General features: G+C 47.6%; 1 protein-coding gene across 1 annotated transcript; it reads right to left on the bottom strand.

The window, feature by feature from the left end:
- Nucleotides 1–22,804: 22,804 nt before the first annotated feature.
- Nucleotides 22,805–83,871, bottom strand: STUM (stum, mechanosensory transduction mediator homolog). Its single transcript, XM_055371809.2, has 3 exons — nucleotides 83,352–83,871; nucleotides 35,070–35,249; nucleotides 22,805–30,018 (listed from the first exon to the last, which is right to left on the bottom strand). The coding sequence occupies exons 1-3, from the start codon at nucleotides 83,551–83,553 to the stop codon at nucleotides 29,984–29,986; spliced, it is 417 nt and encodes a 138-aa protein (XP_055227784.1). The 5' UTR covers nucleotides 83,554–83,871; the 3' UTR covers nucleotides 22,805–29,983.
- Nucleotides 83,872–143,316: the final 59,445 nt, after the last annotated feature.

Below are 143,316 nucleotides of genomic sequence, written 5' to 3'. Positions count from 1 at the left end.
TTCTTTCTTTTTTTAACAGTCTTCCTCTGTTTCCCAGGCTGGAGTGCAGTGGCACGATCATGGCTCACTACAGCCTCCACCTCCTGGGCTCATGTGATCCTCCCAACTTAGCCTCCTGAGTAGCTGGGACCACAGGCATGCACCACCACGCCCAGCTAATTTTATGCATTTTTTTGTAGAGATGGAGTTTCACCATGTTGCCTAGGCTGGTCTCAAACTCCTGGCCTTGACCAGTCCTCCTACCTCAGCCTCCCAAAGTGCTGGGATTACAGGTATAAGCCACCGCGCCCAGCTGCATCCTTTCTTTATCATCACTCTGAGAAGTGATAGGCTGTGAGTACAGATGATGAAAGCCACAGGGCCTTTGCACCTGCTCTCCGCAGGCTGGCATGTGGTAACTATGCTTCCTTCAGATTTTTGTGCCTTCACTTACATGGTATTGTTGGTGATGCTACAGCAACCAGCTCTGCAGGTGCCAAGCAATGTCCAGCAATGGAGCCCTTTATTGCCTTGAGATGGGTGGGCCATCCAACTGCAGAATTCCACCCTGCGGTCTGTTTTCTAAGGAGACCAGCTGTCCCGTTTGTGTCCTTGCAAACCTGGATGGTCAGTCACCAGTTGCTTTCCAGGACCACTGCTGGCACCAATTGCCTTAGCCTGGGCCCCCTAGAAACAGGTCACTGTGGCCACTGCTTGGCAGCAAGTGTGATTGACTCCTTAGTCTCATGGGATGTCTTCAGAGACACTGTGAACTGCCATGTCTGGGAACAGTCCTCCTAGAGGAGGCAGGGATAGAAATATCTGTGCCAGCTCCCGCTGGCTCTGTCTCCCAGTGGTCAGTCTTCCCGGAGGGTGTGATTTCTGGGGTGGCACCGTCAGCCTCTCCAGTAACCATGGGGCCCCTGAGCCTGTGCACAGATGTCACATCTCCATAGCGTGTCCCTGCGGTGGTGGCAGCATTGGTGATGTGGCTCCAAGACCACAGGCACCGTACTGGCCGTGGCTGGGTGGCTGCAGTCTGGCACGTTGTGTAAACTAAGTTTGGATGGGACCTTTTCCAGCAAACACCAGCAAGGCAGTGTCCATCCAGCCCCCAGCCCCTGCCGGTCCTCTCTGCCCCTTGTATGTCCTCGACTGAGGGCTTCACCCTTTTATTCGATTGGGCAGGAGGCTGGGGTCACATGGGACTGCCCCCCAATTCTGGTCTGGGTAGGGGAGAGAAGCTGAGAATAAAGGAGCTCCGCAGGGTGCCACGGTAGGTTGACTGGGGAGTGCTCAGCAGTGTTCGTGAGAGGAGACCGTCTCCATACCAGGGCACACCAGAACAATACTCCTCGAACCAGTCTGAGAATTGGCGATGAGGGAAAGACCCTGTGAGAGGCACTGGGAGAGGCCTGCTTCTAAGCAGCTGTGGGCCGGGTCAGCCCTGTGACCTCTCCTCCCCGCATCTGCTAGGGCACCACAATCTCTGGGAGGTCTTCACTGACGTCCAGACGGTCGCTTATGTTAACATGGTAGTTATTCACCTTTTGGGTCACATATACCTTAGATAATTTAGAGGAAGCTGTAAATCTCTCCAGAACAACTCATATGCATGTACACAAATGATTCTATGTACAAATTTAGGGACCCACGGACACCCCCCAGCCTCCAAAGTCCATTGGTAAATGCCCAGATGGTGTATGGGCCCAGGCTTGTAATAACCCTGCCCAGTAAGACATCATGGACGAGTGGCCTTTTCGCCTGCTGCCTCTAGTGTGTGACATTTCTGTGCATCAGAGACCTGCCTGGCCCCTGGCCCCCTCTTTTCCACTCCCTTAACCGCCCAGCTTCTGAACAGGTGTCACCTTAGAAATATGGCCCACCTGATTTCCTAAATAGTCTATTGGAAACAGCCATGCCATTAATTTATGTTTGGTCTGTAACTGCTTTAGTACTATAATAGCAGAGTTGAATTGTGTAGTTGTCACGGAGACCGCACGGCTGCAAAGCCTAAAATATTTACCATCTGGCCCTATACAGAGAAAGTTTGCCAACTCCTGCCTGAGAATAATGGCAACCAGTAGCAATTAAGGATTGCTTTGTGCCAGGCACCATACCAGGTGATTAAAGCTAAGTAGTTTAATCTTTATAAAAAACTCTATGATCAGCTTCGTCGACCCCATTTTGTAGGTAAGAAAGCAGAGGCACAGAGAGGGTGAGTAACTCATCTAAGATCACACAGCTGGTAGGCAACAGATGCAGGCTTTGAAACAAGGTTCAAAACCTTTCCATGACTCTGCGCCCTATTCCTGAGCAGTCCAGGAGGTCTCCACAGCAGCGGGGTTTGCCCCGGCACCAGCACTATTCTGGGATTACTGAGACAGCCGTTGTCAAGCTGAGTCCTGGTTTGGGGACCTGGCCAGGCCCTGTGGAGTATGGACAGCTGAGTTGCAGCAACCCTTGGCTCTAGCCCCCAAGATCAACTGGCAGGACTTGCTCTCCAGCAGGACTGGGGGAGTTGGGGTGGGGTGGGGATATGGTTTGGCTCTGTGTCCCCCCCCTCAAATCTCATCTCGAATTGTAATCACCACATGTCGAGGGAAGGACCTGGTGGGAGGTGATTGGATCATAGAGGTGGTTTCCCCCATGCTGTTCTCATGATAATAAGTGAGTTCCCACAAGATCTGATGTTTTAAAAGTGTTTGGCAGTTCCCCGCCTCGCTCGCTCTCTCCTGCCACCACGTAAGACGTGCCTTGCTTCCTCTTTGCCTTCTGCCATGATTGTAAGTTTCCTGAGACTTCCCCAACCATGCAGAACTGTGAGTCAATGAAACCTTTTTTTTCTTCGTAAATTACCCAGTCTTAGGTAGTTCTTTATAGCAGTGTGAAAATGGACTAATGCAGGTGGGGACCCTGGGTCTCTCTAAGGAGGCACTGTTTTTGTTCTGGGCTCTCTGAAACCCTTCAGGGGAGCACAACCTAGGCACCCCCCACACCCCAGTCCTCTCTCCTCACAGCAGACTGACTGTGCAGAACCAAGTTTACTCTTTAGCTCACAGGCTGGCTCCCATGCCCTCCCACAGAAACACGGAATATTATCCTAGTTCCCACAAACACCTCGAAACAGTGGACAAGTCATTTTTCTTGCTGTTTTACTGCAACAGCTGTGGCCCGCTCCTGGCATTTCAAGTGCCATGCATGGGCCTGAGATGACAAATTCAACAAGCAAGTGAGAAAGGGAATGGCAAACCAGGAGTGAGAAGATGGATTTCATGCTTTAGCAAGACATGAGGGCTTGCAGGGTTTTTTTTAAACAAGAAAATAACGAGTTGATGTAATAATGACAACAATAATACAAGAGAGGGTCAAAGTGCCATCAGACACCTGTCTCAGTCTGTTTGGACTGCCATAAAAACACAGCACACACTGCATGGCTTAACTGAAATGTATTTTCTCACAGGTCTGGAGGGTGGAAAGTCCAAGATCAAGGCCAGGCTAGTTCAGTTTCTAAGGAGGGCTCTCTTCCTGGCTTGCAGACAGCCACCTTCTCACTACGTCCTCACACTGCAGAGAGCACACTCCTCTGCTTATAAGGCAACTAGCCCTATTGGGTTAGGGCCTCACCTTTATGACCCATTCAACCCTTACCATCTCCTCACAGGCCCTATCTCCAAATACACATGAGGGGTTAGGGCTTCAACATTTGAATTTGGGGTAGGGGGCGGGCACAAACATTCGGTCAATAACGGTGCATCTGTTGCTAACTAACATCCTGGACGGTTTCTAACTTCCAACCTGTACCTTTTCAAACTTGTGAATGAGTAAAGCAGTTTTGGGGGGAAAAAGTGCAATGCTAATTTCTGTGGCTTTCAATGTGGCAACATGTGTTTGGGTTATTTTAAAAATAGCTTCTGCAAATTATGGACAAACAGTATCTTACAGAGCCAGTTTGCTGTCGACAGCAGCCCTGTTTTTATTTCAATGGAAAAAAAAATGCCCAATTTTAGTCATGCTTTCTGAGAACACGTGCTGGAGTGAGATCAAGAGGGCCGCCTACAGAGGCGTCTGAAATAGCCTGGCGCCGCCTGCAGAGGCTGCCCCCTTCTGGACGGTCGGTGCATTACAAGGTGCCCGAAGAAAAGGAAGACGGGTCAGGAGCTCAGCGACGTCCAATCCTGTACCCCCAGGAATGCCCTGGAGAAGAGAAAGCTCCCTTTCTTTCATGGCTTCTCCAAGCCTGGCTACATCTTTGCCCTGGCAGAAAGGCAGTGACCATGGCAATGATGAAGGAATCACCAAAACCAAAGGTTAGGGAGGGCTTCCTATGTGCTGGGCAGGGTGGTGCACGCTGTACACAGGTTACTTTATTTCATCTGTACACTAATAGCACCCCCAGTTGGGGGGTGCTATTAGTGTTATCATAAATACGTGTATAAATTAGGAAACATGCTCAGAGAGATTGAATAATTTGACCAAGGTTGCACAGCTAGTGAATGCCAGAGCCAGGATTAGAACCCAGATATAGGGCATGGCGTGGCAGTGGTCAGGTTCGCAGGCACATGGCATGCAGTGTGAAGAGGGCCGTGGTGGGGCAAACATGGGGCTCCACGGAGTACAGAGGAGGCCTGACCCAGGAGAGGGACAAGAAGGTCACTGAAGGGAGGCTTTGCAGAGGACGTGGCACCAGGAGGTTGGAGGATGGAGCAGAACATGAAGGTCACAGAGGCACCTCCAGAGCATGCTTCGTCTGGAGTCGCTCCAGGCAGTGGGAGCAGAGGACCCTTGTGGAGCTGGTGAAGGGGTCAGGGCTGGATCACGACCTGGGGAGCCAGGGTGAGGCGCGTGGACTTTCCTGCAGTGACAAGCAGGTGTCCTTGGAGGCTGTCAAGGTGGGGCATGATGAGATCACATTTGCATGTGATGGGGTCACTCTGGCTGCCTGTGGCTTAGAAGAAGGGAAGACAATGCAAGGAGATTCATTAGGAGGAGGTCAGGTGAAGCAGAGGAGAGATGATGGGGTCCTGAAGTGAGGTCAAGGCCATGAGCAGGAGAGATGACGATGAGGTTGCATGGATGCCCTTCCACTGTGGCTGTAACATCGTGGGCCTGGGTGTCCTGAGAATGACTGGCTGGTAGGCCAGAAGCATGGGGATGGCCCACCCTGAGCTGGGAGCATGGGAGGACAGGCAGGACTGGAGGGCAGGGGAGCAGGGAATGAGTTTAGTTGAGACACATCTAGTTACAGGTGGCTGTGGGACATCCACATCTGAGACCAGCTGGACACGTGGGCCTGGAGTTCAGGAACCAGACCTGGGCAGGAGTCATGGGGATAGCATCAGAGGATTGCTGGGGTGCAGCAGGCAGGCAGACATACACTGCCGCGCTCAGTGAGAAATGCAGAATTGAGAAGTGGATGTGCCAGTGAGTCCTGAAGTTTCAGAATTAAAAGAAAAACATCAGATTATTAATAGAGATTGGTTTGAGCGATGGGATAATGAATGGTTTCTCTTTTTTTTTTTTTTTTTTTTTTTTTGAGAGTTTTGTTCTTATTGCCCAGGCTGGAGAACAGTGGCGCAATCTTGGCTAACTGCAACCTCCGCCTCCCAGGTCCAAGCGATTCTCCTGCCTCAGCCTCCCAAGTAGCTAGGATTATAGGCATCCACCACCACACCTGGCTAATTTTTTGTATTTTTATTAGAGATGGGGTTTCATCATGTTAATCAGGCTGGTCTTGAACTCCTGACCTCCTGTGATCCACCCGCCTTGGCCTCCCAAAGGTTTTTCTTTTCTACCTTACAGTTTTTTGCTTACTTACAAATTTCCCAACAAGCATAATTGGCTTTCATAATCAGAAGTATGTACATGCGTAAGGATTTTGTTCTAGTCACTGTTTTGTGACTAAATCATCTGGAATCCTCCTGACAGAGATGGGCTCCCCTTCCGTGTCCCCGAGCCCTTCTCTTTTGGCACTTATTCCACACTGTGAATTGTCATCATCCTGGCGTCCCCAGCTGCAGCCCGGGGCCTGGTACATAGTGGCAACTTGGAACCTGTTAGTTGAAGGAATGGAAAAATAGAACTTACAGGGCCTGCCACAGCCCATGTACCCCAGTGAGCAGGTGAGACCTTGGGACCACCCCTATCCCCCACCACCCAGGATCCATGACAGCGCCCTTGTCAGGATTAGAACAGCACCTGGGCTTGGGCAGGGGCAGTAACTTGCTGTTTATGGAGGCTCACAAATTCTTAGTAGAATCTGTTTATAAGAAAACAAATCTAACTATTTGTAAATGCTAAAACTCATGAAATAAGGAGCAATAACAAATAATATATCAACACATACATCAATGAGCTTGTTAAAAAAGCTATGCTACTTTTGTAAGGGACAATTTGGCAATAAGTATTCCATTTTTTTTTTTTTTTTTTTTTTTTTGAGACAGAGTTTCGCTAATGTCGCCCAGGCTGGCGTGCAGTGGTGCGATTCCGGCTCACTGCAACCTCTGCCTCCCGGGTTGAAGCGATTCTCCTTCCTCAGCCTCCTGAGTAGCTGGGACTACAGGCGCCTGCCACCATGCCTGGCTAATTTTTTTGTGTTTTTAGTACAGACGTGTTTCACCATGTTGGCCAGGCTAGTCTTAAACTCCTGACCTCAGGTAATCCGCCCACCTTGGCCTCCCAAAGTGCCGGGATTACAGGTGTGAGCCACCGCGCCTGGCCAGCATTCCAGATTTTTTTAAGCACATACTCACAGGCCCAGCAAAACTTTCCAGGTTTTTATTTACAGATACCATGGCCCACACGTCAAATGACATTGGTACAAGAATGTTCCTTTCTGGAACAGTAAAAGATTGAAGATGACCTCTGTGTCATTGTGGGGGCTTGTTAAATACATACCTCCACCTTGTGCAGCTGTTACATGAATGAAGCAGCTATCAGCACTGAGAAGGAGCACTCCCCAGGTTGTACTGTTAACTGGAAAAAAGCTAGGTTGGTAACAGTTTGTGATGGCAAGGAATTCTCTAGTAAGGACCCTTGTATCTGGAAAGGAGACCCATCGGTAGATTGGGGAGGAAGGAGGTGGAGTTCCTCCCACCAAACTGGGTCCTTCTGTTACTTTTAGTTTTGTACCAAAACTCTAGGTACTGCCTTTATGAAAAAATTAATAGAGTAAGATAAACAGTAGTGAGACAAAATTTATCACAGGCTATAGCCAAAGATGTATAGTAAACCACTGTATATCAATGGTGTTTTCCTCTTTCAAACAAAGTTCTGCTCAGAAGGAGTAACGTTTGAGAGGCCAAAGCAGGCCAAAGTGGGAGGATAAGTTGAAGCCAGGAGTTCAAGACCAGCCTGGACAAATAGTGAGAGCCCCATCTCTAAAAAAGTTAAAAATATCTGAGCTTAGTGGTGAGCCTGTAGTCGAGGCTGCAGTGAGCCATGATTGTGCCACTGCACCCCAGACTGGGCAACAAAGTGAGACTGTCTCAAAAAAAAAAAAAAAAAAAAAAGAAGTAACCTCTCTCATTCTCTAGCAGCAACACAACTCTTTGTTGTATCTATCTTTTTTTTTCTGTCCAGGCTGGAGTGTAGTGGTGCAATCATGGCTCACTGCAGCCTCAACCTCCCAGGCTCAAGCTGTTCTCCAGCCTCAGCCTCACAATAGCTGGTACTACAGAAGCGAGCCACCACGCCCGGCTATTTTTTAAAAATTATTTTCTGTTGAGATGGGGGGTATCACTATGTTGCCCAGGCTGGTGTTGAAGTCCTGGCTTCAAGTGATCCTCTCCTCTTAGCCTCTCAAAATGTTGGGATTACAGGTGTGAGCCACCGTGCCCAGCCTGTTTGTTTTATCTTAACCGATTCACTTGAAAGTTAAGATGGGCTGGGCATGGTGGCTCACGCCTGTAATCCCAGCACTTTGGGAGGCCGAGGCGGGCAGATCAGTTGGGCTGCCACCAACTGGAGTGCAGGTTACCAACTGGAGTGGGGGTTATCAGCCCCACTGATGTCCTCTGTGTGGCTGGGATAGAGCAATAGTGCAGGCAGAGTGGTGCTCACGTCCACTTGGGAGCTGAGGAGTCTCCAGCCCTGCTCAGGTCTATGAGAAAACTCCAAAAGGAAAGAACAGGAGCAAAGATGAGAGTGAGCCAAGGGTCCTGTGGTCTGGATGAGGGGTCACTCTGCAGAGGGTGCTGGGTGGACCCTCTGACTTGGATAGACCATTATGGGCCCAAGGACAGCAGAGGCCAGTTCTTTCTTGCAGGAGGCAAGCGTTTCTTCCTTTTGTATTTGTAGGAAGAATTTGTGATAAAATGGCATTAATTATTCTTTAAATGAAGCTGTTAGAACTAAATATAACAAAAGAAGTGCAAAACTTACCTTTGAAAACTATACAACATTATTGAAAGAAAGTAAAGAAGACCTAAATAATGAAAAGATATCCCATGTTCATGGATTGGAAGACATAATATTGTTAGAAAATGGCAATATATGTCAAATTGACTTACAAGTCTGATATATTCTCTATCAAAATCCCAGATGGCTTCACTGCAGAAATTGACAAACTGTTTTTAAAATTCACATGGCAACAAAAAGACCCAGAATGGCCAAGACAATCTTGAAAAGAGAAGAAAGTTGGAGGACTTATATTTCCTGGTTCAAAACTTACTACAAAGCCACAGTAATCAAGTGGTACTGGCATAAGGATATACATATAGACCAATGTATATCCTTATGGGATAGAATTGAGGATCCAAAAATAATTCCTCACATTTATGTTCAATTGATTTTTGACAAGGATGCCAAGACAATTCAATGTGTTGGCCAGGATGTGGAGAACTTGGAACTTTATACACTGCTGATGGGAATATAAAATGGTGCAGTCACTTTGGAAAACAGTTTTGCAGTTCCTGAATAGGTTAAACACAGAATTACCATAAGATCTTGCAATTCTACTATTAGATATATACCCAAGAGAAATGAAAATAGATGTTCAGACAAAAACTTGTATACAAATGTTCCTAGCAGCATTATTCATAATAGCCAAAAAGTGAAAACAACCCAAATATCTAACAATTAATGAATGGGTAGATATAGCTGGTATATGCACACAATTGAATATTATCTGGGAATTATAAGAAATGAAATGTTGATACATCCTACAATATGGATGAACTTAGAACTCATTACGCTAGTGAAAGAAGCCAGACACAACAGACCACATGTTGTATGATTCCATTTGTATTAAATGTCCAGAATAAGCAAATCCATAGAGGCAGAAGGCTGATTAGTGGTTGCCTAGGCCTGGGGGGTTATGAAGAAATGAGGAGTAACTGCTAATTGGCATGGGGCTTCTTTTTAGGGTGGTGAAATGTTCTAAAATTGATTATGGTGACTATCAATAAGAATAACAGTGCAACCCTAAAAAGAATGATAAAGATATATTAGACACAACTTTATGCTCACAAATTTAACAATTCAGATAAAATGGACAAAGACACAAACTACCAAAACTCACTCAAGAAGAAATCCATGAATTGAATAGTTCTGTATTTATTAAAGAAAATGAAGTTATGTCAAAAATCTTTCCACAGAAAAAACACCAGGGCCAGATGACTTCACTGATAAATTCTACTAATCACTGAAGGAAAAAATACTATAATTCTCTATATAATTCTATACCAATTTTTCCAGAAAGTAGAAGGCGGGAAACACTTTCCAATCCATTTTATGAGGTCAGCACTATCCTAATACCAAAACCAGACAAACACATTATAAGAAAATGACAGACCAATATCTTTCATGAACATAGAAATAAAAAATTTTAACAAAATATTAGCAAATCACATCCAGCAATATGTAATAAGGGTAATAACTTATGACCACATGGAGTTTATCCTAGGAATATAAAACTGGTTCCAGATTTGAAAATTAATCAGTGTAGTTCATCATATCAACAGTTTAAAAAATACACATGATATTAATAAATGCAGAAAATGTGTTTTAAAAAATGCGGCTGGGCACGGTGGCTCATGCCTGTAATCCCAGCACTTTGGGAGGCCGAGGTGGGCGGATCACGAGGTCAGGAGATCGAGACCATCCTGGCTAACACGGTGAAACCCCGTCTCTACTAAAAATACAAAAAAAATTAGCCGGGCATGTTAATTAATTAATTAATTAGTTAGTTAATTAATTAATAATTAATTAACTCCCACTCTGACAAAATTACCTTCCACCCCTACTACACAATCAAAGACACCCTAGGCCTATTCCTCTTTCTCCTGACCCTAATAGCATTAACACTATTCTCACCAGACCTCCTAGGAGACCCAGACAACTACACCTTAGCCAACCCCCTAAACACCCCACCCCACATCAAACCCGAATGATACTTCCTATTTGCCTACGCAATTCTCCGATCTGTCCCCAATAAATTAGGAGGCGTCTTAGCCCTATTACTATCTATTCTCATCCTAGCAATAATTCCTGTTCTCCACATGTCCAAACAACAAAGCATAATATTCCGCCCATTAAGCCAACTACTCTACTGATTCCTAATCACAGACCTCCTCACTCTAACCTGAATCGGAGGACAACCAGTAAGCTACCCCTTCATCACCATTGGGCAAGTAGCATCCGTACTATACTTCACGACAATCCTATTCCTAATGCCAGTCACATCCCTAATCGAAAACAAAATACTCAAATGAACCTGCCCTTGTAGTACAGACCAATACACCAGTCTTGTAAACCGGAAACGAAGACCTCCTTCCAAGGGCATATTCAGAGAAAAAGTCCTCGACTCCACCATCAGCACCCAAAGCTAACATTCTAATTTAAACTATTCTCTGTTCTTTCATGGGGAGACAAATTTGGGTACCACCCAAGTATTAGCTAACCCACCAATAATTGTTATGTATGTCGTGCATTACTGCCAGTCACCATGAATAATATACAGTACTATAAACACCCAAATACCTATAACACATACAAACCCCCCCCATCCCCTGCTCTACCCAACGAAATATCAACCGACCTACCCTCTACAAAAGTACGTAACACATAAAATCATTTACCGTACATAGCACATTCCAGTTAAATCATCCTCGCCCCCATGGATGCCCCCCCTCAGATGGGGGTCCCTTGAACACCATCCTCCGTGAAATCAATATCCCGCACAAGAGTGCTACTCTCCTCGCTCCGGGCCCATAACACTTGGGGGTAGCTAAAAGTGAACTGTATCCGACATCTGGTTCCTACCTCAGGGTCATAACACCTAAAGCGCTTCACACGTTCCCCTTAAATAAGACATCACGATGGATCACAGGTCTATCACCCTATTAACCACTCACGGGAGCTCTCCATGCATCTGGTATTTTCGTCGGGGGGGGCGTGCACGCAATAGCATTGCGAAACGCTGGAACCGGAGCACCCTATGTCGCAGTATCTGTCTTTGATTCCTACCCCATACCATTATTTATCGCACCTACGTTCAATATTACAGCCGAGCGCAATATGCTTCATGGTGTTAATTAATTCATGGTTATTAATTAACGCACGCATGGTGGCGTGCGTCTGTAATCCCAGCTAGCCGGAGGCTGAGACGAAAATGGTGTGAACCTGGGAGGCGGAGCTTGCAGTGAGCCGAGATAGTGCCACTGCACTCCAGCCTGGGTGACAGAGCAAGACTCTGTCTCAAAAAAAAAAAAAAAAAGCAACTTTCATGGTAATAATGCCAATAAACTAGGGATAGAAGGACGTTCCTTAATGTGCTAAGAGTTTCTACAAAAAACAAAAGCAAGAACACTTGCATTTGCCATTATACTTAATGGTGAAAGATTAACTCTTTTCCTCCTAATCTGAACAAGGAAAACGTATTTCCCCTCACCACTCCTATTCAACATTGTACTGGAAGTTCTATCCACTGAAATAAGACGAGAAAAATAACTTTTTATGAAAAATACATATTGCAAAGGAAAAAGTAAAATTTTCTCTATTTTTAGATGGCATTATGGTCGACTTAGAAAATCCAAAAGAATTGTACAAAAAAAAAAAAAAGCAACTAAAACAAGCGAGCTTTGCAAGGTTGCAGGATACAAGGTAAATACACAAAAATCAATCATATTTCTATATACCAGCAATGAGCAAATGGATATTGATATTTTCAAGACAATATTATGTGTAATAAATAGCACCCCAAACCATAAAATACTTAGGTATACATCTAACAAAATATGTGTAGAATCTGTATGCTGAAAACTATAATATGTTTATGAAAGAAATCAAAGGGGGGCTAAATATATGGGATGATAAATTATGGTCATGAATGAGGAGACTCAATCTTCTTCAGATGCCAGTTTTCAAAATTGTGGAGGGAGGAGCAGGTAGCTCATGTGATTAAACTCTGGGTGGAACAGGGCTAGCACTGGCTTTGGGGATGACAGCATGAGACATTCTCCCTCCATCTCTCATCTCTGCTCTGCTCTGCATGCTGGCCTCTTGCTGTATGAGGTGGGAACCTTGGTTATGGGTAGCTTCAGGAGGAAAAATCGTTTTCCCATGATACCAGTTAGAAAGATCTCATTGAAGACCCCGATCATTCCATATTAGCCCACGGAGAAGGACATGCTATTGGTCTGGCTGGGGCCACAGGCCCACCTTTGCTCAGGGAGGGGTGGACTCTGGGACCGGCAGCCTCCCCAAGAATCCCATGGGACTCATGAGGGAGGAACTGGCTCTTGGATTACGGGCTGGGGGGCAGAGACCAGCCTTGTCTCACGCCGGTGGACATGGTTCTCGGGCTGGACCTGGAAGCCAGGCAAGGTTTAGGTGGGGAAGTGTGAAGGGCTGTATCCCACTCAGGGGACAGCAGGTGCAGACTTTGCGGATACCGTCATACTGGAGGACCGGGTGCTCAAAGCAACAACATGGATTTCTTTGTAATAAATTCCATACATCACCACCTCGGCTTTTTCAAAGGATTCTGGATGGGTTTCAAGTTTTCCCAGAGGCCAACAGCAGAGGTGGATCCTCTGTCCCCTGACTTCCGGGGCTCCCCTCCTGGTTTGGAACCTCAGAAGATGGGGTAGCTTCTGGGAGTTTGAAAGTGCTTATTTCCTCTATTAATGGCATTCTTAGTTTGAGAAGTTTCTTTGCTTTCTAGAGTTTTTTTTGTTTTTTGTTTTTAGCATAGCTATTTTTGATGAAAATATAAATATCCACCCCTCTGACTGTGAGACAGCTGTAGGCTCCTGCTCTGAGCACAGATAGGCCTCCTCCTCCTCCTCTGAGAACTCTTCCAGACTGAGTCCCTTTTGGGGGCCCTGAACTCCAGGTCCAGCAGGCACAGGAGGCACCAGCCCAAGGGGCTATTCACAAGCCAGTTACGTCCCAGTGAGGACAATGCCTCCCCTGGCCACTCAGATCTCCAGGTTATCCCAAGGATACTGGCGGGGCTGAGGGTCCCAGGAGCAGCTGCACAGCCATGCCTCCCAACAACCAGGAAGCAAGTGGGCCTTAGAAGTATCTGAGGCAACCCAGGGCACAGGAGATGCTGTCACCCTGAGCCATGAAAGCACCACCACACTCAGGTGACTTGCCATGCTGTGTCTTACCTTGCTTTGGGGATCCCCCTCTCCTCCTGCTGCCTGCCAAGTGAACTCTCAGCAATCCCTGTGTCACATCATTGTGTTAGTTAGCTAGGGCTGCCACAACACAGAATCACAGGCTGGGTGGCTTAAACAACAGAAGTTTATTTTGTCACAGCTCTGGAGGACAAAAGTCCGAGATCAAGTTGTAGGCAGAGTCAGTTCCTTCTGAAGCCTCTCTCCTTGGCTTGTAGATGGCTGTTTTCTCTCTATGTCTCCACATGGTTTTTGTTTGTTTGTTTGTTTTTGTTTTTTGTTTTTTTAGACAGAGTCTTACTCTGTCTGTCACCCAGGCTGGAGTGCAGTGGTGTGATCATGGCTCACTGCAGCCTCGAACTCCTGGGCTCAAGAGATCCACCCACCTCAGCCTCCTAAGTAGTTGAGAACTTACAGGTGTGTGCCATCATGCCTGGATAATAAAAATATATATATTTTAGAGATGGGATCTTGCTATGCTGCCCAGGCTGGTCTCAAACTCCTGGCCTCAAGTGATCTTCCTGCCTCAGCCTCCCAAAGTGCTAGAATTATAGGCATGAGCCACTGTACCTGGCCTGGTCTTTTATCTGTGTGCTGTGTATGTGTGTCCGAATCTCTTCTTTCTTTCTTTTTTTTCAGAAACAGGGTCTCACTATGTTGCCCAGGCAGGGCTCAAACTCCTGGACTCAAGTGATCCTCCCGCCTCAGCCTCCCAAGTATCATCTCTTCCTATATGGACCAGTCATGCTGGATTAGGGCCATCCTAATGACCTTATTTTAACTTAATTATCTCTTTAGAGAGCCTGTCTCTAACTACAGCCATATTCTGTCCTGGGAATTAGGACTTCAACAATTAGGAGGGGGCATAATTCAGCTCCTAGCAGCCGCTATGTGAGAAGGTCTGCATGACTCAGCTGACAGCAAACCTCCCCTGGGCAGTTTTTCATCCCAGCACCTCAGGGTTTGCCTGCTGGCTGGGGGTGGGGGCTGGGGCCTGGGGAGGGGAGCCCCATGCAGGGAACGCACCTACCCTGTTCAAAGAGCAGCCCAGCCTGCTGCTTCCTGGTCAAAGGCTCACCATTGCTTTGGTTGAGTGACATTGCGGTGGCTGAACTGACACTTTCAGCTCTGTGTTTCTCTAGCAGGCAGTGAGGAAACATGAGGGCTGCACTGGGGGTGGCACTTCTGTCCTAGCTCCCCAGCTATGCGTACGTGGAGACAGTCTATCTCCTCTTGTCCCTCCTTCTGGTTCTTGATCATGGGCATGAAGGAATATCCAGGCCCCATGGCTCAGTGAATGTGCGTGGTTTCCACTCTTGCTGTCACCCTATTACCTCAAGCAGGTCCATCCACATGCCCAGAGCAGGTACTTAGGGCAGCAGGTGAAAGAGCCGCCTAATCCTCTCCTCAAAGGGGGCCAAGAAACCTCAACTACCATTTCTGGAAGCATCTTTGGTCAGGGATTCAAGAAGGTGTCTTTCAAGAAGGGAGAGGAGGAAGAGTCCCTGACTGAGAAGCCCCATGGGACATAAGAGACTGGATGCCAGGAGGCAGGGGTGGGTTTGGAGTCGTGGCTCCACCACTACCCAGCTGTGAGTCTTTGGACAAGTTGCTTAACTTAACTTCTCTTAGCCTGTGTCTTCAGATATTAATGAGACAATCGTCTCAACCATCTTATCTATTTGGAAAGATAAAATAGCACAGATGAACATTCCTGGCATGTGGTAGACACTCAATAAATGCAGGTTCAATTGGAATCTCTTCTTGATGGAGGAAAGTGCCTTGTAAACATATGTCATGACACAAATGGCAATGGTTATTATTATTATTGAGACGGCCAGATGGGAGGGGGTTCCTGCAGAAACTCCAACCAGCCTGCTCACTGAAGTGGGGCCTCGGGGAGTTCAGGATGTCTGCAGTAGAGGAGCCTGGCCCCTCTTCTTCCTGGGTGGAACCTGAGATTCAAGCTGCGAAGCAAGTGCTCTAGCAGGGATTCGGCTTAACGTGATTCCCTGTTTCCCCCTTTTCTTCCTTTTCACCCAATAAAACCCTGTCTCACTCACCATTCAAATTGTCTGTGAGCCTGAATTTTCCTGGCCATGGGACAAAGAACCCCATCTTTAACTGAACTAAGGAAAAGTCCTGCAAAAGTTTTGGCGCCCCATTTGGGGGCTCGAGAAGTGGTGAGTGAAATGGGGACTCAAAACCTCTCACTGTTGCTCCTAAGCATTTTAATCCTCGAACTTCTGAAGGTGGGCAAAACATGCCCCCAAATCCGGGGGCTCCGGAGATCAGAAGAAAGGTCCTTCCTTTTGGGGGAAGGACGGGCCAGCGGGGGCTCTTTGCTCCCTCTCCCCTCCGTGCAGAAGCTGGGATGCATGGCTCAAGGGTCTCACACAGCTGGCTGGCTTGTTTCAAGCCACGCACCACCACAGCAGCCGTCCCCTTCCCCAGCCAAGGGGTTGAGCTTCATTAGGCAGTAAACTTTTCTTCCTGATGGAGGAACCACTTGTATAGGAATAAGAGGTTCTTCCCCAGGGATTTTAAAACGTTTTTTTCTTTCCTCTTCTCCGCCCGGTCAGCAGTTAAGTTTAAGCAAGTTTTTTTTTTTTCTTTCTTTCTTTCTAGAAGACATTTTGCTAGGCTAGGAATGATAAGAATCCCTGTTTATATCTCTGTAAAGCTTTAATTGTGAAAAAGGATTTGTGGGGCTAGTGTTGGGCTGTGGCCAATCTGGTGTGCTTTGCAGGTCTATATGGTTTGTGCTGCAAACCTCCATCTTGTTTTACATCCTGGGGCATGGCCAGTAACCACTTGGCAAGGCCTTATTTAACAATCCTGCCTTAGGGGATGACCGTCTCTGGTTGGATATCTTCCTCTTTCCTAGTCCTGTCCCTTAAAGGGCCCCACCCAGCAAATGGGTTTTCTTGTGCCTATCTGTGTGTGTACTGTGTGTGATGTCTGTAAAAAGAGCTCTAATTAATTTTGCCTAAAGAAAAGTGCTTGGATCAAAAAAAATTTTTATTTTTTAAGATGGAGTTTTGCTCTTGTTGCCCAGGCTGGAGTGCAGTGGCGCGATCTCGGCTCACCTCAACCTCCGCCTCCTGGGTTCAAGCGATTCTCCTGTCTCAGCCTCCAGAGTAGCAGGGATTACAGGCACACGCCACCACGCCTGGCTCATTTTTTTGTATTTTTAGTAGAGATGGGGTTTTACCATGTTGGCCAGGCTGGTCTCGAACTCCTGACCTCAGGTGATCTGCCCACCTCAGCCTCCCAGAGTGCTGGGATTACAGGTGTGAGCCACTGCACCCGGCCTGGATCAAATATTTTTTAAAGGCAATATAAAATCCGTGGTACCTTTCAGTTCATGTGACTTTAATCTTTGAGAAATAAAAACAGCCGTGAAGATTATTAATGCAGGTCAGATGCAAAGTCTGCTAAGTGTTTTCAGGTTACAAACTGCTTTTTGGGTTTTGAGAACTATTTGACTTGCCGGCTTCATAACTGGTAGGGCTTGGGGACATGTGGAACTAACCAGGCCCTTAAGTAAGAAGGCAAACATTGGCTGCAGTTAGCACACAATTCAACTTACCAAGTTTTACCTTTAAGTTAAAAATTGCTAGGAGTTACAATTATGACATGTAATTGAAACTAGCGAAAATAGATTTACATGCAAGGGGTGTAAGAAGAATAAAATGTGATTTTTATGTAAAAGGTTATAAGAAGGCATGGAAATGCAAACTTTTGCCTAGGGTTAAAGGATTATTTTGAGTTAGATAGGGAAAGCTGAAGGTTCAAACAAGTGGTGGAAAAGCTGTGGAAATTAATTTTGTAGAAGAGGTTCTCTGTGTGAACATATTAACTAAATGCAAAAGGATTATAAAAAGCTTTTGCTTCTTCAAAATTTCTGAGTCATGATTTTGAGAAAATAAATAGTTTGTGGTAATCTGGAACTCTATTTCATAGTATCAGGTGCTTTAAACATATTTAAAAGGCTTCTCGAAATCAAACTTAAGTTTCAAAATTGTCTTTTCTGATACCTGGCTTTTCAGATGTTTCAGAGGGTCCCTGAAACATCCCAAAAAAAGAGGTAAACAGGATTATTTGGCATGTTTAGGTACATGGAATTGCCAAAATGATCTTCAGTCTTCTTTAGGTTGTACTTTTGTGAATACGAACATATGTTCCAAAATTGTATGGGATTTCTAAGATTCTAATGTCTGAGTATATGCTATCAATCATAATTAAGGTTGGTATGTTAAGTTATTGTAAACCACGAAGATAACCAAACTTCGTCAATTGTGTTTCTAACTGTAACTATCCTGGACATTTTGCTATTCACAGACAATTGTTGTCTCGTTTTTATTCTTTTCAAAAGATGGTTTATAATAAGCTATAGACAGGCTTCTGATAACTTTGGAGATTGTAACATTAGAATAAAGGAAAATGTACAGGACTCATGAAGAGTTGAAATATTCACAAATATCAAACAAAAGAAGAGTTAACTAAATGAACTGAACTCAGAAAGCTGAAGCAATCTTTTTGACTTTTGATTGGAATATTGTTGATTCTTGTTTTGTTTTTCATAGTTAAGGAAACTTACTTGGAACTATTTACAGCCTTTAATAATTGAGTAAGATTTACTCCTATGAACAAAAATTTGGAGCATGTTTGTTTCTCTCTGCCTGGTTCCTCCAGAATTTGGAAACTATCTGTGAGTATTCTTACGGTAATATGGTTGTTTGCATCATATGTTACCCAGTACAGGTAAAGAATGTCACTTTCTAACAGGTCTGGGAGCTCCAAGTTTATCTTGGGACCTTAAGGTAAACTCACAGTTGTTTGAGGATACAAACCCATGGTTGGGCTCAGCATTAAACGGTCTTATCTAAGATTCCTTGTGGAACAAACTTGCATCAAAGCCAATCCCAAAGGCCTATGTAGAAATAATTATTCTTGCTGCACTTTATGCAATTAATCAGGCCAAGTATAAGACTAAAGTCTATTTTGCAAACCATTCAGTCCTATGATGATTTTTTAACAAAAATGAGGACTGGAGAGAAAGAAATCATGTTTCAAAACTTATTATACATTTGTCATTAAATTCTAAACTCATTGGTTGTTTTTAAGTTTTCACCTACATTTTAGACTAACCCTGCTTGCTCTTGTGAACCAACCAGCAATCTCCAGCTGCAGCTCAGAAAGAACAAAAGGGACGGGTAATGTAGAAATCTGGATCAATATGCTAGCTCTGGGCAATTATCCTGCAAGTCCTGCTAGGTGATTTGAATAAATAGGATGCCCATCACTTGGAGGTTTCCTTTTTGGGAAAGTAAGACCAAGAAAGCTAATCAAAGCCAAGGACCATGCACCCAAACCCTCGCAAGCATAACTATAGCCACCAGTTATCTGGTTGTGTCACAAGACATCTTTTTCTCTCCCTTGTTGGAGGAGGACTCAATTCCACAGTTTCACCTTAGCATTTGGCTTATGATAAGGAGTCCATGCACCTCCCCCACCCCGCACCGAGACACATTTTTGTCCCAAACTCAATTCCAAGCTTTGGGTCAAAGTCCTAAGAAGGAAAACTGGATCTGAGGGATCCAGAGACAAATGACAACAGAGGTTAAAAGGCACGGTGCAGGTGAGCGTGGCTCATTCCTGCCAATTAAGCCAACCCAAGCTTGTTTCATGGATAAACCCACGGCATAAATATCCATGGCATAAATGAGGTCTAGGGAACTCCAAGGCTACTGACAGTAGGAGATAGAGGCATAGATGAGAGCGGATAATTCCTATTCTCTAGGCCCTCCCTGCTTCAGGGGTGCAAGCCACTTTGGCACTCATGGCGGCACCTGCCAAGGTCACTGGGACTCGGGGATGCAAGGATGGAAGAGGGAAAGAGGACGCTCTTTCCTTCTCTCCCTCATGTACCATGGGTATCTGCTAGGAAGAGAAGGGAACCAGGGACACCTGCTCCCCTCTTTCCAGATGGGTAGCCATTCATCTGCAGTCTGTATCCCTTTCAAATGCACCCTGAACCCCTGGGACTCCTTCAGATGGTGTCTTCTTTTTTCCTTTCTTCTCCTCTGTCCTCTCTTCACTGATAGGTAATTGTGTCTCTGTACTATGGGACGATTCCCTCAGATGCATCCTCCAAACTGGAAAGAGTTAATTTCCCAAACATTAAACTGGTTGGCTTAGGATTAGGCTCAGGGGAAGGGAACTCAGAAGCCCAACGTGCCAGCAAAAGGGTCCAGTTTTTGCCAGCTGGGCTTTTGGCCTCCCTCTCCCTGTGCAAACTGGTAAAAGGCCTCAGAATTTTTGAGCTGTCCTTACCTCTCCCCTTGTCTCCCCGTGTTTCCTTTTGGGTTTTTGTTTTTGTTGTTGTTGTTGTTGTTTTATTTTGAGACGGAGTTTTGCTTTTGTTGCCCAGGCTGGAGTGCAGTGGCATGGTCTCGGCTCACTGCAACCTCTGCCTCCCGGGTGCAAGAGATTATCCTGCCTCAGCCTCCCTAGTAGCTGGGATTACAGGCGTGCACCACCATGCCCGGCTAATTTTTGCATTTTTAGTAGAGAGCTGGTCTCAAACTCCTGACCTCAGGTGATCCATCCGCCTCGGCCTCCCAAAGTGCTGGATTACAGGCGTGAGCCACTGCGCCCGGCCTGTTTTGTTTTGCTACATGTTTTCTAATGACCCCATTTGTCTGTTCTTGCCTTCAGGCCATCAAACTCTGAACAGTCATGCAAGTGGAGCTTCTGATGATGGCCTCTTCTGCTGGGGACCCTTAGACAGGCATCTGAGGGAGCTCTGACTGCCATTTCCCAAAAACAGTGCCCCCTGTCAGCAGGAAGCAGTTAAGATCAGTCTTCATCTTTATCCTTAATCTAAGGGCAGTTAGATGGACTTCTTTAGAGGGGGGAATGAGACAGCCAGGTGGGAGGGGGTCACTGCAGAAACTCCAACCGGCCTGCACAGTGAGGTGGAGCCTCGGGAAGTTCATGACGTTTGCAGCAGGGAGGAGACTTGCCCCCCCTTTCCTGTGTGGAAACTGGGACTCAAGCTGTGGACAGGAAGCGCTCTAGCAGGGTCTCAGGCCCAGCGAGACTCCCTGTTTCCCCCTTTTCTTCCTTTTCACCCAATAAAACCCTGTCTCACTCACCATTCAAATTGTCTGTGAGCCTGAATTTTCATGGCTGAACTAAGGAAAAGTCCTGCAACTTTATCACCCCAAGTTTTTCCTGACGTGTTTTATGTAAACTGAATCTTGGGTCCCATGACCCTTCCCTAAGGCTTTACTCAGAGGCTGACTTGGTATTAGGAGCCCAGAAATGTCCATCTTGGTCCTCTTGGGAATGAAGACCCATCCTCTGGGTTCGGTGGCCCAACATGCAGCCTGCACTGATGTGCCTCCCAGGGTCCCCCACCTGGGACTCTCACTGCACTAGGTTTGGGCTGTGCTCCTCCTCTGAGGAATGCATCGTGAACTCCGTCCTCAAACCCAAGCACTGCCTTCCCATCTCCTTGAGCCCCTCGTCCCCTGCACATCCTCATGTGTCCCTTCCTGTGACTGGCCACTGGCAAGCACGAGCCTCTCCCAGGGCCTAGGGTCTGGGGTGTAGGGAGTTGCGGGGAGCAGATGCCTTCATGTTTGTCACAGCCCTTTCCTTCTGGGTTTGAGGAGAACTCTGTCAAAGTTCTGTCACCCCCCAGCAGAGAGGCAGTGGCTGGCTCAACCCACGTGATCCTTCCTGAGGTTAAGAGGCTTGGTGCTGGGAGAAGAGAGGGAATGTGAGTTAGTACATTCAAATGGTATCTTCCCTTCACTTGGCAGTGCTGGAAGGGGAGCTAACTATCTCCCATTGTGCCTTCTGATGAGCCCCTCTGAAACTGAGTGACTGCAGAAGAATCCTCCAGCCGGGGCATTCCAGTTTAATCTGAGCACATCGAGTATTTGGACAATGCAAATGATCACAAAATGCTCCCTAGAGTGTCTGGGGGACTCTGAGAGTGCTTTAGGTCATTGTACTACCTTGGGCTTTAGGTCCTGGTCTTAGCAGCAACCGAAATCAACCTCAGGCACAGATGCCATTTCTGGGGCCTTGGAGGGGCCATTGCAGTAGAGCTTCAAGTCTCACCAGAGGTTGTGCTTTGAAGATGATTCACTCTTTTGGACAACAGCAGCATCGAGGCCATTAAGACTGCAGCCTCTCCTGGGGTAAGTGGACCCTAAGGGTGCTGGGCTGGCCTGAGGAAATGGCAGGAGGCAGGGCGGGGCCCTTCCCTTGGGTGTGAGTGACAGGAATGACACCTGGACACTCGTTGTCAGAGCACTTGCTCCCCCATGGCACCCAGTACTGAATGCAACGCTGCAGATGCGGTTTCATTCCGGACCCCAGCCTGCAGCTCCTCGCGCATCTGAAACCAGATGGCCTGTGTAGTCAGCCCCAGCATGCCGTGATGAACACTGAGCTGCCTGTTGAGTAACTCCCCAGGGATGAAGGAAAGCACGGAGCTTTCTTCATGTCAAGCACAACTCTTTCATTGAATGCTATTAGATTTCATCGTGTTAGATTGCCTCTGCCCGTCGGGAGATTTTGGGCTTCTGATTTGTTCGTCTAATATACTCATTTCTCCTTATCCACAAATTTGGTCAGTTCTGTAGGTCTTCATCCCATTATGAGTGAAGGCATTGGCTGGGTTGTGGATGCAATTCTCTCCCAGGTGCAACCTGTCCTTCGTTGTAACTGAACAGGTAGTTATACATTCTCCTAACCACTCTTACCCAGACTTTCATTTATTCAGAAGTCTTTGTCAAATATGTATGTTGCCCACATTTCCCTCATCAACCAGTCTAACAATTAACAGCAGGAAATGAGCTGCATCTGTACACTTATTCTTGGTAAACTCAATCTGGGGCCTGATGCTTGATTTAGCACGCAAATTCCTGTTTGCAAAGGGATCAGATTATCAAAGATGAGGCTGTTTGAAGAGTAACTTGCACAAGCCTTTCGGAAGAAGGGGAATTCGGGAAAAAGGTCTGAAAGAACGCAAGACCCGCCTTGGGGGAGGACAGCCTTCATAACGGAAAGCAAACCAATAGCAAAGGCTGCAGAGGTGGGGAGAAAGGCGCGTTGTCCCAGTCAGAGATCTGTCCGATTAGGAACACGGGAGGACACAGGGATTTGACAAACTACCAGAAAGGTCACATGAATGTTTATTACAACATAGAAAAGAGGGAAAGGAAGAAAAAGGTTTCCAAAGCCGTATTTCCAAGGATTTAAAAAAACACAAACTTGGAATGCCAAAGATATGTCATGCTTTATATATTTATAATAGGAAGGTGTGTTTATGTATAAATATGTACATGGAGATATGTACACAGGTTTTGACTGTCATATATAGTATTTTTCATTGCATGTACAGTAATGCTGCTTGAGTGAAGGGTTTTAAAGCTGGCAGAAGGCTGGGGAATCTGGAACCCTGCTTGGCCCCTAGAGGGCGCTGTGGAGACCCCTAAGCAGCTCCCAGGGAAGGTCTGCTGGGGCTGGGGCTGGGTCCTGAGGGTGTTGGGGAAAGCTGAGCTGCAGGCGGGCTTGGGCCCCAGGCTGCAGGGTTCCGGCCAGGGCAAGTCTGGAAGCGTCCCTACGTCCCCGACATTAGACGTTTTCTTCCAAGAAGGGTTCCAGTCATTGGAATAGGCTGGAAATACCCTCATGGCTGGACTGGGGTGGGGTGGGCTCCCAGCAGGTCAGGGTAGAAGTGAGACAAGAAAACCCCAGGAGCTCAGGGTCTTCTCTAAGAACAGTGAAAACGCACAGCAGTTAATTTCACAGAAAGAAGAGAGACCCAAACAAAGCCAATCACGGTGTCAAAACACTGCAAATCACAACACAACACTCATTCATATGCAAATTAAGTTGATACACACAGAACCAGTTGTTTTGTTTTTATATATGTTGTTTAAAATAAAAATGGCACCACGCACAACAGCAGGGAACTCAGCCAATGAAAAGGGCTGGCCACAGGTTCTCATGGGTGCCCAGGCCTTCTGGGGTGACGGTGCCCACGAGGAGCCTGTTACAGCCACCATCACCTTGTCCCTTGCTTGAAACATCCAATCAAGCGCTAACCCAGAAAACGGTGAATGGAACCTCCCTCTCCCTTCTTTCCTCCCTGGTTCCTGTGCTGGAGCAGGTGGGTCGAACACTGCCCCTCTCCTCTGGGCAGGTCTGCCTTCTCCTTCCCACAGGAGGCCAAGCTGGGGTTGTGGGGAATGGGCACAGCCAGGTTTGGTGCTGAGCCCATTCACCCTAGGAGTGCATGGGAGGAAGAGATCCACAGGCTAGGGCCCTGGAGACAGGAAACAGCATGTGCATGTGGGCTGGGCAGGGGTCGGGGATGTGATGAGGGAAAAAAGTGCTGCCAGCCAGTGCCCATGCTGGAAGAGGGGGTGTGGGCTCCTTTGGAGATAAGTCCCAACCCTGAGGCTCCAGGCAGACCCTGGCCTGCATCCCCCAGCAGTCAAAGGTGCTGGGAATGTGTGTGAGTGTGTGCCTCTGTCCACGTGGGGGTGAAATGCAATGGGGATGGACTGTGGCATCCACACCTGCCTGGATGGTTGGCATTTTGGCAAATTCAGGCAGAGAGGGAGAGGGTTTGAGGGCCCAGTTTCCCTAGCTAAATGCAAATCCAGGTGACTTGCACTGGAAACTCAGGACACACACATGGTGGACGCTACAGGGCACCTTTCTGCCCTCTGCGGTAGCATCAGGAGGGGAGAGTGGAATTGGGGGCCAGTGTTTCTGTTCTGCTAGAAAGAATCTTGCCAGCTGCAGCGAGGAGGTGAGGCCTGGGCAGGAGCGGACAGCCCTTGCCCGGATGGGGCTGGCCCTCCAAGCCCTTGGCTCTGACAGAAATGGGGAAACGATGGCTGCCTAAGCCCTTCTTTGTTCCTAACCTATAGATGGTTAAACTGAGGCGAGAGGCAGTCGGAGAGACGCCGGCAGTCATAACAGCACTCAGGCCGGAACTCACTCTTGGGCCACAAGGGAACGTTTGGGGAAGAATCCCTCTGGTTGGGATTCTTCCTATCTCTGCAGGGCCTGGGATTTAGGGTGGTGCATGACTGTCTGAGCGTGACCACCTCCATGCCCCATGATCCCGTGAACATCCAGCTCTAAGAATCTTGCAAGAAGAAAACTGATTGATGAAAAACACAGGCCCCTGAGCCTTGCACCCACCTGCTCAGGCTGAGCTTTTTTGTGATTATTTTAAAGATCCAAGCTGGTCAGAAGGACCACAGTCACCTCCCCTGACCAGGCTGGCACCTCATCCCCAAACCCAGTGCACAGAGCTCTCAGGAGGGAGAAGGAGCAGTGCGGTCCTTGAAGAGTGTGTCCCTACACCTGCCTCTGCTCACCTTGCAGCTTCACCTGCAGAGGCTGGAACAGCAGGAGTCTGGAGGTGAGGGCATCATTTCCAAGCACAGGACTGCTGGGCCCACATTAGCTCTCGATGAGCTTGCTGATAACTTAATGCAAAGCAGGGAGGTGTCCCCCTGGTGAGGACTGCCCGAGGCCACTACCTGGCTGCTCATTGAGCCCTCTGGAGAGGAAACTCTGTTTTTCCTCAGCCTGAGGCCCAGCTTCTTTCCTGGGAGGGTTGGCAGCAAAGGCTTCAGGCTGCTCCCTAAGCCTGAGGCCTCCAGCCACATACAAGGTCATGGTCTCTGGGAAGCTTAGGTGCAGCTCGGGTGCAGGGGGTGGGGTGTGCTTTAAAAGTGCTCTCCCACCTCCAATCCCTCTGATAAAAGCCTTCCAACAAAGCCAGCAAGAGGGAGGGATAACAGTAAACTCTGCCTTCAGCCACTATTGGAGAACTTCCATTTAAATGACACGCCCCCAAGCATTTATGCAATGCTCTGGGCTTTCTTTGCAAAATTCACTAACACCATAAGAAACAGCCAATGCAATTAAAGCCTAAGGTGGGCCTGGGAGCCTAGAAGGGACCCTGAGGAGGCCTGGCTCTCCACCCTCAGGCCTAGGGTTTGGATCTGGCAAAACTGAAGTGAATTCTCAGAATTGCAGGCATCTGGGCAGGGAAGGGGTTAGCTAAAGAACATGTCTCAGGGTTTTTGGCTTTGTGGGTGTTTTGTATTTTAAAGAGCCACACTGGTGCAGAAAGACCAGGGCCCTATCAGCTTCCCCTCCTCCTCAAGAACCTCGGGCCTTTGGAAGGCCTTTGACCCGGTCCTGGGGTTTCAGCCCCACTTTGCGCTGCCTTACACTTGGTGTTGGGATCTGTGCCTGGCTTTTCTTTTTGAGAGCCGGACCCCTTTGCCCTCCAGGGGAAAAGTTAACCATGTGGCTTTTTTTCTTTCTGCAGTTCCTTTCTGTAGCATCCTCCTTACTGCTCCCGAGCCCTGGGCATCCTGCATGAGGCGGAGTTCATCTCACACCTCTGAGATGCCTGTGCCAGCATGGCTGGAGCCCCTGGCTGGGAGAGCGGGCAACTTGGTCCTGCACATTAGGATGGGGAAGCTCCTAATACCAGCTGTCTCTCTGCCGCCATCCCCCGACACCCTCAGGAAGGGGCACCTTTCTGGGCCTGCCTAAAGGAGGGAGCATGGGTGTGAGGGCTGCCCAGGCAGCTGGGAGTACAGAGCCTTGTGGGGCAGGGTGGAGGCGTCCAGGACCTTCCTAGGAGGTTTTGCCCAACTCCCCCTAAGTGATGACAGGTCTCAGGAGGGGGCCGCCCCCACATATGGGAGGGAGAAGCTTATTTTCCCAGCTTGGAGTGGGGGCGGCTGCTGAGGGGATGGAGAAGAGATGGTAATTTAAGTTGCATGTTTAGTGACACAATCCAGACACAGGTGGGATTGTGTCACTAAACATGTGACATAATCACCCTATTACTCCTGAGGGGTGAGGACCCCTCCACAGGACCTGCTCTGGGCTGCATGCGATTCTGCTCCTTCTTCTGGGAGTGCTGTAATGAGTGTGTGGACGGCACAGGCTGTGGGGGCGGCCCAACCTGGCCACTTGCCTGTCCTGCCACTTAGGAGCTGAGTGTTTGGGGGCACATGGCTTACTCTCTCAGAGCTTCTCCTCTGACATCTGAAACTGACAAAGGCATCTCCCCTCCCAGGAGCTAAAATGCCCTGCACCATGCCTGGGTGAGGCTGCTCTTGGGGCTGGATGTGTGGGTCTGGGGCAGCTGAGGGTGGGAACCATGCTGCCTGCCCCTTCCTTACCATGGGAAGGCCAGCGGCGTGGCAGGCTGGGGTAGGCTCCGGCAGCAGAGCCATCAGACTCCTGCCGCTCCTATGGGGACCTGGCCTTCTCAGCCTGAGATCCTTGGTTCTGAAACTGACTCAGAGCTCAACATCCAAATCAACAGTCTCCGCCGTCCACAGGACACACCCAGGCCACCCACAGCTCACTCTGGCTCTAGGGTCCCACTCTGACCCAAGGGAATGGCCACCCTGATCCCAGTGTCACAGTTTGGTACTGGGAGCATCTCATTGCCTCTGACTTTCTCTGCAAGCCTGTAATTCCTGCCCTAAACACCCACAGCCAGGGAATGTCCTATTGAATTCCGACCGACAAAAGGCCCCAACCTGGAATGTGCCCTGCAGCCTCTGAACCAACAGCCTTGTCTGCACTATGCAGGCAAAGCCCAGCTTTGTCACCAAAGGGCTGTGTGTCAACCAAGCACTTGCCGGCATGAGAACCCTAATTTTCAGCTGGCTGGTGTTTGAGAAGTTAACTCTGGCCCTGGTCTGAATGGCCAGCTGGAACTATTTGGAGTAAATCAGCCACTGTCCCTTATCTACTGAAGATGATCATGCTGAGACCATGGTCTAATTTAGGGGGACGGGGGCGCTATTTTGAACCGGTCCCGCCCACATGGCAACCCTCACAGCCTCATTCAGGAGACAGGCAGGGGCCTCTTGGCTTCTCCCACACATCAGTTACCCGGAAAGGGGCCTCCTCCTGAGGCTGATGTTTTCCCAGGTTTAGAGACGCAGCCCTCGGGGGAGAGGAGGATCTGGGGGCGCAGTGGCCCTCCACACACACAAACACACAAACCCCTGTATTAAGCCATCCCACACGGGACCCAGGGTGACACCTGCCACTCAAGAAAGTCCCACCTGCATCTGGATTGTGTCACTAAACATGCGACATAAATTGCTATCTCTTCTTCACCCCCTCAGCAGCTGCCCCCAGCCCAAGCGGGGAAAATAAGCTTCTGCCTCCCATTTGTGGGGGCGGCCCCCTCCTGAGACCTGTCATCACTCAGGGGGTGTCGGGCAAACTCTGGGGGCCGTGTGGGGTGAAGGGCTGTGGGCTGGTGGGCATGGGAGGGGGCGGCTTCCTGCAGCTGAAGCTATTTTATCTGAGTAGAGGGGCGGCTCCACTCTGACGCAGCTTCCTGGAGAGCAGCAAGCACCAGCCTGGAAGATGCCCGCTGCACACAGCAGAAGGTTCTAGCTTTTTAGGGAAAACCAAATCTGTTCCCACACCTTGAAGATACAGAGGCTTCCAAACAGGAGAGAAGAAGGCAAAGGCCTGGGTTGGGGTCTGTAAGAAGAGAGGACAGGACGCGACAAAGACACTGCCAGGTGTTCAAAAACGGCAGCCCAGCCCCAGGCAGCAATGGAAGACGGACAGTAGCTAAGGGATCCATGATAAGGGGTGGGCGGCAGGGCCCGCTTCTCAGGCAGGACTGTGATTAGAAAGCCCAGTGGATGGGGTAGGAGGGCTGAAACCCCCAGAACGATGGCCACTGCTTCCCAAGCACTTTCATCCTGCAAAATCCCTTCTCCTGCCCTCATGGAGTTCTGACAGTCTCTGATAGACAAACAAGCCCTTCAAAGAGGGACATGCCCAATGGCACTGTGTCAAGTGGAGTCAGAAGCTTGACTTTGGGCCAGCCCCACCTGTTAGCATTTCCTATGTTAGAATGAAAATGAAAGGAAAGGAAACAGACATGTAAATGTCCACCCTCTTAGTATAATTTCTCTTAATTTCAGATTGATACTTGATCCACAGTATCCTGGACAACTTCTGCTAGATTCTCCCCACCCCTAGCCCCCATTAGGGATCTAGCCCTGTCCCAATCACTTACAGAGGGGCTCCTGAAAGAGGCCCATGGTCTTTTGGCAACTGAAGGAGTCCCTGTGTAATGCTGACAATTTCACCCTCTAACGCATCTGTTTGCAAGTAGGATTTTCAGATCCAGGTCCACAACCCCATACAATTGTTCTTGCAATTCTGAACCCCTAAAAGCTCTCAAATGGTTTTTCCCTAAGTTACTTAGTGGCAAAATTAGACTGAACTGAGGTGAGGGTATTTACAGTTTGTATAGCTCCCAATTAATGGGACTAGTCACATGTTTCTCTGCAGAAATATTCACGTGCCTGATGGTAGGCGAGATGTTCCACACTCTGCCGGGAAGTTAGAAAGTGTACGATAAATGGATCGCATTGTCTTTCTCAAATCTAAAATTTCTCAATTCGGAGACACATCTGGCCTCAATGACTTCAGAAAAAGGAATGTGGGCCAGAAATGCTGTTAAGTATTGGGTGAAAGGCTGCTAGTCTGCCCACTCCTGCTTCAGTCTAATAACTTTGTGTATAAACATCTGGCAGTTCTGGCAATTTCACCCCAGGGAAGGAGCCACTCCTCTCCTTCCCAGGAAAACACAGGTCATGACACACCCAGCCCTTAGATTTCAGCTGCGAGGAGGCGGGGGGTGTGGTCAGGGAGGCAGGCCCAGGAGACGCCTGTGGGACTGGTCTTCTCCCCGAGGCCTCAGGCCGGCTGTGGGCACAGTGGGCCTTTGCACGCTAGGGTGGAGCCTGGCCATCCTCACCCCAACCCTGGTGCTGCCCCCAGGAGACCACACAGTAAACACTCGGGGCACCAGATTTTGAGGCAGGTGGGGTCCCAGAGGACGGGTCTACCACAGTCCTGTCCCCTTGGTGAGCCCCTGCTCACCCAGACAGGGCCCAGTGTGGCCTGGCCCAGCAGCCGTGGCGTGCCCTTGCAGTGGGCAGTGGGTACAGCAAGGCCGGTTGGAGCCTGCCGGAGCATCCCAGCCTCTCTGTGGGCGTTCTCATCTCCACCCCACTCTCTGATGCTCTGGTGCCTGCGCCCACAGTGCTTTCCAGAGCAGGAGGGGCTGGCAGCCCTCACAACCTGCTGAGAAAAGCAGATGCGTTTTCAAAATAAATAATATTTTTAAAAATACCCCCTTTCCACCCCCAGTCCAGAAAATGGCAGAAAAGAACATGTAAAGGTCCTTGTGCCCAAAGCTGCCTGGTGCAGCCCTCACAGGGCCCCCCTGGATCTCCCCAGCGGCTCCCGTGGGCTCACAGCTGCTGTGGGATGCCCTGCTCCTTGTAGCCTGTGAGGAAGAAGCAAAGGAGAGATGGTTAGACACCTGCTTACTTCAGGATTTCTCCAGGATGTGCCCCTAGCCCAGAATGCACACAGGAGGCATTGTTTATACTAAGGTGTAAATGACTGCTACCATCAGAGCACAACTTTTCCCAAGGGCTTTGACTTTCTAATGGGAAACAAAAGAATGAATCAGGAAATGTGGAGTACTGGGTCTACTGGGAATGTATGAGGGGCAGGCATTTGGGGTGGGAGCTAAAAGGCTATCGACGTGCTCCTGAACCCACATCTGGAAGCCACTCACAGACTGGTCTGGTGTGCTTTCCCAATACAGAGCCTTGGGAGCAGGTGCCAGGCAGGCTTCCCCGAGGGTTGGGCATCTGGTATGGGTGGATGGAAGGAGGAAGAAAGGAGGAAGATGGCATACAGAGGGGAGCAGCCATCCCTGTGTGCGTCCAACCTGCTGGACGGTTACGGCAGGAAAGGGCGCCTGAAGGCTAAACCTTTAAAACATTGTTGATCATGAGTCCTTTGGGAAAAAGTGAGCTCTGTGGATAGTAAGGAATTGTTACTGCTTTATTTAGGTGTGAAAGGGTATTGTGTTTGTCTTCTTAAGATACCCTTTGGGAGGCCGAGGCAGGCAGATCACTATGTCAGGAGATTGAGACCATCCTGGCTAACACAGTGAAATCCCGTCTTACTAAAAATACAAAAAATTAACTGGGCATGGAGGCATGTGCCTGTAGTCCCAGCTACTCAGGAGGCTGAGGCAGGAGAATCGCTTGAACCCAGGAGGCGGAGGTTGCAGTGAGCCGAGATTGCGCCACTGCACTCCAGCCTGGGAGGTACAGCAAGACTCTGTCTCAAAAGAAGAAGAAGAAAAAAAAGATACCTACTGAAATATTCCCAGCTGCTATTACATGAGCAGAATTTGCTGAGCGGTTATTCCTATTAGCCAGTGAACTTAGTCTGAAGAGGAGCTTTGGTGTATTGAGCTGCTTTTTTCTCTTCATTTAGCAGAGTATTTCTCAATTTTGGGTGCTAATAACCCATGCTGGGGTAGGGGAGATGTGGCGAATGACAGAGGAAAGGAGGCTGGCCATGAATTGATAGCAGTTGAGGCTGGTGTGGGCATTAGGGCCTCATTTTACTAGGGGCTCTACTTTTGTCTATGTTTAAGCATTTTCCAAACCAAAAGTTAAAGCTAAACATAAAAGCCCATTGACCCACTGGAAGAGTGGGTGGGGTGTTTGTGTGCAGGAGTGGGGGTCTCGGGGGAGGGGAGGGCCCCAAGCAGCAGCACGAGGCCCGCACGTCCATCCGCAGACTCACCTTGGGAAACTGCAGCAGCACAGAGTGGGAGGCAGCAGGAGGAAGAGGAGAGAGAGAAGAAGAGAAAACACAGCCTGAAAACAGAGCCACAGGGAACGCTTGGCACAGGAAACAAAGCAGATCCATGGTGAGGCTGGGAGATGGGAGATGGGGAGATGGGACAGGGAGATGGGACAGGGGCCATGCCAGTGGCTTCTCAGACGCCATCCCCAGGCAGGGAGTGCTCAGTACTCATGGTGACAGCCACAGTGACCAGCGATCTGCCCACCAGGTGTGTGGGTGTGGCTAGGGGCACAGCGAGGGGCTCTCACACTGCCAGGGAGCCTGGTCCACTGCCTCCCCAGCCCTCCATATCCTGGCCATGCCCACACTGCTGCCTTCATTCTTTATTCTTGTCTTCTTTTGACACAGAATCTCACTCTGTTGCCCAGCTAGAGTATAGTGGTGTGATCATGTCTCACTGCAGCCTCAAACTCCTGGTCTCAAGTGATCCTCCTGCCTCAGTCTCCCAAAATGCTGAGATACAGGCATGAGCCACAGCACCTAGCCTTTTTTTTTTCATCCTCAGCTCATGCCTTCCTCCAGATAAATTCCAAATGGACATGAGGAGTGGCAGCTCCTGGACAGCTAGAGCTTTGACTACAGCAATCTAAAGATGCTGATGTGCCCCATCCTGGCCCCATACTGGCTCTGTCTGAGCTATGTGCTTAGCCATTTCTATGGAGAGGAGCCACATATATAAAAATACTCTGGGGAAGACCCAGGCCAGAGGGTGGCAAACAGATTTTATCTTGCAGACCTCTTGGTTCAATTAGTAGTGACTGCCTGAAGCCCTATGCTGAGAACATGTGAGACTGGTCACCAGAAAGTGTCGTGATTGATTAGCAATGTCTGCCATGGGCATGGCAGTAGAAAGAGCCCACCATAGAGCTACCAAGTATTTATTGACCCATGACCAAGACAGGGTGTTGTTGTTTGTTATTTGTTTTTATTCATATAAATCAAGCAACATGCTTGCAACTTCCTGATGTTAACTCCCACTTTCATCTAGATTTCTCTGACTCCCCTCTTAGGAGTTTTTCATGATAGTGTGTTTGCTGATGACACCCCAGGCAATGCCATGTGAAAAGCCAAAGTGTACTGTTACAACTGAAAAGTTTCCTCTGTTTTTATAGCAAGGGGCTGGACTGACACCAGAAAGAAGAGTCCCTTATCCAACTGTCTTCTAGGATAGAAAAGTCCATTGTGATTATTCCCTTCAAAGGAGTCACTCTCAGACACACAAGTTCCATGGTTGCTGGGAGTAATCCCACCTATAGCACCATCTCATGAGTAGCAACTGTTCACCCTTTGGGGGTGGGATTAGTTGTGGGAAAAAAATGCAAAGGCTTCCCTTGCTGAGTTGGGTGAATGAGTCTGGCAGTCAGGCAGTGGGCAAGAATGAGGTGTGACTGGTTTTTGTATTCAGCCCTCAAGTCTATCCCCCTGACATGGTTTGGCTGTGTCCCCACCCAAATCTCATCTTGAATTGTAACTCCCACAATTCCTATGTGTTGTGGGAGGAACCTGGTGGGAGATGATTGAATTACAGGGATGGGTGTTTCCTGCAGTGTTCTTGTGATAGTGAATGAGTCTCACGAGATCTGATGGTTTTAAAAATGGGAGTTTCCCGGCACAAACTCTCTTTGCCTGCTGCCATCCACAAAAGAAGTGACTTGCTCCTCCTTGCCTTTCTCCATGATTGTGAGGCATCCCCAGCCACGTAGAACTGTAAGTGTATTAAGCCTCTTTTTCTTCCCAGTCTTGGATATGTCTTTATGAGCAGCGTGAAAATGAACTAATACACCCCCCAAAAGCATTCTCAAAAGTTTGATGCAAAGACAGCATCCCTGGAAACAGTGTGCAGACAACCAAGGGGCTGACGCTGACCCCCAGTGAAGGCTGCATGGCAAAGGTGGGGGCTGCAGCTTCTTGCACTTGCTTATCCTGCAGACCAGTTAGTGCCCCACACCAGCCACAGCAGAGGAGTTTCTGGCCAAGTCAACAGCCTGGGGCAATGGAAAGTGAGGAAGTGACTGGATCCCCATCTGCACTTCTGGGGCCTCAATGCCTCATCTAGGCATGATGAAGGGAGTTCTTTATCTCTAAGGTTCCAACCTCTTCATTCCTGGGTATTAAGGAGATCAAAGACAGGTGTACCAGAAAGCTCTAGAGATCAGATGAGGCATCAACATACATTATTGAGACCTACCCTGTGACACAGTCATGTTCCGCTTTAATGCAGAGGTTCCTTCCTCAGGCCCCCAGTGCCTGGCCAGATGCTCAGTTTGAGAGAAGATGAGCCAGTAAGAGGGGCTCATCTTGCACAAATTGGGCAGCCTTCAACCTTCTGAGGGCAGAAGCACCTCCCAGCTTCCAGCTGGGAACGGGGTCAGGAGCCTGCAGAGCACAGGCCCCTGGGGAAGCAGCAAATTTCCTCTGTGGAATTGTCGGGACCAATTTTCAGGAGTCACCTGAGGGCTGGCAGCACTTCCTTCCTATCAGTCATGCTCTTCACCTCTCCAGACAAATGAAAGTGGCCCCTGGACATGCCCAGAGGATGAGATCCCATGAAGGAGATGCAAGGGCCTGCCTGCTGGGCTTACCTCACAATATTCCTCCGACAGGGCAGCCCCTGCCCTGAGCACACCCCTCCCAGGAGGAAGGAGCAGCTTCCCTGCCGCTTCCCAGCTCATCCCTCCCTGGGGCAGCTCGCTGCTCAGCCTCTGGTCCAGCCTGGGGTTCCCCTGCTCTGGCTGCCCCGGTAGCCAGCATCTGCCTGGTTTGCTCTGATTCTGGGAGACCCTGGCAGTGCAGCTGACCCACTTCCTCCCGTGATCTCTGCTGCCAGAGGAGCCACTTCCGGGCAGCCCATCTGACCATGCTCCACTGCATCTCCCTCAGGCTCTGCATCTACCTGCATCTTCTCTGGCCCGGTGGCCTAACTGGTCACTGACCCTGGTCCTGCCATTTGTGTGTGCCCTGGGTCTTGAATATTCACAGGATCCTGAACTCAGGCTGAGTTGACTATAGATCATTCTACATAATTCTAGGGCCCCTGAACCCTGAGTTTCCCCTTCTGCCTCTGCCACTCTTACCTGGCTCAGCTTACCTCTGACACTGACGATCCCAGCTATGAATGGTTTTGGGGGGTATAGGACACAATGAGGGGCATGGGGTACAGAGTGAAGGCAAGAGTGAAGTGCCTGAGAGGTGAGGTCAATTATCGAGGAACTGTGGCCTCACATGTAGATGGGCATGGGAAAATACAGGGAACGTGGATGGTGGTATGGGAGACATGCACAGCTGCTTAAAATGGGTGGTGTCTGTTTTAAGATTTTGCTAGGTTATTTTAGAAAGGGTAACTGAGTTGTCTTTGGTAAACTTGATTTTGTAACTTTAAACCCTTTCACAAAACCATTATGTGTCTGAATCAAGTTTGCATTAAATGATGGAACTCTCCTGCCATCCACTCATAATTCCCTGCAGGTGTTGGGCCAGGCCTGGCGGGGAGGGTCGCCAGTGCCAAGCAGCCCACGGAGTTGTGAAGAGGACACGGGCAAGCCCTCTCCAGAGCCCGTGCTTAGCGGGTGAGCAGGACCTCGGCCAGACATGAAGGTCTCCCAAGCCCTTCCTGTCCCTGGCCACTCCCCACCCCCAGGAGGTGCAGCACCAACAGCTACTCACTGGCAAGGATGACCATGTCCATGCCCCAGAAGATGCTCATGATCCAGCCCACCATGACGATGGCAGTGAGGATTTGGATGAGGGCTGCTGCAATGTTCAGCCAGAAGACACAGCACACATGCCTGTCCGGGAGGTCGGTGCGGGCGCCGCACAGCACAGTGAAGGCCGAGACGAATGTCCCTGTGAGAGGCCAGAGGGGACAGCCTTCTGAGGGCGCTGGGAGACAAAGGGGTCTGTGTGCTCATTGCTGGCCTGGGGCCCAGCTGTCCACCCTCCGAGAACTCAGAGAAGAACCACCGATGTCTGGTACCCTGTCCTCTGAGTGGCACCCCTGCCCAGACCCTGGCCCACCTCTCATCTCCATACTGCAGAGGTCAGTGGGCCACCTGTAGGAGGTATTGCACGGGGCTGCCAGGGGCCCCATACAGTCTTGGAACCTCTGGGGGAGACAAGGAAGTCACAGGACAAGCAGTCCCTTCTGGGAAGGAGCAATCGGGAAGCCACTTGCAAGGACAACAGGCAGTTGGAAAAGGCAACTTTATGTGGCAAAGATTCCAAGAGCCAAAGAGTTCTGAGGTGGAAGCTGGTGTGTCTGAGTTAACACAGAAGCAACCTCAGAGGTAAATTCAGGAGAGGGGAAGGGCCAGGAAATGACCACCCGGCACACATGCTGCTCGCTAAGGGACAGGAGCCAAGAGCCTACAGTGTAGTAGTAGTACACTGTGCAGTGTAGAGGGCGCAGACTAGGACAGGTGTCCCAGAGCCCCTCCCTGATGGGGTTCCCCTAGACACCCTGACCTGTAAGGGGAGGGACAGGGAGCCTAAGCTCTATTGAGCATCCACAAGGTGCCAAGCAACGTGGTGGGCGCGGTCACATTCTTCACTTTGCCTAAGACTCAGCCCCTATGGGTAACATCACTACCTTTACCGAGTTAGGCCCCTTTCCTACATGGGCTCTGAGCCCTCCTGACAACAACCGTGCAGAGAATTAGCATTCTCTATATCTGTCATAGTTCCCTACAGCGTCAGTAACAAGTTACCCGAACCTCATGGTTAAAAGCCACACAAATTTATTCTTTTATAGTTCTGGAGGTTAGAAGAGTCTGCAATGGGTCCTCAGGGATGAGTCCTGGAGGCTCCAGGGGAAAATCTACTTCCTTGCCTTTTCCAGCTTCTAGAGGCCACCTACATTCCTTGGCTCGTGGCCCCTTCCTCCATCATCACCGCCAGCAGCGTAGCACCTTCTCCCTGACCTCTGCTTCTGTCTTTATATCTTCTCGCTGCCTCCCTGTAGTAAGGACCCTTGTGATAGCATTCAGGACCCACTTGGGTAATCCAGGATGCTCTCCCCATCCATTTAATTTAATCACATCTGCAAAGTGCATTTTACTACATCAAGTAGCATATTCACAGGTTTGGGGATATGGATGTGGACATCTTTAGGGGCCACTGTTTGGCTTACTACACTCTTACACACACAGAGAGAGATTCAGTGTGATGGTTAATTTTAGGTGTCAACTTGATGGGATTGAGGGGTTCCTAGACGGCTGGTGGAGCACTGTTTCTGAGTGTGTCTGTGAGACTGTTTCCAGAGGGGACTGATGTGTGAGCCAGTGGACCGAGAGAGGAAGACTCGCTCTCAGTGTAGGTGGGCGCCATCCAATTGGTCGGGGGCCTAGCAGGAACAAACAGGCAGAAGAAGGGGAATGTCCTCTTTGCTTCCTTTCCTCCTTCCAGGGTGAGACGCTTTATCTTCTCCTGCCTTTACACATCACACTGCAGGTTCTTCAGCTTTTGAACTTTGGAACTTACACCAGCGGCCCCCTGGGGACCTCTCAGGACTAACTGGGGGCTGCACTGTCAGCTTCCCTGGTTCTGAGATTTCAGGCTTGGACTGTGCCATGCTGCCTGCTCGAGCCAGCTACTAGCTTCTCCAGCTCTGTAGCTCGCAATCAACCTATCGTGGGACTTCTCCGCCTCTGTGATCACATGAGCCAACTTCCCCTCATAAATCCCCTTCCAGGGCTCGGCGCAGTGGCTCATGCCTGTAATCCCAGCACTTTGGGAGGCCGAGGCGGGCAGATCACCTGAGGTTAGGAATTTGAGACCAGCCTGGCCAACATGGTGAAATCCTGTCTCTACTAAAAAATACAAAAATTAGCAGGATGTGGTGGCGGGCGCCTGTAATCCCAGCTTCTCAGGAGGCTGAGGCAGGAAAATCGCTTGAACCCAAGAGGCAGAGGTTGCAGTGAGCCAATATCGTGCCATTGCACTCCAGCCTGGGCAACAAGAGTGAAACTCCGCCTCAAAAGTAAAAAAAATCTCCTTCCATATATCCTACTTGTTCTGTCTCTCTAGAGAACCCTGACTAATAACTCTCAGGAACTAAGCATCTTGTCCAAGGTCACAATGACAGGTGGGCCCTGAACCCACCAGAGTCAGATGCCAATGCCACGCCCCTCTGCACTGCCTCCCAGGTGTAGATGGCCTGTTAAAAGTGGGCCCAGACCAGAAAGCAGGGCATTTGGGAAATTGACCAAAAGACTGGTGACCATTGTCACATTCCTCACGTTCGATTCTCTCAGTTCCTGCTCTTTGAGGCTGCCTTGTTTTTTATTTTGCCTCCCACTCTGAACTGAGTCCACGTGCTGATTTCTGAAACTGACCCTGCCTTATTTTCCTCCTCTTCATCTTAACCACCGCCACCAATGTGAGGTCCCAGGCTGCAACTCATTGGTTTCTGGCCCTTCCCTGCCCAACTCGCTGGCTCCTACAGTTTCCAGGTGTGGCCTTTGCTCTCACCCACACCTTTGTGCTTCAGATCCAAGGCTGAAGCCTGAGTCCACATGCTGATTTCTGAAACTGACCCTGCCTCGTTTTCCTCCTCCTCATCGTAACCACCGCCACCGATGTGAGGTCTCAGGCGGCATCTCATTCACCTTCATCCCTCCAGCCCCTTGCACAGTGCCTTGTACACAGTAGGTGGCCTGTGGCATTCAAAGAAGTACACCCAACATCAAGTGTCTCCTCCTACCACCTGCCTCATCGCCTGTGGCATTTGTTAAAAATGTGGGGTCCCACCTGAGATCTACGGAATTTCTAAAGGGTGACCTGGCATCTGCTTTTCTCAACAAGCTTCCTCCCTGCCCTCCAAGGAATAGGAATGATAAGGCTCACTAAAGTGTGAAAACCACGGATTCAAGATCAGACAACTCGCTAACTACCCCCACTGTGTTGCTGGCACAGAGCCCCAGAGGCCCTGTGGGAGATCCAGAGAGGCAAAGCTGTTCTTCTACTCTTGCTGGATGGACAGCCAGCTAGGGGCACAGAGTGTTGGCTGGAGCCTCCTTTCTGGGGGATGAGGTTGGGGTGCAACTCTGGAGTCTCTGTAGAGACTCATTCAGGAACCTAACTGAACCCCTGCCCTCAAGAACTCACAGTGTACTGGGCAAACTCATCACCCCACCTGACAGAGGAGAAGGAGGCTGAGGGCTCCTGTAAGGGTAAAAGTGATGGAGCTGGGACTTCAGCTCTAGCCTCTTCCTGCTGGGAGGAGAAGGGTGAGGATGGTGCAGGGGGCAGGGTGGTGACAAGGGGAAGGTGATGGGGATGAAGAGGGAGGACTGACTCTGGCCATTTGTGGAAGGCTTTGAATGCATGGGTAAGAGTTTGCCCCCAACCTGCAGGAAACGGAGCTCTCACAGAGAGTTTTGAGCAGAAGAGCAATGCAATGGAAGCAGGGATTTAAGAAAATTAATTTGTCAGCAGGGTGGATTTTTTTTTTTTTTTTTTTTGAGACGGAGTCTCACTCTGTCCCCCAGGCTGGGGTGCAGTGGTGTGATCTCAGCTCACTGCAACCTCCACCTCCCAGGTTCAAGTGATTCTCCTGCTTCAGCCTCCCAAGTAGCTGGGATTACAGGCATGCACCATCATGCCCGGCTAATTTTTGTATTTTTAGTCGAGACGGGGTTTCCCCATGTTGGCCATGCTGGTCTCAAACTTCTGACCTCAAGTGATCCGCTCGCCTTGGCCTCCCAAAGTGCTGGGATTACAGGCGCGAGCCACCACGCCCAGGTGGCAGGGTGGATTTAAAGTGTCTGAGATGGGAAAGATGAACTGGGATGAGAAGGCCGCAGCTGAGGAATGGGGGAGATGTGGGCTCAGGGCTTGGTAGTGGACACAGGAAGATGCAGGGGACTTAGGGACTATTAGGAAGTGTGTGCCACCATTCTTTGCTTCTGCCAGTGCATCATGCATGTGAGACAGGAGATGCACACAAGTGGACACTATTACAAAAGAGAATGCTGCCGAAGTGGAAAGATGGTTGCAGATGAATAAGAATATGTGTGGAAAATGTGAAGTGAAAATAACATAGGTGCCATTTGCTGCAAACCTATAGCATGCTAAGCACTGTGCAGCCCTCTCTCTACCTACATTACCTCTTATTCTTAAAACCACTGGAGGTAGTTATTATTATCCCCATTTTACAGATACAGAAACTGAGGCTCAGACAGGCTAAATGACTTGCCCTCACAGCAGAACCCAGACTTAAAGTCAATCTGTCTAGTTTAGAAGGCTGAGTTCTTTTCAGTCTAGGGTGTTGCATCCTTACATTAAAAAATAAGGAAAAAGGCCGGGCGTGGTGGCTCACGCCTGTAATCCCAGCACTCTTGGGAGACCAAGGCAGGTGGATCACCTGAGGTCAGGAGCTCAAGACCAGCCTGGCCAGCATGATGAAACCCTGTCTCTACCAAAAATACAAAAATTAGCTGGGTGTGGTGGTGCACGCCTGTAGTCCCAGCTACTCAGGAGGCTGAGGCAGAAGAATCGCTTGAAGCCGGGAGGCGGAGTTTGCAGTGAGCCAAGAATGCTCCACTGTACTCCAGCCTGGGTGACAGAGTGAGACTCCATCATAAAACAACAACAACAAAAAAATTAATAATAATAAGGAAAGAACCTTCATGCTTAATGGTTTTCAAATATCCTTGAACCCACTCCTTCCCATCCCTGTGTCCTTTATGGAAGGCCCTGAATTGGATGGTGTTCTGATCTCTGGGCTGCAGTGTCCTGACTCGGTGGGAGCTGAGACCCAGTGACCCTCTTTGTGGCTGTGGCCTCACCTCACTCTTTCAGCCTAGGAAATGGGAACAGCGTTCCGTGTTCTTTCATGTTTTTATTAGGCTGAACCATAGGAAATTGGCACTTCTGCAGGTCAAGAGCAGCTGAATAATAAAAGCCTAATGTGTATATGAAAGTTTTGAGCATAAGGAAACTTTGTCCTTGAACTCAGAGATTCTTAGAGTCAGAAGGTTGTCAAGCCCATCTCTTGCCTAAAGATGAAATCTCACTGGAATTGCCAAAGTGATTAGAGGCCAGTGGGCTGAGTACCACTGAGGCCAGTGGGCTGCCTGTTCTTGGTGGAGCGGGGAAGGCCTGGTGAGCCCAGTGCTCTGCAGATGAGCAGGGCTGTGCAAACTGAATGATCCTTAGCAAAGGCTTTGGCTTATATGTTAGGAAAAGCTGGGCTGGCCCACACTTTATTTAAAGGAGGAGACAACCTTAGCATGTGTGTGGTGTCGGAGGGATTTTTGGTCTCTGCTCCTTCTTTTACTCATGTTGACACACTCATGATAACTCTAAGCCATGTAAAAATATAACCTTATACACATACTGACTTCTATCATGTGCACACATATTGTCCAGTTGTGTGAACTCAGATATCACTAATAAGGAAACTATGACAACAGGTCCCTTTTGCCGTATAAGGTACCACATGCCATAAAAGGTAGAGATTAAGTGAATGGATTTATAATATAAAAACTGTTTTAATCTCTTCAGCAGTAAATTTAAAAAATGGTTTTAGCACATTTTCCTACGAAGAGGTGTTAATTGTTTTAAATGAGTCTTACCAGTTAAATAAAACGCTCTACCCAACAGCAATGTGTTGGTTCTAATTTATTCTATTGAGCGCCAGCCATATGCCAATGCTGAGTCCTGGGAATGGGAGCCCAGACAGGTGATGGGAACTTGCCACCCCCGCCCGGGAGCTCACACTCTGGCAAGGACACTGGGTCACACCACGAACAGTGATGAATTCTGTTTGGCCATAGCAGGAAAGACTTCACAGGAGAGCAGGCGATGGAGCAGGGAGCTGGGAAGCTGATGGAGACTCATGGAGGGAAGGAGGAGGGGAAAAGCATCTGCAGACAGGCCGTCCTGGCCATCCGGAGCTAAGCGGTGCACAGTCCGGAGCTCAGTGGTACATAGACTGGACTGAGAGGAGGGAAGAGCATCTGGAGACAGGCTGGCCTGGCCGTTCACATGGAGATTAAAATGCCACCGACTGAAGAGAGCTGAGTCAGAGACAAGGACTCCAGAGGTGTCAATTTCAAGTAGTGGTTGGAAGTGAATGAGGTCACCCCAGGAGGGCATGAAATTCAAGGAAAGACCCTAGGGGACACCAAGATTTTAGTGGTGAGCAAAAAGGGAAAAGAAGACCACAAAGGGGACAGGGAAGGTCCAATCAGAGTGGCTAGGAGAGGGCGTCCCAGAAACAGGAGAGAACCGTCTGGAGGAAGAGGTGCTGGGGCAGGTCACCTGCTTCAGCAAGGTTCAGTGACAGGGGCCATGTGCAATCGCAGACTCGCTTAGGTCAAGAGTGCCTCTACAGGGAGTCGGGAGAATGGCAGAGCTCAGAGCAGGAGGTCAGGGGACTTGGAGATAATGGAGGTGTGGATTCCAGGGTGTGGGTGAGGACCACTTTTCCTTAAGTGGGAGAAACTTAAGCTTGTTTATCTGCTGAGGAGAAGCTGCCGGGAGGGGTCGGGGGACAGGGTGAAGACATAACCAGGTAGGGGATAAGTGGACATGAAGGTTCTCGGTAAAATGAGAAGGGGATGGTGGGGGGAGGGGATCCAAAGCAAAGTTTTCCGAAGCAGTGTGTGCAACAAACGTCTCAAACTGGGGTTCATATGCAGATACTAAGGTCCCACCTCTAGACTGCCACAGGCACAGGGATGGATCTAGGAATTGCTTGTTTAAAAAAAAAAATAAACATTCCTCCAGCTGATACCAATCCTCGCTCTGATGGGTGGAGGAATTAGCCTGGCAGATACAGAACGAGAAAATCACACAACCTCATCAGAAATGAGTCCACGATTCTGGCCTTTCACTCTGTCCAACGGCTTCCCCCACATGACTCAGGGCTGGAGCGGGGAGATGGTCCTCTGCAGCAGGGACAGGGAGGCTGAGGCTGGCCCTTGGCATGCTGTTCCTAGAGGTCCCAGCTAACACTAGCTGGCACAAGGAAAATGATGGTAATGGACTGTATTGTCAACCACCAAAATCAATGTGTTGTAAGATACCTGGGACTTAGGCACAGACATGTGGTTTTCACGTCCTACCGTGATCCTGGGAAGAAGGGCAGGCAGCAGAGGCCTGGGGAAGTCCTCCCACAGAGAGTAGAAGCAAAAACACAAGCAGAGCTGAGCCCTGGCTGCCATCACTGTGGTCTCTGTACTCTCAGCTTCCCCAAGGAGCTCCGGGCTCAGGCTCCGAGACAAGGCAGTAGGGAGGGAAAAGGGTCCCTCCACTTCCGTCCTGGAAGCCCCAAAGAGATTCTCTGGGCTTGTCCTCTGGGGAGAGTTCCTGGAGCTTGGCTGTCAGGCACGAGAAGAGAAGCAGCCAGGAGTGGGCTGGTACAGTCTCCCATCAGGAAGGGGGCGGCTCTGCTCCCACGAGATAGAGCCTGGGAGCTGGAAGTGTCCTTGGAGTTCTCACCGGGTTCAGCTTTTCGCATGACTCACGTGGGAGCTTTGGGAGGTGCTGGGTCTGGAGAGGGGATCTTAAAGCCTCTTGGAACTCAGTGGGAGAAAGGCAGAGCTGTCTTCCGAAGCAGCTGCTTCAGAATAAAAACTGCCCCCAGGACCTAGGCCAGCAAGTTGTTTGATCCCAGATGTCACCTCCAGCTGGCTCTGCAGTCATTATGACGTGCTGCTCCTCAGTGGCTGTGGTTTACACCTGGACACCCTCCCTCACTTCTCCGGAGGAGTTGGTTGAGGAAGGCCTTTTTTCAAGGCCTTACCCTGAATGTGAGCTTTGGGGGTCAGGAAGGAAATGTACAGCTGATTTTTGAAAGCCAAAGAAACAGGTTCCTCACACCCTAAGAAACAGGACCCATTGCCAAGGGCTGCCTAGTTCAAGGCCAGAATAAGCTAAATGGGAGATTATGTTCAGGGTCAAAATCAGAGATTGCTAAAAATAGACCTTCCCGGGCCCCACCACCCTAAGAGTCTGATTCAGGAGGTCTAGTCATCATCTTTGCCTCATTGTGCAATTATTTCAACCAGAAAGAAAAGGAAAGGAAAGAGAACTGACTACAAGTTTCACAAATACTTCTGGACAAGTCCCAGGGACACAGAATCAGTGTAGCCTTGAATGTGAATGGGGCCTATATGGCTGTGGCCTGAGTAAACCAGAGGAGGCTGCAGAAAGCAAGGCCAGGGTCCTGGGCCACTCAAATGCTCTTCATGGCAACTCTTTTGGGTTCTGTTTTCTCAAGAAATGGAGCAGAAGATATGGGATATCCTGTGCTCATATGTGCTGAGGGAAGGCAGTGTCATCCTTTCAGCTCGGCCACTCCAGAACAGAGCACAAGAAGACCGCACTAGGTGGGAGAGGAAGGTGTCAACCAAAGGGCATATCAGCGCAGGGTTCGAGGCTGAGCAGGTCTGCGGAGGGGCTGTGTCTTCCCCTGGAACTGCACCGAGTCATTCCCCTAGAAAGTGTTTTGTAGACCCAGCACTGTGTGCAGCCTCATGTCCTGGCCAGCAAGGAATTTGCAAGGAGGACTCAGAACATAAAACCGATCTGGAATAGTGCAGAGTAAAACATGAACAGTTCTAGCATCCTTATCATCCTGAACATCCACACACTTTTGCAGAATGAATCTGCCAGTGCCCTCGATGCCTCTATCCTGGAGCAGCAAAGGGTCTGTGAGTGGCTTTCAACATTAGAGAAAGCACAGACACCATAGTGAGGTCACACTGCCCATTGGTAAGCCGAACTTGCCAGCATTTCATTGTGATCCCATCATTTCAGTGCAGTAACTAAGGGGTCTTTCCTGCTATCGGCAGTTCCCAGTGGCCAATAACCCACCTTTGATCAACTAGAGATAGGAGAGTGGATTTATTATGGCTTACATCTTTCCATGCATGGGTTTCATGGAAGAGAATGAGGAAGAGTGGACAGGTGGCCTTCTGTCTCCCAGCAGAGAGAAGGTGTATGGCATCTTGAACCACTTCTCCCTTAGCCTCAGCTGCTCCCCCACATCCAGAGGCCCTCTGTTCTCTCCCCACTCAGAAAGTGCCAGCTTGGGACAAACCCTCTTCATTCCTCTCAGGGTCTCGGGTAAATGCTAAGGGGTCTCCGGCAAATGCGTTGGGATTGTGAGGTTTGAGGGGGTCAGGGGAACACAGTGGGGTGCGAGTCTTCAGGCAGACAAGGGGTGTACAGGTGAGACCCTGGTAAGTCACAGTCTTCAGGTGTATTGCAGCATCAGGTGGGCTGCAGCTGTTAGTGTGTGCCTTTGATTTTCCAACTGGCATAAAGGAAAGACGACAGGAGCCTTCTTGGATGCCACACATCCATCTGGTGTCCTTCCTTCCGAGGACAGAAGGAAAATGAGACCAGCTCCCTCCTGCATCCCCCTCAGTCTCCTGACTGTGACATCAGTTCTCATCCTGCTGGGGGTGAAGGCGACTGGAGCTAATAATTAATTTTAGTGGCGCCGGGTGTGCATCAGCTTCCCTGTGCTTATTAGCAAACCTCCTCTGCCCTCTGCCTGCCCCCTCCTAGACCTCTGATGTGCTCCCAGCCTGGGCACTCTGTGGCAGGGCTGGGGAGCTGCGCTACAGAACTGGACACCATAGGTCTCTTCAGGGGTCTTCCCAGGATGTTAAGCTGGAGCAGAAATTTAACCACATGGAATTTCTCAGTTCCCTAACCGCGAGCCTACCATGACAGAGTCTAGGCTTCAGTGCTAGAGGGTGAACTGAGGAGACGGGGATGGGACGGGGAAGGGTGGTTGTGTAATGGCCAGGGCAGGGGAGCCCAGGACAATGCAGTGGCCCTTGAGGGCTTAGCCTCGTCCTTCCTACCTTCCAGCAGGTCGGTGTTAAGGGTGGCCAGTCTGGTGGAAAGATGGGTGAGGGCAGCGGTGGCAACATTTGTTATAGGAGACAACACGGCTACCATCTCCTTAGAATTTGCAACCTCACAAGATGACATTTCCATGGATGGGTAGACACGGAGATTAAAAACCGAGAGGGGTTCTGCCCAAGGCTGCAGCAGCCAGAGAGCCTCTCTGAGATCAAAGGCAGTGAGAGCCTACAACATTATGAGACCCAAAAGGAGCTCTTGTGGGGATGCTGCAGCAACTGAGAACAGGGATCCCTGAGCTGACCCCCTTGCCATAATTGTGCCACTAATCCACAGGCCCTAGGCTAAGACATGAGACATGCAGGCTAATGCCCGGACCTCATCTGATTGCCCAAATAACAAATAACATGGATGTTGTGCCCACCATGTGCTCAGCATGGAGCTTGTTAAAGCTGAGGCACTCTCTCCTTACCAAACGCAAGCCTGGGAACATGACTGCCCCGGGCGTTCGGCAGCCCAGTGTGTGTGAGCTCAAGTGTTCCAGGCACCAGTGGGAGTTCATAGCCAGGCGTGGGTGACCCCTGGGAGTGCTGGGAAGAGCTGTCCCCAGGTCCCTGAGCTGTGGCTACACACTCTGGGCATGTGGGAGAACAGTGCACCCTGAACCCTTAAGTCCTTGAGCCCTCAGAAGCAAAGCCTCAGTGGGCCTCTGACATAGCAGGTAATAGCAGAACATCTCCAGTCACTAGGCCTGAAGACTGCATTCCATCGAGCAAAGGTTTGATGAGGTCATGGAGTTGGAGTCTCCATGATGGAATTGATGCCCTTATAGAGGGATAAAGAAATCCAAGCTCTTTCTCTCTCTCCCTCCCCACCATGTGAGAAAATCAGGAAGAGGTCCCTTCCCAGAACCCAACCACGCTGGTATACTGGTCCCAGATTTCCCAGCCTCCAAAACTGTAAGAAATAAATGTCTGCTATTTAAGCTACCCTGTCTATGGTATTCTTGTTATAGCAGCCTGAACTAAGACATGTCCCCTCCTTAAAATCATACCCAATTCATTTCATTCATTCATTTTTCCATGTATTCAGCTGGCACTTACGAAGTACCTGCTGAGTGCTTCAGTGACCTGGCCCTCAAGAATCCCACGGGGCGGTGAGAGAGGCAAATAACCCACAGAATGCAATGCTGTGTGGTCAGTCCTCTGAGTGGGGACTGAGGCGGGGCAGGCAGGATAACACTGTGAATACAAAGGTGGGTTCTGGCATCAGAATGCCAGGGTCCGAATCCCAACTGCATCACAGATAAGCTGTGCAATCTTGACAAATGATGGCACTTCTCTAGACCTCATCTCCAGGTAACAGCACTTCTCATTTCCCCATCTATGAAACGCACAATGATAGTAGACAAGGGTACACGTGAGGATTAAATTAATGCATGTAAAGTACTTAGAACACAGCATGAAACCAATAAGGCCTAGCTGGGGCATAAGGAGGGCCCCACATCGAGTAGGAAGGAGGATGATGGGGACTGTCCTCTGAGGAGGCAGTGCTGGAGCAGAATCTTGGCAGACAGGAGTTATTAATCATGACTAGGAAAATAAAATTGAAGATCTCAATGAATCCTGCTCTCACATTCACTTGTGGCCAATGGCACTATTCTTCACTCCACCTTTTAAAAAAATTATTATCATTGTTAAGTTCACCATGTCAGCCTCATGAAGCCTGAGGCTAGGCACTCATCCCTATGCCGCAGTGTGGTACAGCCAGTAAAAATTATAATTGCGATGACTACACAGCAAGATGGGCAAGTGCTTCGAGTGAGCTTACACAAATAGAAAGTATATTGTGTGGGGGACTATTTTAAAATATTTATTTATGTGGACAAAGACTGGAGTGTATTAAGCAAAATATTGTAAAAATGGTTTTGCCATGGCTTTTCTCTTTTTTCAAAAACAAATTCTCATTTTGGTTAGAACAAAGTTTTAAGCAACCTGTTGAGATCTAACTCTTCAAGGATGTCTATCAGTTAGCGCCTCACTAGCTGCAGAGAAGGCAATGGAGTGGTTGAGTAAACTAGGGGACAGATGCACGCAGACATCTAACACAAAAAAATTAAATGATGCCATGGGACTCTGCAAGGCTGTGACAGAAGCCCCTGGATTTCCAGGAACACCCCTGGAATGCAGCTCCCAATCCTACGGTGTTGTTCCCAGTTAACCAGGCAGAGTGGGGCTCTCAGTCAAATGGCAGGCTTGGGCTCACCTGCTGGAGATGAGATGAGAGGCCAGACTCTGAGGCTTATGGGTTGGAAGCCAGGAAAGGACTCCAGTCCCAAGAGACCTTCAGGAGCCACTGTAGACTCAGGCGGCCAATTCTTTGACACTCTTTCATCAAGAGATGGGCCCATATACTTTCCTCTTAAAACTGAACTCTAAGAACCAACAGCATATAACAGAAGTGGCACTGTGCCAGTTTCCTGGCTCAGGCCTTAACAAACTGCAGGATTTCACTTCCTGCATCTTCAGCTGCATACTCTTGAACCCAACCACCATGCTATAAAAAAGTCCAAACTAGCTCAGGTGAGAAACTCCAGGGAGAAACCTCGTGTAGATGGTCCATTCAACAGCTCAGGTGAGGTTCCAGCTGAGGGCCAGTTTCAGCTACCAGACATGTGAGTAAAGATGCCTCCAGATGATTCCAGTCCTCAACCATTGAGTCACCCTGGTTTTGAGTCTTGCTAGCTGAGGCCCCACACATCATGGAGCAGAGACAAGATATCCCGAATGTGTCCTATCTAAATTCCTACCCACAGAAGACGAGCATAACACAATGGTTTTTTTTTCGCACCACTAAATTTTGAGATTGTTTTCTACACAACAATAGATAGTTGGAACAAGAGTGTCACTGGGCAACATGTCAATGGAGGGGGAAGAAGAATAGAAGAAGTGGGCGAGGATGTTTGGTTTTTACAGCAATCATTTAGCATCTAGAATCCTAAAGGCCTGTACTGCTTGGCTCTTGGGCAGAGGGGCAATTACTCCCATCCCCCGTCCCAGAGCCCTGCCTCACCAAGCCAGGACAACAGACAAAAGTCAGAGAATCTGTTAGGGTAACACCGCACTGCAGCCATGCTATAGGAAGTCCAGAAGATTATCAAAAGATAGCCAGTGACAGAGAGGAGGACTCTAGGGGACACAGAGCTGTGAGGAAAGAGAAAAAGGAAGAGGCCTATGAGGAGGAGCTCCCTGAGGACCTTTCTAGGTGGACAGGAATGGACTAATAAGGCACTGAGGAGGAAAAACAGAATTGCTTTATGCTGTCCTGTAGGGTAGACATGTGTGCTTGCTTGTCTAGCAAAAAGTACCTTCGCAGCCTTCCAACTGGCAAAGGTAAAACCATTATCATTATAATCAATCTGTAATGCACCAAGCACTCATTAGAAGTTAGCATTTTACCATATTTCCTCACTTGATTTCTACAACAATCCCAAGTCTTTATTCTCTTTTAACAGACAAGAACAGGCCTAGAATGAATGGTACATTAACCAACGGCAGCAGATTTCAGAAATGGCCCCAGTTCTCCACTTCCTGTATCCATAGCCTTTGCAATGTGACTTTGCTGCTCCTCCCATTAAGAAGTAGAATCTGCTTCCCCATCCTTTGAATCCAGGCTGGCCCTGGGACTTTCCTTGGCCAATATAATGCAGGGGAAGTGGCACTGTGCCACTCCTGAGCTGAGGCCACACTCATAGAGCTCTGCACTGTCACCACATGGACAAACCCTGGCTAGCCTGTTGGAGGATGAGACACCACATGCGGATGGCCGCAGCCATCAAGCCATCCCAGCTAAGAATAACCAAGCCCAGCTTGACCAAAGAAATGCCCTCCTGAGCCCAGCCCACAGAATTGTGAACTCCATAAACACTATTGTTTTAAGCCACTAAGTTTTAGGGAGGTTTGTCACGCAGCAAAAGCTAACTGAGACAGCCTGTGCCTGTTTTCACAAACTTGTTGGTTACCAGGAGAGGAGAGGGAGAGGCCTGAGGTCTGTGGCCCCTCAGCTCCATCAGAGAACAAGAGGGAAAGCAGGTACTGGGGCTTCAGGAGACAGCCTACCCTGGGACTGTGGAAAACTTTTTCAGGACTTTGAGAGCCAAACAAAAGTGGCCTGGCTTCCTGTGCACTGGCTTTCAGATGAGATTGACTTTGGGGTGACCCTTCAGGATCCACATACTGATGTCTTTTTTTTTTTTTTTTGAGATGGCATGTTGCTCTTGTTGCTCAGGCTGGAGTGCAATGGTGTGACCTCGGCTCACTGCAACATCCACCTCCCAGGTTCAAGTGATTCTCCTGCTTCAGCCTCCCCAGTAGCTGGGATTACAGGTGCCCGCCACCACGCCCAGCTAATTTTTTGTACTTTTTAGTACAGATGGGATCTTACCATGTTGGCCAGGCTGGTCTCGAACTCCTGACCTCAGGGGATCCACTTGCCTCGGCCTCCCAAAGTTCTGGGATTACAGGCATGAGCCACTGCGCCCAGCCCATACTGGTGTCTTAAAAGAGCAAAGAGCCAAATGGATTTGAGAAACCTACTTTTTAAAAGAAAACTGATTTCAGGAAAGAACCAAGGATTAAAACCAGTCATCCCAATGGTGAAGGATGGCACTGACATTTCCCAGGGCAGGGGCCGGCACAGCAGCAGCAGTGTCTGCCTCCGTATCAGTGGAGCTGTGGTCAGGCTCCCTGGGACCAGGGCTTCCAGGAGGAGGCTGGGGACAGCTCTGGTAGCAGCATGGCTGCAGGGTGACTAAGTGAGGGAGAGCTGGAAGGGGAGAGCCAGACGTGTCAATGAGGGGCAGGGCAGAAGGCTGCAGTTAGAAATGGAAGAAAGGAAGCTTTTAGTCAAATCTCAGATAAACTGCAGCAGCTGCAGAGAGGACTTACAACACTCCACAGTGGATGGGTGCAGGATGTCCCTGGAATGGGTCCCCGTGAAGGATGAGAGCATCTCAGTGACACAAGCCGGCTAGGGCAGGCCTGGCTCAGGATGAAATCCACTAAGAGGATGGCGGTCCTTCACCACTGGCTCCTCCCTGATGTGCCCATCTTCTCATCCACTGACTCTTCTCAGCTCATTTTGCTGGTTTCCAGTTCTTCTCCCCACCCACCACCTGGCTGTCCATCCTCCCCCACCATCATCTCTGTGTGTACTCCTGCCCACTGCACTCCAGCCTGGGCAACAGAGTGAGACTCCATCTCAAAACAGAAAAATAAATAAATAAATAAATAAGAGGAAGAGAGAGCTAAGCTCATACACTCTTGCCCTGTCACCATGTGATGCCCTCTGCCATGTAATGATGCAGCAAGAAGGCCCTCGCCAGATGCTGGCACAATACTCTTGGACTTTTCAGCCTCCAGAACTGTGAGCTAAATAAACTTCATTCTGTTATAAATTACCGAGTCTGTGGTATTCTGTTATAGCAACAGAAAATGGACTAAGACACCAACAAACCAACTGTCTGTCCGTCCATTCAATATTCATTGCCCAGTGAGTAGGAAGACTGCTAGCTGTCCCCCAAATCCCTTCCCTTTGACTCCTGGGCATTTAGCTACTCATCTAGAGTCTGCATGTCCCAGCCTCCTCTGCAACCAAGAGAGGCCATGAGACTAAGTTTGGGACAATGAGCTATGAGCGAAAGTGATACATGTGTGAAACTTCTGGGTCATCTCCAAACTAAATCCAGCTGCTTTCCCCAGACTTTGCTCTTTTCCTTTCCTATGGGCTGGAAAGAAGACACGGCGGTAACCCAACTTCAACCATGGGAACTAGGGCTGCACCCTGGGCCTTGGCAGAAGACTATTCACCAAGATGATTCCAATGAATGACCTTGTAGAAGAGAGCTGCCCTGCCAGCCTGGCACAGCCTGATAGCTTGACATGAGAGAAAGGGCTTCTAATGCATTTAAGCCACTGTGTTTCTGGTCTCTTTGTTATAGCAGCTGAGCCTCTACTCTAACTACAGATCCACCAGACACTGTCCTTGGTGCTGGGGGCACAATGGCGACCCAGACATAGAACCCTTCGATTAGTGATGGATCCAGACACACAGCTGGGTATTTGCTGGTCAATGTGATAAAGGCTGTGAGGGGGCAGCATGGGGAGCAGTGGGGCAAGAGCAGCCCTTGACCCAGGCATAAGAGCACAGGAGGGCTTCTGAGAGGAAGGAGAGACCTCAGGGTGAGTGGGGAGTCTAGGAAGGGGGAAGAATGTTCCAAGTAGAAAAGATGGGATATATGCCAGGGAGAGTGGGGCACACTTAAGGTATGACTTGTCCCCCTCTGCCCTCCCCCTCATCAACCATGAAATGTTGAAGCCCTCAGGCTCAGCCCTAGACCTCTCCTCTCCCCAGCACACAGCCTCTCCTAAGATCCTCTCCCCTCCACCCAGGGCACCTGATTGAACTTCATTCTCCAGCACAGACCTTGCCTCTGAGCTCCAGACCACTGACAATGGCTTACTTGACACCTCTTCTGGGATATTTCAAAACCCTCTCAAAAACAAGTACAAGAACAAATTCCTGACCTGTCCCTGCACTAAGCCTGGCCCTTTCTCATCTCAGAGATCCACACCCACTCCCATCACCTGCACCAGCCAGAACCCAGGATTCCCCATGGCTCCTCCTCCCACACAGCCCATCTGAAACCAAATCTGTCATTTTTCACTTCTAAATGTCTCTTACCTCCACCCACTTTGTCTCTGCTAACACCGCCTCCTAGTTCAAGTTCCCATCAACTCTTGCCTGGACTGCCGCCTCCTAACAGGTCTCCCACAGCTGTGCTGCCTACAACAGCTACAGGGATGTTTTCAAGATGCAGATATGATTATCCTTCAGCTGCTCCCATTGCTCATAGAATAAAAACAAAGGGGCAGGACAGGGTGGCTCACACCTGTAATCCCAAATCCCAACACGTTGGGAGGCCGAGGCTGGAGGCTTGCTTGAGGCCCAAGCAACACAGGGAGGCTCCATCTCTACAAAAAAACAATTTTTTTTTTAATTAGCTGGGGGCAGTGGCATGTGCCTGTAGTTCCAGTTACTAGGGAGGATGGGTGGGAGGATGGATTGAGCCCAGGAGTTCAAGGCTGCAGTGAACTATGATTGCACCACTGCACACCAGCCTGGGCAAAAAAGGCCCTGTCTCAAAAAAAAAAAAAAAAAAAAAAAAGATACAAGGCCTTCCCAATTTGGTCTCCCTGATCCCCACTGAACTCTTTCTTGGCCAGTGAGGCTTCCTTGGGAGGCCCCCATGGCCCCTCACTCTCCTAGCTCTGAATGCCTCTCCTTCACAGACCTCCTCATCTCACACTTGTGGGTGGGATTATCTGATGTAATGTCTATCTCCTCGAAGAGACAGGAAGCACCACATGGACAGGGACCAAGTAAATTTTGCTGATACCACTGTATTCCCAGCACGCAGCCCAGCACCTGGCACAGAACTGAATGAAGGCTGCACTCATGTGTTGGGAGTTGGCATCCCTTATCGTGATGGCCTGGCATCCCCATGCCCCATCCTTCCCCCATCACTCAGCTAATGCCTCACAGTGGCTTCTCTCCACCATGCTGCCAAGATAAGATAGTTTCCTTCTATCATTTGCCAAAGGGACAGTGTGAGATTAGGACACCATGCTTCTCTCAAAGAATTAGTGCACATAGCCGGCTTCACAGCTGCAGACCCTAAGAAATTGCACTGGGATGGGCCAGGCGAGAACCCACCATCCGTACAGGTCAAGTGCATCATGAACCTGATCAAATTTAGGGATGCACAGAGGTATGGGCCGCACTGGAAAAGGAAATTCCAGCCGCAGCACTCACTTCTTGCCATTATGAACTTTTAGCTCCCCAAGATTCTCCTTCAAAATGCAACTTTATCTTTGATTAAGTCCCTAATACTTCAGTGTGACTTTTTTTATTTCATTGCTTGAGAGAGAAATCAGCAAGAGAAAACCCTGGGGTATGAGGGGCAGCTGATCAAGACTCAGGGATGGGAGGGGAGAGGCCTTCCAAGGCCCAGCTGCACTCATTGTCTCTGCCCAGGGAAGCAGCCGCTGCAGGGGTGGCTGTGGGCTTTAAACTTGGCCTTCACCGAGTCAGACTCAGCCCAGTTATGGCTGCCTTTTTAAAAAGGGACTGGGGCTGGGTGCAGTGGCTCATGCCTGTAATCCCAGCACTTTGGGAGGCCAAGGTGGGAGGAGTGCTTGAGCCCAGGAGTTCAAGACCAGCCTGGGCAACATAAGACCTTGTCTCTACAAGTAATTTAAAAATTAGCCAGGCATGGTGGTGCATGCCTGTGGTCCCAGTTACTCTGGAGGCTAAGGTGGGAGGATCACTTGAGCCCAGACAGTCGAGGCTGCAAGTGGCCTGTGATTGCGTCACTGCACTCCAGCCTGGGTGACAAAGCGAGATGCATTCTCAAAAAAAAAAAGCTGGGGGTTGGGGGGCTGGTGTGGGGGACTACATGCAGGATGATCACTTGAGGGCCAGAGTCTGAGACCAGCCTGGGCAACATAGTGAGACCTTATCTCAGTTTTTTAAAAACATTTTTAAAATTAAAAATAAAGAAAAAATTGAAAAGAGACTACATGACCATGATGACGCGTAAAGACATTTTGAGAAAGCACACAGAAGCAAGATGGTGAGATATTGAGAAGGTGCAAACGGCAATGTCTTTTTGATGGCATCATCCTCCACCAAGGTCCAACAAGGTCCAGCATCCTGGGCCCACGGGGAAGGCAGTCTGGGGCCGCCTCTCATGATACTATCTCATTACAATGAAAAAGTAAGGCTGCGTGTCAGGGAAGAGGCCGAAGGGGCAGACCTCCCCCAAAGAAAAGGGTAGGCCAGGCCCTCCCACCTGCCTGGGCTAGTGGTGGAAGCAAGGCAGTGACTTTGGGTTTTTGCACTCACTCTCCCCCGCCCTACTGTCTCCTCTGTGCAGCCTCTGTCTCCTTCACCCCATAGAACAACCATCCCCCACAGAACAACCCATTTGTCTGGGGAGAAGACTGCAGGACAGCCCCTGAGTCGGAATCTGACTAAAGCCTCCAAAAGCAGTGCATGCTGTCACAGTAAGAGCGGCTGCTCCTGGCCCCCTCTCCCTTTCAGTTGCCCTTACTCCCATGAAGACAATGGCCCTGGGGCCCGAGGGGCTCTCAGCTTTCCCTCTGGCAGCGAAGGGCACCATGGGTAAAGGACTTTCAGCCATGATCATCAGTCCCTGGTGTGCATGCGTGCACGAGTCTATGTGTGCCTGAGTGTGTGAGTGTGTGTGTGTGTGTGTGTGAGATACTGTTTCATGTGAAGAGCTGGCAGGGTGAGTGAGACAGCAGATAGCCTCCCACAGCCCTGGAGACTTCCCAAGGCTTCATTCCTGGTCTTCTCCATGGTCTCGAGCTGTACTAGATTTCTGGGTACAACTTCACTTTTTTTTTTAACCGGGTTTGCTTTGCTTTTTGCTTTCCTATTTACTAGAATCGTGTCACCCAGACACAATGAGGACAATTCTTGAAGGGAGAGCAGTCCCAAGAAGGGACACTCTCTTCCCTGCACTGGCTGTGAGCCCTTCAAGGCAGCACAGCCAAGAGGTTAAGAAGACCAACACCAGTGCTGAAGCCAGACTGCTTGAGTTTGAGACTCAGCTCTGCCACTTCCTACCTGTGTGATGTTGGACAAGTCACCTAACCTTTCTGTGCCTTGGTTTCCTCACCTGAAAATAAGAGCAGTAATGCCTATCTCTGTGTGTGGCTGTGAGCAGTAGAGGGGGTAACAGGTGCTTAGAACAGGAGGGAGCAGTGGTGGTCACTAAGAAAATGTGTGTGTAGCTATTTTTGCTGTAGAAAGTAGGGTTGCATTTACTCCCCTTTATATTCTAGGCACCAGTGCAATGCCTGGCACATGGCAAGCCTTTCATAAGGGTTTATTAAATGAATAGATCTCCAGAGAGGCATCAGCCAAGGCCCAAAGAGCTGTGTGTCCACGGAACTAGACAAGCTGTGTTTGTGGGTTTCTGCTGCCCTGTACTCTGGTGGTTGCCAGGGCCTGGGAGGGGGGAGTGGGCAGCTCATGTTAATGGGCACAGAGTTTCTGTTTGGGAAGATGAAAATGTCCTGCAGATGGATGGTGGTGATGGTTGCACAACATTGTGAATGTACTTACTGCCACAGGACTCTACACTTAAAAATGGCTGAAATGGTAAATATTACGTTATGCACATTTTACCACAATAAAAAAAATGCCTTTTGGATGTCCACTAACTCACTAGTCATTGGCAACCTTGGCAAGAGATGGATCTTTACCTGGGACACATACACTCCACACAGCAGCCACTCAGGAGCCTCAATCATGTAATCTCTCCACGAATGAATTTCATTTCATCATGGCTTTTGGAGAATGGGAGGAATTTCTTTTTCTTTTCTGCTGTAATTCAGGGCTACTGGCCTTGCAGGAGACTTTTGGCTGGGAACCCCAGAACACCCAGCCATCCCAGGCCCATAATACCAGTTCTGTCCCCCTAGCCCCTTGCCCAGCAACAGCCCCAGCCAGCAGCTCTGGGAGACTGTGTGTCACTCCCTCTAATGAGCCGCTCCTGCAACCTGGAGTAAGGACAGACCATCACTCCACCTGCCAGGGAGCGGCCGGAAGAGGAGTCGTGCTCCATTCTGGTGGTCCCCACCTGATTACTGAGCCAAGGGGAGAATCACAGGGTCAGACAGAGCCATGTCTGAGGCTGATGGATTTTCAAAGCAGAACTCATTAGGTGCAGGGAGACTTAACTGAGGCTTTGCAACCTAGGGCAGTACGTTCTCTTTCTAGCAGTCTAAACAAACAGGAAAATGACACGGGTGGCAGCCCCTGAGATGAGGAGGGCAGGACTCAGCCCTTGGCCTGATGCCAACGCAGGCTCTGGGGAGAAAGTCACCAGCAGACATTTCCTATTAGGGAAAGAAGGCTCTGCGGATGTGAAAGGCTGACTATCTATTGGCGTGCAGTTGCCTTTGATATTTTGGTGGTTCAGACTATCCACTGCAGGCTTCCACATGCCTAAAAGGAGCTGAAAAATGGGTGACCAGATATGACATGGTGTTAGTTATTTTTGTCCTCCCAGAAATGGCACTTTGGGAAATCTTGTCCTGTTGAACACCAAGAAACACCTTCATGTTTGCCCTGGCCTGGGCCTTTGCCCCGTCTTCTCCCCAACCCTGTTCAGAAAGTCCCACTGCCACTTAGCCACCCCCACTCTGTTCCCCACAACCCAGAGCCCAGCCAGGCCTCGCGGCCCAGTCCATGGACCTGGCCAGCCACCATCACCTGCCTCCTGCCTCATCCACCCTGGGTGCCTGCCGGCAGGGATTGGAGGGCAGCCTGCTGGAGCGTCAGACCAGGCCAATCTGTCTTTCTGGGAACCTTCAGCCTCCAGCTGGAGCTGACTGTCAACTTTCGGTTGAGAAGTCACTTTTCTGCATTCCCACCACACTATCTATCTGTGCAATAGGGCAGCGTGACAGCACTCACCTTATTGAGGGCTTCTGCTGTCCTGGCCCATTCTGTATAGGCCTGATCTAGTCCTCACAAATCCCTGTGAGGTGCAGAGCAGTGGTCAGGCGACTGCTCCTGGTACCCGACTGCCTGAGCCCACCAGCTCTGCCCCTTCCTAACTTGGGCAGGTCCATCAGGTTCTCTGTGCCCAAGGCTCTCCTCCCGCTAGCACCTACTTCACAGGCCTGCTGTGAGCAGCCAGTGAGTCCACATATGCAGAGTTCTGGGATGGAGCCAGCAGCCCGGACAGCAAGGAGCCCAGGCGTGTGACCCCAGCCCTGCTCGGAACTGACCGCGGTCCACACCTGCGGTTTGCTTGTTCCCCATGAGTTGGGGTGGGCCTTTCCTCTGAGGCGTTGTGAGGCCCAAAGCCCTGGGGCCCCGCTGACCTCGAGACACGCCCTCTGGGCTTCAGGAGTCCTGTCACTTCTCTTGCAAAGCTGTCTCCACTCTGAGAGTTGGCAACGGTAACGTCCCCACCTCGGGCTCCCTTAGGTGCACTTGTTTATGTGAGGTCTCCACATCTCTCACAGGCCTGGTCACCCATCACTTTGGCCTACTTCACATCAGTTCCTCTTCTGGAAACAGTGCGCATAGCTTCCTTTGGGGTCCTCCTCTCCCCCATGCTCAGGCCATGAAGTTTGGGTGGGACTGACCTTGGCCCCCAATTCCCAAGGTGGGCACATGATACAGGTCTGGCCGATCCAAGCGTCTCATTGCCCTGTCACAGTGATTACACAGGGAAGGGCACATAACTCAAGCCGGGCCAACGACATTCAACTCCAGGAGTTTTACAGGACAATTAGGGAAAAACAGCCCTCTTTTTGAAGGAAATACTGTCATTTGCAACAACGTGGGTGAACCTGGAAAACATGCTAAGTGAAATAAGCCAGATACAGAATAAAAACTGCATGATCTCACTTATACGTGGAATCTAAAAAAGTCAAATACACAGAAACAGAGAGTAGAACAGTGGTTACCAGGGTCAGATAGCTGGTGAAATCAGCAGACAGAGGTCAAAGGGTACAAAGTTGCAGTTACATAAGATGAACAAGCCTAGAGATCTAATATATGGCATATGGACTATAGTTATTAAAAGTATATTGTAGGCTGGGGGCTATGGCTCATGCCTGTAATCCCAGCACTTTGGGAGGCTGAGGCTGGAGGATCATTTGAGATCAGGAGTTTGAGACCAGCCTGACCAACATGGTAAAACCCCATCTCTACTAAAAATACAAAAAATTAGCAGCACATGGTGGTGTGCACCTGTAGTCCCAGCTACTCGGGAGGCTCAGGCAGTAGAATTGCTTGAACCCAGGAGGTGGAGGTTGCAGTGAGCTGAGATCGCACCACTGCACCCCAGCCTGGTGACAGAGCAAGACTCCATCTCAAAAAAAAAAAAAAAGTATATTGTACACTGGAAATTTACTAGGAGAGTAGATTTCAGGTGCTCTTACCACATACATACACAAAAAGGTAACTATGTGAGGAGATGGATATGTTCATTTGCTTGACTGTAGTATTCATTTCACTACGTATATCAAAACATCATGCTGTACACCTTCAATATACACAATTTTTATTTTAAAAATTAAAAATAAATAAAACCCCCTCTTTTTACTGGAATTGCTAGTTTAAAAGATATTTTCACTCTGGATCACTATGAGTCACCATGTAAAAAGAGTCCACTTAAAAATCAAGCAATATAGAGGAATGGAAGTCAGGCCAAGAGCTGGAAAGAAAAACAGAGCCTTGAGGACATCTTTGAGTGCCTGGATCCAGCAAGGCCTGAAATCCACTGTGCCCTGGATTTTACTGTTCTGTGAACCAATAAATCCCATCTTCTGTTTAAACCAGTTTGAGTTGGTTTTCTAACACTTTTAACTGAAAGAGTCGTGACTAACCCGCCACCATCTGTTACAAAAGCTCTATGTGCATTAACTCACTTATGGCAACAAGCCTGTGAAGTAGGTACTACTAACATCAGGTTCATCAAACCTGAAGCAAAAAATGTTTAATTGATCTGGCCAAGGTTAGAAAGGGCCGGTCAGGAATGGCAGGACTGATGCACCACTTTGGAAAATCTGCTGTATGTGGTAACTAACCTATGCAGGGATCCAGGTGTCCAGGTAACACTACAGCAGGTGCTGGACTAACTCCAGAAAGTTGGATTAAAACAACAACAAACCAAACCCCAAACCTGCGGCAGGCCCAGGACTCAGACATGATCTTCATCCTACTGCTTCCCATGTGACCTCCCTCTGGGGATCAGGGTCAGGAGGCCTGGGTTCTAGCCCTGGCTCTGCCACCATGGGACCTGGGAGAGTCCCTCTTGCCTCTGAGCCTCATTGCCCATATCTGTAAAATGAGAGGCTTGGACTGTGTGTTCCTCAAGGACCCTTCCAGCTCTAACTTTTCATGAGCCTGGTCCTGTCAAACAGAAGGAAGCCATTCCTGCAGAACTAGTACTGCGGACCCCGACTTTCCTGCTCAATGCCATGGCAGGACCACTTGAGGGGCTTCCAGGCATTTCCCCAGAGGTTGGGGCACTTTCCCTGGGGCAGAGAAGCCAGAGTACCTGAGTCCCAGGAATGCTGCCCAAAGGCCGACTCAGGGAGTTGGGGAACTCAGGAGGCTTCCCTGGCCTGCTTAATCCACCGGGAGGCCCTACCCTCTGGGAGTTCTTAGACAAAGTGTGCTCCCCTCTGCTCCGTCTGCTCATCGTAAAACTGTGACCAGCTCCACTTTCCCCTTTCCATCTCCCCGAGGCATCCAGCCGCACAGGACTGTTAGCCTCTCCCACCTTGGGTTTCCTGGTTTCCACTGAAGCCCAGCTTCATGACAGTATCACTGTAGACCCAGGATTTGGCCAAGTGCCTACTTTCAACAATGCATACTTGTTGAAAGTTGTTAAATGAACATAGTAGGTATTAGAAAAACAGACTGAAAAAAGCCCTGAGAATCTCAGAGTCAATGGCTCTCACCTTTCCAAGGTCAAATTACATTTCAATGACCTTGACCCAGAACACCTGTGCTGTGAATGCCCCTCTGTGGAGGAAGGCGATGGTGCCCGTTTCTTTGACGACAAGGGTGGCAGGTTCTTACAGCAGCCGGTATCATCATCATGCCCTTTAATTCTTATTTATTGGCTGTGCTTGTTCAACAGTGTCTTGCTGCCTCTCTGCTCCGACCACCTGTCCACGCCAGTGTAGCAGCTCTGACAACACAGGTTTCTAAGCAACTTTGCTCAAGAGGCCTCCAGGCACTCAGAAGTGCGAAGTAGGAGAATAAAGAAGGGAGAAGGGGCCGGGTGTGGTGGCTCACGCCTGTAATCCAAGCACTTTTGGGAGGCCAAGGTGGGTGGATCACCTGAGGTCAGGAGTTCAAGACCAGACTAATCAACGTGGAAAAACCCCATCTCTACTAAAAATACAAAAATTAGCTGAGGGTGGTGGTGCATGCCTGGAATCCCAGCTACTCACGAGGCTGAGGCAGGAGAATCCCTTGAACCCTGCAGGCAGAGGTTGCAGTGAGCCAAGATCACACCATTGCACTCCAGCCTGGGCAACAAGAGTGAAACTCCATCTCAAAAAAAAAGAAGAAGAAGAAGGGAGAAGGTTCCAAGGGGTAACCCTGGGGTCCACAAACCCCCTGGGGCATCCATGAACTATAACTGAAAAAAAAATTTGCATCTTAATTTTCACTAACCTTGAACTCAATTTTAGCATTCCCTCTCATTATAAATGCAGACAATAACCACAGTAATATTAACACAACCTGGTCTTCATCACCAAATAGGTAGCAGGAAACCATAGATATTCCTGCTACGGTCAAGAAGTCGATTTCTCAAAATATCATTGGCACTTATCACTATTTCGAAGTTATGGTACTTCCTAGACCCTCCACTGGATCTTCTTATTTAATACATCAATACAGAAGCGCAGTGTTTCTATATGCAAATTTTTTTCGGTGGTTTTTGTTTTGTTTTGTTTTTGAGACTGTCTCATTCACTCTGTCTCCCAGGCTGGAGGGCGGTGATGTGATCTCGGCTCACTGCAACCTCCGTCTCCCGGGTTCAAGCAATTCTCCTGCCTCAGCCTCCCGAATAGATGGGATTACAGGTGCCCACCACCATGCCTGGCTAATCTTTGTATTTTTAGTAGAGACAGGGTTTCACCATTTTGACCAGGCTGGTCTCAAACTCCTTTCCTCAAGTGATCCTCCCGCCTCAGCCTCCAAAAGTGCTGAGATTATAGGTATGAGCCACAGTGCCTGGCCTACAAATTTGCTTTTAAAAATATTTTAATAAGTCTTTTTCAATATCACTGGGGCTTTTAAAGTCTATTTATTAAATGCATTAAAAATGCATTTTTAAAAAAACCATTATTCTGAGAAGGGGTCCAAGGCTTCATCAGAACGCTAAAGGGTCCAATGGCACAAAAACAAGGTTAAGAACCTCTGGATTTAGGTCTCTAATATCTTCTCCCAGGTTCAGCCCTCACCCTTCACACAGGAAGGTTAAATGATCATTTGTTTGGATGCTGCAGCTCCAGGTGCTGGGGAAGCGGGGAGCCCAAAGAGGCAAGAGCTCTCTGCATGATGCTCCTTGAAGAAAAGCCTGCTCTGGCTAGAAGGAAGCCAGGTGGAGGGAGGTGGCTTGGCCCCTGTGGGGTAGAAACTTCTCTCACCCTGGTGCTGTCTAGTCTAAAACAATGGCGACTGCATCTGTTCAGCCTTCTGAGTTTCTCCACCTGTTGGAGGAACTGTGCTTAGCTTCTTCCCTCCTACTCTGTAGATTTCTATTGTATTTTACAGGGTGGTTTCGGGCATCATTGGTTGCTCTGACACTGCCAATGTGCTTTGGATGATCCCTGTTGCTAAGAAACAAACCTCAGATGTATCTTTAAACACACAGCTCCATAAAAGCACACGCCTCCTGACTCAACTCCATTATGTCTTTTCTTGGGCTGCTGGGTTACACTAACAGCTGTTTTCCAAAGGCCACATTTTGAACCTCAAGGAAATCTCACTGACTGTTCTGCTTACCCAGAGGAGCCACCAGAGCTCCGGGTGACAGCCCTGAGCAGAAAGGAGGGCATCACTCCAGCCAGGCGCCCTGCAAACATCCAGCAGGGGGCTTGTGAAGGAGGGCCTCCAGGGAGGGGTGGGGCTCAGGTTGGGGGCTGAGCTGAGGAAAGGAGGAGCCCCGATGTGTGGCAGTCACCCTGAGGGACCAGTGAGCTGTGGGCCTGTCTTGGAGGCTCTTTTTTAGTATTTCTAAGAACCACTGACCTCACCTTACTGCAGAGCAGCTCCAGATTAAAAATGCTTCAAGCCAAATCTAACCCCAACTTCTCTCCCTGCCAGGCTCTACCCCTCTTCAGTATTTCTATCAGACAGCGCAGATCCCACCATCCCCTCCCAGTCCTGAAGGCAGAAGAGGGTCACGCAGGCAGGCCACGGCTGGGAGTAGCCACTCCTGGCTCTCCCTCTTGTCCCTCAATCCCAGGCTTTGGGGGTACGTTACATTGAGCTGCCCCAGGAGCGTTTCTCAAATGGGGTGCTTTTCAAACAATGCAAGTTATCTGGCCCCACTCCATTTCTGCTAATATTGAGTCAGAATCTCTGAGGGTAGAAGCTGGGGTTTTACATTTTTACCAAGCTTCCCAGGGGATTCTGACGTCTGAGAACTGCAGTGTGGGACTGCACATCAGCCATGTCCCTAACAAGCTATTTGGCCCCAAAATTACTGAGCACCTGCTGCAAGCCAGGTATTGTACCAGCCATGGAGGTGCGGAGCTGAGTGAAGACTCACCCTGTGCTCAACAGGCCCACAGCCTAGTGGCCCTGCTGGGTCACAGAGCATTGGGCCTCTCACAGCTGGAATGGGAGGGCTGGCTTCACCCCAGCACAAATTCTAAGGATAATAATAATAAGGACAACATGTAAGCCTCACTATATATATGTGCAAAGCGCTATTCTAAGACTTTATATGTAATAACATTTAATCTTCAAGAAAGCCCTATGAGATAGGTATGATTATTATCCCATTTTACAGATGAAGAAACTGAGGCACAGAGAGGTTAAGTCACCTGCCTAAGGTCATACAGCCATCATATGATACCGTTGGATCCAGGAGGTATTCCTTCAGAAAAAAAAAAGTTATCCCCAGAAAAGAGACACCAAAACTTGGGGAAGCATGCACGTGTGGGCACATGCATGGGCACAGCAAGGTCCCCTTGTGTGTGGGCACAGCAAGGTCCCCTTGTGTGTGGGCACAGCAAGGTCCCCTTGTGTGTGGGCACAGCAAGGTCCCCTTGTGTGTGGGCACAGCAAGGTCCCCTTGCTAGGGACCCTACAAGGACCTCTGTCTCCCACCCCACCTCCTCTTAACAGTGTGGTCAGCGTTTCTGCTTCTGCTTATCCTTGCTTCTAGAGAATAAGAGAGGCCACCCTCATTCCTGGCACCAGGAGCAAGGTCTGTCCCTGGAGCAATGAGGTGTCCTCCAGAGAGCAACGTCGCAGGGGCGAAGCTCCTCACTGCATTTCATGCCTTGGGCCTCCTTTCAAAGCCAAAGTCAAGGGACAAGGGACATGCCCGCTCCTCCCCACAGCTGGGACAGTGGCCGCCAGAGGGGGCAGCAGGCAGCCAGGCACCAGACCTGGCTGTTCTTTGCTCAGCAGGCTCCTTCCCTCTCCTCCTGGCCACCCACCAGCCTCAGTCAAGCTGCCTGCTACTGATGCTTTAAAATTTTTTTAAAAAATTAAATGTGTGTTGAAGGAAGAGGCTGGAGCTGCGCTGCAGGCAGCGTTCTGGTTCCAATTCCCACTCTGGATGGGGCGATGAACCACATTCCTGAAGCTGTCCCTGCCAAATTCCTCTGGGCTATTTCAGGGCAAAGAAAAAATGCCTGGGAAGCCCTTGGAGCAGCGCTGATAGGCCCTGAACAACCCACCCCGTCTAGGGTTGACGGCAGCCCCGAACCCGCAGTGGGACTCACAACCCTCAGCACCCTCGGAATGAGGCCCACCGAAACCTCACTACTCTAGAAGCACAAACTCTTTCTTTTTCAATAAACACACTTGACAAATCACAAATCAGCAGCAGCTGCCGGCCGTTGCCAGAGCCTGCAGAATGGACAGTCTCCGGACCTTTCCCACTGGTGTGAAGTGTGAGACTGTGCATAGTGGAGCTGGTGCTCTGAGTTTTTCTGATTTGTGCAAACTTCTGGACGTGCACTTGTCTTAGGCACATGTGGGATGCCGGTGTGCAGGCTCCCGGGCACGCACATGACCTCTCCCGGGTGTCTCAGGTTTGGCTTCCAAGGAATGGAGATCAGTGCTCAGCCAGACAGGTAGTCTGGTACCTCCTCCTCGGGGTGCCCTGTTCGCATTTCTGACAATACATAAATAATAATGTCAACACAATAGCTTTCTAGTAATTCACAATTCTTTATGATTCATAATTCTATATGATTCAAGCCCCTTGGCTGTGTTCAGGTGTTCAATTAGGCAGCACCTGGTGCCAAATGCGTGACCTGCTCACTAGAGACCCCTCGGCAGAATCATCCATCTCACGCTGGCACGCTTCCACTTTTAACTGCTTTTATTTGTCATTTCTTCTCCAATGTGTGTTTGGCTATTAGAAAATTCTCTGTCTTACCTGTTCATCTCCTCCCTCGATCTCTTTGTATAGCTCATTCTCTGGGAAATAAAGTTTACTGGCAAGCCCCTGTTTGTGAGCCATAACAAATGTCTGGCAACACTGAGAAAAATGATGCTGTTTAGGGCCATCGGGACCATCTACCTCTTCTCATTAAATCTGCTTTCCCTCAACCACTGGCATTCAGGATGAATATAAAACTATTTCTTATTCAGTGTTTCCTTACTTTGTTTAATAGCTAATATCGTTGTGTTTCTATTTTCCGTTATTTTCCACTGCAGATGTTCAGCATTTTAGCAATGCAGTGTGGTAAATGGGCTTTTTGAACGAATCTGGTTTGAGAAAAGAGCCCGCGGGGCCGTCACCACCCATTGGATAGCTCCAGGACGGACAGTCTTCAAAGGCTTTTTGAAAGCAAGGCTCGGGAAGAGATTTCAGGTCAATCTGGCCTGGACAGGACCGTTGATTAGCAGAGCAGGTGCCCCGGCCTCACCACCCTACTGGCTTCATCCTAGGAACAGGCTGGTCTCCTTCTCCCCTAACCAGATCTACTTCCAAGAAGCCTTTGTGTCAAGTGTGTTGTTTAGAAATCCAGGTCTCTGTCCTAACATGGATTCTTGGAATCTTATTTGCAGCATTTGCGGGAAGCAGCAATGGGGTTGCTGCCAAATTCACCACCTACCTTCCCCCCAACACTGCATATCAACCTCAGCCTTCAATGTGCAAAAATCCCCACAAAAATCATGTTTATGGAAATTATATTGCCATGGCAACTGTAAAGGTCTCACAAGTATTTTTAAAATAGCAAATTAACAAAACCCACTTATAAAAATCTAAAATCTGTTCCTTCGTAGGAATTACTGATCATACAAGGTCCAGCAAATATAAGATGTGTTTTGTGACATGGTGGCAAAAAGTCAGTTAAAAGGGCTCTTGATCCTGGATTAATTGGGACAGAGGGTTGAATTAGTGAAAGCAAAGTTTGATTTTTTTCTATTAAGAGGTTGCACTTTGAATTTATTCTGGAAAAATGGCACCAAGACTTCTGGTACAAAAAAAAAATGTGGGTAAGAGACCTGAATTGCTGAAATACTAATTTATTACTTTCTATTTTCTCATCACTGATATTATTACCTTCCCCACTCTGCAAGACTATTCCATTTTTAACTCATAGGTTTTTAGCAGTTGCATAAGCTTCTGCCGCTGTGATTTAGCCTGGCTGAATCTCTATTATAAAACCTGCTTCTCAGAAGTCTGCACACAAATCACACAAGAGGGGGAAAAAATCAGAAGAACCCTACTAGAACCTTTATGCCTTTTAAAAATGTAATTGGCATGGCTATCAAAAGGGATTCTTTCAAGTAGATGATGCACTAATTTTTGGTGTCTTTTGTAAAGACTTAAAACATAATAGGCGTATTTTGATGACTTCTTATAACAAGAAATCGTTGGGGGCTTTGACATTTCAAACAGTGGAGGTTCTTTCTGTGAGTGGAGGAAGAGAAATCAAACCACGCAACTGAGGATTCCATTCCTAAGCAAGTGTCATTCTCCAAGGCAAGAGGAACAGAAGAAAGGGTGGTGGGACACAAAAATGCAAAACGATAGGTCCTAGGGAGAGGGGAGTACACTGGACTGAGTAGAGATTTGCTTTCAATATCTTCTGTTTATCACAGAAAGAGTAAGGAGGAATCGCTGGTAAGCCCAGGCACAAGCAATGGGCTGGGCAGCTGTTGCACCTTCCAAAATGAAGGCTCCAGGTGAAAGAGGGAGATGACATTCCAGGAAGGCAGCGATGCTTCCAGCCATCTGGGTTTCTTGGGAGGAGAGCAGGCAGAACCAGGATTCTGCTGCTGGGGAATCCTCTGGGCAGGAGGTGCAGCCCAGAGATCTCTGAGCCAAGCGTGGGCGGGAGACGGGAGGATGGGGGTATGCAGAACTACCCAGGCAGGAGCCGGGCAGGGAGTCACGCCTAGCACCTTCTCAAGGCTCCACCCCTCCCCCAGCTGAGGCATCTCCTGAGCACCAGAGCCATTTGCAAGCTGGACACCCACACTTTTCAGACGGCAGGAAGCCCTGGCTCCATGTACTGGCTGTTTCAGAGCTTCTAGGAGGAAGACTGTGTTAGAAACCAACATCTTTAGGAAAACCAGGTGGAGGTGGGTGGGATGAGAAGTGACGGTGGGGGAGCAGTAGTAGTGCCAAGGCTGGTGGTTCAGGACCCCACAGTCTAGTCAGGGGTGCTAAAAACAAACATCTCTGTGTGACCAGGGGGTCCCAGCAGGAAGCAAAAGCTCTCACCCCCAGGGTCTTCATGAAGGAACTATACACAGAGGTCTGGGCAGGATGGGAGGCTGAAATGCTGGTGCCCAGCAACAGCAGGAGGCCATTCCCACCCTTGGGCCTGAGGGGCAGGGAGAGGGAAGGCTGTTGTTGGGCGGAGAGGGCTGGGGTAGTAGAAGGGGGCTGTAGAATGGAATTCGTGGTCATAGACAGGAAGTTGGAGGGAATGGGAAACCAATACCCCAAACTCTCCCTCCTTTCCTCCATGCCTACCAGTGCCTCCCATTGGCTAAGACACCTGGAAGCCAGAGGGCAAGGGGGCTGGTGATGCAGGCCGTAAAGGTCGGCCTCCTCGGGTCCAGAGCAGGATAGGGAAGAGCAGAAAATGCATGGGGGAGGGCAGGGGAGTGGGAGCCACTGGCCTACCTGTCAAGCCTCCTCCCCTGCCCACCTCTGCTAGGGCAAGGCTTCTTAGTCATTCAGAACCGGAATGCATGAGATGCATCAGGCTAAGCGCTGAGGCTCCCATCAACAGGATGAGCTGGAATGAGAAGCCAGGATTCCAGATCTCAGCCAGCAGAAGCCACACTCTCCTTGAGAAAGGGGCACGTTTCCCAGCTCATTATCACCCAGCAAGTAGGGCTGGGATTCTACTGGGTGCCCTGCAGTGGGCCCTCCACTAGAGGAAGTCACACAAAAAAGGTATAATCAAAGAGATAAGAGTAACCCACATGCTAAGTTAGAAAACTCAAAATTAGAGTGGCAGGTAGACCAGATAATCCAAGAGTAGATGCCTGGTTCTAATGCACGTTCTACCCATCACCCAGCCATTGCTGACTGTCTTCAGATGCATGTTAAGAATCACACTCTATTCCCCCCATGATTGGTGGCAGTGCCACTCCCATGATGCTGGGCAGGGAACCCCATGAAGAATAAGAAACAATGAGATGGAAATAGGCCTGGGAGACAAAGCCACTCACCCACTCCCTTCCCTGAGTCCTCCTTCAAGAAGTGCTTTGCTTGACCTCCAAGCATTTCCTGAGGACCTACATCTTGAAACAGGGTAACCTAGCTCCTAAGTCCTCAGGGAAACTCACACAGAGAGATCTAGAACATCCTGGGCATGAGTTGTATTGGGCTCAGAAGGGAAACTAAAAGGAAAAATAAACCACACAGTGGGCCCACCCAAGAGTGGGCCCAAGTAATTGGGTATCTTGCCAGACTCAAGACTTTCCTGAGTTTTCTTTCCCTTTAGCCCCAGTCAATTCCCAAGCACTGAGGGCCTTGTTCTCAGGATGTATCAGCCTCAGAGTTCAGCCATGGGCTGTCGCACCCAAGACCACCCGAGCCTTTTGGCCAAGCCTGACCTGTGAGTGAGGGTGCATCAGAGCTCACCACCCTTTCTGCCTTGAGCCTCAGAACCCCAGCGATTTGGGCCTAAGATGGTAATGTTTACTTTTTTCCCTTCTGAGTCAGGCCACAGGGCAATTCCTGGAAGGATTCCACTTGCACGTTCAACCCACATGACCTCTCAGAGCAGCCAAGGCAAAGGGGCAGTTCTCTCATGCCCTCTCGGCATGGCAGAGTCACTGGTTGTTGATTTGAGGTGGTTTCTTTGAGGTCCATGGACAACTTCTGGACTCCATGCTAAGTCAAAAAGAGGAATAACGAAGAAAATGAAGACTTTTCCAAAATAGCTCTGCAGCATTGGGATCTGCTCTGGCTAAAGCATTCAGATTCCTGATCAGCCCCAAAGGAAGCCTGCAAAGGCAGCCTGCTCAGATCCATGGGCCACTGAAGGGAATCGGGTGTGCACAATGACCCCGGCCTCCTGGAAAACTCACTCTAACTGAGTTAGTTCATCAAGCCTATGCTGATGGAGCAGAAAAACACCTCATACTCCCAAATGGCTGCAATAAACTTTTGTGTGCCCTTAGGGTTTTAATAGTAAGGATCTCTGGAAAAATCTCCTTTGGGGGCCTGGGCCTTGCAAATCAATGCCACCTTGTGCCCTGACTTTTTTCCTGTGGTCCCCAGATAGCCCCTGACTTACTTATGGCTGGTAGACCTTATGGAAGTGATAAGAGAGAGGATGTGACTGGCGTAGAGTACAGTAGTTTGGATTTAGGTGCAATCACTATGTCTGAACCGTATGAGTGTGTTTGGCTTTTTGCCAAATATTTTAACTTTTTATTTTAAAATAGTATCAAACTGGCAGAAAAGTTGCAAAAATAATGCAAAGAACTCTGGTCTACGCTTTACCCAGATTCCCAACTTTTAACATTTCACCCCATTTGTCTTGCCATTCTCTTTCTCTCCACATTCTTATTTGTTTCTTTCTGAACCATTTGTGAATAAGCTGCCGACATCATGGCTCTTTATTTCTTTATATTTCAATGTGTTTCCAAAGAACAAAGATATTCTCTTATATATTCATAGCACAGTTAAACTTAGGAAGCTAAATATTGATACAATATTTCATCTAATCTGCAATCTGTATTCTAATTTTTGTCAGTTGTCTCAATAATGTCCTATTATGATTCTCTTTTCTTCCAGTACAGGATGTAATTCAAGATTACGTTTTGTATATAGCTGTCATGTGTTTTAGACTCCCTTAATATTTTATGACAATGATGCTTTTGAAGAATACAGGCCAGGTACCTTGTAGAACACCCCTCAATTTGGGTTTGTCTGATGTTTCCCCATAAGCAGATCCAGTTTATGAACCCCTGGCTAGAAGACTACAAAAGTGATATTGTGTTCCTCTCAGGATATCATATCAGGAGGTACATGATGTCTGTCCCTTGTTGATGATGTTAATTTTTAACAGCTTTATTGAGATACAATTTTCTTTTCTTTTTCTTTTTTTTTTTTTCAGAAGGAGTCTTGCTCTGTCGCCCAGGTTCGAGAGGGCGTGCAGTGGCACAATCTCGGCTCACTGCAAACTATGCCTCCTGGGTTCAAGTGCTTCTCCTGCGTCAGCCTCCCGAGTAACTGAGACTACAGGCATGCACCACCACACCTGGCTAATTTTTGTATTTTTAGTAGAGATGGGGTTTCATCACGTTGGCCAGGCCAGTCTCAAACTCCTGACCTCAGGTGATCCACCCGCCTCGGCCTCCCACTGTGCTAGGATTACAGAAGTGAGCCACTGCACCAGGCCAGAGATGCAATGTTCATATCATAAAATTCACCCACTGAAAAATTCAGTGGCTTTTGGTATATTCACAGCTTTGTGGAACCATCACCACAATCAATTTTAGAACATTTAGAACATTTTCATCAGCCCCAAAAGAAAGCTCATACCCATTAATGGTCACTCCCCACTTCCCCCAACCTCACCCCCCACCCGACATACTGTCTGTCTCTTCAGATTTGCCCACTGTGGAAATTTCATATCAGTGGGATCACACAATGCATGGCCTTTTGTGACTGAGTTCTTTCACCTAGCAATTTTTCAGGATTCAGATGATGTTAATTGCGTTCACTCAGTCAAGATGCTATCTGGTTCCTGCACTCTGTCATGTTCCCTGTGTAAGTTAGAAGCATTCCAAGGGTAGACACTTTACAATCATGCAAATAAATATCCTGCTCCTCACCCAACTTCCCCTTAGACTTAGATTTGATGGTTATTGACCAAACCAATCTTTATTAACAAGGTTTACTAAGATCGATCCCTTCCACCACTCCTCTGACACTCATCATTGGTTAGCTACACAACTGGAAAGTTCACAGGGTAATTAGAGTTGGTGGCCCCACTCTTCTCAGTAACATCATAACTGCTCCAACAAGTCCCCCACAGACCAGGCCATCTGTCCTAGCAACATCTCTCCTCTGCTCCAGTTCCTCCCTGAGTGGTCGGGGACCAAGGACTCCTCAGAGACACACATGCTGCAGGACAACACATCTGCCCTCATTCTGCATGCAGCCCTGAGAATTCTGAGCTAGGAAGGCCAAGAAGTGACAGGAAAGCCTGTGTCTCCTGGGGAAGGGTCCACTAGGTTAAAAGAACAAGGACCTGCTCTTGATTCCACCTTTCCTACAAGTAGTTAATATGCAAACATACCTTCACTTCAGCAAACACCTACTACAAAGGTGCTAGTTGCGATTGGAAATAGAAGATAAGTAAAGCACAGCCCCTACCCTCAAGGAGACGATTTCCCATAGAAGGATTAAGACAACCAAAGAACCAGAATCTCAAGGAGAGCAAGAGGAACGTCCTACATGACCTGACCATTCTGAGGAAGGAAGAGCCCACCTCACTGGCATGGTCAGGAAAGGCTTTTGGAAGAGAGCATTTGAGTTGGGTCTTGAAGGCTGGTTAGGAGTTAGACAGTGATGATGGAGGAAGGTGTACCAGGCAGAGGGTATAGCAGGAGCAATGATGCTCCCAAATAAAGGCCTACATAAAGCGAGGGAAAGAATGGGTAAAGCTCGCTGGACCCTCGTGGGTCCAATGTGGAATGTGAACTTGGTTCAGTGGACAATGGGGAGCTCCTGAAGAATTTCAGGGGAGGAGAATCTAATGATCAGAGCTGAGACATGAATAGAAATGTGCTTAATCTGCTAACAGAGAAAATCAAAATGGGAGCATTATACCACAGCCATGCTGAGATGTGACCCAGGGGACCCACTTCCATTTGATCTGCTGTCGGCGCTCCCTTCTGCAGCTTGGCCTAAGAGTGACACTTCTGAAACCGATGCAACATCCCCAACCAGGGCCAGAACTTATCCATCCCAGAGAGTGACTCACTCCATCACAAACATGCCCCACATTTCAACCTGTGCCACTGGCTCTGTGCTATTCCATTTTCATTGAGAATGTTTTCTGCTTGGTGACATGCTTCTTTTTCAAATGAAACAGAAAATAGAAGATGACAATCACCGAAACAATGTTCCATAGCCTGGAGGCTGCTCACGTCTTGCCAACCAGCAACACTGATGTGAGCTTTGTCTTCTGAGACGTGGATTCCTGCACTGGCAGAACTTGGAGACAGCAACGGCAAAAAGGTTCCCAAACGATCACCCTTCCCCAAGAGCACCTGGATTAAGGTGTTCCTGTCACATTAAACTTCCAAGTTTCTGGAATAAAAGTGGTCAAGTAGTGAGGTTGGAAGCCAGGGCTGAGGAAGGAGCAAAAGGCTATAGCCAATTTCCTAAAAGCCATTGAATCATATACTTTGTGTGTTTTTTTGTCTTGTTTGTTTGTTTTGAGACAGAGTCTCACTCTGTCACCTAGGCTGGAGTGTGGTGGCGTGATCTCAGCTCACTGCAACCTCCACCTCCCAGGTTCAAGTGATTCTCCTGCCTCAGCCTCCCAAGTAGCTGGGATTACAGGCGCCCGCCATCACACCTGGCTAATTTTTTTTTTTTTGAGATGGGGTCTTGCTCTGTTGCCCAGGCTGGACTGCAGTGGTGCAATCTCGGCTCACTGCAAGCTCCGCCCCCCGGGTTCACGCCATTCTCCTGCCTCAGCCTCCCAAGTAGCTGGGACTACAGGTGCCCTTCACCGTGCCCGGCTAATTTTTTGTATTTTTAGTAGAGACGGGGTTTCACCATGTTAGCCAGGATGGTCTTGATCTTCTGACCTCGTGATCCACCCACCTTGGCCTCCCAAAGTGCTAGGATTACAGGTGTGAGCCATCACGTCCGGGCTGAATCATACACTTTGAAAGAGTGACTTGTGTAGTATGTAAACACATCTCAATAACATCGTTCCAGAGGGATAAGGGTGGAGCAGTGAGGAGAGGGTCCTGGTGGCAGGCATTGATTGATGTGGTCACTGACAGGTCATGTGGCTGTGCAGTTGTCCTCCGCAGTCCTCACCAGGTCTTCATTAACAGCGGTGTGTTCAGTTAACTGGACAAATATGAATTGACCCTCCAGGACAAGCCAGGCACTGTGACAGGCAGGGAGGCCCCGAAGCCAGGGTAACTGATGGTGAAATTGTGGGTCAGAGCCTTCGACATGGTAGGAGGCCTCCTTTATTCCCTTGTCTGTAAATTGAAGGGGTTGCAGGCGCCCTAAAGTTCTTTGGCCCTTGGAAAGTTGAACCATTTTCATTGTTGAGGTTTCAAGGCAGGCTCTTCTCCACAAACAGCAAATTGCTCTTGGCCTCAGGGTCAAACTTCTCACACAACAGAGACCAGAGCTGGACTGAGTGCTCTGCTCAACACGGGGCTCTGGCCATGGCCCCTACAAATTCCAGGTTCAAGGGCAGTCCTGGCCTTATCTCATTTTACTCTTTTCAAGAAAAGTTACTTCATCAATGTAATTTATGGTCTGTCATAAAATAAATGCATGGTGAATCCCCGTGTCCTACCTTTTGATTAGGAAAATATGGTCTCCTTCCCATTGCCTCCACTTTCCCCTAGGAATGTCATTTCTAGTATGTGCTGGGGCTGGGCCAATGAAACCCAGCACCGAGTTCTCACTGGGAAGTTCCCATGCCGAAGACACACCTGCTACCCTACCCTGCCCCAGATTGTGGGGCTTCAAGTGTGCTATAAACCACCACCAAGTATGTGCCTCAAAGGTATATGGACACAGAGATTTTCAAACCCAGACCTAGAAATTAACGATGCTCTAATTTTTATTGTAAAATAACTATTGGTAAAGTCTATGGAACATTTGTGCACACAAACACACAGGTGCACATCCACCCACCCACACACACATTCAGTCAACACTTTGATGTTCCCCACAGCCTTTTACCAAACTGTAAAGTTAGCCTCAGAGACGCATCCCTCGCGCAGGCCCAGGGTTTGGGGAGTACAGTGGAGAAAGCTTCCAGTTGGTGTGTTGAACTAAGCCCTGGAGAACGTGTGCCCTTCCCCTTCAAGCCAGCACGTCATGTGTGGGAGGTCTGGTTGGGTGCCCAGTGGGAATTCCTAGGTCTCAGCTCCATGTGCTGCATGGAACTGAGCTGCTGAAAAAAGGTGGAAGTGCTTGTTAGTCACCCTGTCCACTCCCAGTTGCCACTCAGAGAAATACCCCAGGAATGATCCTGGGAACAAAGGGGATTTTGCTAATGATTTTTGTGTGTTGATTTTGTATCACACAACTTAATTGTATTATATTCTAACATATTCTAACAGTTTTTTGGTGGAGTCTGTAAGGTTTTCTATATATAGGATTATGTCATCAGCAATGACAATTTCACTTCTTCCTTTCCTATTTGGATGCCTTTTCTTTCCTTCTCTTGCCCAATTGCTCTGGCAAGGACTTCCATTATGTTGAATAGAAGTGGCAAAAGTGGGCATCCTTGTCCTGTTCCAGATCTTAGAGGAAAGGCTTTCAACTTTTCACGTTGAGTATAACGTTAGCTGTGGGCTTCTCATATATGGCCTTTATTGTGTTGAGGTACGACCTTTCTACACCTAACTTTGGTGAAATTTTTTATCATGAAAGGACGTTGAATTTTGTCAAATGCTTTTTCAGAATCTAATGAGATGATCATATGGTTTTTGTCCTTTATTCTGTTAATGTGATGTATCACATTTATTGATTTGCATATGTTGAACCATTCTGGCATCCTAGGGATAAATCTTAATCATGGTGGATGATCCTTTTAATGCACTGTGGAATTTGGTTCACCAGTATTTTGTTGAGGATTTTTGCATCTATGTTCATTAGGGATATGGGCCTATAATTTTCTCTTCTTGGACATGTCAGAATGGCTTTTATTAAAAAGATGAAAGATAACAAGTGTTGGTGAGGACGTGGAGAAAAGGGGAACCCTTGTACACTGTTGGTGAGAATGTGAATTATAGGACCATTATGGAAAATAGTATGGAGATGCCTCAAAAAGCTAAAAATAGAATGACCATATGACCCACAATCCTACTTCTGGGTATTTACCCAAAAAATTTGAAATGTGTTTATCCAAGAAATGTCTGCACCCCATGTTTACTATAGCACTATTCACAATAGTTAAGTTATGGAATCAACCTAAGTGTCCATCAGCAGATGAATGGATAAAGAAAAGGGGGTATATATGCCTTAAAAGGCAGTATATATATATATATTCAGCCTTAAAAAAGGAAAGTCTATCATTTGCAACAACATGAATGGAACTGAAAAACATTATTGCTAAGTGAAATAAGTCAGGCACAGAAAGACAAATACTGCATGTTCTCACATGTGGAATCTAAAAGAATCAAAGTCATAGAAGAAGAGAGTCGAATGGTAGTTGCCAGGCACTGAGGTGGGCGAGGGAAATGGAGAGATGGTGGTCAAAAGGTACAAAATCACGGGAGAAGTATGATTTTTTCCCTTTTTTGAGTTCTATTGCACAGTGTGGTAAATATAGTTAATAATAGAGTACCGTACATTTCAAAGTTGCTAAGGGAGTAAACTTCAAATGTCCTCACCACAAAAAGTGTTAAGTATTTGAGATGATGGATACATTAACTAGCTTGATGTAATTATTCCACATTGTATTCATAAATTATAGCATCACTTTGTACCCCACAAATTTATATAATTAGAAATTGTCAATTTACAATTTAAAAGTGCAAAGGGGATTTTGCTAATATTAATTGGTAACAATAACCTGTTCTGAATGTGGAGTGCTTTACAGTTAACAGGGCATCATGACTTTGTCAGATGCCCAAGCAGAGATTATTATTTTCATTTTACAAGTGAGAAAACTGAGGCTCAGAGAGGCTAAGTGACCTGCTCAAGGTTCCATGCTACTGAGGAGCCAGAATTAGGTCTGAAGCCTCCTGGCTTCTAGTTCATCTCCCTTTTCATGATGCTTTGTGGCATCATGAACCTAATGTTGAACTCGAAATGGCACTTAATTTAGACCATCCAGGTCATTCTGTTTAGCCTGTTGCTCATCTCCCAGATGGCCAAGTTTGCCAGGACAGCAATGCCTAACCACTGCAGACTGGATGAAATGGGCCCCGGTGGCCCATCCTTTCCTCCATTAAAGCACACACTACTGTCTGTATTCATTAGTGTCTGCCTTCCCATTAGACTGTCAGCTTCTTGAGGGCAGGGACCACATCTTCTTTGACTTTGTGCCTCAGCTCTTAGCATAGACCTGGCACACAGTAGGAGCATGTTAAGAGTGAAATGCTGCTGAAGGCACTCAGAAGTAAGCCCTCCTCTGCTTAGCAAGCTATCTACACTTTATTGAGACACAAACTTCCTCTGTATCATCTGTTAACTGACCACTCCCATGGCAGCTGGGTCCCTTGCCGTTTCTCAGAAGGAATTCGGATGCTGTTAACACATCCACTTGAAATTACCCTTGAAATGGGACAGGTCCAAATTGAGATGTGCTATAAGTGTAAAATATACACCGGATTTGAAAACTTAGTATGCAAAAAAGAAAATATATCTTATGAATAATGTTTATATTGATTATATGTTGATAATATTTTGAATATATCGGGTTAAATGAAACATATTATTAAGGTTAACTTCATTTATTCCTTTTTACTTTTTATGATATAGGTATGTACTAGAAAAATTTTAAATTCCCTATGTGACTTATATTTCTGTCGGAAAGTTCTGGCTTAGGTCCTTACAGGTCATTATAAGGACTCGAGCTTTTACTCTGAGTGACATGGGAGCCATTAGAAAGTTTTGAGCTCAAAAGCGACACAATCCGACTCACTCGTGTTTAAAAAGTAGCACTCTGGTTGCCATGTTGTGGACAGACTCTAAGGGACATGAGTACAGACAAGCAGACCATGTAGGAAGCTACTGCAGTAATACAGGAGAACGTGGAGGCTTGAATCAGAGAGTGGTAAGAAGTGGTCAGATACTGATCAGGCTTGGAAAGCAGACCAAGAGGACTTCCTAACAGATTGGGCATGGGGTTAAAAAGAAAAAAGAGTCAAAGTTGGGTCTCAGTTTTTGGCCTGAGCCACTGGGAGGCCGCCATTTGCTGAGATGGGGAAAGAGGAGGGAGAAGCAGGTCTGGGGAAGAAGACCAGGAGTTTGGTTTTGGATGCGTTATGTCTAGGATGCCTTTTGGTTTCCAAGTGGAGACATTGAGAAGGCAGTTGGATATATGACTCAGGAGTTCAGGGAAGAGGCCTGAGCTGGGGATCTAAACTGGGGAGTCATCATCATAAAAATGCAATTGAAAGCCCAGAGGCTGGGCAAGATCACTGCGGGAGTGAATACAGGCAGAAAAGAGAAGATCAGGGTCAAGAAGACCAAGTGCCCTGGGGAGCTCTAAAGTTTAGAGGTTGTCAAGAGAGGCAAAGGAAGCAAAGAGCCTTGAGGTAAAAAGAAAACTAGGAGGGAGTAGTGCTGTAGAAGCCAAGTAAAGAAAGCATTTCAGGAGGAGGGAGTGAGCCCCTATGGCCAGTGCTGCTGATAGGTCCTGAAAGAGGAAGACAGAGAACCGGCCACTGGATTTAGCAACCTGGAGGAGACTGGCAACCCTGACAACTGCAGTGTAAGTGAGTGATGGAGGCAAAAACATGATTAAAGTGAGTTCACAAGAAAATGAGAGAGGAGGGATTGGAGATAGCAAATACAGAAAGCTCTTTCAGGGAATTTTGCTGTGAAAGGGAGCAAAGAAATGGGCACAGGTCAGAGGGGATAATGGATCAGGAGAGGCTATTTTTAGAAGATAGACAATTTCAGCATGGATGTGTGCTGCTGGGAATGAGCCAGTAGACAGGAAAATTGATGATGCCAGAAAGACTGGGAATTCTGATGCTTCCCCAGTCTCCAAAGAGTATGCTTATATTGCTTTTTCATGTTTTATCAAATTTAGACATTACCTATCCACTTTCTGCTGTAATACACACAAGCCAGCTTGCTTATATCACCACTCATTGCACTTTTACTCTTGTTCCCACATGATTCCAGCAGATCACTCTCATCCCACTGTCCCAACACATCAACTATTTCAGTTCATCTATTGGTCACCTTGGTGCCTTTTATTTCTTGGTCTATTAACTACAGACAGCATCTCTTGACTCCCGTTTTATATGATTGGGGTATTCATGTCTCTACCCTACCATCTGCTGTTAGTCAGCTTTGCGTTATGTCATGCTGGGACAATAACAAGACCAACAACCACAAAATCTCAGCAACTCAGGCTTATTTCTGATTCACATGCCATGCCATGGCCTGCTTCTGATGTGCTGTTTATTCTGGGAACTAGTTGAAGGGCATCCCCCATCTGAGACCTGCCATTTTCATGAGAGAGGGAAAAGAACAATGTCAGAACTTCACACCACCTCTTAACGTGTCTGTTCGGCATGGAATATGTCATTTCCACTCACATTCAGTTGGCCAAAGCAAGTCACGTGGCCAAACCGGGTATCAGTGGACAGGGGAGGAAGTATTCTCCTGCAAGGGCAGGCAAGCCACATGGCGTCGGGTAGGGGTGTGAAATGCTCTTTCAGGGAGAACAGTGAATAATTGGGAACAATAATTTAATCTATCACAGTTCCTCTTCTCTCTTCTTCTACTTTCCAACTTCTTTTATGTTGTCAAGCCAGAAACTCTTTACATACTCCTTTATAGCTATTCTTAAGTAGTCTTCAGTGCTTTGTTGTTGATTTTAGAAGTTGAAAGCCACTAAGCAGCATTTACATTATTATGACTAAGCAAATATTCTTTACTGCAGAGCCAAACAGTCCATATCATGCACCACTGTTCCAATGACAGACCCTATGCGCTTAGAGCCTTCCTTACATTCCACCACAATGCTCAAAATCAGGCCACATTTTGGACTGCTTCATATTTAGGCTATCCCTTTCATAAGAAATGTTTTGTTTTCCCAGAAGTTTCTGATTATGTTTCTTTTTTCTTGTTGATAGAAGAAACATTTGCCTTCTACATCATATCCCTAATAACCTCCAAATTTCTTCCCACTCCATTTATTGTTTGGACTCTTTTTTTCTTTTTGAAGCCTGCTGACCTTCTGACCTGATTGGGCAAGCTGCTTCAATTTTGGATCTTAATGCTTTTGCATGGCTCTTTGTCTTTACTGCAATTACTAATTGCCTTCTGTTTTGTTTGGGTGGTTTTTTTGGCTTGCTTTCTGCTTTTCATTACAACCTTAATTTTTTGCAGTGTCCTAATAATACTCTCTACTCTCTAGAATGTCCTTCTCTCATGTTACCTTCAGAGACCTCTTTCCTTCCACTCTAATGAAAAGTAACTACTCTCTCGTTCTGTTGAACAATTTCATCCCGGGGTTGCTTTTCATGGCTACTCTGTATAGGATTCACTGTTTCCTGAATCTCATATCTCCTTTCTTGGTTTACTCCCTTACTTTGTTGAAAAACATCTTCAGGAACTTCCTTCAAAAGGTTTAGTAGGCTGTAAACTTCCTTGGTCCTTGCATCCTCAGGCCTACTTCACTTTTATATTGAATAAAGGCTTTGGACCAAATGATCTCTAATGCCTATTCCAGGAGTATAATTCTAGTCTATATGTATTTGTGGATAACATACTCTTTCAAGAAGACATTTAAAATAGTTGCTGCTCCCCAGGAGTTTAAGATCTACTTAGATAGACAAAGAATAAAGTCTCAAAACAGCAACAAAAAATCTATGATACAAAAGATGCCAGGAGGTAGGACATGATTAATCATCAGTTTGAGCCTTGGGTCTAGAGGAAAGAGAGAGAGAAGAAGCAGAGCTAGCCTGTGGTGCTTTTATTGAGCAAGAAAGACTTTAGCAGCATCAAAGAGTAGGCAGTGTGTTAGGGATAAATTGTCCCTATCTGATGTCCTGAGTCCAATGGAGTGGTTAAAGGTCAATGGAGGTCCTCCTCCCTTCGACTTTCCCTGTCACTGAGATATCAACATTTTCGTTTCACCAAATCAAGATAGATATAATTTTTAAATATAAAAGTACAATTATACCCCTGACCACTAGACAAACTCTCTGGCCATGTTGGGGCATAACAATGAACTTTCATTACAGGTATGAATAATCGTGTATATACTTATAAACACCCTAATTGTTGGAACATGAAGGTACCAACGGTGGTCTTTATTAGTAGAGTTTCACTGAATAGGACTAGAGGTGACTCTCTTTACTAATGTCCATTTGCAAAAATGGTTTTTCATTGTTTCAGTGAGGAGTTGGAGTGATCATAAATCACTTCTCCTTTCCAGCCACTCCCTAAGAGACAGCACATCCCACTCATGATATGAGTGTTATCCCGAGAGCACTGTTGCTTGGGTGGAGAAGGCACTGGGGAATTTTAAGGATGGGGCTTCTCCACAGCTGGTCCTGCAGACTGGATGGACCTGAGACACCTACATCAGAGGGAAAAAATAAAAATAAAAAACGAACCTTCATTCAGCAAAAACTGCCCTCTCATCCAATCTGCAATCCAGGAGAGGACTTGCAGGGAAGGAAGTTTCCAGAAAAAAAGAAAAGATCTTTGGGCCAGTGGTCTGAGCAGTTTCCAGAATGGGAGTTTAGTGAGGATGGCAAGTGCTGAGGACACGTGATAGATTTTCTCAGCAAGTTCTAACCTAACACTACTCCCTCAGGGAGGCTTTCTCTGAGCCCCCTTCGTTTGCCCCCAAGAAGAATTTCGGCTACTACACTCTGTTCCTGCTGCCATCCTAGCACTTATCAAATTCAGACAAAGTTGGCCTCAATTTTCCTCAACAGTCTATGACATCCTGACTGATTTATTCATCATCACAACCCCAGTCAATGCCTGGCATGTGGTAGGTGCCTGTGTTGGTCAAATGAATGAGTGAATTGAAAGAAGCTGCATTTCATCAAAGAGCAGAATCAGCCATGAATATTCAGTTGTCCCGGGAGCTTCAGATAAGCCAGGAGGCCTTGGAGAAGTGGATCTGGGCCAAGTGGTGGATTTCCAAGAGCTGGGGCCATTTAAACCACTCCTGGGGAAGGGGGGCAATAAAACCACCTGCAAGATTGGTCTGAGCTGCTTTGTTGCCTGGGACTCCACTGCAGCTGGAGAGGGGAGCAGAGGGATCAAAAGCACTCAAGGAGCCTTTGCTTCTGAGTGGTCCAGAGGGCAGTGCTGCCCTGGCTGCAGCAACCCCCACCCAGAGATGGGACCAGTGCTCAGCTCTGCAGAAGAGCAAGATGGACCCACCATCCCCAGAGAGCTTCCTATGCACCAGACACTGGGCTTTATGTAATCACGTTTCATCCTCTCAGCAACGCCAAGAGACAGGTGTGCCTGACTTACAGATGAGAACCACCACCAAGGATCAGGAATCCCTCATTCCGTGTGGAGAGGAGCAGGAGCCTGTGCACCCAGTAAACTGTACAATAGCAATCAAAGCAAAATTAAAAAAAAAAAAAAGCCAGGATTATGTCACTGAAAATTCAGAAATCTGTGCACCTACAGCTCACCTGTTTTATTACTTTTGTGGTTTGCATATCTTCCCTTTATTTTCTCCTGGTTTCTTATAATGGTTTGTTTTGTTTGTTTGTTTATTTGTTTGTTTCACAAAAATCCCATAGGATTCTGATCTCAGAAAGGGAAAAGCTGGATCCCCAGGGCAAGGAGCCAGGGGTCAGCGGAATGGACGATGCCCTGCAGCCGATTCTGTCAATGCAGCAGGGCTAAGGCTGGGAAAGGCACCTAGTGAAGGGAGACCAGGGAGGGTACACACAGGTACATGCATGGGCAGCTGCTGTCTCCTGGGGCTGGTCTCCCACAAGGTGGTTTCCTCGTGCAGCAGTGACTTGGTGCAGCCCCTCTCACCTGGCACCAATGCATTTGTTTCCTCAAAAGACCATAGGGTGGCGTTTACCTCACCACTTAAAAAAAAAAAAAAAAAAAAAAAAAAAAAAAGGTGGATCAAGATGCATGCTGGGGCCGGGCGCGGTGGCTCACGCCTGTAATCCCAGCACTTTGGGAGGCCGAGGCGGGCGGATCACGAGGTCAGGAGATAGAGACCATCCTGGCTAACATGGTGAAACCCCGTCTCTACTAAAAATATAAAAAATTAGCCGGGCGTGGTGGCGGGCGCCTGTAGTCCCAGCTACTCAGGAGGCTGAGGCAGGAGAATGGCGTGAACCCGGGAGGCGGAGCTTGCAGTGAGCTGAGATGGCGCCACTGCACTCCAGCCTGGGCGACAGAGCCAGACTCCGTCTCAAAAAAAAAAAAAAAAAAAAAAAAAAGATGCATGCTGGCTCAGGAGGATCTTCATATCCGCCAGAGGGAGGGGCAGGCAGTCTCTTTTTACTCCAGCAGGTGAGAATTTCTGATAAAACTAGATTAACACCAGCTGGCCTCCTTGCAGCGTCTAAATGTGCAAAGAGAGCTGATCTGATGACACCAGCCAGGGGGACAGGCTGCTGGAGGCACCCCAGAAGAGAGAAGCCCAACTAAAGGCCACCTAACTTATTGCTCAGATAGGCTGCTCTGGCCGCAGCAGCCCCTTAGGGTAGAAAGACAAGTAAGCTCGCAGGGGAAAGTGAACGGGTCCTGCGTGGGTGGCTGTGGCCTTGGCTATCACCGCAGCAGAGGCCCCTGCTAAGCAGGCGAAGAGCGAGGAGACCGTGAGAAAGGCCAAAGTCAAACTGAAAACCCCTTCCAGCTGGCCTCTGCTCTTGGGAACTTGGAACCATACGTTGGCAACAGGCTCGCCGACAGGGGCACGCTTTCTCCCGGAGAGAGCACTGGGGCGCCTGGCTCTTCGGGCGGGCACGGGAGAGGGGGGCACCTCCCAGCACGCAGGAGCAGCCAGCGCCAAGCTGGAGGAGGGGAGGGGCGTGCAGGCAGAGACCTGGGGGTGGAGTTAAGGGAGGGAGGGTCAGGAAAACTTCTCATTCCCTGCCTCCATTCACCCTCCCGCACCATCTCTGTAAGGGGCCTCTGCTTTAAAACGTGGGACATAGATGCCACCAGAACCCCTGCCGGCTGCCGGAGTCCTGCACAGAATTACATCGGCGCACTCTCTACTTCTCAGGAACAGAAGGCATCCGAGGGAGCTATGGGTTCATCTCTGGCCACATGCATCCAAACTAATAAAATCAACCCCCATCCCCCTGGCGCCCTGCGGGGTGCTGGCGGAAGTGCAGGTACCCCTGAATGAGGCGGAGGGGACTCTGGCTAGAGTTCTCGTCCCCACGCGGTCCGCACTCCGCGAACCAAAGGGGGCTGCAGGTATATCTAGCCCGGCTCGTCCCCTTTCCCCGGCTCAGCTGACTTCGACGCCCGGGAGTTTGATCCTCGCCGCCGAGGCCCTAGAGCTCATTCTGACCCGACCCCATTCCTCTCGGGGAAGTGGGCTCGCGGACGGAGGCACACGACGGAGAGAAGGAGCAGAAATCGGGGCGCCGGGACGGGAGCCCTACTCCGAAGCCGGCAGAGTCATTCCGGCCGCCGCTGCGGGCTCCAACATTGGCCGCAAAGTTTCCGGCTCTTTGGGGCCCCGCCTGCGGGTCGGAGACCCCAGCGCAGCCTCTCCCATCTGGGGTGCACACTCCACGCGCTTCTGTCACCTGCCAGGGGACGCCAGGAGCGGGCGGTCGCGCGTGGTCGCAGCACTTGGAGCGCGCGGCCCCGCCAGGAGGTCTCCGGCCGCGCCCTTCTCTCCCCCCACGCCCTCCCGCGGCGGGGTCGGGGTCGCAAGGGTCGAGGCAGCCGTGTCTTACCCAGTCCCGGCACGAAAGTGTTGAGGAAGAGGCAGATGACGGCCACGGGGAAGGGCATGTAGGGGATGGCGGCGCGCAGGGGGCCCTTCTTCTCGCGGACCTGCACCACCACCCCGCTGGACGAGGACGCCCCCCGGGGGTCCGCCGCCGCCACCGCTGCCGCCGCCGCCGCCGTCTCGGCGTCTTTGTGCGAGGGCTCCATGGCCGGGCGCGCTCTCAGGCAGCCGGGCAGCACGGCCGGAGCTGGCACCCAGCGTACGGGAGCAGGAGACTGTCGGCTGCGGGCTCCGGGCTCCGCGCCGAGCTCAGGCGGCCGCCGTGCTCCGTGCGCCGCGCGGCTCGCGGAGACTCCCGCCCTCCGGCGTCCCCACACGCCCGGCGGAGGGGCGGGGAGGGCGGCGCGACACCCGGTGACAGCGCTCTGACGCCCCTCCTCGCCAGGCCCCTTCCCCGCCCCCTCCCCCCAACCAAAACCACCGCTCACAAGGAATGGAAAATCAGGGCGAAGGGAAAGCAGTGGAAGAGGACCGCAAAGGGAGCCGTTTGCCCAGGTGCTGGAAGGGGTGGACACACCTCGCCCTCCCAGACAGGTGAACTAGGAACCTTGACCACGAAGCCCTGCGAACTGGGAGTGTGTGCTTGGCTGACACCGTCGGGAAAGCCTCGAGGCTGAGTCCCCTGATCTAGAGCAAGCCTTTGGCCAGGGACATGGGGACAAGGGACGGACCGCGCGGCGCCTGACACCTAGTCGGCCTTCAGTGCATTGTGATTTAAATGATTTTGTTTGGGGCGAGCGCAGTGGCTCCCGTCTGTATTCCCAGCACTTTGGGAGGCCAAGGTGGGAGAATTGCTTGTGCCCAGGAGTTCGAAACCAGCCTGGGCAACGTAGCGAGACCCCCGCCCCCAGCTCTATTTTGTAAAAAGAAAAAAAAATCACTTAAAAAAATATATGAGTGAATTTGTTTCAAGTGTCAGAGAAAAAGCAATCCAGAGATCGGATCGATAATAGAGGAAACAGATTTGCAAACACCAGGCCAGGTCTCCGCAAGACTAGTTAAAAGATGGGACACTTCCCTACACACACGCACCAAAAGCAGAAAGAAATGCGCCTGTTGCAGGCTTGTTGGGAAGCGTTCACCATCCCCTGAACTATACTGGAGGAAACCTGAGCCTTCTGTGAGCCCGACGTGGTGGTTAAAGAGCCAGTGAGGACACAGCGCCGTCTGGCGTTAATAATGGGGCAGTTGGTAGAAGCAACAGCCGGCAGCTTGAGGTCCTGTTTTGGATTTTCTGAATAAGGCTGCTTCGCCTCCGCACCTGGAAAAAGTAAACGGATGAAAGTTACCGCCTCTAACGTTAGGGAGGGGTTAAAGGCTTCGGAATTATCCAGACAGTCAGCAAATCGTCTGAATAATTGGAAGGGTGCAATAGCCTCCCTTCAGGAATAATAGTGATTATTATTATAAACAACCCAGAGTCTCAGAAGAGGCTAAAAGAACATGGGTTATTGTATACTTATACTTATTGTATAAGTCTCTGAATAAAATAATTTTAAAAGCAAATGGCCAGGGGTTAGTGATGATACTGGTGGACACACACATGCATGTGTACACATACACAGATACACACACACACGAGTCATTAGCTTAGGTTTGGCAGTCAGAAGAACAGGGTTAAAAATTTTAGTCTTTGTTCAGCCACTAAAACCTGTATGGCTTAGAAGAACTCGCTTAGCCTTTTCTGGCCTGGAGTTACTGTGTTTGTTAAAATCATAGCAAGCTTCCATTTAATACACACTTATTGAAGGCCTACTAAGACTTAGATTCCAGGGAGAGAGAAATGAGTAAAATCCAGCCTCTGCCTTCAAGAATCTAAGAAATGAGCTGAGAGATACTGACAACTACAAAGATAGACTTACAGAAACAGTGAGGAATGTTGCAGCTGTGACGTGCTGGAGGTGCTGCGACAACATGGACCTATCTGTGAAGCCAGCTAGCGTGGGGAGGCCTCGGGGAGGTGTCCCAAAGAAGGCGATACTCAAAGGGACTTGAGCAGTGACTACAGTTAACTATTTGCAGATTTGTTTTATTTTCAACAAACACTTATTTATCCAAGCACTCTCTGCCAGGCATCATTCTAAAAACCCTTAACACATTTTAACTCTTTTAATCCTTACCATAACTCTACAAAGTAAGGATTATTTATTACCCCATTTTACAGATGGGGCAATTGAAGCACAGAGAAGTTAAACAGGCTGCACAAAGTCCCCCACTAATCAGTGGTAGAGCTGGCAGCTGAATGCAGGCAATCTGGCTCCAGAATCAATTCTATATAACCAGTATTTTATTCAGAGACCTAGAAAATAACCCACATTCTGTGAATATTCTTTTGCAGAGCACTTGAACTGTCTTAGGGCCAGTCAATCATTCCTCCTGGAGAAAAAGGATTTCAGGAACATCAGTGGATTTGCATCCCCCAGTTTTCCAGATGATTTTCTGAATATCTTGGATGTCAGAAAGACATCCAGGCAGAACAACAAAATATACAAAGGCATGGGAGCCCAGGGAAGTAGGGATGATTCCAGGAATTGCAGTGTGGCTGGCACTAGGGCTTGTGTGGGCAGAGACAGGAGATAGATCTGGTGGGGTGGACAGATATCTAGTACTGAATGGCAAAGGAATTTGGACTTCATCTCAGTGGTGGTGATGCAGAATCACTGGAACATTTTAAGCAGGGGTGTGGCATAAGTGTTCCAGTTACTATCACTGTGTCACAAATTACCCCCAAATTTAGCAGCTTAACCATTTTTTTCTGATCACAAATTCTGTGGTCAGGAGCTTGGACAGAGCACATCAAGATAATTCTTCTTTGCTCCTTGTATCTGGAGCCTCAGCTCGGGAGACTGAAATGGCTGATAGCTGAAACAGCTGGGGCTAGAGGATCCACTTCTGAGAAGATTCTCAGGAATCTCAGCCTGCCTGGACTGGGGTAACTCGAAAGCTGGGTCAACTAGGATGGGTCAGCAAAGCGCCTACACATGGCCTCCCCACGTGACTTGGACTTTTCACACTATGACAGCTGGCTTCTGAGAGGGAATTTCCTGAGAGGAGGCCCCCAGAGAATGAACATTGCAGGACCGGTGGAAGCTGTGTGGACTTGGACTTTTCTGCCCTAACTTTGGAAGTCACGCAGTGTCACTTATGCAGGGCTTTACTGGTCAATGCAGTCACAAGCCTGCCCAGATTTCATGGGGGACACCCCGCCTCTCTGTGGAAGGGTGTCAAAGACTTGGGCCTAGGCTTTAAAACCACCACCATTATGAGATATATTTGTTCACAGTGTGGAAGATGGGCTGGAGGGGATAAAATCAGGTCACATGCTTATATAGAGGCTGAGGGGGAGGAGGACTCTTCCTGACTGAAAAGGACTGAGAATGGGGGAGGGACAGTTCCCAAATGAAAACTGGGTATTAATAGCAGACAAGGAGGAAATGAGTTTGAAGGGTCTGAACACATCTGAGAGGTAGCGGGGACTCATTGATAAATGGCCAGCATAGATAATTGTCTTGATAAAAGTTGGATATTGAGTCAAATCGAGAATCAAGGAAGCAATTGGGGCTGCAGATTTGGGAGCCATCAGCATACAAATGGTAGTTAGAGCCCTGTATGCAGATATGGAATTTAAAAAGTCATAGAGGCTGGGCGCAGTGGCTCATGCCTGTAATCCCAACACTGGGAGGCTGAGGCAAGAGGATCACTTGAGCCCAGGAGTTCAAGACCAGCCTGGGCAACGTGGCAAAACTCCATCTGTACGAAAAATACAAAAATTAGCTGGGCGTGGTGGTGCACACTTCTAGTCCCAGCTACTCAGGAGGCTGAGGTGGGAGGATCACCCAAGCATGGGGAGGTCGAGGCTGCAGTGAGCCGTGTCGCACCACTGCACTTCAGCCTAGGCAACAGAGTGAGACTCTGTCTCAAAAAAAAAAAAAAAAGTTACAGAATTTCTGTAATTAAGCAGAAAGGAAAAAGGAGGGAAACGAGGTTTACATGGAGAAACACTACTAACAGTGTTTCATGGAAGCCAAAACAGGAAGATTTTAAGGAGGATGCAGTCAGCAGTGTCAAATTCACTGAAGGGTAAGGTAAAACCCCAAAAGTGCCCTTAGATTTGGCAGTTGGGAGATTTAACTCTCTGAGATCCTAGCTAAAATGTCTCACATGCTATGTATCCCTTTTCTAGGAACGTGTCCATTTCGTGGAAGTTATGGAATTTGTTGGCATAAAACTTTTTCTACTTTCCTCTTATCTTTTTAATGTCTGTCAAAGCTGTAATGATGTCTCCTCTTTCATTTCTTATATTGTTCATCTGTACATTCCTTTTTTCCTTACCGCTCTTGCAGGAGGTTTATACAGCATCTACTTGACATTGTGATTGCAGCTGATGTTTGTAGGAGAGTTTAAGATCTAAGGTATTTCAGGGAGGAAGTGGCTTCCGAATAAAAGTTAAAACCTTAAATGATCATCTCAAAAAATCAGACACAAACGCAACAGGGGAAACAGACCAAACAGTTCATTACATCAGCCAAATAATACATCTGGGCCAAGCATTGGGTCATGAAGATAAAAATATATTTCTTGGCCTTGTTCTGTCATCAGATGAATAAAGTACATCAAGTTTTGGACATTTTTTAGCTAAAATAAAAATTTGCTGAAGTCAGCTTCCAAACTGCATGAGGAATTCATATTCCAACCTGGAAGAGAGCTTCCAGGTGGCTCCTTTTTGGCAAAGACTGGTATCATAGCATCAGCAGTGGAAAGACAAACTTTGTTTGAAGCTCTGAGCCTTTGAAAAAGTTTTTTAACCTCTCTGAGCTTCGGTCTTCAAAATTGTAAATAATACCTAGCTCATTTGTGTATAAGAGGATTAAGTGAGATAATACGTATAAGGCACTCAATAAGTAAATGGCAACTGAATCAGAAGCTTTTCCATGCCAAGTGATGGAACACAACTCAAATTTAGCTTATGGGGAAAAAAGTATGGATGTAATGTCTTTTTGATGTATCAACTTGGCTAGGCTCAACTCTAGCCCACAGAATTCCCTTTCTAGTTAGTTTCCATTTATGTTGGGCCAATGGGAATATTCTTGCTCAAGAGTTGGAAGGCAGAAGGGAGGCAGCAGCCATTTTGTAGTTTTCACACACTTCCCTGAGGTATCTAATCAAATACAAATCTGGGTGTTTCAGTGAAGGAATTCTGCAGATGTGTGATTTAAAGTTCCCAATCAGGGTGGGCGTGGTGGCTCACACCTGTAATCCTAGCACTTTGGGAGGCTGAGGCGGGTGGATTGCTTGAGCTCATGAGTTCAAGACCAGCCTGGGCAACATGGCAAAATCCTGTCTCTTCAAAAAATAAAAAAAATTAGCTGGGTGTGGTGATGCGTGCCTGTAGTCCCAGCTACTTGGGAGGTTGAGGTGAGAGGGTGGTTTGAGCCCAGGAGGCAGAGGTTGCAGTGAGCTGAGATCACGCCACTGCACTCCAGCCTGGGTGATAGAGCCAGACCTTGTCTCAAGAAAATGAATAAATAAAACAAAGTTCCCAATCAGTTGACTTTAAGTTAATCAATGGAACCTGGGCAACATGGCAAGACCTCATCTCTGCCAAAAAAAAGAAAATTTTTTTAAATTAGCTGGGTGTGGTAGCACATGCCTGAAGTCTCAGCTACTCAGGAGGCTGAGGCAAGAGGATCACTTGAGTTCAGGAAATGGAAGCTGCAATGAGCCATGATTGTGGCTCCGCACTCCAGCCTGGGAACAGAGCATGACCCTGTCTTAAAAAGAAAAAAAATTAAAAAGTTAATTAATGGGAGATTATCAAGGGTGGGCCTGACTTGAGTTCCTTAAAAATGGGCCTTCTCTGAGGGAGATCCTCCAAGTAGCTGCTGGGTCAACAATTGCTCTCCTTTCCCCTTAGAACTTTCTTCCTGACTGCAGCTGAAGGACATCATCAAGCTTCAGCTCTTGCCATGGGCTTCCAGCCTACCTGTGACCTTCCCTTGCGGCTGCCTGCTGCAGAGGAAAAGTTAAATATTAAATTTGAACTCAATTGAACGTGGACACAAACAATGGTCACTAAGCCCCAGAACAGATTGCACGAGCCCCTTGAGGCATTCATCCAGCAATGTTTCGGAGAAATCTGCTCCTGTACGTTAGTTATTGAAAAACAACGGACAGCTGCAAAAACAAGTTGACCTTTTTGTGTTCCTTGAGCCTAGTCATGAAGGGCCCTCATGACTGGGCCTCATGCCAAACAACTCGTTACAAAAGAGCTAGGGTCCCAGGCCGTGCTGAAGCTCCATGAGACCTTTCCTCGTCTGTGCACAGACTGGCGGCCGACTCTGGAACCCAGATTGTTGCTTCCCGGTCTAGTAATCCTTCCTCCATAGTCCGGTGAGTGTAAATATATATATACATATTTTTTCCCTTCTCCCCTTTCCGCTGCAATTTGCATTTTATATCATTTGCTTGTTATATCTGTATTGCTATATACGTGGGATAAAGGTTGCTTACTCTTAAAGGGTATTGTATGTCTTTTCTTTTCCCCTCGTGTGTTTCCTGCACAGAACATTTTTTGGCATCACGAACAGGATTCGAAAACAAAAGTATGCCGCTTTTCGGCTGCAAGGACAGGAATGGAAGCTCGGGGACTTCCCATATCCCAGGATGGGAACTCCCCCAGTTTTCCCCCTTGGCAATTGAATGGTCCAGGGGAACTGGCCTTTGTGAGAACCGGGAATCTAAATTAGTGCAATTTGAACCTTTGGCTGTGCGTGAAGTGCTGCAGGGGATTCCAGTGGGCAAAGGAGATGCCAAGGAGATCTGGCGTGGATGGTGCTTGCTTACTGCTTATAAGTTAATGTGTCAAGATAGGATCCCTATCTTGGTTGCTACAATAAAAAAGTAAGCTGGAAAAGGAAAATGCTGACTTAACTTCTAGGCTGGCTTTGGCCCAATGCCAGGCCTATGTCCTGACTGATCAAGCCCAAAGCTACCAGGCTATTGCTGAAAAAACAGCTGTCTGGGTGGCCTGGTACAAGTATAAGAACAGGCAAGGCAAGGTGGATAGGCAGAAGGTACAGGTAGCTCTTGCTCGAGTAGGCCCTGAGTGGGACCCAGACACATGGGATGGAGATATATGGGATGATGATGAAGAAGGGACCACTTACTCCCCTGATGAGTAAAGGGAACCTGCTGAGGCCAGACCCCGGAGGCGGCCACGGGCCATAGAGCGGGGGCGGGACAGACAGATGGTCTAGAGAGACTCTGTAGAAGACTTTACCCAGCAGGAAATAACAGACATTTTACAAACCTTTCGACAAAAGGGAGGGGAAAGTGTAATTACTTGGTTGGTTCGAATTAATGAACAGGGTGCCAATGGCATTAGAGTGGACTCAGGGAATGTTTTAAAGTTTGTTACCCTCTCATGGGTACCCAAAATTCAGCTGGCTCTTTGAAATTGGGCTACCGAACCCCACCCTACTAATGATGAGGGAAATGTTTTAGATGAAATATCTTTGTGGCAATTGGCCATCAATGCGGCCAGACAGAAATATTCCACAGAGGATGCCTGGCCAGATGGGGGAAAGCCCTGGCATACACTTAAGGAGTATGCTATGTGGTTAAAGGAGGAGGCCATGGAAACAGCTGTGGTGCTGGGAATGGCTGATAACATAGAGGCAACACCTTTAAGTCCTACAATCCGCAATAAGATTTTAAAGATTGCTCCACCTGCTTATAGAATGGTGTTAACATCTTTATTATTTTCCCATACAGATACTCCCACACGGGAGGTACTGGAACAACTAGGTCAGCTACAGGACTTGGGGGATCAGATGCCCTGTGGGGAGGAGAGGATTAAGGAGTGGGGCAGACAAACCCGGGACCAATCTCAGGTTAGTCAGAAGGATATGTTTGCAGATTTATTGAAGGCAGGGGTTCCCAGGGAACAAATTGATGGCAAGGAAGCTAAAGAGTTATGGAAACTATACCAACAAAAAGTGAGGAATGTGCGCCAAATAACAACAGGTGGGCCCTCTAGTTTTGGGCCGGGAGTCACCCCCAGCGTGCCTCCATTGAGTACCCCCGTAACCCAGCCATCGGGAGGCTGTTACCAAGAATTATTGGATTCTTTAGCTGGACTATGACAGGAAGGCTAGGCCCCTTTGCAAATAAAGTGCATAGATATGCACCCATATGTGAAGCTTAACATCTATTGGAAAAACAATACTATTACTACTCTAAAAGCTCTAATTGATACAGGGGCTGAGGCCACTCTAATATATGGAAACCCTAGTACATTTCATGGACCCAATGTGGTCATTTCTGGTCTCAGAGGAAAAGAGATTCCTGCCTACTATTCTGCTATACAAATGAAAATAGGAAATAGCCACGCAAAAAAAAACATAAAGTTATGATTGTACCCATCCCCAAATATATTATTGGCATTGACATCCTAAAAGGGAGAACTCTCTACTTGCCAGACAGCCAAGATTCTTTCGAAGTCAGGTCCTTAAAGTTAGTCTGCCCAGTTACCACAGACAAATTGCATTACGAGGTAGATATTCCTGCTGCCACTCAAATAATAAATTTGAAGCAATATTATATTCCGGGAGGACACAAGGAAATTACTGAAACCATTCAGAATTATGTAGTGGCGGGTGTCTTAGTGCCCACCACCACTCAGTAGAATAATCCTATTTGGCCCGTTAGGAAATCTGATGGGAGTTGGCATATGACCATGGATTATCAGGCCTTAAATAAAGTCTCTGCCTCTAACTGCTGCTGTCCCGATGTAATAACCATTGTTGAACTGGTCCAGCAGCATCCCGGAACATGGTATGCTGTAATTGATCTAGCCAATGCCTTCTTTACCATCCCTTTAAACCCTCAGATATGGGACCAATTTGCTTTCACATGGGACAGGAGACAATATAGTTTACTTGCTTGCCTCAAGGGTACGTACATAGCCCCACCATTTGCCATCGGCAAGTTGCTGAGCATTTAGATGCTACAAGGCCAGAACTAAATTATTTGGGACTTCAAATCAGTCATTATATTGATGATATTTTAATTCAGGGGGAAACTGAAGAACGAGTCAGCCAGGGTTTGGAGCAGGTAAAAACCCAGCTCCTATCTCAAGGATGGGAAATTAACTCTAGTAAGATTCAAGGACCTGCACAAACTAAAGTTCCTTGGTGTCCTATGGAATGCAGAGAAATAGTCCATTTTACCAAAGGTTAAGGCTAAAATACTAGAATTTGCAACCCCTACCACTAAAAAAGAGGCCCAGAAATTTATTGGCTTGTTTGGATTCTGGAGACATCATATTCCCCACTTGGGTAACATTTTACAACCTCTGCATGCAGTCACTAGAAAACGCTATGACTTTCACATGCGAAACAAGCAGTGCAACTGGCCCTGGATCTATGGCCCATACAGGATGGGCCAGAAGAACTGCAAGTAACTGTCCTAGATCAACATGCTAATTGAAGTCTTTGGCAGAAACAAGATGGGAAGAGGGTACCTTCGGGGTTTTGGACCGGGAAACTGTCAGAGGCCGGCAAAACTTATACCCCTTTCAAGAAGCAATTGTTAGCTTGTTGTTGGGCTTTGCCGGAAACAGAGTGCCCCTGCTTCAACCATGATGTCATTATGAGGCCCAAAATTCCTATTATGACTTGGGTCATGAGCTTCCCAAAAATCACCAAATAGGGCACACCCAAAAAAGTTGCATCATCAAATGGAAATGGTACATACAAGGTGGGGCTAAGCCGGGGCCAAAGGGGCTATCGTTTTTACATGAGGATGTACAAAATTTGCCAACCCAGGACACCACCAAGCAAGTCCTGCAGATAAGGAAAGAGCCACCGTCCCCCGCCACTCCTGCCACCTACAGTGGGGCAAATCCTTTAAAGAACTAAACCCAGAGAATCAGAAACACATTTGGTTTACTGAAGGATCCGCCAAATACATTGGTGGGACCTGATGCTGGAAGGCTGTGGCTCACAATCATGTTAAAAACATGAGCATTTCTGTTGAAGGAAGGGGTGGGAGCAGCCAGCTGGCTGAACTGGTGGCTGTCCTCCGAGCTATTCAGCAGGAGGCTGGAGCTATTCAGGATTTGTCACTTGTATACCGACTCTTGGTCAGTAGAAAATGGTCTCACTACTTGGATGCCCCAGTGGCAACAAAACAAATGGTTAATTGGGAATAAAGATGTTTAGGGAAAACAATACTGGGAAGATATCTAGATCCTGGCGCACACTACCATTATCACCATTTTCCATGTTGATGCTCATGCGTCTCTGCTTTCTCTTGACAGACTAATCAGCAGGCTGACCAACAAGCTAAAATTTCCACTATTACTGCAGACTCAGGCCCAGAAGAACCGGATTGGGCTGCGCTCATGCAATGGGTGCATCTCCAGTGAGGACATCTAGGCATCCAGGGAACCATGGCTTGGGGAGAGCAAAGAGGGATATCATTACCTCAGGATGTGGTTCACACAACTTTATCCCAACGCACTACATGCCAACAGTTAAAAACTAAGCCAGTTCCTCAGAGGGTTTTGGGGCACATTCATAGGGGAAAAATGCCAGGACAAATTTGGCAAATGGACTATACTTGTCCTTTGCCACTTCTAAAGGGTGCCAATATATATGTACTTCTGTAGACACCTGCTCAGGGTTCCTAGTAGCCTGCGCTTATGCTAATGCTAACCAAACTAACACTATTAAAACCTTAAACATCCTAATTCTATATTATGGTGTGCCCATACAAATTCAAATGGACAGTGGCTCCCATTTCAAAGGTAAGGCTGTACAAACCTTTGCAGCCCAACATGGCATAGAATGGATTTTCCACATCCCATGCCACCCACAGGCAGCTGGCCTAATCGAAAGAATGAATGGGTTATTGAAAAAACAGCTAAAGGTGTTAGGGCAAGGTAAGTTAGAAAAATGGAACGATCACCTGTTTGAGATACTACAAATTTTAAATAATCGGCCATTAACAACATCTGAAACCGCACTGAGCCAAATGCTTATCCTACACTTACAAATTGCTAAGTGTGCAGGTGTAGTCCAACCTCTCTTGCTAAAATGCTGGAAAATCCACCCACTCCCATGGAGGAGTACAAGAGGAGCCGCCAGTTTGGACTTATATAGTTTAAAGCCTGGGATAATTCCCGCCCAAAGTACATACACGGTAGCCACCGGCTTAGGAGTTATTATAGGTATTATACCTTGCAAACATTATGGGTGGATTACATTCCAATCAGGTCTTGCAATGCGGGGTATTACAGTACACGGGGGTATAACTGACAGTGATTACCGGGGAGAGTTAAAGGTCATTTTATACAATACCACTCCAGATTCTTTTGCTATAAAACTGCAGATACCAGTTGCTCAATTGTTAGTGGTACCTTGTCAGCAATTAACCCAGTAGGAAATCTCTGCCCCAACAGAGGCTACATACAGAACCAGGTTATTCAGATCCACTGGTACTAGTGGCTTAAATCCTGGAGCCAAAATATAGGTACAGCGTCCATCAGATCCCACCCCTCAGGCTGGTGACCTTGTAGCTATGGGAGCAGAAAATGAAGGTATAGTACAATTTCCTAAATATGAAAAAACAATATCATGTTCCCCTCCACTTTTGCTATTACAGGGAATGACCTATCTACTGATGTGTCTTGTGTCTTTGTGTCTGAGGCCTAGAATGAATTTATTAACTGGTAGCCACCGCTGCAAAAGAGCTCAACCGCAGTCAGTGCTGGTATGTGTCGAGTTGCCAGAGGCTGCAGGGAATGGATTACCTTAGAATATTATCTCTGCTAATATTTCCAAGCGGCTATGTCGCTACCAATGGAGTTGGGAGAATAGCACCTGTAGTACAACCTGAACTTCTTTTAACCAAACTAAACAGTCTATTCTTGCCCAAATTCAACAAAAGGCGAAATCCACCCTTGCAATGAGTCAAAAGCTTTTGTATCCTACCTGATATGCCTGGAACAGCATATACTGGGAACCTGTCATACTGGTAGCTGGACTCCTTATGGCCCCCCCTTTGTTTGGGGGCCTTAAATGGCTTCCCCAATGACACTCTGGGGTTTCTCCCAACAGACAGTTGTCAGCACATATTCCAAATCAATAACAGTGCCCCCAGTGAAACACAGCACCTTTGTTACTTAAATTACACATTACAGCAATACGACTGTAGTAGAACTCTTCCCCTTCCCTGGGGGGCCCTATGGGTATGCGGATCCTATGGGTGGTGATACCTGCCCCCGAACTGAACGGGGAGATGCACTTGGGGGTGGCCATTAATTCCATTCACTATCTGGGATAATATTCCCCTCCCCAGTAATCTAGTTACTTACAAATATTGCTGGTCCAAATGCGCCGGACTCCCTGGTGGTGGTACCATATCACTGCTGGTACAATCCCGCTTCAACAACAAATTAAAATATTAAGCTTGCATGTAGAAAAAGCTCTTTTTTTTTTTTTTTTTTTTTTTTGAGACGGAGTCTCGCTCTGTCACCCAGGCTGGAGTGCAGTGGCGCTATCTCGGCTCACTGCAAGCTCCGCCTCCCAGGTTCACGCCATTCTCCTGCCTCAGCCTCCCGAGTAGCTGGGACTATAGGCGCCCGCCACCACGCCCGGCTAATTTTTTGTATTTTTAGTAGAGACGGGGTTTCACCGTGTTAGCCAGGATGGTCTCGATCTCTTGACCTCGTGATCCGCCCGCCTCGGCCTCCCAAAGTGCTGGGATTACAGGCGTGAGCCACGGCGCCCGGCCAGAAAAAGCTCTTAATGCTAGTAGCACTGGACTTATGTTGTTATCAGATGAATTTGCTCAGGGGCATACTGTTGTGTTGCAAAATCAAATGGCATTACACATACTTACAGCAGCCCAAGGAAGGGTTTGCGCCTTATTGCATGCTGAATGTTGTGTGTATATCCCTGACAATTCTCACAATATTACTCTCCTTGCCCAAGACATGCAAAAACAAAGCAGTCAGAATGTAACCATGGGCACCTCATCGTGAATTGGCTGTCCAACTGGCATTGGCGTTGGCCGTGGTGGGTGTGGTTTTTATTAATTGTGCTTTTAATTCTCCTGTGTTTACCCTGTATCTGTAATCTATATCAACTATGCCTTCCCCATGTATCTTTACACGTTTTATCCACAACTGAGTATCAAATTGAGGCCGAATGTGGAGGAAAAGTTAAATATTGAATTTGAACTCAGTTGAACATGGACATAAACAATGGTCACCAAGCCCCGGAACAGGTTGCATGAGCCCCTTGAGGCATTCATCCAGCAATGTTTTAGAGAAATCTGCTCCTGTACGTTAGTTACTGAGAAACAACAGACAATCACAAAAACAAGTAGACCTTTTTGTGTCCCTTGAGCCCAGTCTCGAAGGGCCCTCGTGACTGGGCCTCATGCCAAACAATTCATTACAAAAGAGCTAGGTCCCAGACCGCACTGAAGCTCCATGAGACCTCTCCTCGTCTGTGCAAGGACCGGCGGCCCACTCTGGAGCCCAGGCTGTTGCTTTCCAGTCTGGTGATGCTTCCTCCATAATCTGGTGGTGTAAATATATATGTACATGTCTTTTCCCTTCACTCCTTTCCACTGCAATTTGCTTGTTATATCATTTGCTAATTATATCTATATTGCCATATACGTGGGATAAAGGTTGTTAACCCTTAAAAGGTCTTGTGTGTGTGCCAGGCGCGGTGGCTCATGCCTGTAATTCCAGCATTCTGGGAGGCCGAGGTGGGTGGATCCCCTGAGGTCGGGAGTTCAAGACCAGCCTGACCAACATGGTGAAACCCTGTCTCTACTAAAATACAAAAAATTAGCCGGACATGGTGGCATGCGCCTATAGTCCCAGCTACTTGGGAGGCTGAGGCAGGAGAATCACTTGAACCCCAGAGGCAGAGGTTGCACTAAGCTGACATCGCACCACTGAGCTCCAGCCTGGTGACAGAGTAAGACTCCGTCTAAAAAATAGAAATAAAAATAAAAAAGTCTTGTGTGTGCGTCTTTTTTTTCCCCTCATGCATTTCCAGCACAGAACACCTGCCCTACAGACTTCAGACTTGTTTAGCCACAATTGTGCCAGCCAATTCCTTATAAGTCCATCTCTCTCTCTCTCTCCTTCTCTCTCTCTCTCTCTCTCTCTCTCTCCCTCTCCTATCTATATTATTCTACTGGTTCTGCTTCTCTGGTTGAATCCTAGCTGATACAATGGGCTTACATGGCTGGGAAGTCCATAGAAGGGCTCAAATTATGTCTATAAATATTCTAATCTCTATATGTATTATCTCCATCTCCACCCTTCCCCACTTCCCCGCCCCCATCTCTCAGCTCTCAGCTCTGCTCCTCTCTGTGTGTGGCTTCAGTCTGCAGAGACTGGCTCACTCCTTGTGGTGAGAAAGATGGCCTCTGAAAACCCCAAAATCACACACTTCCAAACAAGGCCAGCAGAAAGAGACTTCTTTCTCACAGGGAAGTGCTTCTCATCATTCCATCTTTGGTAATGGGCCCAGCTCTTGAATCAGTCACTGTTGCCAGGGTACCATGATTGAGTACTGAGTTTGACATGGCCTGTAATGGGTGGCATTCTGTGACTGACACCCCCCATCAAACCTAAAGGAGTGGATAGAAGTACTCCCAAAGAAATAGGTGGTACTGCAACCAGAAAAGGGGTGTAGGGATGCATGCTAGACAGACATAACTGTAATGACCAAGGTCTACTAGAAGAAGCTAGTGAACCTCTTGGCAATGAAACTTCTAAGTCACTGGTCTTGAACTACATGAGCTTCATGTTTGGGCTTCCCTCTATGTGTTGACTTCCAGAGCCAATCTTCTGGTTGCCTTTTCTGGATGCAACGTACTTGTGCAAAATGTGATCTTAAAGACAGAGCCTCAGCTTGGTGTCTACTCACACCTCCACTTCCACCCAGCTGCGTGACCATGGTCAGAGCAAGTCATTTCTCTGTGCCTCTATTCTCCATTTGTTTAATACGAATTTCCACACCCACCCTTCCCACTCCAAAAGACCAGGAGTGTGGAATTAGATCATAAATTAGAATAGTACTTTTATTTCAGCTCTTTGGATCAGGTGGTTTATTTCCTGCTTCTTCTGTGGATAGAGCTTCCCCTCCTCCTTCCTAAAGTAACATTTGTCCTCCCCACTGGTCCCCTGAAGCCATAATGGTATCATGTTTGCAGAAGAACATGATGAGGGAGAAGAATGCTTCTAAAGCCAAGATTGATAAGAGAAGTGAAGGCATGAGTCCCCCCTCCTCCCATCTTCCCACTGAGAGGACTGCTGGAGCCAGGGTGCCCTGCTGGACTTAGGGTGGGTCTCTGTTCTAATGGAAGGGACCTCTCCTCTTTAAGTCTTCTTTAAAAAAAAAAAAAAAAAAAGGGAAAGCAACCTTGTCAGTAGAGCAATACTCAGGTCAGGCAGTCTAGATTTAGATGCCAGCTGTTTACAGAAGTATTTGGAAAACTTAGTGCTTCCAGGAAGCCAGAAGAGAGGGATGAAGGGTAGCAGAAACTATCCAACCTGTGGGAAGGTGAGCTTGGGCACAGCATTCCGAGTGGGAGAAGATGGGGCCTAGGACCCAGAGTAACAACACGGGTCACTGTCAGACAACCTTATACAGCCTTTAATGACCCAAGGAAGAATCTTTGCCACACTGAATTTAGAGTGCTGATGATCTGAGAAAAACAGGCTGAGAGGAGCTCTAGCAAGGCTGAGGAGGAGATTACTGTCTAGGATCTAAGGAGTCCCACAGTAGACACTCAGAGCTAGCACTTTACCTTGGCAAGTCACATTTCTTATGCCAACAGTTTTATTTACATTTTTCCAAAGTGGATAAGGCTGGGGCTGATGACCAGGTTACTAAGAAGAATGTGGAAGGCTGTTAAGAGAGAGAACACGAGAGCCAGCAGAGGCCTCTCTGGTCTAAAAGCAGCTGAACTTGGACCGACTTTCATTCTCTTAAGAACCAATGACTCCTAGACTGTGCACTACTGAAACGTGGGCAGAATTCTGAACCACACCTGGAAGCCGAGGGGACACGCCCCCAGAGGCCTCTTCCCTTCATGGAGAAGCCGCTTAAAGGGCAAGAGGGTTGATTCCAGAGAAGAACAAGTAGCCTCTCAGTTAGTAGTTACTAACATGTGGCTACTTAAATTTAAAGTTAAATTAATCAACATTGATTAAAACTTAAAATTCATTTCCTCAGTCGCACTGGTCATATTTCAGATGTTCATTGTCCACATGTAGAGGCTGGTGGCTGCCATACTGGACAGTGTAAATAGAGAATATTTTCATCATCTCAGTAAGTTTGATTAGACAGCTCTGAGTTAGAATCAAGGTGGGGATGCATATTAAAAAGATGCAACATCAAAGTGGCTTAAACAAGATAATGATTGTTTTTTGTTTTTTTTTTTCCTAAAATTTTAGGTCAGTAAAGTAGCTTAATTCCCCAGAGTGATTAGGACTGCCTATGCTCCTGTGGTGGCTACAGAGTCACAGACCCAGGATCCTTTTCTCTAGACACTCTGACATTCCTAGGATGCCGGGAAGGGTTGTCTGCATGGCTCAAGATGGCGCACCAGCCAGTGGGAAGAGGGAAGGAGAGAGTGCATCTTTCCCTTTCAAAGGCATCCCCTAGACCTGCATAGATCTCTTCCACTTATATCCACTGGCCTCATCTAACTACAAAAGAGGCTAGGAAACTTTACTCTAAATTAAAGGTTAAATAAACAATCTAAATCACACTTTGGGAGCCTGAGGCAGGAGGATTGCTTGAGCCCAGGAATTCTAGACCTGCCTGAGCAACATAATGAGATCCTGTTTCTACAAAAAAAAAAAAAAAATTAATTAATTAGTTAAAACGTTAGCCAGGCATGGTGGCACATAGCTGTAGTCTCAGCTACTCAGGAGGCTGAGGCAGGAGGATCACTTGAGTCCTGGAGGTTAAGGCTGCAGTGAGCCGAGACCTCACAACTACACTCCAACCTGGGTGACAGAGCAAGATTCTGTCTCAAAGAAAAAAATCTAAATCAAATATTTAAAGCTCATTACTATGGAGGAAAGAGGGAATGGACGGGGAGGGCGTGTAGCAGTTTCTTCCATGGCAGTTACGTATAGTATGTGAATCCGTTTCTGCCAATATTCTCTTTTTTGTCATCTTTCTCTTTGCTGTCTCTCCTATTTCCTCCCTCTTCCTTTTATCCCACTGACCCCTGCACACACACCCCCACCCCAGGTATCAGGAACCATACCTAGTTCCTTCGCATGCACAGTCTCATGTTATCATCACAAGCACCCTATGAGGTAGGTATTAATTACACCCATTTTACAGATAAAGACACTGAGGCTTAGAAAAGTTAAATAATGAGCCCTGCCTAGTTCCTAAGAATTGCTGGAGAGATTGGTCCCAAAGGCTTTCTTCCCACATTCACTCAGTTCCCCTTGCTTCTTCCCCTCCGCTTGCCTGAGGCCCATCTCTTCTCTTTGGATTCTCTCCCCAACCTCTCCCTCTGCTCACCTCCTAACTCTCTTCCTTTTCTCCCTGGCTTTTGGCTTTCATTCTTCTTTTCTGTCTCCCAGTGCAACAGGCCAGTCTCACTCAGCCCACTACACGCTGGCCCCACTCAGCTCCTAATAAATCTATGAAGTTGTAATCAATCTATAAATCAGCTCTCCTGATTAAAGCTGGTGAGGATTAGGGTTGGGTTTCCCTGTAATTACAGCTGAAGATCTGAACAATAAACCAAATTGACTGGCAGAAAAAACATGAGGTTACCTCCAAACACCCTATCTGTTCTCTCCCATGGTTCATGTGGCCAGGCCCTGACCCCAGATGTCTGGCTTCCTGCAGTCCCCTCCCCAGCCCCAAGACAGAGCGTGTGAGGACCAGAACAGACCTCTAATCTTGGGCTAGAGAACGGGGTCTGTAAGTGGGCAAGGAACCTCCAGAGCTCTAATCGTCCCACTCATGAAAACCCCGTCTCCTCCGGGTCCTGGGTAATGAGGCTCCCTCCTTCAGCTCCATGAGGTTTCTCTCCTTCCACTTGGGTACAGAAGTGGGTGAGGACAGGACTTTCTGAGAGGTGTCAGTCCCCTCACTTGTCTGGAGACTGCCTTTGATTTGGGCTATTTCTGACAGAAACAGAAGGGGACCGCAGGCAGCAGTGAACATGACAGAGGGGACTAAAGATGGTCGGGGAGGCGTTTGCTAAGAAGGACAGAGGATGACAGTGCCCTGGAAACTGAAAATCAATCTCCTCTGCTTCCCCCTCTCCAGAGACTGTGGTGGAGTTGGGACAAGCACCCCTGGTTGAGGCAGGGAGGCTGACTCTTCCTCCCACCCTCCTAAGAATCCTTACTGCCAGGGTTAGGCTTCTGTAGCTTCCTCCCCCAGCCCCCGACTCCACTTCCCTGCAACATACGCCCACACCCAGGGCTGAGCACAGAGGCTGGCACATCCCAGGAGTCTGATCAATGTGAATTGAATTCGCCCACTCATTCAGGCACCAATCAATCTCTGTCTCTCCACGTGCAATTTTTATTATTCAGCTGTCCCAGACATCCCCCAATTCACTGATGTCTTTTCGGAAGCAGTGGGAGTCCCAGAACTGATGACTCTCTAGAAGATGGAGAAGCCAGGAGGAATCCAGAGAGAAACAGGAAAGGGGAGAGAAAAAAGGAGAGAAGTGGACTTGGGGAGAGAAGGAGAGAGAGAGCGAGACAGAGAGGCAGAGAGATCATGCCTTTTTCCTTGAAGGTCATCTTTACTAGGCCTCCGAGGTGAGTCATGTGCCATTATATTCCCTACTCTGCAGTTTAACTAAACAAGTCATGAACTAAAAAACAAAACAACAGCAAAAAAAAAGCCAATCAAGAAAGCAGGTGCTCTCAGTCCTGGACATCCTCAAATCAGCAAAGATGGGTCCCAAGCAAAGACCCAGTGTCTTCTTAGTGTTCTGTTTCCAAGTTCTTCAGTGACACTTCCTCCGGCTCTAAAAGCGGGAGGCCCAGCCCTGGGACCCCTGACCCAGCTAGCCTGGCTCCAGCTCCCCAGCCCCTCTGTCCCCGCTTCACGAGGCAGCACGCTGGGCCCAGGCTGCTTTGGCATCCATTAGTTGCGTGGTCTCATGTTTCCTGTGATGACACATGGGGACATGAAGCTCTGTTATTCTGGCAGGCACCACAGACTGGTCTCTGTTGGCATTTGGTTCCTGGGCGTAGGTTGGTTTCTCACTTATGGCAGTACCTCTGAGGCTTCAGAGGAGGCTCTGGGCTGCCGTGTGGCAAAGGGCTCCCTGAAGGCCCTCAGCCTGTATCCAGGGCAATTCTTTTCGCTCCATGCTCAGCCCCTCCCAGGCCAGTCAGGGGCCGACTCAGAGAGCCCCAGCCATGGCTGTGCCCAGGGAGGTGTGCAGGGCATGGAAACCAAACAACTGAGGACAGGAAGTGTTCGGATCAGGAGCGGCAGTATCACACGGGCTTGGACTCTGACATTCCAGGGAGGGGACCATCCTACTTCTGCCACTCATCAACTTTGTGACCTTGGGCAAGAGGCTTAGACTCTCAGAGACTCAGCTTCCACATTTCTAAAATAGGACCTTCTTCGTAAAGTTGATATGAGGACTACATAGAGTGCTTAACACGGTGCCCAACACATGGTAAGTGCTCGATAAATGGGACTATTACCATGATCATTATTATTAACACTTTATAGAAGAGACTGGGACAATTCTTTTGGTACCAAGCCCCTGCAAAATGCAAACACACAAAGCATGGGTGGTTTATCAGATCAGTCATCTTCCGGGGTGGTGGGAGGAGCAGACATAACCCCCAAATCCTACAAAAGATGGCCCTGTTGGGTGGCAAAGTAAGCGGTGATCTAAGCAGAGTGATTAAGAGCCACCTTCCCAGCATCCAAATAGTGAGGACTCACAGCATAATGGCGTTTCAGTCAACAACATACCACACAGAGTAGTACACTGGTCCCTTAAGATTACAATACCATATTTTTACTGTACCTTTTCTATGTTTAGGTATGTTTAAGTACAAAAATACTTGCCATCATGTTACAATTACCTACAGTATTCAGTACAGTAACATGCTGTACAGGTTAGTAGCCTAGGGGCAATAGGCTGTATGCCATATAGCCTAGGTGGCAAACTCAATGATGTTTGCACAAGGACAAAATCACCCAATGGCACATCTCTCAGAACATAATCCCTGTCATTAAGCAACACTTAACTGTAAACCATTTTGATGATTCACTAGTCATGGACCCCTAACATGTCTCCCCCGGTCACTTCTTTGGAATAAGGCAGAAGCCCCAAAGACCATGCAGAGTCCCCTTTGGGGACTTCTTTGATCCAATTATGTCTATCTTGTCTGACAGCTGGAAGAAAATTTGTGTTAGGATAAGACAGAAAATTGGGTTGCTATGAGCAGGTCTGGACTGGAAGAGCTGTGCATGGTAGGGGCAGGTGGCAGCGGTCGCAGGGTGTGGGTCCTCACAAGCAAAGGAAGGGATTAGGGTACTGGATCCTGAGGTCTCCAAAAGAAGAGTGTGGGAGACACCCCCCAGGATTCCCGTCCCCTGGCCGTTCACACCCTGTATATCCCCCTCCCCTTGAGCTTAGATGGGACCTGAGACTTGCTTCTAGCCAATGGACTATGGGAAAAATGAAGGGACTTTCAGAGGTAATTGAGGTCCCAGATTGGTTGATTTTGAGTTCATCTAAAGGGAGATTGTCCTGGGTGCGCCCGACTTAATCAGGCAGGCGGCCCTTAAAGAGAAGGGCCTCCTGAGGGCAGAGACTGTCAGTGGTATTATAATACCATATTTTTACTGTACCTTTTCTATGTTTAAGTACAAAAATACCATACTGCCTCATCTCCTGAGGGCAGATGAAATCAGTGGCCAGGCCTTTGTGGCAGGAAGCTGGCAGCCTAGGACCTGAGGGCAAGCCTCCAGTCAAAGCCAGTAAACAGGGGGACCCTCCCCGACCCCATCCCTTGGTACAGTTGCAAGGAAGTGAATGCTGCCAACAGCCTGAGTGAATCTGGGAGTGGATTCTTCCCCAGGTGAGCCTCCGGAGGGGAATACAGCCCAGGGGACTCTGAGCAAGGGATGCAGTGAAGCCGTACACAGACTCTTGACCCACAAACTGCCATAGAATAATGGGTGTCTTTTCAAGTTGCTAAACTTGTGGCAATCTGTTACAAAGCAATAGAAGACTAATATACGCGTTGAGGGGAGGGTGTCCTGGAACAGGAGGTGGGAGGTGCCGAAGACATGCTCCAGCTATGGTACACTGGTCTGCTTCTCACTCCAGGGGGCACTGGTTTTGTCCAAAAGATTCCATCCTGACCACCTTGCTGGCCCCACTCTGTTTTTGTCTGGAGGTGGAAAGGGGTCGTGTTTTGGACCTGAAGCCCTAAGAATGCTTGCCTGAAGCTGAGATGGGAGGGTATCCTCCTTCAGCACACCACCAGGATGCCTCACCCTGAGGACGTGCCAGGCGCTCTGGAGCAAAAGGATCCGGGCTCCCAGGCTTGTCCAGAGAGGGTGCTGCCGGGAGTGTAGGGCGAGCTCCAAATCTAGGGGAGCTCTAGATCTTCCAGTCAGACCTGGAGCTGGACTGGTGCCCTCACATTCCCGCAGTGCCCCCAGGAGTGGTCGTCCCAGCGTCCCTGGCTCTGGCTCTGTCATCTGTGGGTGTCTTAGTGCCTTTAGATAGACAGGGGCCACCCCCACGTAAGAAGGGCCAAGCCCCCTGAAACTGTACCCTGAGACCGCACCTCGGTGCAGGAGCTGACTCTGGCCCCGGCCCCAGCCCTGCCCCACCCTGAGCACCTCCACTGCCCTCCCTCAATACCAAAGGCCCAGAGGGCTGCCTCCCTACTCCCGTCCTCCACCACTACGCAGGGTCCCCCCTGCAGCAGGGCACTTCGGCTGACTTAATGTCTCTCATGGATAAAATCGCTCTGAGTAGTTTTAAAGCTTTCAATTTTAGCCCTGGAAGCTTTTCCTTAAACAAAAATCTCACAAGAAAACTCAGTCTGCAAGAACGAAAGTGGAGCTGCTCTGATGGAGTGCAAGGTCAGTGGCTTCTCCCCAGACAGCCTCCCTTACCCTCCCCCGCCCCTGCCTCCTCTTTCCCTGGCAGCCCCTGAAGGGCTGTGTGGAGCTGAAGTACTTGTGGGAAGCTTGTTTGGACGGTGCTGACCAGGACCCAGTCACCTTTTCCCGTTTGTTTCCCTCAGGGCTGGTTGGGACAGGAAGTCCCGCCCTCTCAACCCCAGTGCAGCTGTCAATCAACGAGAGCACAAAGAATGTTCCCGATCCGCAGACAGAGTCCCTTCCACAGCTGGGATCTTCTCCACCTGGAGGACTACGTTCCCGCCCCACCTTGCAAGTGGCTTGACATGAATTTGTTATCTGTGAGACAAATGTTCTTGGCCTGCCTAGGAGAGCTTTAAATAGACTCCGAGTTAAAAGAAAGCTTTTCCATTATTTAGTCCACCTCTTAGCTCGGGCAAGAATTCCTTACACATTCCTACCAAGAGGCAATCTAGATTCTCTCTGAATACTCCCCACGATGGGTGGCTCACTATCTCACAAAGCAGGTGCCTCACTGTTAGGCAGCTCCTATTGAAACCCAAACCTGCCACCTTACAGCCCTCATCCACTGGCTGTGCCTCTGGAGCTCAAAGAATAAGTCATGAAGTCGCGGAACTTATACTAAAAGGAATGCAGCTCACCCCAGGCTAGTCTTCTCCTCTCCTGTTCCATTCTCCTTAGAGGGCACTTGTGTAGATTATTATATTGGTGGTCAAGGAAACATGTCACTTAGTATTTGTGGACTGTGTATTCCCCTCTCTCATTGACTCTTGGATTATCCTCATGACTTGCTTTGGCCAATGGGATATTAGCAGGCATGAAGCCTTGGAAGCACTTGCAAATTTGGGCTTGCCCCCTTAGGAAGTTCCTCCTTGGAAGCCAGCTGCCATTGCTGAAGGAAGCTCAAGTTTGGCTACTGAATGGTGCAAGGCCATGTGGAGAGAGGCCCTGGAGAAGGGTAGTCCATTTTTTCCTTATTTTTTTATGTTTAATGTTTGTGGATACATAGTAGGTTTGTATATCTATGGGGTACATGAGATGTTTTGATACCAGCATGCAATGTGGAATAATCACACCATGGAAAATGGGGTATGAGGAGAGGCCATTTTGGATGTTCCAATCACAAGCAAGCTCCCAGCTGAAGGCAACCACAGGAGTGACCTAAGCAATACACAAGGAACAGAAGAGCTGCGCTGCTAAGCTCAGCCAAACCACAGGATCTTGAGAAATAATAAATTGTTGTTTTAAGCAACTAAATTTTGGAATGGGTTGGTAAACAGTGATAGAGAATTGAAAACTACTGATAGAGTTTTTCTAGGAGCACATTTCTACGATAATACGGCCAAAATTTTTCATCTCAGATCAGCCATTTACAAAGAGTATAGACAACCTGCCTAAGCCAAGAGATAGCAAACATCTTTACTGGAGATACCGGGAGCTCGGCCACTTAGAATTCAATCAGAAGGAGTCAGTCAGAGATGGGAAGGAGTTAGGAGCCTTTGGCTTGAGCAAGTCAGAGAGCCCCGTTTGAATGACAAATTATATGGAACAGCTTGGCTTTCCTCACAAAATAAAATTATGCTTCAGTTCAAATTTCTTGCCACTTATAAATTACTTTTTATTTTATTGCCCTACAGACACGTCCAGATAGGTTTGGATGCAATGCTGTTTTTTATATGCCATTCTCCAAAGCTGTGAAGGTACAAATCATGGGCCATCCCAGGTGGTTTGGGGAAGAGATGTTTTTTCTTTCAAAAACAAGGTTTGGGTACATATTTGTGGTAATGACATAGAAATGAAAACATAGCAAGATCAATTGGAGTTTATAATAGCATTCTGAACAGGGAGAAATAGTGTGACATGCTCCTGGATGAGGCTGCCCCAGCCTTCTCCCAGCATTCACTCCATAAGCCTTTATTGAGCACCTACAGTCCCTGCCTTCCAGGCACTCATGTTCAAGGGAGGAGACTGACAGGTGGAGCAGCAGGAGCAATACAGTGTGATAACGAGGAAGTCTGGGACAAGGAGAGTACCTACAAGAGGCCTGTCTCCTAAAAGAAGCTCTATCTAGGCTGAGAGCAAAAGGGTCAATAGAGCAAGTTGAACAAAGAGAAGGGACATTCATTGATTGCAGAGATTACTAGCTCCTACCCAGTATCTATCTATCTCTTTTTCCTGATGATTAGAACATCATTTTATCCTGCTAGGCAATATTTCTAGCTAAAGGGCTACATTTCCCAGACTCCCTTATAGCTAGCAATGAATAATGGGATATAAATACAAGTTTATAGGGTTTCTTGGAAGGAGTTCTGACTCAACTAGGAGATACAACCAAGTTCCTCTATTTTTCTGCCTGGAATGTGGACTTGATGGCTGGAGCGCCAGCAGCTATTTTGTGTCATAAAGCAAACTTGAGATAGAAACCAACTATTAAGTATGGTAGAGCAGAAAGTTAAGAAGAGCTTGCATCCTGACAACTGTGAAGCTGCTATATCAGCCCTGGAGAACCACCCTTCCGGCTTCTTTCACATGCCAAATAAATAAATGTCAGATTTAAACTACTTATTTGTTTTGTTGTTGTAATTTGCAGCTGAACCTAATCCTAACTGATATACCTGCATGTGCCAAGGCCCAGAGGTAAGAGAGCACATGACATATTCCTCAGTCTGCAAATGGTTCCGAGTGGATGGAGCTCAATAAACTGTGTGACAGAGGAGGGGGTGGTGAGTAGGACAAGAAAGGGAAGCAGAGGTGAGCCTGGAGTTCTTGGGCAATGGGGCATAGAGGGAAATCATAATTGCTAGCATTTATGAAGGGCTTTAAACAGCAGATTCTTCTCTCCCTATCCTCCACATCTGGAGAAAGGACAGCCTCCTGTTCCCCAGAGACCTAGGACTAGGGAACAAAATGTCCTAAGTTAAAGGGTGTGTCTCAAAAGTGGGGACATGGCCACAGACAACTGTCCTTGGATATGAGAACTGCCTCATGACTTCGCTTAAACTAAATTAAACCTTCTCTGGGTCCCATTTTCCAGCGTGATATCAAAGTCAGCTTCCCTCTCCCAAGGGCTGTGCAAGATTAGAGAGCTGAACTTGTAGAAAACCAGGAAAGACCTCCAGCCTTCCATCATGGAATTGTTTCTAAGTTGCCTGTTGCCAAGACTGGGATGGTCCACGGGCAGCCCAGATAACCGTGAGAATAGGGATGCCCTTGAGGAGCCTAGGTCCACAGCTCGCTGAGAGTAGCCTCCTCCTGCATCCGCAGGCCACCCCAGCAGAGGTCTGGCACCTCCCAGATTCCACCAGGAAACATGGCTTGTTCTCTGCCACCCTTGGAAACCCCCAAACCTAACCCTTCACCTTTGCTGGGGAAACCCCTCTTTGCCCCCCTTTTGGGTCGGAGCCTTGTCATTTTCCCCAGTCGAAAGGAATCCAGCTCAATCCTCCCGGGTAAGCCTGAAACACGGAAGAGATTTGCCTCCCACCTTTCCACACTTTCTCCCTGCCCTGGGGAAAGGGATAATGTAAGGAACTTTAAAAAATACTCGTCATCCAACCATCCAACCATCACTGGCAGCAGAGCCCCTGAAAATCATATAGCCTGGAGCAGCTTGTCACAGAAGATAGTGAGGAAACAGTCAAAGACAAATTTGATTTGATAGAGTCATAAAATGGTCTCAGGAGCCAGGGTGAAGAGGCTCCCGCTGGCCAGAGATGTGAAAATGTGAGTACCAATAAGGACAGTAACAGCAGTGTATTGAAACAGGTCAAATATATATAAATCCATGAGTCTATAATGATACTTTTTTTAAAAGAACCTAATTGGCTATCAGTTGAGGCTATCAATTCATACTAATGAATTAATTCATTGTTTTGATAACTAGCATATATAGAAGTAAAAGATCAAGCAAGAGATAAAGACAAAAAGAAACTACTCTGGCCCATGTAAATATATCTCAAGATGTTAAAAAAAAATTAGAAGAGTTCAGCCTGTAATGACTGTAGCAGGAAAAGCAGTGCTTTTTAATGATGCACAGGGGAATGAGAAGTCCTTGCTCTGAGCCTTGGTGGTCCACGGGAGGGTCTACGTGGGCTTGAGCCAGCAGGGTTTCCTAGGACACGGTTCTCCAGAGAAAACGCCCTGGTGAAAACCACAGGCAGAAAAGAATGGGATGAGCCTGGGATGGAATAGCAACAAGAATATCCCAGAAATCTTTTTTTTTTTTTTTTTTTTTTTTTTTTTTGAGACAGAGTCTAGCTCTGTCACCCAGGCTGGAGTGCAGTGGCATGATCTCAGCTCACTGCAACCTCTGCCACCCAGGTCCAAGCAATTCTCCTGCCTCAGCCTCCCAAGTAGCTGGGATTATAGACGTGAACCACCACGCCCAGCTAATTTTTGTATTTTTAGTAGAAATAGTGTTTCACCATGTTGGCCAGGCTGGTCTCAAACCCCTGACGTCAGGTGATCTATCTGCCTTGGCCTCCCGAAGTGCTGGGATGACAGATGTGAGCCACCGTGCCTGGCCCCACAAAGCATTTGGGCACTTTCCCAGCATTCAGTGAACTATGTGACACAATGTTCCGTGATGAAAACAAGATGCCACCTGCATGGGAAGGATGAGAACTGAGTCAAGTGATTGAGTTTGGCAGTTTGTAGACTTCAAATCTCCTTCAAAGGACTCAGTTCAGGGCAGTTGTGGGTTGTCCACCAAATCGCAGTCTTAAGGAGTGAAAGGTGGAGCTAGACTGCTGGGAGGGAGAGCCAGGACAGAAAGGTGGGAGAAGGAAAGTTAGCTGGAGGAGGAAGCAGAGGCAAAGAGCTTGTTATGGAAATGATAAGGAAAAGGCCTAGTAGATGAGTCCCAGAAGGCAAGAGAAAGAGGCATGGCTGAGCTGGGCTGGGTGCGGGGGGCACCTGGAGAACAGACCCAGAGATCTCTGCTTCATAATGTGGGGGCAAGCATGCCACATAGCAGCCTGGTCTGCCACTTTCTCTCCCTACTCCCATCTCTATTCAGGGATGGACTAGGGCAGGGTTCAAAGGCCCAGGAGAAAGTCAAGGAGGCTCCCAGGACCTTGCTCCAGAGAAACCAAGAGGCCATCAGGCAGAGCGACGGGGTCTGGGTCACCAGGAACCAGGTGAAGACAGGTAAGGAGGATGGGGAGGAGATATGGAGGAGGATGAGGAGGGAGATGAGGAGGAAGGGGGTGGAAAGACAGAGGAGGAGAGAGGGAAGTGAAGAGGGGGTATGAAGAGAAGGTGGTAGGAGCTGGCAGACACAGAAACGCAGTGTATTTAAGACCTGCTATTTTTGTTTTCCTTTTTTCTTTCCCTTTTTTTTTTTTTTTTTTGAGACAGGGTCTCGCTCTGTTGCCCAGGCTGCAGTGTGGTGGCACGATCTCGGCTCACTGCAACCTCCTCCTCCCGGGTTCAAGCGATTCTCCTGCCTCAACTTCCCAAGTACCTGGGACTACAGGTGCATGCCACCACACCCAGCTAATTTTTGTATTTTTAGTAGAGACAGGGTTTCACCATGTTGGCCAGGCTGCTCTCGAACTCCTGACTTCAGGTGATCTGCCCCCTTCAGCCTCCCAAAGTGCTAGGATCACTGGCGTGAGCCACCACGCCTGGCCAGGACCTGCTAACATTGAGTGTGGCCCTTTCATTGTGCAGATGAGGAAACTGAGACCCAGAAGAGCAAGTTCTTGGTCATAAAGCCCAGTGAGGGCCCCTCCGCAGAGGGGCAGGAGAGTGGTGAGAAACACACAAAAATTGTCTTCACACAACTCCCTCAAACCCCCACTCCCAGAAGAAAGAGGCGGAATGATTCCCAGTCCACCCAGGTCAAGTGACTTTGGATGGTGGCACCTGTGGGTGGGCTGAGGAGTCCAGGGTGTGTGGGTGCAGCTCAGTCCTTCAGGGTTAGTCTGTCCTGCCCCACTTTCCCAAGCTCTCAACTCTGCAGGAAGTTCATGGCTCCACTGCTGCTCGGGGTGTGTGAAGCGGGAGAGAAAAGACTTGGAAACCCATGTACACCTGCCCGATGCAGAAAGGACGAGTGTGCCCTTCTTCTACACACAGGTGGGACTTGGGCCTGGCCTCAGGAGGCACAGCTGCTCCTACCCAGGCCTTGGCCACAGTCGCCATGGAAACCGCACTGTAAAGGACTGAATGACCTCAGATTTCATCTTCCAACATAGGATTTTAGAATGCAGAGAGCAGTTACTGGTCTTCTCTTATTTCAATGCCAGCTGAGCAGCATAGAGGTCCCTGGAGGCCCTTTGAGCTCCTCCTAGCTCACAGGAACAAGTGTGTGGGTCATCTCCCTGAGCCAGCCTCCGCTGTGAGCCTTTGCCTTGACCCCTTGATCTATTCTTATTCACTTGGCAACAGTGATTAAGCCACAGGAGGTTGCAGGTGCTGGGTCAGGCAACAGGGAAAGGAAGATGAACAGGAGACAGATCCTGACCCAAAGAAGGATGCAGTCGAGTTGGGGAAACAAATACATAAATAAATCATTATAAACCCATGTGGCAAGTACATGGGGCACCCAACGCACAGCAATTTGCTCACTAAAGTAGGTGACAGAGGGGGCAACATTGGGGCGAAGAGCTTGAAGAAAGTGGTGAAGGTGTGGACGGTTATTAAGGGGAATCATTCAGAGGACCAGGTCAAGTGGTTGCTGAGTGACACCAAATGCCCCGCTGAGGCTGGGCCCCAGGCCAATCTACAGGCCACGTGATTTTTCTCCAGCAGGGCTCAGCTATGAAGGCATATTGTGGGATTCTGGTCAGAAAGTGAAGCATTGGAAGTGAAGATTTCAGAAGAGGAGCTGCTCTGGGAATAAACACAGGGTCCAGCATGTGCCCTGGGAAGGGACAGCAGACCAGGAGCCAAGGCAGGAGTCACAGGAATTACAGAGGCACAGGGACTCCCCCTGTGGTAGGACAGTGGTTCCTGCAGACACTGCTGTCCTGGGACTGAAGTGGTTACGGCAGGAGTGGAAAGGAGAAGGTAAGACACGTTCCAGCCTCTGAGGAATGGATTCCCTTCTCTCAGTCCAGGTCTCCTCATAATGCAGCAGAGATGATAATACCCAGGACACACTGTGTCCCCTTCCTTCCTCCCACACTGTCCCTGGCTTACCTCTCAAGATCACTCCAGAGAGAGTCAAGCATTGCATGGGACGCACGTACACCTGGCTCAGGAGTCTCGCCAGCTCAGGGATAAATTTGGACATTGAGCTGTGATTGAATGCTGGTTCTAGTAGGAATTCAGTTTGTGTTATTGCATTAAATAAAATAATGAGAGCTCTTAAAGCAAATCGTAAGGCAGAAAGGCACACTGTGAAGGGGTTGAGTTGAAAGACTTTGCCCTTCCCTTCTCCTTGGGTGAAGATGGCAAAGTGCTGTCTCCTTGTGCACAGCTGTCAGCCTTTCCAGATGCTGGGCAGGCATCTAGTCAAGCCATTTCCTGCCAGGACAAATGACAAGCACCCCAAAAGGAGAACTTAGGGGAGCTCCAAGGCTCCTCTTTATAGAGAGCTATGTTGAGTCCTTCTCAATATGGCTCTCCCCAACCACATGACTGCAGCTGAAAGAATAGCCTCAACCCAGCCCTCCCTCTATACCTCGGCCCCTCCCCAGGCAGGCAGAGTCCCAGGAGGATGAAAGCAGGACTAGCTGTGTCCTTGTGTCCTCCTTAGCGGTGGAGAGGCAAGACTGGTGGGATCTGCTTCAGCTTTGGCACCAGGAGACCTGAATTTAATTCTCAGCCCTACTACTTCCTGCTGTGTGACCTTGAGCAACTCACTCAGCCCCTCTGAGCTTCAGTTTCCTTTTCAGTAAGGCAGGGAATGTGGCATTGTTGTTGAGGGCCAATGTGGCTTTGTGGTTGAGGGCCAAGCACCAGAGTTATTCTTCTGGATCCCAGATTCTGGTTTTGCCACTTCCTAGCTGATAGCCATGTCCTCCCCAGTTCCAAAGCCCAGCCTTGCAGGCACACACCACAACTACATGGCTGAATGACTGTGGTTGCCAGCAGACTCCTCTCTCCACAGCCACTCTGGGCCTATCGTGGACCAACTGGTCACTAGGTGCCTGGGTGCAGTATCTGGTCCCCCCACCGCCCTTTTCCAATGTTCAGTGGAACTGCGCATGGGCCGCACAGCCTTCTTTTTTCTGTCTTTAGCCACTCACAGATTCTGCCTCGATTTTCATCTTCGTTTGGATCTCATCAAGCTCTCCTAAATTCCTCCTCCTGATTCTGATTTTTCTTTCTTTGGTACCATTTAACCACATGCTTTCATGCGATAGAGCATTTTGTATTCATGCCCCTCTCCACACTGGGCTAATTTAACAGCTCTGTAGAAACACAGGAGTGTAGTTTGCTCATCATCGCCTCCTCCAGAATGCCTTCCACAAAGTGAGGTATCTGTAAGGCAACCACCATGATACGGGATCTTTTTCTCCAGCATTTATAATCATCTTGACTGCTTTATTGAGATATCATTTACATAGCATCCAATGGTTTTTAATAAATTTACAGAGTTGTGCAATCATCACCACAATCCAGTTTTAGAACATTTCCATCACCCCAAAAAGATCCCTTGTGCCCATTTGCAGTCGCTCCCCATTCCAAGTCCCAGCCACAGGCAATTTTAATCATTTTTACTAAAAAAAACACATAAGCCCTTATTTCCCCCCAAATGTTTTGCTCTTAGAAGTAAAGCTGCATGAACATTCTTGTAGGGAAACCGTAACACATATCTGTGCTCATTTCTCCCAAACTCACTGAAGATTCAGGGAAGGACCGAGTATCTGACCTGAGCCCCACATTCCACAGGTGACAAGTGCATGGATGAGTGCCACCCCTAAGACCACATAGCCCATAGCAGGGCTGGGACTGGAACCCACCTGCTTCCACTCCCAGCAATGGTCATTTCCGTCACTCTGTCCCTCTACTCAGAGATAAATTCATTAACTGACCTTAATTAATTTAATTTGTTTTTTCTAGCCACTGCTTCTCCCTTCTCACACCCCTTCCTCAGTGGAAGTGCTAACTGGAATTGAGTGGCTCAGAAACAAATGGCAAAGAAGGAGGTGGAAAAGAAAGAGTTATGAAACTGTATGTCAGGCTCGGAATGGTGGCTTATGCCTGGAATCCCAGCATTGTGGGAGGCTGAGGAGGGAGGATCGCTTAAGCCTAGGAGTTTGAGACCAGTTTGGGCACCATAGTAAGACCCCCATCTCAACAAAAACTAAAATTAAAAATTAACCTGGTGTGGTGCTGCACACCTATAGTCCCAGCTACGCAGGAGGATGAAGTGGGAGGATTGCTTGGACCCGGGAGTTCAAGGCTGCAGTGAGCTATGATCACACCACTGCATTTCAGCCTGAGTGACAGACTGAGACCTTGTCTCAAAAAAAAAAGTAGGTGGGGATCCTAAGTCATTCCCCCAACTTCTCATGCAAGGAAGGAGCAGTCTCCTCGGCTTCTCTGACTCCACAGGGAAGGTGGGGGGATCTCCTAGGGTCCAGGAACTCACTGTTTGAAACTATTCCTGTCTTTCTTTTCTGGGTCCAGTCAGCCCTTTTCCTCCAATGCATCCTCCAGTGCCATGAACACGTTCTTCCGGATGCAGTTATTTGTAAGTAGGAGACTCGGGGGCCAGAAAGCTCAGGGGTGGGATGGGAGTGGGGGATTCTAACACCACCATTCACTAGCTGTGTGATCTTGTACCTTCCTAACCTCTCTGGGCCTTGTTGTACTTATCTGTAAAGTGGAACCAGAATTGCCTACCTCAAAAAATTATTGTGAGAATTCAATAAAATGGTATAGGCAAGATCAGGTTCAAAGTATGCGATCAATAAATGGTAGGGTTTTAATTAACCTCCTTCTTAAATTGTGGTCCCAATAACGACTCCCTGAATACACATATAGGATGCACACAGCACGCACACGATACTACAGAACTCTTTCCTTCTGTCGTGAACCATAGTGTTGGACCACCTCGCGTGTTTTCCTATCCCTTTTAGGAAACTTGCCCTACTCCATAGAAGCAGCAAGTCATACGTTTTTAAAAAGAAACTCCGGTGGCAACGCAAGGAATAGATGGTGAATGTGGAAGATAGGGCCCAGGAAGCTGAGCGAGAGATCATGCAACATTCCAGGCAAACCATGAGAAGGGCTCGATAGGAGGGGCAATGAGGAGAAGCTGCAGAGACCAGACCTGAGAGGTACTGAGGAAGCAGAATCAGTGGAGCATGGTGAGTGATGGTCATGGGAAGGGCACACGCTTACTACTCCTCTCTCTCAAGAATAATACCTGCCTCACGACACTGCTGGGAGGCGGGGTGGCCATTCATTGAAATATTAACTAAGTGCATGCAATGTACTAGGCTCTGATCCAGATGCCTAGAACAAGACAGAAGCCCTGTCCTCTTACTGCTTATAGTCAAGATAGAGAGTAATGTCTTTGAAGAGACTGACCCATGGTAGGCACTTCATAAAGGGTAGGTGTTGTTATTACCACTAATACTATAATGTTTAAATTATATGTTAGGTGCTTCGGCCACCTAACATCTCTTCTCCTTTCCCATGGTGTGACGTCGTGGTAATACAGTAAATGTCTCCATCTGTGCTTTCACTATAGATGCGGAAGTGATTCCTGGAGACTCTACCAGCAAGGCTCTTCCTCTAGCCACTGCAGTACCAAAGTAAAGGAGCACCATACTTGAACATATGGGTGCTCTCTCTCTCTAGGGACTTTAGATCCTGAGCAAGCGACCACATGGGTAGAAGCAACACAGTTAATTCATCCAAGCACGAAGAACCTGACCCAGACTATTTCTGCCACAAGATTCTCCCTTCCAGCTTGGCTATCTGTAAGTTTGAGAAGTCAACCTACCAAGTGACTATTGACATCTCCCTCCAGGAGAATTTCAGTCCGTTGTTACTGATTGGCAGAGTGCTTTGGGATACAACAGACGTGGTAAATGAACTGAAATGACATCAGTTGAAAAAATATGATACAATTTCATCTAACTTTTGTCCAGCTTCCATTTCTACTTTTTGTTCTTTCCGTTGGAACTCAAGTACACAGAACTGGACTGAGTATTGTCCTTGGTTTATGACACAACCTCACTATTGGTCTATAAATGGCTTGTTTTTACTTAGTTATTTTAAATAATATAAGCACCTGTGAATGCACCAGATCCAAACAAAAACGAGGATCCTGACAATAACCTCGACATATAGTCCCACCCCATCACATCCTCTTGACTCCACCTGACCAAGATAATCATTCTTAATCCTCTGTCCATCAGCTCTGTGCCTTCCTTTCAAAATAAGTTCTATTGCCTCTATGTGTGCTTCTAAAAGATGTGTTTTCATAAAACTTGAGTTACTTTAGAAATTATAAAAAGGAAATGAGGCCAGGCGTGGTGGCTCATGCCTGTAATCTCAGCACTTTGGGAGGCTGAGGTGGGTGGAGGGCTTGAGCCCAGGAGTTTTAGACCAGCCTTGGTAACATGGCAAAATCCCGTCTCCACAAAAAATACAAAAAAAAAAAAAAAAAAAAATTGCCAGGCATGGTGTAGTGCCTGTAGTCCCAGCTACTCAGGAGACTGAGTTAAGAGGACCACTAGAGCCCAGGAAAGTTGAGGCTGCAGTGAGCCATGATCATGCCATTGCACTCCAGCCTGGGCAACAGAGTAAGACCCCCCCACCCCAAAAAAAGGATATGATATTGTATGTAAGTTTTTCAGACTTACTTTTTTCCACCAAGTATTATATTGTTAAAGTTATTCATATTATTGTTTATGGTTGAGTTCATTTATTTTTATTGCTGGATAATATTTCGCTGTGTAAATAGACCACAATTATCCATTCACTTTTCCATTAATGGACATTGAGTTATTTTCAGGTTTTGCTAGTGTGAAAAATGCTGCTAGGAGTGTTTTTATTCAAATCTCCTGTTTTATGTGCATGAGAGTTTCTTTTGAATATAAACCTAATGGTGGAATTGCTGGGTAACAGGGTATGTGGATGTCCAATTTTAGGGGAGAAGGCCAAGCCGTTTTCCAATGTGTTTCACAAACATACATCCCTATGAGTATAAGAGGGTTTTTTTGGGTTTTTTTTTTTAGACAGAGTCTTGCTCTGTCGCTTAGGCAATGGTGCCATCTTGGCTCACTGCAATCTCCGCCTCCCGGGTTCAAGCGATTCTCCTGCCTCAGCCTCCTGAGTAGCTGGGATTACAGGCACACACCACCACACCCAGCTAATTTTTGTATTTTTAGCAGAGACAGGGTTTTACCATGTTGGCCAGGATGGTCTCGAACTCCTAACCTCGTGATTTGCCCACCTCGGCCTCCCAAAGTGCTGGGATTACAGATGTGAGCCACCACACCCAGCCAAGAGGTTCTGTGGCTCTATAATCTTGTTAAAGCTTCACGTTGTCAGATTTTTAATTGCCAATTAAACAGAGGTAAAAACAAATTTTAGAGATTATAATGTGTTTCTCTGATCATTAAAGATGTTGAAAATCTTCTCTTGTGTTTATCGGCCATACATGTTTCTCTCTCTCTTTTTTTTTTTTTTTTTTTTTGAGACAGAGTTTTGCTCTCGTTGCCCAGGCTAAAGAGGCTAAAGTGCAGTGGCATGATCTCGGCTCACTGCAACCTCCACCTCCCGATTTCAAGCAATTCTTCTGCCTCAGCCTCCCAAGTAGCTGGGATTACAGGCATGCACCACCACACCTGGCTAATTTTGTATTTGTAGTAGAGAGACAGGGTTACACATCTTGGTCAGACTGGTCTTTAACTCCTGACCTCCAGTGATCCACCCGCCTCAGCCTCCCAAAGTGCTGGGATTACAGGCGTGAGCCACCATGCCTGGCCCATTTATGTCTTTTGATCATTTTTCCATAGGGTTGTTATGTTTTTATTGGTTTGTGGAATTTTTTTATGTATTCTTGACACTGATCTATTGTTGTCGACTATCTCTTCTCAGTTTGTAATTAGTTTCTTTACTTTTGCTTTCCTTAAGGTAGCTTTTGAAGAACACATGTTCTTAAGTTTATTACAGTCAAATGTATTTATCTCTTACATTATTGTCATTTTTTTGTCTCTTGTTTAAGCAACCTTTCGCTGTTCAGTCTTAAACATATCTGGATGGATAGATAGATAGATAGATAGATAGACGATAGATAGACAGATAGATATAAAGAGATAGATATAGATATAGTTTGGTGGTTTTTTTTGTTTTTTTGTTTTTTGAGATGGAGTCTCGCTCTTGTCGCCCACGCTGGAGTGCAGTGGCATGATCTTGGCTCACTGCAACCTCTGCCTCCCAGGCTCAAGCGATTCTCCTGCCTCAGCCTCCCAAGTAGCTGGGATTACAGGCATAAGCCACCACACCCAGCTAGTTTTTGTATTTTTAGTAGAGATGGTGCTTCACCATGTTGGCCAGGCTGGTCTCATGCCTGTAATCCCAGCATTTTGGGAGGCCAAGGCAGGCAGACCACTTGAGGTCAGGAGTTCGAGACCAGCCTGGCCAACATGGCAAAACCCGTCTCTACTAATAACACAAAAATTAGCCCAGCATGGTGGTGTGCGCCTATAGTCCCAGCTACTCAGGAGGCTGAGGCAGGAGAATCGCTGGAACCCAGGAGGTGGAGGTTGCAGTGAGCCTAGATCATGCCACTGCATTCCAGCCTGGGTGACAGAAAAAGATTCCAAAAAAAAAAAAAAAAAAGATAGTGTATTATTTTTAATGCCATGTTGGTATTTTAATTGCTAATATTTTATTTAGTGTTTTTGCATCAATATTTATGAGTAAAATAGGCCTAAAATTTTTTTCTCATAAATCCTTTGTCTGGTTATGGTATCGATTTTGGAAACAGAAGATGCTGTAATCCAGTTTTAATATGTTATCTTTGCAGAGAAATCCCTGGGAGCTCATTTTTAAAAAACAACCAATAGTTGTTTTTTAAACAACTAGTAACAACTAGTAAACAACCTAGTAAAGACTGCTTTTTACCTTGATATTTTAAAATTAATAATTTTTGTAGCATTTCTTATAGGTTGACATATTCACCAGAAGGTAGATGTTAAAATCTGTCTTGTTCACTTTATAAAGATCTGAGTAAGTTTGCCCAGCTCCAATCCTCCAGCACCTTTCCTGTTCACCGTAATTCCTCAGAGTTGACCAACAATGGTGCTTCTAACACATCTGCACATCTCTGACAACACCTGATAACCTGGGAAGTGGCTCCTAAGAAACCCAAGAGCTGGCTGGTGTCTGATGCATGGATTTGTGCACAGCATGTGGGGCTCTGAGCTTCTTGGAAAAAAATAATTGTACATCAAAGGCATCACTAGTTATGAGCTCCTGGGTGAAGCAGCTATTGTTATCATTTAAACAGAACTTTCTAGCTTTGCTTCTGGGCAGGCGACCTAATGTGAGAGCATTTGGAGGCCAGGAAGCACCAGTTAGGAATCAGGCATCATTGTCATTTTCTGCAGGAGTGCCCTGTGGCTAGCTTTCCCACTGCAGCAGAGCCTTGCCTCCATCAATGTGCTCTGCTCATGCCCCCAGCCCCACTCTCCCCTGGTGAGTAGTGAGCTCCAGAACCCTTCAGGGCAGAGAGAAGTCCAGCTGCGGAGTTTAGAAGCTGAAAAACACCTCCGCCCAGTGCCCTCCCAGCACAGCATCCTGGCTGCACAGGCCTGAGCCAGACAGGCTGCCTAATCACCAGATAGGGACCCTCCTAGCTCCATCATGGAAAGACAATTAGGTCCCTTTTGCTGGCAAAGCCAAACCAGGCAATCCTTTGAATTAAACACAGTGACTCTCTACAAGACCCAAGGAATTTCTGAGGCTTGAGTCAGAGGGATCATAAGATAAGGTGGCTGGTTACCTAAAGAGAAAGGGTTAGTGCTTTTTTTCTCCTGCCTCTTCTTGTCCTACCTGTGATGATTAATTTTATGTGTCAACTTGACTGGGCCACAGAGTGCCCAGATACTTGGTTAAACATTATTCTGAATGTGTCCGTGAGGATGTTTCTGATTATCATTTGAATTGATGGACTGAGTAACACAGATGCCCTCCCAACGTGGATGGGCTTGATCCAGTCCAGTTAAGGGCTGAATAGAACCAAAAAGGTGAGCAAGGGAGAGTTTGCTCTCTGTCTGACTATCTTCAAGCTGGGACATCAATCTTTTCCTGCCTTTGGACTTGGACTCAGACTCAGACTAGAACTATAGCACCATCTCTCCTTGGTCACCAGATTGCCACCTGCAGATCTTGGAGCTTCTCAGCTTCTATAATCATATAGGCCAGTTTCTTAATACACACACACACACACACACACACACACACACACAGACACACACATTCTATTGGTTCTCTTTCTCATGAGAACCCTAATACATCCCCTTACCCTCCTTCTCTACTAGAAGGAAGGAAGAAAGAAAGGAAAGACAGAAGGGAGGGAAGAAGAAAGGCAAGGAGAGAGAAGAGAGAGAGGGAGTGGGAGGGAGCCACACATCTTTCAATTTCCTTGAAAATAGGAAATGGATTCAGTAATTGACCAGGTTAACATGAGGAAACGGGGGCAGCCCTGAGAGCCAGGCAAACTGAGCATGTGGGTTGAAGCCAGTAACAGTCAGCAGCTAACTGGGAGCACTCCACCCCTGAGATGGGAGCTGCACCAAGCCGCTGCCAAGCCATGGGCCCCATACACACATCCCAGGGATGGCTGAATGCACAGTCCCCATGGTTGTTTCGTGTTTGATGAGCTGGATGAGCTTTTTCTATGGAAGTTTTTTTATGGGCCCTGGTTTCCTGGATAGACCCTGGCTGATGCTCCGTCCTGTTACCCCAACCACCCTACGCCCTCGGATTTTGTTTTGCCCCTGAGGATCTCTCTTTCCTTTCTGGGTACTGTTTTGTGTTCTCTTTGACCTGACTTCATCAGAACAAAAACAAAGGGTGGGAAAGAGAATGACCCAGTATATCCCTAAACATTTCTATAATGTTTCTCTTTTCCATGATAAAAGTAATAAATACTTAGAGAAAGCATAGAAAAGTATAGAAAAGTTTTTAAAAGAAAGAAATTACCCATAGTTTCACTACTCAGTGACAACTGATGTTAATATTTTGGCAAACACCTATGCCCTCACTTAACATATTTTAATTTTTCCCAATTTAGGAAGATAGGGTAAAAAGCTGTTAAACAAAGCATTCTTGGTAAAAACAACTGTCCTTCTGATCCTCCAGCAAAGTCTCCTCTAAAAATTATTCTCCTGAACTATTGTAATGCTGGGGAGTCAGTTCTCACTCTCTCTTCCTATGCTTTTAAAATCAGTTCTTAATTTGTTGTTTGAATTCTTATCCATCACATAACATGCTGCTGCAGTCAAATGGTGGCTGGTCTGAACCATCCAAGATGACTCACTTGTATGTCTGGTGCCTTGGCAGGCATGGCTGAGAGGCTAGGACCGCTCTGTCTCCATATGGCTTGGGCTTTATTTTTTGGCAAATGAATCCTGAATCTCAAGGGTGAGCATAACAAGGAGGAAACAAAAGCTGCCAGTCCTCTTAGGCCTAGAACTGGCAGAGCACTGTTTCTGTTGCATTCCTGTGGTTAAAACAGTTGGGACCCACCCAGTTTAAGGGGAGGAGAAAGAAACTTCATCTCTAGCTCAGTGGCTCACGCCTATAATCCCGGCACTTTGGGAGGCTGAGGCAGGACTACTGCTTGGGGCCAGGAGTTTGAGACCTGGGCAACACAGTGAGACCCCATCTCTACAATTTTTTTTTTATTAGCTGGGCATGGTGCCAGGCACCTGTAGTTCCAGCTACTCTGGAGGCTGAGGTGGGAAGATCACTTGAGGCCAGGAGGTCGAGACTGCAGTGAGCTGTCATTGTGCCACTGCACTCCAAACTGGGTGACAGATGGAGAGTCTGTCAAAAGAAAAGAAAAAAAGAAAAGAAGAAGGGAGGGGAGGGGAGGAGAGGAGAGGGGAGGGAAGGGGAGGGGAGGGGAGGGAAGGGAAAAAGGAAAAGAAAAGAAGAAAGAAACTGCATCTCTAACTGGAAAGAATGACAAAAAAATTGTTACCATCATTAACTACAAAATAGGAGGAAAGAATAGGAATATATACAAATTTGCTTACATTTTTAAAAATTGCTGAATGAATAAGCCAAAAACTCATAAAAACGGCCACCTATTAAGAGAGAGAGAACAGGATGGAGAAGATATGAATAGGAGCTAGACTTCTCTGAGTATATCTTGTTAGACAGTTTTGACTTTAATACAAATTTTTTAAAAATCAAAAAGGCAGAAAAGCAAGTCTTAAAAATTAAAAGTAAGAGGAAAGAAATGTACCTAACTGCCCATGAAGTCAGTGGCACAACATGAAGAAAATAATCACTTCACATGACTTTAAAATTAAACATTGCGATTACACGGTCCTAGCAGGATATGTTCTATGGACAAAATGAGCCACAAAGAAATCTTACACTGTGTTCAGTAATCTTACTGTTAGCAGCAATATTCACTTAGCTATTCTGAAACTATTATAGTTATAGAATAAGGTAAATAAGTAATTATGCCAAAATTGTTAAAAACCAGGCTTTTCAGCAAAGAAAAAAAATGAAAATGTAAACCCAACCAAGTTGAGTAAAAACCCTGTAATCTTAAATTTGAATTGGAAGCATTGGTACGAACCCATAATTTTTTTCACTTTAAAAAATGTGAGAGTACATATAGCATAATCAAACATAAAAATCTGTGTGCCCAATGATATTAAAAGCAATACAACACATTGGTCAATATTTTAGGTTGCTATGGTACCAACTCCTTCTCTGAAAGCTATTGTCTGGTGTCTCACGCCTGTAATCCTAGCATTTTGGGAGGCCAAGGTGAGAGGATTGCTTAAGACCAGGAGTTCAAGACAAACCTGGTCAACATAGTGAGACCCCATCTCAAAAGAAAGAAAGAGGAAAGGAAAGGAAAGGAAAGGAAAGGAAAGGAAAGGAAAGGAAAGGAAAGGAAAGGGAAGGAGGGAAGGAAGCAAGGAAGAGAGAGAGAGAAAGAGTGAAAGAAAGAAAGAGAAAGAAAGAAAGAAAAAAGAAAAAAGAGAGAGAAAGCAAGCAAGCTAATGCCTGCAAGGAGATAAAATTATTCTTTTTTTTTTTTTTTTTCGAGACAGAGTCTTGCTCTGTCACCCAGGCTTGAGTGCAGTGGCGTGATCTCAGCTCACTGCAACCTCCGCCTCCCGGTTTCATGCCATTCTCCTGCCTCAGCCTCCTGAGTAGCTGGGACTACAGGCGCCCACCACCACGCCCGGCTAATTTTTTGTATTTTTAGTAGAGATGGGGTTTCACTGTGTTAGCCAGGATGGTCTTGATCTCCTGACTTCGTGATCTGCCCACCTCGGCCTCCCAAAGTGCTGGGATTACAGGCGTGAGCCACCACACCCAGCAGAGAAACTTATTCTTCATAAAAAATAATGGTCAGGTAAAAAGTTGGAAGTATGATGGCTCATGCCTGTAATCCTAGCATTTTGGGAGGCTGAGGCAGGAGGATTGCTTGAGGCCAGGAATTTGAGACCAGCCTGGACAACACAGCAAGACACCATCTCTACAAAAAAATCAAAAAATTAGCCAGGTGTAGTGGTATGCACCTGTGGTCCCAGCTACCTGAGAGGCTGAGGCAAGAGGATCTCTTGAGCCCAGGAGTTTGAGGCTGCAGTGAGCCGTGTTTGCACCATTGCACACCAGCCTGCGCAACAGAGAAAAACCTTGTCTTAAAAGAAAAAAATTTTTAAAGAATTGAAATATCACTACCTTGCAACCACTAAGAAAATAATGAACCAGAGCTGCTAAAACCATCAGGTTGGCAGGACCTGAACCTACCTGATCACAAAAAGAGAGACAAAGCAGACATCCTGTGCCTCATGCAGTAATGCAATAAGAGGTACACAGCACCCCCTATACGGGATTCTTGCCTAAAAATGGACCCTGAATCCAGCGGCCTACCAAGGAGGGTTTGGGGGAGATACTGATCCACTTGTGTATAGGCAATAGCAGGGTATTTTGTAGAGAATTCTCAGAAATAATGAAACCAATTCAATGTCAGTCTGCTTTTTATCATTGCCATGCACCAGCAGCTCTAGACAATGTCAGTGATAAAATACCCCTTCCCTCCAGGATGTTAGTTTCCAGTGCCTCTCCATCCTTGATACGACTGCCTGGATCTGATCAAGTTTCTTGACCTAAATAACAGCTAAAAAGAAGATACAGAATATGGAAGAACAAGTTAAATGACATCACAAGAAAGAATTTATCCCAATCCAGAATGTGGAGCATTCTACTGGACAAATCACTCAGGTTCTCTAACAAAGTATAGGCATGAAAAAGAAGAGAGCAGGCTACTACAGACTGAAAGAATGGAAGAGTCTTAAGAGACTTAATTAAATGGACCTGTAGGCTTTGACACCTGATTTGGACAAACTGACTGATAAAAGATAATTCCATAAAGACAATTGAATTAGTTTATGCTAGGTGTGATCACAGCTTGGTGGTTTATATATATATATGTGTGTTTATTATCAATTCAAAATGACCTGAAGATATTTGTGCATTTATAACTGAAATATGAGATATCTAGGATTTGCTTTAAAATGCTCCAGTAAACAAATGAATGAGCAACAAAAATGGATAGAATAGAGAAAACAAGATGGGCTAAAAGTTGCTAATTGTTGAAGTTGGGTGATGGATAGATACATGAGGGTTCCTTACTATTCTCCCTTTTTTTTTTTTTTGGTATATGTTTGACATTTTTTCATCACAAAAAGTTAAAAAAGAAAAGCGAATAAAGGCAATGTGTGTCAAGTGGTAGCTATCATTGTCATCATTATCATCATCATCATGATCAGACCCTGGTTGAGGGCTCAGGAGTGAGGCAGGTGGCATCCTATTCTCCAAAAGCCAGGTCAGGTGCCAGCCAAGAGGGCCAGGCTCTAGGCCCAGTGGCTGGACACAGGCAGAGAAAGGAGGAACAGCTCAGCGGCCGGCCACAGATAGAAGCCCAGCCTAGCAGGTGGATCCCAAGAAGCTGAAGGCAATGTCACTGCAAATAGGTGGTAGGTAATCCAGTCACGGGATTGGCATCAGGAGGTAAGGAGGGTTCTGGCAAGAGACAGAGCCTAATGCCAAGCAACACTTGGACATCCTTGGGAAAGAGAAGCTGTCCTCCACTGGCCAAGGATCTCAGCTCTGAGGGGAGAGGGGAGGGTGTGATGGTTAATACTGAGTGTCAGCTTGATTGGATTGAAGGATGCAAAGTATTGATCCTGGGTGTGTCTGTGAGGGTGCTGCCAAAGGAGATTAACATTTGAGTCAGTGGGCTGGGAAAGGGAGACCCATCCTTAATCTGGGTGGGCACCATCTAATCAGCTGCCAGTGTGGCCAGAATATAAAGCAGGCAGAAAAATGTGAAAAGGCTAGACTGGCTTAGCCTTCAAGCCTACATCTTTCTCTCGTGCTGGATGCTTCCTGCCCTCAAATATTGGACTCCAAGTTCTTCAGCTTTGGGACTTGGACTGGCTTCCTTGCTCCTCAGATTGCAGATGGCCTATTGTGGGACCTTGTGATCATGTGAGTTAATACTACTTAATAAACTTCCCTTCATATATATATATATATATATATATATATATATATATATGTTCCCTTCATATATATATATTCCCTTCAGATATATATATATATCATATATGTGTGTATATATATATACATGTACACACACATACACTATTAGTTCTGTCCCTCTAGAGAACCCTAATATAGAGGGGAAGGGGGGTTCGAGACAAAACAGGAAGCTGGCAATAGTGAGGAAAGTCCTCCTCCCTAGAATGACTGATATTCAACAGGTCATAAAGATTTCATCACTAAATCAGGTTGCAAGAGGAGCCCTGGGCTCAGGAACAGCAGGAGCAGGCTCCAGACTCTAGATTCAGGTTGGAGGGGCCCCTACTGCACTGGCACCCCAAAGGCTGGGCTATGCTCTGGACATCCCTGAACCCAGGACAGGACCAACTAATTCCAGAGGGCAGGGCATGGCAGGAGCCTATGACGGGGACAGAGCAATATGCAGGGTAAGGGTTAAAGCACTGAAGACTAGCCACTTGCGTGAACTTTCTTATTCACAATATTTTACACGATGTTTTAAATGACTTCCTGTGTCATTGAATATGTATTCGAATAAATTTGTTATATATGAGTCTTAAAGTTCCATTAGTAATCTCTGTTCCCTTAACAATCTGTTTGCATAGCTTCTTGCAACATGATATGCTCGCAGCTTTTTAAAAGTAGAAATGCCTCCAGCCAGGAGAAGAGGCACATGGCTCAGCACCCCACATCTTCTGAGCAGTAAGGCTGGTGGTCTAAGTGTTGGGGACCAGAATGTGTTGCATAAGAAGCTGGTTTGGACGTGCCTCACATGCTGACAATATTGTAAGAGATGAAATAATGTGGAGACTTAATTGCCCAGCTGCAAGATGAGACAGCCTGGGTCACTCTAAATGAAGTGGTTCCCTTTGCCTGTTCAAACTTTGGGGCTACTATGAACCCTAAAGGTGGTAACAGGGAATGCTCACACCAGCCCTCTCCAGTTCTTGGCTTGGGGCAGCTGCCATGTCATGATGGATGGGGAAATGACCCAGTTCCTTCCAGCCCAAAGAAACTAACTAAACCTAAACCTTTTTTCAGACTTCTATTGGAAAATAGAGCTCTATTTTTTTTAAATGCCAAAATATTGTAATACAGACAAGTCATTTATCATCATGAAAGTCATGTTCTTGGCTGGCTAATTTGTCCCTTGTGCGGCTCTCACCGTGGATGTGGACTCACTTGAACACAGTTCTCTCCCAAAGAGATGGCCAATGTGCCCAAGGCAACTTTTGCTTCTGCAGCATTTAGCAGAACAGCCAGCAGAGAGGACTCTCAATGTTTGCCGATGATCATGGTATTTCAAAAACGGTGATAAGAGGCCACAATTTGCTTTGTGGTTCAAGCTTGAGTGATTATTAAAGAATGCGTTTATCCCAATATGCATCCTTCCATCCTCTTCCAGTATCCCTCTCTCCTTCCTTTCCCTCTGTCTGTATCTATGTGTGGTGGTAGGAGTCAGGAGAGGAAGGATGTCCACCTCACACACCCTTTTTTTCACTGCCCTTACCTTTTCTTCTTTCCTATTCCCACTTCTATCTCCTTAAACTATAGTAAAAGATACCCCTGCCCAGGCATAGCTGAACAAAAGGCAGCAGAAACTTCTGCAGACTTAAACGTCCCTGCCTGACAGCTTTGAAGAAAGCAATGGCTCTCCCAGCACGGAGTTTGAGATCTGAGAACAGACAGACTGACTCCTCAAGTGGGTCCCTGACCCCTGAGTAGCCTAACTGGGAGACACCTCCCAGTAGGAGCTAACTGACACCTCATACAGCCGGGTGCCCCTCTGAGACAAAGCTTTGGGGATCAGGCAGCAACATTTGCTGTTCTGCAATATTTGCTGTTCTGCAGCCTCCGGTGGTGATACTCAGGCAAAAAGAGTCTGGAGTGGACCTCCAGAAAACTCCAACAGACCTGCAGCTAAGGGTCCTGACTATTAGAAGGAAAACTAACAAACAGAAAGGAATAGCATCAACATCAACAAAAAGGACATCCACACCAAAACCCCATCTTTAGGTCACCAACATCAAACACCAAAGGTAGATAAAACCACAAAGATGGGGAGAAACCAGAGCAGAAAAGCTGAAATTTCCAAAAAACAGAGCACCTCTTCTCCTCCAAAGGATCGCAGCTCCTCACCAGCAACGGAACAAAGCTGGATGGAGAATGACTTTGATGAGTTGTCAGAAGTAGGCTTCAGAAGATCGGTAATAAGAAACTTCTCTGAGCTAAAGGAGGATGCTCAAACCCATCGCAAGGAAGCTAAAAGCTTTGAAAAAAGATTAGAAGAATGGCTAAGTACAATAAACAGCGTACAGAAGACCTTAAATGACCAGATGGAACTGAAAACCATGGCAGGAGAACTACGTGAGGCATGCATAAGCTTCAGTAACCAATTCGATCAAGTGGAAGAAAGGGTATCAGTGAGTGGAGATCAAATGAATGAAATGATGTGAGAAGAGAAGTTTAGAGAAAAAAGAGTAAAAAGAAATGAACAAAGCCTCCAAGAAATCTGGGACTATGTGAAAAGACCAAATCTACGTTTGATTGGTGTACCTGAAAGTTACAGGGAGAATAGAACCAAGTTGGAAAACACTCTTCAGGATATTATCCAGGAGAACTTCCCCAACCTAGCAAGGCAGGCCAACATTCAAATTCAGGAAATACAGAGAACACCCAAAGATACTCCTTGAGAAGAGCAACCCCAAGACACATAATTGTCAGATTCACCAAGGTTGAAATGAATGAAAAAATGTTAAGGGCAGCCAGAGAGAAAGGTCGGGTTACCCACAAAGGGAAGCCCATCAGACTAACAGCAGATCTCTCAGCAGAAACTCTATAAGCCAGAAGAGAGTGGGGGCCAATATTCAATATTCTTAAAGAAAAGAATTTTCAACCCAGAATTCCATATCCAGCCAAACTAAGCTTCATAAGTGAAGGAGAAATAAAATCCTTTACAGACAAGCAAATGCTGAGAGATTTTTGTCACCACCAGGCCTGCCTTACAAGAGCTCCTGAAGGAAGCACTAAACATGGAAAGGAACAACAGGTACCAGCCACTGCAAAAACATGCCAAATTGTAAAGACCATCAATGCTAAGAAGAAACTGCATCAACTAACGAGCAAAATAACCAGCTAACATCATAATGACAAGATTAAATTCACACAAAACAGCACTAACCTTAAATGTAAATGGGCCAAATGCCCCAATTAAAAGACACAGACTGGCAAATCGGATAAAGAGTCAAGACACATCAGTGTTGCTGTATTCAGGAGACCCATCTCATGTGCAGAGACACACATAGGCTCAAAATAAAGGGATGGAGGAAGATCTGCCAAGCAAATGGAAAACAAAAAAAAGCAGGGATTGCAATCCTAGTCTCTGATAAAACAGGATTTAAACCAACAAAGATGAAAAGAGACAAAGAAGGCCATTACATAATGGTAAAGGAATCAATTTAACAAGAAGAGCTAACTATCCTAAATATATATGCACCCAATACAGGAGCACCCAGATTCATAAAGCAAGTCCTTAGAGATCTACAAAGAGACTTAGACTCCCACACAATAATAATAGGAGACTTTAACACCCCACTGTCAACATTAGACAGATCAACGAGACAGAAAGCTAACAAGGATATCCAGGACTTGAACTCAGCTCTGCACCAAGCAGACCTAATAGACATCTACAGAACTCTCCACCCCAAATCAACAGAATATACATTCTTCTCAGCACCACATCCCACTTATACCAAAATTGACCACATAGTTGGAAGTAAAGCACTCCTCGGCAAATGTAAAAGAACAGAAATCTTAACAAACTGTCTCTCAGACCGCAGTGCAATCAAATTAGAACTCAGGATTAAGAAACTCACTCAAAACCACACAACTGCATGGAAACTGAAAAACCTGCTCCTGAATGACTACTGGGTAAATAACAAAACGAAGGCAGAAATAAAGATGTTCTTTGAAACCAATGAGAACAAAGACACAACATACCAGAATATCTGGGACTTTTGAAGCAGTGTGTAGACGGAAATTTATAGCACTAAATGCCCACAAGAGAAAGCAGGAAAGATCTAAAATCGACACCCTAACATCACAATTAAAATAACTAGACAAGCAAGAGCAAACACGTTCAAAAGCTAGCAGAAGGCAAGAAATAACTAAGATCAGAGCAGAACTGAAGGAGACAGAGACACAAAAAACCTTCGAAAAATAAATGAATCCAGGAGCTGGTTTTTTGAAAAAATCAACAAAATAGATAGACCAGCTAGCAAGACTAATAAAGAAGAAAAGAGAGGAGAATCAAATAGATGCAATAAAAAATGATAAAGGGGATATCACCACCGATGCCACAGAAATACAAACTACCATCAGAGAATACTAGAAATACCTCTACGCAAATAAACTAGAAAATCTAGAAGAAATGGATAAATTCCTGGACATACACCCTCCCAAGACTAAACCAGGAAGAAGTTGAATCTCTGAACAGACCAATAACAGGCTCTGAAATTGAGGCAATAAGTAATAGTCTACCAACCAAAAAAAAGTCCAGGACCAGAGGGATTCACAGCCAAATTCTACCAGAGGTAAAAAGAGGAGCTGGTACCATTCCTTCTGAAACTATTCCAATCAATAGAAAAAGAGGGAATCCTCCCTAACATATTTTTTGAGGCCAGCATCATCATTTGATATCAGCAACCTGATACCAAAGCCTGGCAGAGACACAACAAAAAAAGAGAATTTTAGACCAATATCCTTGATGAACATCGATGCAGAAATCCTCAATAAAATACTGGCTAACTGAATCCAGCAGCACATCAAAAAGCTTATCCACCACAATCAAGTTGGCTTCCTCCCTGGGATGCAAGGCTGGTTCAACATACGCAAATCAATAAACGTAATGCATCATATAAACAGAACCAAAGACAAAAACCACATGATTATCTCAATAGATGCAGAAAAGGCCTTTGACAAAATTCAACAGCTCTTCATGCTAAAATAAGCATAAGCTAGGTATTGATGGGACATATCTCAAAATAATAAGAACTATTTATGACAAACCCACAGCCAATATCATACTAAATGGGCAAAAACTGGAAGCATTCCCTTTGAAAACTGGCACAAGACAGAGATGCCCTCTCTGACCACTCCTATTCAACATAGTGTTGGAATTGTCTGGTCAGGGCAATCAGGCAGGAGAAAGAAATAAAGGGTATTCAATTAGGAAAAGAGTAAGTCAAATTGTCCCTGTTTGCAGATGACATGATTGTATATTTAGAAAACTCCATCGTCTCAGCCCAAAATCTCCTTAAACTGATAAGCAACTTCAGCAAAGTCTCAGGATACCAAATCAATGTGTAAAAATAACAAGCATTCCTAAACACCAATAACAGACACAGAGCCAAATCATGAGTGGACTCCCATTCACAATTGCTTCAAAGAGAATAAAATACCTAGGAATCCAACTTGCAAGGGATGTGAAGGACCTCTTCAAGAAGAACTACAAACCACTGCTCAACGAAATAAAAGAGGACACAAACAAATGGAAGAACATTCTATGCTCATGGATAGGAAGAATCAACATCGTGAAAATGGCCATACTGCCCAAGGTGATTTATAGATTCACTGCTATCCCCATCAAGCTACCAATGACTTTCTTCACAGAACTAGAAAAAACTACTTTAAAGTGCATATGGAACCAAAAAAGAGCCCACATTGCCAAGACAATCCTAAGCCAAAAGAACAAAGCTGGAGGCATCACGCTACCTGACTTCAAACTATACTACAAGGCTACAGTAACCAAAACAGCATGGTACTGGTACCAACACAGAGATATAGACCAATGGAACAGAACAGAGCCCTCAGAAATAATACCACACATCTACAACCATCTGATCTTTGACAAACCCGACAAAAACAAGAAATGGGGAAAGGATTCCCTATTTAATAAATGGTGCTGGGATAACTGGCTAGCCATATGTAGAAAGCTGAAACTGGATCCCTTCCTTACACCTTGTACAAAAATTAATTCAAGATGGATTAAAGACTTAAATGTTAGACCTTAAACCATAAAAACCGTAGAAGAAAACCTAGGCAATACCATTCAGGACATAGGCATGGGCAGGGACTTCATGACTAAAACACCGAAAGCAATGGCAGCAAAAGCCAAAATAGACAAATGGGATCTAATTAAACTAAAGAGCTTCTGCACAGCAAAAGAAACTGCCATCAGAGTGAACCGGCAACCTACAGAATGGGAGAAAATTTTTGCAAGCTACCCATCTGACAAAGGGCTAATATCCAGAATCTACAAAGAACTTAAATAAATTTACAAGAAAAAATCAAACAACCTCATCAAAAAGTGGGCAAAGGACATGAACAGACACTTCTCAAAAGAAGACATTTATGCAGCCAACAGACACATGAAAAAATGCTCATAATCACTGGCCATCAGAGAAATGCAAATCAAAACCACAATGAGATACTATCTGATACCAGTTAGAATGGCAACCATTAAAAAGTCAGGAAACAACAGGTGCTGGAGAGGATATGGAGAAATAGGAACACTTTTACACTGTTGGTGGGACTGTAAACTACTTCAACCATTGTGGGAGACAGTGTGGCAATTCCTCAAGGATCTAGAACTAGAAATACCATTTGACACAGTGATCCCATTATTGGGTATATACCCAAAGGATTATAAATCATGGTACTATAAAAACACATGCACACGTATGTTTATTGCGGCACTATTCTATTCACAATAGCAAAGACTTGGAACCAACCCAAATGTCCATCAATGATATACTGGATTAAGAAAATGTGGCACATATACACCATGGAATACTATGCAGCCACAAAAAAAGATGAGTTCATGTCCTTTGTAGGGACATGGATGAAGCTGGAAACCATCACTCTGAGCAATCTATCGCAGGGACAGAAAACCAAACACCGCATGTTCTCACTCATAGGTGGGAATTGAACAATGAGAACACTTGGACACAGGGTGGGGAATATCACACACCGGGGCCTGTCGTGGGGTAGGGGGAGCGGGGAGGGATAGCATTAGGAGAAATACCTAATGTAAATGACCAGTTAATGCATGCAGCACACCAACATGGCACATGAATACACATGTAACAAACCTGCACGTTGTGCACATGTACCCTAGAACTTAAAGTATAATTTTAAAAAAATAATAAAATAAAAAGATACGCCTGCCCTGCCCTGCCCTACTCAAGAGAATCTTCCTGGTCTGGGGTTTGCTGGGGCGGAATGCATGGGACACCCATCAGCTTACACCATCTGCCCATGATGCGGAGGGCCCCTTGCCCCTGCTCCTCTTCCCTGGACAGACCCTGGGATACTGGCCTCCTGAAAGCGCGTGCCTGGGGCTGAAATAAAGAAAAGGAGGGCTAAGTGATCTGGCCAATGTCCAGCTTTCCTCCTGGGGCAGAGGCAGCCTGCGGCTCGGCTGTGGTTCTCTGCCTGTGGTGTGAAGGGCTGGCCGCCGTCCTCTGCTGTGAGCCTTAGGACCAGGCGCATGCCTTACACACCATTTCATCCTTGAAGTGCTCGGGCAGTAGGTGTGGGTGTCTGGGAGCTGCCTGTGGCATGACACCCACACTCACTGAACCACATCCAGCTTTCCTCTCCTGCCTCTCTTTGCTCTTCCCCCAACCCCCACTCAAACCCCCACTGCCTGAACAATAAGGTCCTCGTCTTGGGGACAGACGGATGGAGGGGTCACCATAACAGCATCACACACCTCAGAAACCCTGGCACAGCCTGCTGAGAAAACGTCTTAGGGAAACCTTGGCATCTCATTGATGGAGGCACTCTCTTGAGCGTTCCAAAGCTGCAGATCAGAGCCAAGATGCTCTTGAGTGAGTTTTCTGGGCACTGCAATTAGGCCATGGTGAGGAGTGGGAGAGAGCCAGAGACACAGCTGGGGATGCCGGACTGGGGACAGTCCTCAATGACAGGCCAAGGAAATCAGCAAACCTCCAAAGACCCTGTAATTTCCACATTGAGCTGTTTCATTGCTTTGATAAGAAAGGACCGAAGCCTCTTCATGGTTTGCTGGGCAATTTGCAGATAAATGGGCGGCAGCCTCCAGAGCTGGAGCTGATCCTGCTCTCTATCCGGGTGAGCTTCTGCCCAGCGTTAACTGGGGGCTAATTAATGTCTCTAAGGAGAGGCTTTCAGGCTTTCATGTGGATTGAAGGATCACTCTGGCAGGCAGCTACAATGCCAGTGTTGGCCTGGCTCGGGCCTGTGATGAAATGAGTAGGCCCTTCATAATGCGGGCAGTTGCCACCAGAGCCGGGCCTTGGCTCAATGAGCAGAGAAAGTCAAATCACCCACCAGCCTGGAAATTGCACAACCTCTGGCCTCAGGAGTGCCCCTTGCAGCACCGATGCATGCGGGGCCCGCAGACTTGCCCCCGCAGGGTCAGTCTCCTCCTTGCCCTAGGCTGAGGCTGGCATTTCCTGGCAGACGAGCTCTCAGGGAAGTCATAGAATCTTGGAGTTTCCATCACAGGCGGCCTAGGGAGCCCAGTCCTGTGTCTGAGCTCCTGCATCACACCTGTATTGCCCTGCATGGAAAATACAGGAAGAGCTTTGGAGAAAAGAGAGAGGCAACAATAGAGGAAGGCAATGGGAGGTGGGGAGGGAACCAGGGCAGCACCTCTGTTTTCTGGTCAGGTGGCAATACCACACCATGCCTCCATGGGAGGCTCCAGGGCTGGCCCATTCCCCTCACCTTCTACCTTCTCAAGCAAGGCCAGCCAGGCCAGCACTACCCTTCCCTCCCACTCCCCAGGCAGAGAAAACTCTGTCAGGATACCTGAGTTCCTGCCTCCACTCTGGGTGAGTGACCTTGGGTGAGTCACATCCCTGCTCTGGGCTTGGTTCCCATCTCTGTTAAATGGTGGTGGGATCACTGGTTGCTCCCACATACTGACACCTCCGCACTGGCTTGAAGGATTTGCATGGAGAAGGTAATGAATTCCTTCACAGAGCAGAGGGCTTAGCCCAAACATCTAGCAGTCCCCCTCCCCACTCCTGTGGGTACCATCAAGAATGACTGTCCATCAGGTTCCACCAAAACTCTTTAGCCTACATCAAGGTCCCCAAGCCCGCATCTCGCCAACCACTCCCTTGCCTGGTCCTCCAAATGCCCTGCTGGTCTGGTTCACTCTGCCCCACCTGCCCCATCCAAACCAACCTCCTGTTCCCTTCCTTACCCTTTACCTTGCACCGTTTCTCTTCAGAGCACATTTCACTGCAGATATTATCAAACCTGGTCATTTGCTTGTTGTCTGCCTCTCTCTCCCTGACAGCAGGAACAGGGTCTGCCTTGATCGCTGCTGCACACAGTAAGTGCTCAATAAATACTATTGAACAAGTGAATGCACTAGTGTGCTACCACCCTGTCTTTGCTCCCACAGCTCCCCTGCCTGCCCTCCCTTCTTCCCTTCCATCCATGCTCTTCACCCCTTCAGGTTCCACCTCCCTTGCCTCTGGAAGCTTCCCCGCCTCCCTGCTTGGAACCCTCTTGCTCTGACACCTGCAGTACCAGGGATTCAGCTGGCCTCCTGTGCATCGTGGTGGGAGCAGAGTGCCAGGGACACAGGCATGCTCAGAATGTCAGCCCTGGGGCCAAAGGTTGGGACACACAAAGAAAACCAAATCCCACACACATAATTGGCATGGAGGAAAAAATCTGCTCTTTCTCAAAGCCTCCAGCCCACAGAACTCCATTTGTCCCTTCCGGGTACCACAGATGCTTAGTGACAGCCAAGATCTGTCTTGCAGAAGCAGGAACCAGAGAGTATTTCTGGCCCAATTAAGCTTGAGTGCTTGACAAGTAGGAAATGCAGCCTCACCTCTTTGTGTTGCTAATGTGAGAAACATATGGGCTCTGTGCATCTGCACTGTCTTGCTCGCCTTCCTGCAGGTGCGTCACACCAAGGGCACGGCAAATGTGCAGGTACAGGGAACAGTACTGGGCATGATGAGGGGTGTCTCTAAAGCGATGTGGCCGACTATCATGTTGACTTGTGGCATCGGTCTCGGGCAATATATATGAGTATTGTTTTGCAAATGATCAATATTAGAAAATCAATCAATTATCTCCATTTCAAAAGCATGAGGACTCTTCTCTTCACCATTCCTATTCATAGCATTGGGTTTATAAGTGCAAACAATGATGCCAGTAATAAGGTTTCTATTCTTTCTTCTTCCAGGCTTGGCAGATTGTATGCTGTCAGTTTTAGCTGGGAGACCAGATTTGAGACATGATCTCTGATTCAACACAAGATAGGTAGTTTGATGGAAACTCAGGTTAGCTGGATGGTCTATTAAGCTACCTATATTTGAAGAACTCTTAAATAAAGCATATCTACTCTAACATATGTGGCCCATTTGAAACAAGCCCTGTTCAGTGCAGTAAATGTCTGACTCACCTTGAGAAAGAAACTACAAGTAAGCACCTTGCACCCAGGGCCCACAGAGACTGCCCTCCCATCCTCCCTGTCTGGACTGGATCCTGCCCTGTCCTGGTCACTGGGAGGCCTGTTCCAGGTCCTGGCTCAGGGAACCCTGCTGTCCCACCCCACACTGTTTGCTGCCTCTGTCCGAAAGGCCCTTCCCTGTGCCAGCAGCCCCTTGCCTTCGTGTGGGCACAGGCCTGGTGTGGCACAGGCCCTCCTTTCTCTTGGGTTCTCTATGGAAATATAGGAAATGGGTCATTACAGTTAGGAGTGTCTGCATGTAAGACAGATGAGGTGTTGGTATATGAGGGGGAGAAGGGGCGGTAATCTACAAATACCTTGTTCATTTATTTAAGCTCCAAGTAGCACTTAGTATGTAGCTGGTGGTATTCATTTCCGAATCTGTGTCTAGCACAATGTGTGGCATAGGGTAAGTCCCAGGAGGAGCTGGGGCTGAATATGAGCATGGTCAGGTAGGTGAGGGAAAAAAAAAAAACAGTCAGGTTGGGCCATCAGAGTCAAACTAATTACAATATTATTAGTTACCATTAATTAAGGGCATCCTTTAGGCCAGGTGTTTTACAGACTTTGAACAGCTGAACCCTCATAGGCCCCCAGTGAAAGCAGCATTATCAGAGCCACATTTCAGATGGGAAAACCAAGGCTCAGAGGGGTTCAGCAGCATTCCCAAGGTCACGCAGCTTGTGACACAGCCAGTTGTCAAACTCAGAATAGTCTGACCCCAGCACCTGAGTTCTTGACCATCGTATACTTCTCTTCCTTCCCTTCCCTTCCCCTCCACTTAGAAAGAGCACATAGGGGCTGGGCGCCGTGGCTCACGCCTGTAATCCCAGCACTTTGGGAGGCCGAGGCAGGCAAATCATGAAGTCAGGAGTTCGAGACCAACCTGGCCAACATGGCAAAACCCCGTCTCTACTAAAAATATAAAAATTAGCCGGGCGTGGTGGTGCATGCCTGTAATTCCAGCTACTTAGGAAGCTGAGCCAGGAGAATCACTTGAATCTGGGAGGTGGAGGTTGCAGTGAACTGGAATCGTGCCATTGCACTCCAGCCTGGACAATAGAGTGAGACTATGTCTCAAAAAAAAAGAAATGAAAAGAAAGAGCAAATTCGGGGGGGTTCTCTCTGCTTTGGAGCCCCCCTCCCTCTGTCTGTGTATGAGGGAGCTTCTATCTTCTGCCTTCTCCCATCTTTCTTGCCTATTAAACTCTCCACTCCTTAGAACCACTCCATGTGTGTCCGTGTCGTTTTTTCCAATTCAGTGTGAGACAAGAGCCCTGGTGTTCCTCCACTCATCGGAGCGGTATCATTTTGGTGCATTGGCTGGGAAAGGAAATTCAGTCATCAGACTGGTGAATATGGAGCAGATTTCAACATTAAATCTCTCCTTTAATCTCAAGGCTCTCTGCCAGCTACCCTGTCACCAAACTTTCTTTCTCTTTTTATCCATGGTCTCTTACTCTCTCTCTGTATGTCTAATGCGCAGGAATCTTTACAGTTCAGGGAAATAGGTCTGCTAGAAAAGATCGCGAATCACAGCAGGCAATAACTCAATAACTCTCTCTACGGTTTCTCTGGCAAGCACATGGTATTTTTAAGCCACCTAGTAGAAATCAGGATCTAGGCCTCTTCTGAGAACGGGAAGTTTCTGCTTTTAACAGTTAGGAGTAAAATGTGTTTGGCAGCCAGATTTTAGTCCCCGTATTGTCCCATCAGTGGGAAAACGGCCATTCGATTCCTACGTTCTTTTAAGACATCTATTTTGTCTCCGATTAAGATAGTACTTAATTAGTAAGGGAATTTTAAGTTCGGAAGTTAACCAGAACTGTTTTAAGAGTAAGTGCTTTAGCACGGGCTATAATAGCAGGCAATCTAGCACATTGCCTCCGTTAAAAGAGCCTTGCCCAAAGGCAACACAGTGTCTCCAGAGGGAGTCAGGCAAATCACGCAGGTTCTAGGAAGTCAAAGGGAAATCACACAAGGCGGACAAACTAAGGCTGCGTGGGACGCATGGTTAGCCCCATCACTTAGCTCATCCGGTTCCATGGCTTGGAGGACCACGCCTACAACCATGGCGGGCAGGGTTGGCGGGGGGCATATTTTTAAAAGTTCCGGAATCCAGAAACCAAGGAGGTAAGACATTTGGAAGACGCTTCCTGTCTTCTCCTCTACTCTGGGTCATATGGAAAGGAAGGGGAGTAAGAGGATGGTTTTATCCTCGCTTCTTTTTCTAAATGGGTAATAAATTATCTTCATCTTGCACCCCTCTGGAGTGCTGGAACTTCCTTAACCTCAGAACTTTAAAGAAAACAACTCATTTTATTTTGCACAAGAGCATGGCATTTCTACTAAACCTCTGCAAGCGTTGTAAGATCAACCCAGCTCTTTTAGCAACCACTTCGGGCAGGCAGGCAGCCGAGTTCGCGGAGCAGTTTCGCTCCTACTTACTGAGTGAGAAGCAATGGAAGGCCCTCATGGAATTCATCCTGCGCCACCTGCCCGACTACCATGACCTGCCCAATGGCGGTGGCTGCCTGGACCAACTGCTGTCCCTCTCCACGGTCTGGGCCAACCACCTCTTCCTGGGCTGCAGTTACAATAAAGCCCTTTTAGACAAGGTGATGGAAATGGCTGATGGGAATGAAGTGGAAGACCTGCCACAATTTACTACCAGAAGTGAATTAATGAAAAAGCATCAAAGCTAAGCCAGAGGATTTATCACATTTTCATCATCAGCTACAGGATTAGAAAGGAGGCTGGGATGAATGTGACATAGACCACAGCAGCTCTCTTAAGACTCCTGGTATTACCAACATAAAGAGGCAGGTGGAATGAGAAGGACTCTGTCTAGATTGGCTTTTTTAACATTCTCATTTTTCCAGTAGTTATCACTGTAAAAGTATACATGGATATTTGTGTATTTATAAATCATGCACTCTTAAGATGACATCAACAACATTGTAAAAGCCCTCTTTTCTATTTTCAGTACTGACAAGTCTCACTCTGTCACCCAGGAGGGAGTACAAATGTGTAGTATTGGCTCATTGCAGCCTTGAACTCCTGGGCTCATATTTTCAGTTTTTAAATATCAGAATTTTTGTTTAAAATGCCTTTTTGGGCTGGGCGCAGTGGCTTACACCTGTAATAATCCCAGCACTTCAGGAGGCCAAAGTGGGTAGATCACCCAAGTTTGGGAGTTCAAGACCAGCCTGGCCAGCATGGTGAAATCCTGTCTCTACTAAAAACACAGAAAAGATTAGCTGGGCATGGTGGCGAACATCTGTGGTCCCAGCTGCTCAGGAGGCTGGGGTAGGAAAATCACTTGAACCTGGGAGGCGGAGGTTGCAGTGAGCCGAAATCGCTCCATTGCACTCCATCCTGGGTGACAAAAGTGAAGCACTGTCTCAAAAAAATAAAAATTTAAATTTAAATTTAAAAAAAAGAATCATTTTTCTTTGTCAACAGGACACAATTGGAAAAACTGGCTATTTTACCAAGGCTTTGACTGAAAGTGTGTGTTTCCCTTTAAGGAACGAAGCTTGACATGCAGAGCCAATAAAAGCCCCTTGGGGAGAACTGGCCTCATACCTCGTCTACACAGTCCCCACACAGGGTTCCTAACCTGTGGTCAGTGAAGAATGTCACTTTCTAACAGGTCTGGAAGCTCCGAGTTTATCTTGGAACCTCAAGAGGAGAGGATCACCCAACTCACAGAAGCAATCAAACTCCAAATAGTGCTGCAAACTGAACCACACATGGACACGCCATTCTTCTGAGGACCCTTAGATCCACCCCAGGAGAAGCCCTAGCTGCTGTTCCCCATTCAACACCCCTTTTCAGCAGGAAGTAGCCAGAAAGAGTCATCATCCAAAACCCTGTAACAGCAGTTAGTGTGATATCGCCACAGGGAAGAATGTGGTAGGAGTTATTAAGAAATTATTTTAAGCAGATAGAGAGAAAGGAGTCCTTGGGAAGTTTTCATTTTTTATAGCATCTGCAGAAAAGTTTCTTGTAAAGCCGCAGCTCTGAGAGCCAGGCCGGCAACCTTTGATATACAAATGAAGTCCATTAGAAACTGAGTCCACCCAACATGGCGATACCCTCGGCCTTCTTGCCCTTGCCCCACATGTTCCTGGCAACATGGCCACCCCCACATAACCCCACGTGTGTAGAATATCTTGGTGCCCTGTATTTGCATATTAAAAGGCTAGGGTGGGAGGGCCAGCTTTTTTGCAGGCTACGTGAATGATATGCCTGGTCAAACCAATCCCCTGGGCCCTATGCAAATCAGACACCACCTCCTCCAGCCTCTATATATACACTGCCTCCTCCAGCCTCTATATATACACACCTGGCTGGTTTCTGCCCCACTTGGGGTTTCCTCTCTTGGCTTTGGAGCCCCCCTCCCTCTGTCTCTGTATGGGGGAGCTTCTATCTTCTGCCTTCCCCCATCTTTCTTGCCTATTAAACTCTCTGCTCCTTATAACCACAAAAAAAAAAAAAAAAAAAAGAAAGAAAGAGCAAATAGGGACAGGAATCTGAGGTCAGCAACCTGACAAGCCCCTGGGGAAGCCTCAAGAGGATGCAGTTCCAATGAGAAAGCAGCTCTAGAAATGAGACCTGTTTTTCTACCCAACAAATGCTCAGCAGAACCAACCAGGACTGCCAATCAGCTGGTGTGCACCTGTACAGCTGACCTGTGGATAAAATGTTGAAGTATATTCCCACAAGTTAGCAAGTAGCTGCTACCCTGACATCTCCCCTCCTAGGCCCCATCAACCTGACCACTCAGGACCCTCCAGTGGAATCCAGGAGCTTCCCCAGTCCCACATTCAAGGGTTAACGCCTGGCCCTGCAAGGGGCTCTAGGACCCTGTTCCAGGGAGATGGCCCAGAGCTTGGTCCATTCCCAGGCACACCAGTTTTTCATTGTTTTGAAATTCCCTTTGGGTCCAGACCTCTCATGGAAACTTCTGGTCTGAAAGCAGCTCCTGGGACCCTGGATGAGGCAGTCCTCCTTAAGCAGACCCCAGAGGAAAGTTGCATCTGGGCTAGGCTGTGGGGTCAGGCTGTACAGGCACAGAAGGAGTGGTCCCCAAAGCAAGGGGTTCACTGGGGCAGCCTTCTCTCTTTCAGTGATTCCTGTAACCAGGCCAGGCAACACCACTCGTGCCTACAGCAAGTTATGGTACTCTGGTGAGCCAGACTGGCTGGAAGAATGGTCCAGGGGAGAGTTCTACAGTGGCTGGAAGGGATCAGAAGACAAAAAGTCAGAAGTCAAAGCTGTCTGTGGCATGGAGAGAGGGAAGTGAGCCTCAAAGGCAGAAGCTAGGAGAGTAAGAACAATCTGGCTTTTGGGAGGTGGGTCAGAGCCTGTGATTCCAGTTTAAAGATGTGAATACTGTAAGGGTGCCTGGTACACAGCCAGCAGCCCCTAAGACACAGGTGGGTGGAGGCCTAGGACCCGGCACACTCTGTAAAGCTACAAGGAGAGTAGCTGTGTCTGAGGAAAAGGGCAAATCTTTGCTATCAGCAAGGACAGCACAGGTCTTTCCTCCCACCCCCAAAGCCCCCAGCTTACACCAAATATGTCTCCTATCCCCACATTCTGAGTCAAAATGCGATCTGATTTTATGTAGCAGACCTTATAAAAAGGACAAAGCCCTGTAGACTCCGCTCTGCTCAGCTCTACCCTCCCAGGCCTGCTGTTTGCTTCCCAGCCTCATATTGCATTAGTGCGCGGTTCAATGGATTTTTTATTACAGTTGGAATTAAATAACTCAAAGATGGATCCAGTGGGTTGAGGGAAAACAGAAGTTTAATCAAAGGAAGTAACAGAGCCGATCTGGTTCCAGAATTGCAGGAGGTACTGAAGCTCCCAGCAGGGCCTGGTGATGATGTCCCTCTCATGTTTTCTCTTTGAGCTTTTCTCCCCACAAGGCTCGTGCCCACGAGGGGGCTTCAGGTGACTCACCTCTCAGTGTGGGCAGCTCACAGGTAGCAGAGGCAGTGGGCTGAGTCACAGCTGAGTCTCCGGGCCACCACAAAACTCAGGGAAGATCAAACCCAGAATTTCTGTCCCTATCATTGAAGCATAGCTGAAGGGGATTGCCCTTTTTTGCTTTTTGGTTTTTTTCTCTTGCCCTGAGGTTCTAAGGGCAAGTAGCTGACCCTCCTAAAAGAGATTCTAAATTATGGCCTGGGATCCTGCAGTGTTGAGTGTGGCCAAGATTTGTGTGGCAACAGGAAGGGGTCTATGAGGAGGGAGAGATAAGATGTGAGAACTTGGGACCCAGCTAGGCATGGCCCCGTACCTGTGGGTGGCTGGAAGTGGCAAGACCTGGATAGGATCTACCTGGGTGTGCAGGGGCAAGGCTCAGGCCCACACCAGGGGGAGGCCCAGAGAGGCATGCTCCGTGGGCCATCAGAAGGCCCCGCCCAGGTTCCAGCCTTCCCATGCAC

This window comes from Gorilla gorilla, chromosome 1 (genome assembly GCF_029281585.2).
Source record: "Gorilla gorilla gorilla isolate KB3781 chromosome 1, NHGRI_mGorGor1-v2.1_pri, whole genome shotgun sequence".
In the NCBI taxonomy this organism is placed as follows: domain Eukaryota; kingdom Metazoa; phylum Chordata; class Mammalia; order Primates; family Hominidae; genus Gorilla; species Gorilla gorilla.
Note: the sequence above shows the minus strand (reverse complement) of the source record. Positions and strands in the feature narration are given on the sequence as shown.

What these genes read in the sequence shown, in the direction of transcription:
- STUM (XM_055371809.2), bottom strand. Translation starts at nt 83,553, where the DNA reads ATGGAGCCCTCGCACAAAGACGCCGAGACGGCGGCGGCGGCGGCAGCG. An exon ending in CACTTTCGTGCCGGGACTGG is followed by an intron (nt 35,250 to 83,351) that starts GTAAGACACGGC and finishes GGCCTCTCACAG; the next exon opens with GGACATTCGTCTCGGCCTTC. An exon ending in GGACATGGTCATCCTTGCCA is followed by an intron (nt 30,019 to 35,069) that starts GTGAGTAGCTGT and finishes TCTTCCTCACAG; the next exon opens with GCTACAAGGAGCAGGGCATC.